Raw genomic sequence first — 144179 nt, 5'->3', positions numbered from 1 at the left:
TAGATATTATATATGGCATCTAACGACTAGCGACCCAACCCAACAACCCTACAGATGGAGGTTCTAAGAGCATACAGGGCTGGTAATTAATCTGTGTCAGGAAAATAGGTATTATACACGGCATCTAAAGATTAGCGACCTAACCCAACAACCCTACAGATGGAGGTTCTCAGAGTATACCAGGCTGGTAATTAATCTGTGTCATGAAAATAGATATTATACACGGCATCTAACGACTAGCGACCCAACCCAACAACCCTACAGATGGAGGTTCTAAGAGCATACAGGGCTGGTAATTGAGCTGTGTCAGGAAAATAGATATTACACACGGCACCCAAAGACTAGTTGGCCAACATTCCTACAGATGGAGATTCTCAGAGTATACCAGGCTGGTATTTAATCAGTATCGTTACTCCTGCAGTCATCGAGGGGCAGCTCTGCCTCTACCAAGATGGCAGCCTCCATCAACACTTTCACTAGACAGGAGGTTTGGGGAGCTCTTCGCCGTGACACAGACAGAAAGAAAAATGCTTTTATTTGGTAGAGTAGAGTGTGACGGGAGTGACTTTTGGGGGTGGGGGGACCGCTTGGTCAGCTCATGTCCCCCTCATTATGTTTAAACCACCCTGTGCCTGTTAAGAGGTACAGGGTGTACATGTGAATGTCCCAGTCTTGTGCATTTGTGTGTTTTCCTTTGTCTAGGCCACATGGCTGTTCATTGTTTGTTTGCCATGTGCTCCCCCCATTGTGCTGTGTCTTCCTGTCCAGCCAACTATTATGGGATGTACTGTTTGTGTATTGGTGTGGGGGTTGGTCAATATCCTTTGCCACATGGCTGCATCCCATTGTTCTGTGTCTTGGGTTGGTTGGGGTGGTTCCCTGTAGCCCTACCCACTGATAGGGCGGGCTGATGATGTATTTCCTGTTCCTGGTTGTGTTTCCCCACCCTCTGTATAAAACATGTTGTTTGTGTAAAATAAAGAGTTGTTGGCTTTTCTGTTTTAAGAGCTGGGTGCTGTCTTCTTCCTGAGGGATTTCAGGGTGTGGTCCGTGGATGGTGTTCGGACAGGGGAAGCTGCAGTATAACGGAATATACCCAAGTGCGGTCGGGTACCGGTTCCGTTACATAGAGGAAGACTAGAACTGCGTACAAGGACACGGACAGAAATGCAAATCTGAGTTCACTCACTTCCTGTCTGGTCAAACCGTACTCATTGTGACAGGAAGTGATGGGAAATCTCTTGAGCTGGGTCACAGATAGCAGTAAAAACCTGAAATTAGTTCTAATCCTTACCCATTCCAACTGAAACTAAAAAAAAAAAAAAAAAAAAAAACGGTTGCTGGACTTTCAAACTTCAAATAAAAAAACAGATTTTAGGGCTGTGACATGAAAAAGTTCTGCATTTCCTGAGGTGGGGTCCTCTAAATCAAGTCAGCACTTACACCTTCTAAAGAGATGGCAGTTTCCTTCAAATAATTTGTGTAGCATGTTAAGGTCTGATCTATTTTTTAACAATCAGTCCATCTGCATGGATGGTTTATGTAGGTCTTTAGGCGACATAGTAAAATTGTACAATCAGATTATAAAAATGTGTGGCCAGGAAATTCTTTTTTTACTCCAATTTTCTTAAAGTTTTTTATGTTAATTTTGTGATGTGAATGTGATCCAGAATGTATAAATTGGCTATAAATGGGGGAAGTGACATTACTTCAGTCTCTATAATGTAGGATGGGTCTGGTTCCTGTCTGAACTCTCTTCCAACACTCAATTTACGGTGTGTGTCTATACAGGACAGGAAATCAGGGAGTTCTAGAAATGGAGACTACTGAACATCATCTGCAGCTTTCACACCATTCCCACAAAGGTGCATTGGGGGTTATTTACTAAAACTGGAGAGGGAAAAATCTGGAGCAACTCTGCATAGAAACCAATCAGCTTCCAGATTTTATTGGCAGAGCTTAATTGAAGAAGCTGAAGTTAAGCCTGGTACACATGGGCCGAATATCTGCCGGTTCAACAGAAACCGTCTGACTCTCAGCCTGTGTGTACAGCTATGCTTTCCGACAGAAGCCACAGCTCAGAGAAGCAGAAGGCAGGAAGTAGATGATCATGGAATGATGGAAGACATGAGCAAACCAAGTGCTGGGAAGACAAAAAGGCAGAAAGTAGATGACTGTGGATGGATAAGAGAGGAAAAAGAACATGAGTAGACCATGCACTAAGGAAAAGGGAAGGCAGAACATGGATGATCATGGATGGGAGAAGACATGAGTTGACCATGTACTGGGAAGACAGAAAGCAGGAAGTAGATAACTGTGGATGGAGAAGAGAGGACAAAACATGAGTAGACCATGTACTGGGAAGACAGAAGGCAAGGAGTAGATGATTGTGGATAGAGAAGAGAGGACAAAGAACATGAGTAGATTATGTACTGGAAGACAGAGGGCAGGAAGGAGATGATTGTGGATGGAGAAGAGAGGACAAAGATCTCAAGTAGATCATGTACTGGGAAGAAAGAAGGCAGGAAGTAGATGATTGTGGATGGAGAAGAGAGGACAAAGAACATGAGTAGACCATGTGCTGGCAACATAGAGGGCAGGAAGTAGATGATTGTCAATGGAGAAGAGAAGATAAAGAACTTAGGTGGACCATGTATTGGGAAGAAAGAAGGCAGGAAGTAGATGATTGTGGATGGAGAAGAGAGGACAAAGAACTCAGGTGGACCATGCGTTGGGAAGACAGAAAGCAGGAAGTAGATGACTGTGGATGGAGAAGAGAGGACAAAGAACACGAGTAAACCATGTACTGGGATTACAGAAGGCAGGAAGTAGATGATTGTGGATGGAGAAGAGAGGACAAAGAACATGAGTAGACCATGTACTGGGATTACAGAAGGCAGGAAGTAGATGATTGTGGATGGAGAAGAGAGGACAAAGAACATGAGTAGACCATGTACTGGGATTACAGAAGGCAGGAAGTAGATGACTGTGGATGGAGAAGAGAGGACAAAGAACTCAGGTGCACCATGTACTGGGAAGACAGAAGGCAGGAAGTAGATGACTGTGGATGGAGAAGAGAGGACAAAGAACATGAGTAGACCATGTACTGGGATTACAGAAGGCAGGAAGTAGATGATTGTGGATAGAAAAGAGAGGACAAAGATCTCAAGTGGATCATGTACTGGGAAGAGAGAAGGCAGGAAGTAGATGACTGTGAATGGAGAAGAGAGGACAAAGAACTCAGGTGGATCATGTGTTGGGAAGACAGAAGGCAGGAAGTAGATGACTGTGAATGGAGAAGAGAGGACAAAGAATACGAGTAAACCATGTACTGGGAAGAGAGAAGGCAGGAAGTAGATGATTGTGGATGGAGAAGAGAGGACAAAGAACTCAGGTGGACCATGTGTTGGGAAGACAGAAGGCAGGAAGTAAATGACTGTGAATGGAGAAGAGAGGACAAAGAATACGAGTAAACCATGTACTGGGATTACAGAAGGCAGGAAGTAGATGATTGTGGATGGAGAAGAGAGGACAAAGAACTCAGGTGGACCATGTGTTGGGAAGACAGAAGGCAGGAAGTAGATGATTGTGGATGGAGAAGAGAGGACAAAGAACATGAGTAGACCATGTACTGGGATTACAGAAGGCAGGAAGTAGATGATTGTGGATAGAAAAGAGAGGACAAAGATCTCAAGTGGATCATGTACTGGGAAGAGAGAAGGCAGGAAGTAGATGACTGTGAATGGAGAAGAGAGGACAAAGAACTCAGGTGGATCATGTGTTGGGAAGACAGAAGGCAGGAAGTAGATGACTGTGAATGGAGAAGAGAGGACAAAGAATACGAGTAAACCATGTACTGGGATTACAGAAGGCAGGAAGTAGATGATTGTGGATGGAGAAGAGAGGACAAAGAACTCAGGTGGACCATGTGTTGGGAAGACAGAAGGCAGGAAGTAGATGACCGTGGATGGAGAAGAGAGGACAAAGAACATGAGTAGACTATGTAGACCAAGATAGAAGGCAGGAAGTAGATGACTGTGGATGGAGAAGAGAGGACAAAGAACTCAGGTGGACCAAGTGTTGGGAAGACAGAAGGCAGGAAGTAGATGACTGTGAATGGAGAAGAGAGGACAAAGAACTCAGGTGGACCATGTGTTGGGAAGACAGAAGGCAGGAGTACTGGGATTACAGAAGGCAGGAAGTAGATGATTGTGGATGGAGAAGAGAGGACAAAGAACTCAGGTGGACCATGTACTGGGAAGACAGAAGGCAGGAAGTAGATGACTGTGGATGAAGAAGAGAGGACAAAGAACTCAGGTGGACCATGTGTTGGGAAGACAGAAGGCAGGAAGTAGATGACTGTGAATGGAGAAGAGAGGACAAAGAACACGAGTAAACCATGTACTGGGATTACAGAAGGCAGGAAGTAGATGATTGTGGATGGAGAAGAGAGGACAAAGAACTCAGGTGGACCATGTGTTGGGAAGACAGAAGGCAGGAAGTAGATGACTGTGAATGGAGAAGAGAGGACAAAGAATACGAGTATTATTATTATTATTATTACTACGAGTTTATATAGCGCCAAAGGGTTTGCTCAGCGCTGTACAATAGGGGGGACAATACATGGCACAGTACAACAACAACAAACAACGTACGAGGGGTAAGAGGGCCCTACTCTTACGAGCTTACAATCTAGGAGGGAGGGGGTAAAGGTACAGTAGGAAGTGGCTGAGGGGGATGAAGTGGTGGGAGGAATGAGGGAGGATGGCCGTTAGGTGAGGGTGGGGTAGGCTTCCCTGAAGAGATGGGTTTTGAGGTAGCGCCTGAATGTGAATAGGGAAGGCGACAGTCTGATGGATTGGGGCAGTGAGTTCCAGAGGATGGGGGAGGACCTGGAGAAGTCCTGCAGTCGTGCATGGGAGGAGGAGACCAGGGAGCAGGATAGAAGGAGGTCCTGTGAGGAGCGAAGGGTACGGGTAGGGTGGTACTTGGTGATCAGGTTGGTGAGGTAGTCAGGGGCAGTGTTGTGAACGGCTTTGTAGGTCAGGGTTAGGAGTTTAAATTTGATGCGTTGGACAATCGGGAGCAAGTGGAGGGAGAGGCAGAGGGGGGTGGCAGAGGTGGAGCGGGTGGTGAGGTGGATGAGTCTGGCAGCTGAGTTCAGGATGGTCTGGAGCGGGGAGAGCCTGCACTTGGGTAGGCCAGTGAGGAAGGAGTTGCAGTAGTCAAGGCGTGAGATGATGAGGGAGTGTACTAGAAGTTTGGTGGTGTCTGGGGTGAGGAAGGAGCGTATCTTGGCAATGTTGCGAAGATGGAGCCTGCATGTGTTTGTGAGTGATTTGACATGCGGTTGGAGGGAGAGGTTCGCGTCAAGAATGACGCCAAGGACTTTGGCTTGCGGGGCGGGAGTGATAGTGGAGTTGTTGGTGATGAGTAAACCATGTACTGGGATTACAGAAGGCAGGAAGTAGATGATTGTGGATGGAGAAGAGAGGACAAAGAACTCAGGTGGACCATGTGTTGGGAAGACAGAAGGCAGGACGTAGATGACTGTGAATGGAGAAGAGAGGACAAAGAATACGAGTAAACCATGTACTGGGATTACAGAAGGCAGGAAGTAGATGATTGTGGATGGAGAAGAGAGGACAAAGAACTCAGGTGGATCATGTACTGGGAAGAGAGAAGGCAGGAAGTAGGTGATCATGGATGGAAGAAGAGAATGATATCTGGGGGTTGTATTGTTTTTTGAACATTCTTGAGTTCATTGGTAGAACACATCTTCCACATTATATAGGAATGTTTACCGCCCCCAGATAATAATGGGCACACCCTAATAGTTACATATACAGGGCTAGGGATATTTAGAGAAATATTTACTATCTTGTCATTTTCACACATTCTGACATCTTTTGTATCTGGATGGGCTGGTTGTATTTTCAAGGTTTCATTTTATCATGACTTACAAAAAGTGTGTCTTCCAGTGTATATCTGTATATAGACTATGCTTCTGCCAATTGACTAAAACCAACAGATGTTCTTGATTGCGGTTTTTATTTGTATTCCGTGGTATAAATGTCCCTTCTCTAGCCACTCCCATCTCTACGATTAAGCCCAATTAGGGCAAAATGCGTGAAAAGAATGGAGCAAGGGGTGGGGAACGTCAGATCACAGACCTGGAATAAAGTTTTTTCTCAAGGACTGACTGTATAAGTGTCGGCTATTAGTTACATTTTATTGTGCTGATCATTAGAATGTAAGCTCCTCTGGCGATGAGATCAGTTCTGTGTTTTCTGTGTATGTAAACGATATGTGAATAAATGTAGGAATGGAATAAAACTAGTGATCTGTCACAACTGATATAAAATCTGTCTGATGTAACACAAAGCACTGGGCCTGCTACTCATTGATTTCCTAGAAGCACCTCAGACCCAGACACAGGAGAGTATACAATGATATACTGCAGGCGATGTTGTGCACCTGAAATGTAGATTCTTCCTCCGTCTCACCAGAGTTCCATCCATCAGACTGAATTCCCACACGCTGGTCCCACATGCAGCAAAACATATATGTGGATTCTGTGATTCTGGATCTAGAGCAAGAACTTCAACTTTGTCCTGATTCTTCATTGACTGACTCAGCAACTGTTGCCAGACCAATTTGTGTCCACTGTGACCAAACCTCCAAATGGAGACTCCACCAGTTCCTCCGGTCAGCACCAGGTTCTTCCCCAGAACATAGACACAGCAGAGGACCTCTTCCTTCACAGGGATTTCTGACACCAGAGTGAAAGTCTTGTCTAGCAGTAAAAGTCCCTGCCGGTTCCAGGCCACGTAGAGTTGGACACCAGCTGCATACAACAGCCCAGAGATTGTCCATGACAGCTGTCTCTGGCTCTGGACTCGGCCATCTTCATGGTACAGACAGACATTTCCATCAACGTCCAGGGACACTAGACGGTGCTGCTCCACCACATATGTAACACATTTCAGTTTGGCAGGAAAGGTTAGATGATGTACAGACTGCAGACCATGTGTGAGCACCAAGGGTTTCGCATCCTCTTTCCTCATCTATAGACAGAGAACAAAAGGAGTTTGGATTGTATACTCACTTCTCATTGCACAGTTGTCACCTGTATAGAGCATTTCTATCACCACCCTCCCCACAGACAGTGTTTGTGTAACAGCCAATTGAGGATCTTCACTGTTCTGCACCATCCAACCATACACTGCACCAGCCAACCATACACTGCGCCTGCACCAGCCAACCATACACTGCGCCTGCACCAGCCAACCATACACTGCACCTGCACCAGCCAACCATACACTGCGCCTGCACCAGCCAACCATACACTGCACCAGACAACCATACACTGCGCCCGCACCAGCCAACCATACACTGCACCCGCACCAGCCAACCATACACTGCGCCTGCACCAGCCAACCATACACTGCGCCTGCACCAGCCAACCATACACTGCGCCTGCACCAGCCAACCATACACTGCACCTGCACCAGCCAACCATACACTGCGCCATCCAACCATACACTGCACCTGCGCCATCCAACCATACGCTGCGCCTGCACCAACCAACCATACACTGCGCCATCCAACCATACACTGCACCTGCACCAGCCGACCATACACTGTGCCTGCGCCATCCAACCATGCACTGCATCATCCAACCATACACTGCACCTGCACCAACCAACCATACACTGCGCCTGCACCAGCCAACCATACACTGCACCTGCACCAGCCAACCATACACTGCGCCATCCAACCATACACTGCACCTGCACCAGCCAACCATACACTGTGCCTGCGCCATCCAACCATGCACTGCATCATCCAACCATACACTGCACCAGCCAACCATACTCTGCGCCTGCACCAGCCAACCATACACTGTGCCATCCAACTATACACTGCACCTGCACCAGCCAACCATACACTGTGCCTGCACCATCCAACCATGCACTGCGCCATCCAACCATACACTGCGCCATCCAACCATCTACTGTGCCTGCAGCAGCAACTATATGCAGTTCCTGAGCCATCCAACCATACACTGCGCCTGCACCAGCCAACCATACACTGCACCTGCACCAGCCAACCATACACTGCACCATCCAACTATGCACTGCACCTGCACCAGCCAACCATACACTGTGCCTGCGCCATCCAACCATACACTGCGCCTGCATCAGCCAAACATACACTGTGCCTGCGCCATCCAACCATACACTGCGCCTGCATCAGCCAAACATACACTGTGCCTGCGCCATCCAACCATACACTGCGCCATCCAACCATACACTGCGCCATCCAACCATACACTGCGCCATCCAACTATACACTGCGCCTGCACCAGCCAACCATACACTGCGCCTGTGCCATCCAACCATACACTGCGCCTGCATCAGCCAAACATACACTGTGCCTGCGCCATCCAAACATACACTGTGCCTGCATTAGCCAACCATACACTGTGCCTGCGCCATCCAACCATACACTGCGCCTGCATCAGCCAACCATACACTGTGCCTGCGCCATCCAACCATACACTGCGCCTGCATCAGCCAAACATACACTGTGCCTGCGCCATCCAACCATACACTGCGCCTGCATCAGCCAAACATACACTGTGCCTGCGCCATCCAACCATACACTGCGCCATCCAACCATACACTGCGCCATCCAACCATACACTGCGCCATCCAACTATACACTGCGCCTGCACCAGCCAACCATACACTGCGCCTGTGCCATCCAACCATACACTGCGCCTGCATCAGCCAAACATACACTGTGCCTGCGCCATCCAACCATACACTGCACCATCCAACCATACACTGCGCCATCCAACCATCTACTGTGCCTGCAGCAGCAACTATATGCCATTCCTGAGCCATCCAACCATACACTGTGCTTGCACCATCCAACCACATGCTGCGCCTGCACCATCTCACCATACGCTGTGTACGTTGAGTGACCAGAGAGACTCCTAGGATTTTATATATCCAGTATAAATCTTCCAGTATATGTAGAGTGACCAGATAGACTCCCGGGATTTTATATATCCGGTATGAATCTACCAGTGTATGTAGAGTGACCGGAGAGACTCCCGGGATTATATATATTCAGTAGGAATCTACCAGCGTTTGTAGTGACCAAAGAGACTCCCGGGATTTTATATATCCAGTAGGAATCTACCAGTGTATGCAGAGTGACCAGAGAGACTCCCGGGATTTTATATATCCGGTATGAATCTACCAGTGTATGCAGAGTGACCAGAGAGACTCCCGGGATTTTATATATCCGGTATAAATCTACCAGTGTATGTAGAGTGACCGGAGAGACTCCCGGGATTTTATATATCTGGTATGAATCTACTGGTATATTTAGAGTGACCGGAGAGACTCCCGGGATTTTATATATACGGTATAAATCTTCCAGTGTATGCAGAGTGACCGGAGAGACTCCAAGGATTTTATATATCCGGTATGAATCTACCGGTATATGTAGAGTGACCAGAGAGACTCCCGGGATTTTATATATCCAGTAGGAATCTACCAGTGTATGCAGAGTGACCGGAGAGACTCCCGGGATTTTATATATCCGGTATAAATCTTCCAGTGTATGTAGAGTGACCGGAGAGACTCCAAGGATTTTATATATCCGGTATAAATCTTCCAGTGTATGTAGAGTGACCGGAGAGACTCCCGGGATTTTATATATCCTGTATGAATCTACCGGTATATGTAGAGTGACCAGAGAGACTCCCGGGATTTTATATATCCAGTAGGAATCTACCAGTGTATGCAGAGTGACCAGAGAGACTCCCGGGATTTTATATATCTAGTAGGAATCTACCAGTGTATGCAGAGTGACCAGAGAGACTCCCGGGATTTTATATATCCAGTATAAATCTTCCAGTGTATGTAGAGTGACCGGAGAGACTCCAAGGATTTTATATATCCAGTATAAATCTTCCAGTGTATGTAGAGTGACCGGAGAGACTCCCGGGATTTTATATATCCTGTATGAATCTACCGGTATATGTAGAGTGACCAGAGAGACTCCCGGGATTTTATATATCCAGTAGGAATCTACCAGTGTATGCAGAGTGACCAGAGAGACTCCCGGGATTTTATATATCTAGTAGGAATCTACCAGTGTATGCAGAGTGACCAGAGAGACTCCCGGGATTTTATATATCCAGTATAAATCTTCCAGTGTATGTAGAGTGACCGGAGAGACTCCAAGGATTTTATATATCCAGTATAAATCTTCCAGTGTATGTAGAGTGACCGGAGAGACTCCCGGGATTTTATATATCCTGTATGAATCTACCGGTATATGTAGAGTGACCAGAGAGACTCCCGGGATTTTATATATCCAGTAGGAATCTACCAGTGTATGCAGAGTGACCAGAGAGACTCCCGGGATTTTATATATCTAGTAGGAATCTACCAGTGTATGCAGAGTGACCAGAGAGACTCCCAGGATTTTTTATATCCAGTATGAATCTACCGGTATATGTAGAGTGACCGGAGAGACTCCAAGGATTTTATATATCCGGTATGAATCTACCGGTATATGTAGAGTGATCGGAGAGACTCCAAGGATTTTATATATCCTGTATGAATCTACCAGTGTATGTAGAGTGACCAGAGAGACTCCTGGGATTTTATATATCCGGTATGAATCTACCGGTATATGCAGAGTGACCAGAGAGACTCCCGGGATTTTATATATCTAGTAGGAATCTACCAGTGTATGCAGAGTGACCAGAGAGACTCCCGGGATTTTATATATCCGGTATAAATCTTCCAGCGTATGTAGAGTGACCAGAGAGACTCCCGGGATTTTATATATCTGGTATGAATCTACCAGTATATGTAGAGTGACCAGAGAGACTCCCGGGATTTTATATATCTGGTATGAATCTACTGGTATATTTAGAGTGACCGGAGAGACTCCCGGGATTTTATATATCTGGTATGAATCTACTGGTATATTTAGAGTGACCTGGGAAACTCCCGGGATTTTATATATACGGTATAAATCTTCCAGTGTATGTAGAGTGACCGGAGAGACTCCAAGGATTTTATATATCCGGTATGAATCTACCGCTATATGTAGAGTGACCAGAGAGACTCCCGGGATTTTATATATCCGGTATGAATCTACCAGTGTATGCAGAGTGACCAGAGAGACTCCCGGGATTTTATATATCCGGTATGAATCTACCGGTATATGTAGAGTGACCGGAGAGACTCCCGGGATTTTATATATCCTGTATGAATCTACCGGTATATGTAGAGTGACCGGAGAGACTCCCGGGATTTTATATATCCAGTATGAATCTACCAGTGTATGCAGAATGACCAGAGAGACTCCCGGGATTTTATATATCCAGTATGAATCTACCAGTATATGTAGAGTGACCGGAGAGCCTCCCGGGATTTTATATATCCAGTATGAATCTACTGGTATATGTAGAGTGACCGGAGAGCCTCCCGGGATTTTATATATCCGGTATGAATCTACCGGTATATGTAGAGTGACCGGAGAGACTCCCGGGATTTTACAGTTGTGACCAAAATTATTCAACCCCCACTGAAATTGAGTGTTTTGGCCAGTTTGACATTGCTTTTGATCATTCAGTCATCTTGCTTACATTTACATTAAAGAGGCACTTGTAGGTCAGACAAATATAACATAACAGTTATAATGAAATAACCACAAATGTCTTTTCTGTGCTCACAGCATTATCAGTTTTATTCAACCCCCAAGTGACATTCAATCTTAGTACTTAGTACAGCATCCTTTTACAGTTATAACAGCTTTTAAACGTGAAGCATAGCTTGACACAAGTGTCTTGCAGCGATCTACGGGTATCTTCGCCCATTCTTCATGGGCAAAGGCCTCCAGTTCAGTCACATTCTTAGGCTTGCGCACTGCAACTGCTTTCTTTAAGTCCCACCAGAGGTTCTCAATCGGATTTAAGTCTGGTGACTGCGATGGCCACTCCAAAATGTTCCAGCCTTTCCTCTGCAACCATGCTCTAGTGGACTTGGAGGTATGCTTGGGATCATTGTCCTGTTGAAAGGTCCAACGTCTCCCAAGCCTCAGGTGTGTGACGGACTGCATCACGTTTCCATCCAATATCTCCTGGTACTGAAGAGAATTCATGGTACCTTGCACACGCTGAAGCTTCCCTGTACCTGCAGAAGCAAAACAGCCCCAAAGCATGATTGACCCTCCACCATGCTTCACAGTAGGCAAGGTGTTCTTTTCATCATAGGCCTTGTTCTTCCTCCTCCAAACATAGCGTTGATCCATGGGCCCAAACAGTTCTAATTTTGTTTCATCAGTCCACAGAACACTATCCCACAACTTTTGTGGTTTGTCCACATGGCTTTTGGCATACTGCAGTCGACTCTTCTTATTCTTTGGAGACAGCAAGGGGGTACGCCTGGGAGTTCTGGCACGGAGGCCTTCATTACGCAGTGTGCGTCTTATTGTCTGGGCTGAAACTTCTGTACCCACATCTGACAAATCTTTTCTCAGTTCCTCAGCAGTCACACGGGGACTTCTCTCCACTCTACGCTTCAGGTAGCGCACAGCAGTCGAAGTCAGCATCTTCTTTCTGCCACGACCAGGTAGCGTTTCAACAGTGCCCTTTGCCTTGAATTTGCGAATGATGCTTCCTAAGGTGTCTCTTGGTATGTTTAACATCTTTGCAATCTTCTTATAGCCATTGCCCTTCCTGTGAAGAGAAATCACCTCTTCTCTTGTCTTCCTGGACCATTCTCTTGCCTTCACCATGTTTGTAACCACACCAGTAAATGTCTAGAAGGAGCTGAGTATCACAGTCATTTTAAAGCTGCCTAATTGGTGCTTATTATGCTTGATTGCTGCTCGGTGACATCCACAGGTGTTTTCAATACCTGATGGAAAGCACCTGTATGAACCTCTGTTCTTCAGAGTGGTAGTCTTTAAGGGGTTGAATAATTGTGGCAATGAAGAAACCACATAAGAACCATTTACTACTGTATTACATAAACAATTGATGTCATTTTAGTTGCATTTGGGTAGTTACAACGTCCTTGTAGGATTTGATTCTGAATACAATTCCAAATGTACACTATAGTCCCTAAACCCCTTTACAGCATTGGGGGTTGAATAATTTTGGTCACAACTGTATATATCAGTATGAATCTACCAGTATATGTAGAGTGACCGGAGAGACTCCAAGGATTTTTTATATCCAGTATGAATCTACCGGTATATGTAGAGTGACCGGAGAGACTCCCGGGATTTTATATATCCGGTATGAATCTACCAGTGTATGCAGAGTGACCAGAGAGACTCCTGGGATTTTATATATCCAGTATGAATCTACCAGTGTATGCAGAATGACCAGAGAGACTCCCGGGATTTTATATATCCGGTATGAATCTACCGGTATATGTAGAGTGACCAGAGAGACTCCTGGGATTTTATATATCCTGTATGAATCTACCGGTATATGTAGAGTGACCGGAGAGACTCCCGGGATTTTATATATCCGGTATGAATCTACCAGTGTATGCAGAATGACCAGAGAGACTCCCGGGATTTTATATATCCGGTATGAATCTACCGGTATATGTAGAGTGACCAGAGAGCCTCCCGGGATTTTATATATCCAGTATGAATCTACCGGTATATGTAGAGTGACCGGAGAGACTCCCGGGATTTTATATATCCGGTATAAATCTACCAGTGTATGCAGAGTGACCGGAGAGACTCCCGGGATTTTATATATCAGTATGAATCTACCAGTATATGTAGAGTGACCGGAGAGACTCCCGGGATTTTATATATCAGTATGAATCTACCAGTATATGTAGAGTGACCGGAGAGACTCCCAGGATTTTTTATATCCAGTATGAAACTACCGGTATATGTAGAGTGACCGGAGAGACTCCCGGGATTTTTTATATCCAGTATGAATCTACCGGTATATGTAGAGTGACCGGAGAGACTCCCGGGATTTTATATCCAGTATGAATCTACCAGTGTATGCAGAGTGACCGGAGAGACTCCTGGGATTTTATATATCAGTATGAATCTACCAGTATATGTAGAGTGACCGGAGAGACTCCCGGGATTTTATATATCAGTATGAATCTACCGGTATATGTAGAGTGACCGGAGAGACTCCCGGGATTTTATATATCAGTATGAATCTACCAGTATATGTAGAGTGACCGGAGAGCCTCCCAGGATTTTATATATCCAGTATGAATCTACCGGTATATGTAGAGTGACCGGAGAGACTCCCGGGATTTTATATATCCGGTATAAATCTACCAGTGTATGCAGAGTGACCGGAGAGACTCCTGGGATTTTATATATCCAGTATGAATCTACCAGTATATGTAGAGTGACCGGAGAGACTCCCAGGATTTTTTATATCCAGTATGAATCTACTGGTATATGTAGAGTGACCGGAGAGACTCCCACGATTTTTTCTATCCAGTATGAGTCTACCGGTATATGTAGAGTGACCGGAGAGACTCCCGGGATTTTATATCCAGTATGAATCTACCGGTATATGTAGAGTGACCGGAGAGACTCCCGGGATTTTATATATCTAGTATGAATCTACCAGTATATGTAGAGTGACCGGAGAGACTCCCAGGATTTTTTATATCCAGTATGAATCTACCAGTGTATGCAGACTGACCGGAGAGACTCCCAGGATTTTTTATATCCAGTATGAGTCTACCGGTATATGTAGAGTGACCGGAGAGACTCCCGGGATTTTATATATCTAGTATGAATCTACCGGTATATGTAGAGTGACCGGAGAGACTCCCGGGATTTTTTATATCCAGTAGGAATCTACCAGTGTATGTAGAGTGACCGGAGAGACTCCCAGGATTTTATATATCCACTATAAATATATCCAGGGTATGTAGAGTTGCTGGAGAGATTCCTTCCAAATCTCAACTACTGTATGAAGGCACCGACCAATGAGAGGGCAATCAGCCTTAGAGAGGAGTTCTGAACAAGGCTCCTTGGTCCTTCCAAGACACAAAATCATTCTTAAGAACCCATCAGGATTCTGGAGCTAAAAATATCATTGTTGCTGCCACTGGTGCATTCATATGGCATTGATCCCTATGTAGATACCATCACATGGGAGGTCAATCAGCCACAGCTCAGACAAACCCCCAGAAACCTCTGGAGGAACTCTAGTTGAGAATGGTTGCTTTATACAACACTGCTGAAGGATGGCTAAGTGTGAATACCTTGACCCTTACTGCAAGAGGAAAGGCTACTTACCCCATACATGACCCCTAGAGGACAGGTGACCGAACACCCCATACCTTACTCCTAGAGGACAGGAGACTGAACACCTCATACCTTACTCCTAGAGGACAGGTGACCGAACACCCCATACCTTACTCCTAGAGGACAGGTGACCGAACACCCCATACCTTACTCCTAGAGGACAGGTGACTGTACACCTCATACCTTACTCCTAGAGGACAGGTGACTGTACACCTCATACCTTACTCCTAGAGGACAGGTGACTGAACACCTCATACCTTACTCCTAGAGGACAGGTGACTGAACACCTCATACCTTACTCCTAGAGGACAGGAGACCGAACACCTCATACCTTACTCCTAGAGGACAGGAGACCGAACACCTCATACCTTACTCCTAGAGGACAGGTGACCGAACACCCCATACCTTACTCCTAGAGGACAGGTGACCGAACACCCCATACCTTACTCCTAGAGGACAGGACACTGAACACCCCATACCTTACTCCTAGAGGACAGGTGACTGTACACCTCATACCTTACTCCTAGAGGACAGGTGACTGAACACCCCATACCTTACTCCTAGAGGACAGGTGACTGTACACCTCATACCTTACTCCTAGAGGACAGGTGACCGAACACCTCATACCTTACTCCTAGAGGACAGGTGACTGTACACCTCATACCTTACTCCTAGAGGACAGGTGACTGTACACCTCATACCTTACTCCTAGAGGACAGGAGACCGAACACCCCATACCTTACTCCTAGAGGACAGGTGACTGAACACCTCATACCTTACTCCTAGAGGACAGGTGACCGAACACCCCATACCTTACTCCTAGAGGACAGGTGACTGTACACCTCATACCTTACTCCTAGAGGACAGGTGACTGTACACCTTATACCTTACTCCTAGAGGACAGGTGACCGTACACCCCATACCTTACTCCTAGAGGACAGGTGACTGTACACCTCATACCTTACTCCTAGAGGACAGGTGACTGAACACCTCATACCTTACTCCTAGAGGACAGGTGACTGTACACCTCATACCTTACTCCTAGAGGACAGGTGACCGAACACCTCATACCTTACTCCTAGAGGACAGGTGACTGAACACCTCATACCTTACTCCTAGAGGACAGGAGACCGAACACCTCATACCTTACTCCTAGAGGACAGGACACTGAACACCCCATACCTTACTCTTAGAGGACAGGTGACTGAACACCCCATACCTTACTCCTAGAGGACAGGTGACTGTACACCTCATACCTTACTCCTAGAGGACAGGTGACTGAACACCTCATACCTTACTCCTAGAGGACAGGAGACCGAACACCTCATACCTTACTCCTAGAGGACAGGTGACCGTACACCTCATACCTTACTCCTAGAGGACAGGTGACTGTACACCTCATACCTTACTCCTAGAGGACAGGTGACCGAACACCCCATACCTTACTCCTAGAGGACAGGACACTGAACACCCCATACCTTACTCCTAGAGGACAGGTGACTGTACACCTCATACCTTACTCCTAGAGGACAGGTGACTGTACACCTCATACCTTACTCCTAGAGGACAGGTGACTGTACACCTCATACCTTACTCCTAGAGGACAGGACACTGAACACCCCATACCTTACTCCTAGAGGACAGGTGACCGAACACCTCATACCTTACTCCTAGAGGACAGGTGACTGTACACCTCATACCTTACTCCTAGAGGACAGGTGACTGAACACCTCATACCTTACTCCTAGAGGACAGGAGACTGAACACCTCATACCTTACTCCTAGAGGACAGGTGACTGTACACCTCATACCTTACTCCTAGAGGACAGGTGACCGAACACCTCATACCTTACTCCTAGAGGACAGGTGACCGAACACCTCATACCTTACTCCTAGAGGACAGGTGACCGAACACCTCATACCTTACTCCTAGAGGACAGGTGACCGAACACCTCATACCTTACTCCTAGAGGACAGGTGACTGTACACCTCATACCTTACTCCTAGAGGACAGGTGACTGAACACCCCATACCTTACTCCTAGAGGACAGGTGACTGAACACCCCATACCTTACTCCTAGAGGACAGGTGACTGTACACCTCATACCTTACTCCTAGAGGACAGGTGACTGAACACCCCATACCTTACTCCTAGAGGACAGGTGACCGAACACCTCATACCTTACTCCTAGAGGACAGGACACTGAACACCCCATACCTTACTCCTAGAGGACAGGTGACTGTACACCTCATACCTTACTCCTAGAGGACAGGTGACCGTACACCTCATACCTTACTCCTAGAGGACAGGTGACTGTACACCTCATACCTTACTCCTAGAGGACAGGAGACCGAACACCTCATACCTTACTCCTAGAGGACAGGTGACCGTACACCTCATACCTTACTCCTAGAGGACAGGTGACTGTACACCTCATACCTTACTCCTAGAGGACAGGACACTGAACACCCCATACCTTACTCCTAGAGGACAGGTGACTGTACACCTCATACCTTACTCCTAGAGGACAGGTGACTGAACACCCCATACCTTACTCCTAGAGGACAGGTGACTGTACACCCCATACCTTACTCCTAGAGGACAGGTGACCGAACACCCCATACCTTACTCCTAGAGGACAGGTGACTGTACACCTCATACCTTACTCCTAGAGGACAGGTGACTGAACACCCCATACCTTACTCCTAGAGGACAGGTGACTGAACACCTCATACCTTACTCCTAGAGGACAGGTGACCGAACACCTCATACCTTACTCCTAGAGGACAGGTGACCGTACACCTCATACCTTACTCCTAGAGGACAGGTGACCGTACACCCCATACCTTACTCCTAGAGGACAGGTGACCGTACACCTCATACCTTACTCCTAGAGGACAGGTGACTGAACACCCCATACCTTACTCCTAGAGGACAGGTGACCGTACACCTCATACCTTACTCCTAGAGGACAGGTGACTGAACACCCCATACCTTACTCCTAGAGGACAGGTGACTGTACACCCCATACCTTACTCCTAGAGGACAGGTGACTGTACACCTCATACCTTACTCCTAGAGGACAGGTGACTGTACACCTCATACCTTACTCCTAGAGGACAGGTGACTGTACACCTCATACCTTACTCCTAGAGGACAGGTGACCGAACACCTCATACCTTACTCCTAGAGGACAGGTGACTGAACACCTCATACCTTACTCCTAGAGGACAGGTGACCGTACACCCCATACCTTACTCCTAGAGGACAGGTGACTGTACACCTCATACCTTACTCCTAGAGGACAGGTGACCGAACACCTCATACCTTACTCCTAGAGGACAGGTGACTGTACACCTCATACCTTACTCCTAGAGGACAGGTGACTGTACACCTCATACCTTACTCCTAGAGGACAGGTGACCGAACACCTCATACCTTACTCCTAGAGGACAGGTGACTGTACACCTCATACCTTACTCCTAGAGGACAGGTGACTGTACACCTCATACCTTACTCCTAGAGGACAGGTGACTGTACACCTCATACCTTACTCCTAGAGGACAGGTGACCGTACACCTCATACCTTACTCCTAGAGGACAGGTGACTGTACACCTCATACCTTACTCCTAGAGGACGGAGGTAAAATTGTTACCAAAGTGTGAAATGCTGAACAGCGGAAATATTAAACTCTAACTTGTTATCATCATGCCAGAATTACAGAGGATTCAAATGCTTTACAGGATCAGATATTGGGGGTTACCCTGATAACAACTCTTCTGTAATCCTCCCGCAGAACTCTCCACAAACGATGGGCTTTACTCCGGAATCTCTGATCTGCAAAAGAGAAATTTGATATATCAAAGTATATTTGTATAGCATAGAGTACTATTTATCCCTAAGTGAGATGAAATTTCACAGTGAAGAGATTCATTTATGATTTAGCACACAGATAGCTGTGGTGGATTATAGGACCACCCCCCCCCCTCCCCCCCCAAGGATTCACAATGGCCGCTCCAACAACAGAATGTGATCTGGTATAGAGAACCTGGGTCTGTGATGGAGAACCAAGATGATGATCACATAAGTGTCTGTGTGATAGTCCATGTCAAGAGTCTGACCCCCTCTTCTCTCTACACTTCCCCCTTTTATGTCCCCAAGGAGTCATTTGGAATATTTACCCACATCTGATTAGAAGACATTTCTATTGCTTACCCTAATATTTATTTAGGTGGTGATCATTCCTGGCCACCAGATGGCACTCCAGGACCAGGAATTCTTATTTTGGGTCTCTGGAAATACATTTGGATTTACTCCTGAGGGTCATTGAACCTTCTCTGGAACAGAATATTCTTCTCCAGGAGTTAATTCTGGATATAATCCCCTCATAGTATGGATGAGGTCCCTGGTGTAAATATTATTACTTGTGGTCTTATATCTCTAATGTTCTCTCATATTAATCATGGAATATTTACAAAGGATTCGTAACTGATCAACATATCAATTTTGAGGTAATAATTACTGATCCTCAAAGGACATCTGGATACGTATTATATCATCATTTTCCCTCTCATCCCTGAATCGGTCATATCATGAAGTCATAATAGCTTCCCAGTTCTGGGTGTTACAGGAATACATATTTATATGGAATGAGTCTCATCACCATTCAGTCCTTTATATGGAATGAGTCTCATCACCATTCAGTCCTTTATATGGAATGATTCTCATCACCATTCAGTCCTTTATATGGAATGATTCTCATCACCATTCAGTCCTTTATATGGAATGAGTCTCATCACCATTCAGTCCTTTGTATGGAATGAGTCTCATCACCATTCAGTCCTTTATATGGAATGAGTCCCATCACCATTCAGTCCTTTATATGGAATGATTCTCATCACCATTCAGTCCTTTATATGGAATGAGTCTCATCACCATTCAGTCCTTTATATGGAATGAGTCTCATCACCATTCAGTCCTTTGTATGGAATGAGTCTCATCACCATTCAGTCCTTTACATGGAATGAGTCTCATCACCATTCAGTCCTTTATATGGAATGAGTCTCATCACCATTCAGTCCTTTATATGGAATGAGTCTCATCACCATTCAGTCCTTTATATGGAATGATTCTCATCACCATTCAGTCCTTTATATGGAATGAGTCTCATCACCATTCAGTCCTTTATATGGAATGAGTCTCATCACCATTCAGTCCTTTGTATGGAATGAGTCTCATCACCATTCAGTCCTTTATATGGAATGAGTCTCATCACCATTCAGTCCTTTATATGGAATGAGTCTCATCACCATTCAGTCCTTTATATGGAATGAGTCTCATCACCATTCAGTCCTTTATATGGAATGATTCTCATCACCATTCAGTCCTTTACATGGAATGATTCTCATCACCATTCAGTCCTTTACATGGAATGAGTCTCATCACCATTCAGTCCTTTACATGGAATGAGTCTCATCACCATTCAGTCCTTTACATGGAATGATTCTCATCACCATTCAGTCCTTTACATGGAATGATTCTCATCACCATTCAGTCCTTTATATGGAATGATTCTCATCACCATTCAGTCCTTTACATGGAATGAGTCTCATCACCATTCAGTCCTTTATATAGAATGATTCTCATCACCATTCAGTCCTTTATATGGAATGATTCTCATCACCATTCAGTCCTTTATATGGAATGAGTCTCATCACCATTCAGTCCTTTGTATGGAATGAGTCTCATCACCATTCAGTCCTTTACATGGAATGATTCTCATCACCATTCAGTCCTTTACATGGAATGATTCTCATCACCATTCAGTCCTTTACATGGAATGATTCTCATCACCATTCAGTCCTTTATATGGAATGATTCTCATCACCATTCAGTCCTTTATATGGAATGATTCTCATCACCATTCAGTCCTTTATATGGAATGATTCTCATCACCATTCAGTCCTTTACATGGAATGATTCTCATCACCATTCAGTCCTTTATATGGAATGATTCTCATCACCATTCAGTCCTTTATATGGAATGAGTCTCATCACCATTCAGTCCTTTACATGGAATGAGTCTCATCACCATTCAGTCCTTTATATGGAATGAGTCCCATCACCATTCAGTCCTTTATATGGAATGAGTCTCATCACCATTCAGTCCTTTACATGGAATGAGTCTCATCACCATTCAGTCCTTTATATGGAATGAGTCTCATCACCATTCAGTCCTTTATATGGAATGAGTCCCATCACCATTCAGTCCTTTATATGGAATGAGTCCCATCACCATTCAGTCCTTTATATGGAATGAGTCTCATCACCATTCAGTCCTTTATATGGAATGATTCTCATCACCATTCAGTCCTTTATATGGAATGATTCTCATCACCATTCAGTCCTTTATATGGAATGATTCTCATCACCATTCAGTCCTTTATATGGAATGATTCTCATCACCATTCAGTCCTTTATATGGAATGATTCTCATCACCATTCAGTCCTTTATATGGAATGAGTCCCATCACCATTCAGTCCTTTATATGGAATGAGTCTCATCACCATTCAGTCCTTTACATGGAATGATTCTCATCACCATTCAGTCCTTTATATGGAATGATTCTCATCACCATTCAGTCCTTTATATGGAATGATTCTCATCACCATTCAGTCCTTTATATGGAATGATTCTCATCACCATTCAGTCCTTTACATGGAATGATTCTCATCACCATTCAGTCCTTTATATGGAATGATTCTCATCACCATTCAGTCCTTTATATGGAATGAGTCTCATCACCATTCAGTCCTTTACATGGAATGATTCTCATCACCATTCAGTCCTTTATATGGAATGATTCTCATCACCATTCAGTCCTTTATATGGAATGAGTCTCATCACCATTCAGTCCTTTATATGGAATGAGTCCCATCACCATTCAGTCCTTTATATGGAATGAGTCTCATCACCATTCAGTCCTTTATATGGAATGAGTCTCATCACCATTCAGTCCTTTATATGGAATGAGTCCCATCACCATTCAGTCCTTTACATGGAATGATTCTCATCACCATTCAGTCCTTTATATGGAATGATTCTCATCACCATTCAGTCCTTTATATGGAATGATTCTCATCACCATTCAGTCCTTTATATGGAATGATTCTCATCACCATTCAGTCCTTTATATGGAATGATTCTCATCACCATTCAGTCCTTTACATGGAATGAGTCTCATCACCATTCAGTCCTTTATATGGAATGAGTCCCATCACCATTCAGTCCTTTATATGGAATGAGTCTCATCACCATTCAGTCCTTTACATGGAATGAGTCTCATCACCATTCAGTCCTTTATATGGAATGAGTCTCATCACCATTCAGTCCTTTATATGGAATGAGTCCCATCACCATTCAGTCCTTTATATGGAATGAGTCCCATCACCATTCAGTCCTTTATATGGAATGAGTCTCATCACCATTCAGTCCTTTATATGGAATGATTCTCATCACCATTCAGTCCTTTATATGGAATGATTCTCATCACCATTCAGTCCTTTATATGGAATGATTCTCATCACCATTCAGTCCTTTATATGGAATGATTCTCATCACCATTCAGTCCTTTATATGGAATGATTCTCATCACCATTCAGTGCACTAGATGAGTCAGTAAGGAAGTGTTTGAACACAATTTTTCACGATTCCAGTGGGGTCCCGGAGGTCTCTGCTGTTTTTTTCTGAAATCGTTCAATCAGATTGATGGCATACAATCTGTTCACCCTAATTGGACTTCTCTGAATATTTCCATTTGCAAAGAAGTTACAGAGAAGTGTAATAATTAGTGGGACACAAACTCAGTTTGTTCTACAGACTAAGACAATGGAAGAGCAGCTGAAATTATTAAGAGCATAAAAACGTTTTGTTTCTTGATGGGCTCGAGGAGATGCATAGAATTTGGGGTTCCCGAGTTATCAAACTTGTTGGTGTGTCTGCTAATGCCGGCCAAAAGATTTGTAATTATCTCTCCCTGAACAATGTTAGGGTTGGGGGTTATACTCCAATATGTTAGGGTTAGGGGGTTATACTCCAATATGTTAGGGTTAGGGGGTTATACTCCAATATGTTAGGGTTAGGGGGTTATACTCCAATATGTTAGGGGTGGGGGTTATACTCCAATATGTTAGGGTTAGGGGGTTATACTCCAATATGTTAGGGGGTTATACCCCAATATGTTAGGGGTGGGGGTTATACTCCAATATGTTAGGGTTGGGGGTTATACTCCAATATGTTAGGGTTAGGGGGTTATACTCCAATATGTTAGGGTTAGGGGTTATACTCCAATATGTTAGGGGGTTATACTCCAATATGTTAGGGTTAGGGGGTTATACTCCAATATGTTAGGGGTGGGGGTTATACTCCAATATGTTAGGGGGTTATACTCCAATATGTTAGGGTTAGGGGGTTATACTCCAATATGTTAGGGTTAGGGGGTTATACTCCAATATGTTAGGGGGTTATACTCCAATATGTTAGGGTTAGGGGGTTATACTCCAATATGTTAGGGGTGGGGGTTATACTCCAATATGTTAGGGTTAGGGGGTTATACTCCAATATGTTAGGGGGTTATACTCCAATATGTTAGGGTTGGGGGGTTATACTCCAATATGTTAGGGTTAGGGGGTTATACTCCAATATGTTAGGGTTAGGGGGTTATACCCCAATATGTTAGGGTTAGGGGGTTATACTCCAATATGTTAGGGTTAGGGGGTTATACCCCAATATGTTAGGGTTAGGGGGTTATACTCCAATATGTTAGGGTTAGGGGGTTATACCCCAATATGTTAGGGTTAGGGGGTTATACCCCAATATGTTAGGGTTAGGGGTTATACTCCAATATGTTAGGGTTAGGGGGTTATACCCCAATATGTTAGGGTTAGGGGGTTATACCCCAATATGTTAGGGTTAGGGGGTTATACTCCAATATGTTAGGGTTAGGGGTTATACTCCAATATGTTAGGGTTAGGGGGTTATACTCCAATATGTTAGGGGGTTATACTCCAATATGTTAGGGTTAGGGGGTTATACTCCGATATGTTAGGGTTAGGGGTTATACTCCAATATGTTAGGGTTAGGGGTTATACTCCAATATGTTAGGGTTAGGGGGTTATACTCCAATATGTTAGGGTTAGGGGGTTATACCCCAATATGTTAGGGTTAGGGGGTTATACCCCAATATGTTAGGGTTAGGGGGTTATACTCCAATATGTTAGGGTTAGGGGGTTATACTCCAATATGTTAGGGTTAGGGGGTTATACTCCAATATGTTAGGGGTGGGGGTTATACTCCAATATGTTAGGGTTAGGGGTTATACTCCAATATGTTAGGGTTAGGGGGTTATACTCCAATATGTTAGGGGGTTATACTCCAATATGTTAGGGTTAGGGGTTATACTCCAATATGTTAGGGTTAGGGGGTTATACTCCAATATGTTAGGGGGTTATACCCCAATATGTTAGGGGGTTATACTCCAATATGTTAGGGTTAGGGGGTTATACTCCAATATGTTAGGGTTGGGGGTTATACTCCAATATGTTAGGGTTAGGGGGTTATACCCCAATATGTTAGGGTTAGGGGGTTATACTCCAATATGTTAGGGTTAGGGGGTTATACTCCAATATGTTAGGGTTAGGGGGTTATACTCCAATATGTTAGGGGTGGGGGTTATACTCCAATATGTTAGGGTTAGGGGTTATACTCCAATATGTTAGGGTTAGGGGGTTATACTCCAATATGTTAGGGGGTTATACTCCAATATGTTAGGGTTAGGGGTTATACTCCAATATGTTAGGGTTAGGGGTTATACTCCAATATGTTAGGGTTAGGGGGTTATACTCCAATATGTTAGGGTTAGGGGGTTATACTCCAATATGTTAGGGGGTTATACCCCAATATGTTAGGGGGTTATACTCCAATATGTTAGGGGGTTATACTCCAATATGTTAGGGTTAGGGGGTTATACTCCAATATGTTAGGGTTAGGGGGTTATACTCCAATATGTTAGGGGTGGGGGTTATACTCCAATATGTTAGGGTTAGGGGGTTATACTCCAATATGTTAGGGTTAGGGGGTTATACCCCAATATGTTAGGGGTGGGGGTTATACTCCAATATGTTAGGGTTAGGGGGTTATACTCCAATATGTTAGGGTTAGGGGGTTATACTCCAATATGTTAGGGTTAGGGGGTTATATTCCAATATGTTAGGGTTAGGGGTTATACTCCAATATGTTAGGGTTAGGGGGTTATACTCCAATATGTTAGGGTTGGGGGGTTATACTCCAATATGTTAGGGTTAGGGGTTATACTCCAATATGTTAGGGTTAGGGGGTTATACTCCAATATGTTAGGGGGTTATACTCCAATATGTTAGGGTTAGGGGGTTATACCCCAATATGTTAGGGTTTGGGGTTATACTCCAATATGTTAGGGTTAGGGGGTTATACTCCAATATGTTAGGGTTAGGGGGTTATACTCCAATATGTTAGGGTTAGGGGGTTATACCCCAATATGTTAGGGGGTTATACTCCAATATGTTAGGGTTAGGGGGTTATACTCCGATATGTTAGGGTTAGGGGTTATACTCCAATATGTTAGGGTTAGGGGGTTATACTCCAATATGTTAGGGTTAGGGGTTATACTCCAATATGTTAGGGTTAGGGGGTTATACCCCAATATGTTAGGGGGTTATACTCCAATATGTTAGGGTTAGGGGGTTATACTCCGATATGTTAGGGTTAGGGGTTATACTCCAATATGTTAGGGTTAGGGGGTTATACTCCAATATGTTAGGGTTAGGGGTTATACTCCAATATGTTAGGGTTAGGGGGTTATACCTCAATATGTTAGGGTTAGGGGGTTATACCCCAATATGTTAGGGTTAGGGGGTTATACTCCAATATGTTAGGGTTAGGGGGTTATACTCCAATATGTTAGGGGGTTATACCCCAATATGTTAGAGTTAGGGGGTTATACCCCAATATGTTAGGGTTAGGGGGTTATACTCCAATATGTTAGGGTTAGGGGGTTATACTCCAATATGTTAGAGTTAGGGGGTTATACTCCAATATGTTAGGGGGTTATACTCCAATATGTTAGGGTTAGGGGGTTATACTCCAATATGTTAGGGTTAGGGGGTTATACCCCAATATGTTAGGGTTAGGGGGTTATACCCCAATATGTTAGGGTTAGGGGGTTATACTCCAATATGTTAGGGGTGGGGGTTATACTCCAATATGTTAGGGTTAGGGGGTTATACTCCAATATGTTAGGGTTAGGGGGTTATATTCCAATATGTTAGGGTTAGGGGTTATACTCCAATATGTTAGGGGTGGGGGTTATACTCCAATATGTTAGGGTTAGGGGTTATACTCCAATATGTTAGGGTTAGGGGGTTATACTCCAATATGTTAGGGTTAGGGGGTTATACTCCAATATGTTAGGGGTGGGGGTTATACTCCAATATGTTAGGGTTAGGGGGTTATACCCCAATATGTTAGGGTTAGGGGTTATACCCCAATATGTTAGGGTTAGGGGGTTATACTCCAATATGTTAGGGGGTTATACTCCAATATGTTAGGGTTAGGGGTTATACTCCAATATGTTAGGGTTAGGGGGTTATACTCCAATATGTTAGGGTTAGGGGTTATACTCCAATATGTTAGGGTTAGGGGGTTATACTCCAATATGTTAGGGTTAGGGGGTTATACTCCAATATGTTAGGGGTGGGGGTTATACTCCAATATGTTAGGGTTAGGGGGTTATACCCCAATATGTTAGGGTTAGGGGTTATACCCCAATATGTTAGGGTTAGGGGGTTATACTCCAATATGTTAGGGGGTTATACCCCAATATGTTAGAGTTAGGGGGTTATACTCCAATATGTTAGGGTTAGGGGGTTATACTCCAATATGTTAGGGGGTTATACCCCAATATGTTAGGGGGTTATACTCCAATATGTTAGGGGGTTATACTCCAATATGTTAGGGGTTATACTCCAATATGTTAGGGGGTTATACTCCAATATGTTAGGGTTAGGGGGTTATACTCCAATATGTTAGGGGGTTATACCCCAATATGTTAGGGGGTTATACTCCAATATGTTAGGGGGTTATACTCCAATATGTTAGGGTTAGGGGTTATACCCCAATATGTTAGGGTTAGGGGGTTATACTCCAATATGTTAGGGTTAGGGGGTTATACCCCAATATGTTAGGGTTAGTGGGTTATACTCCAATATGTTAGGGGTGGGGGTTATACTCCAATATGTTAGGGTTAGGGGTTATACTCCAATATGTTAGGGTTAGGGGGTTGTACTCCAATATGTTAGGGTTAGGGGGTTATACTCCAATATGTTAGGGTTAGGGGGTTATACTCCAATATGTTAGGGTTAGGGGGTTATACTCCAATATGTTAGGGTTAGGGGTTATACTCCAATATGTTAGGGTTAGGGGGTTATACCCCAATATGTTAGGGGGTTATACTCCAATATGTTAGGGTTAGGGGGTTATACTCCGATATGTTAGGGTTAGGGGTTATACTCCAATATGTTAGGGTTAGGGGGTTATACTCCAATATGTTAGGGTTAGGGGGTTATACCTCAATATGTTAGGGTTAGGGGGTTATACCCCAATATGTTAGGGTTAGGGGGTTATACTCCAATATGTTAGGGTTAGGGGGTTATACTCCAATATGTTAGGGGGTTATACCCCAATATGTTAGAGTTAGGGGGTTATACTCCAATATGTTAGGGTTAGGGGGTTATACTCCAATATGTTAGAGTTAGGGGGTTATACTCCAATATGTTAGGGTTAGGGGGTTATACTCCAATATGTTAGGGTTAGGGGGTTATACTCCAATATGTTAGGGTTAGGGGGTTATACCCCAATATGTTAGGGGGTTATACTCCAATATGTTAGGGGGTTATACTCCAATATGTTAGGGTTAGGGGGTTATACCCCAATATGTTAGGGTTAGGGGGTTATACTCCAATATGTTAGGGGTGGGGGTTATACTCCAATATGTTAGGGTTAGGGGGTTATACTCCAATATGTTAGGGTTAGGGGGTTATATTCCAATATGTTAGGGTTAGGGGTTATACTCCAATATGTTAGGGGTGGGGGTTATACTCCAATATGTTAGGGGGTTATACTCCAATATGTTAGGGTTAGGGGGTTATACTCCAATATGTTAGGGTTAGGGGGTTATATTCCAATATGTTAGGGTTAGGGGTTATACTCCAATATGTTAGGGTTAGGGGGTTATACTCCAATATGTTAGGGTTAGGGGGTTATACTCCAATATGTTAGGGGTGGGGGTTATACCCCAATATGTTAGGGTTAGGGGGTTATACTCCAATATGTTAGGGGGTTATACTCCAATATGTTAGGGGGTTATACCCCAATATGTTAGAGTTAGGGGGTTATACCCCAATATGTTAGGGTTAGGGGGTTATACTCCAATATGTTAGGGGGTTATACCCCAATATGTTAGGGGGTTATACTCCAATATGTTAGGGTTAGGGGGTTATACTCCAATATGTTAGGGGTTATACTCCAATATGTTAGGGGGTTATACTCCAATATGTTAGGGTTAGGGGGTTATACTCCAATATGTTAGGGGGTTATACCCCAATATGTTAGGGGGTTATACTCCAATATGTTAGGGGGTTATACTCCAATATGTTAGGGTTAGGGGTTATACCCCAATATGTTAGGGTTAGGGGGTTATACTCCAATATGTTAGGGTTAGGGGGTTATACCCCAATATGTTAGGGTTAGGGGGTTATACTCCAATATGTTAGGGGTGGGGGTTATACTCCAATATGTTAGGGTTAGGGGTTATACTCCAATATGTTAGGGTTAGGGGGTTATACTCCAATATGTTAGGGTTAGGGGGTTATACTCCAATATGTTAGGGTTAGGGGGTTATACTCCAATATGTTAGGGTTAGGGGGTTATACTCCAATATGTTAGGGTTAGGGGTTATACTCCAATATGTTAGGGTTAGGGGTTATACTCCAATATGTTAGGGTTAGGGGGTTATACTCCAATATGTTAGGGTTAGGGGGTTATACTCCAATATGTTAGGGGGTTATACTCCAATGTGTTAGGGTTAGGGGGTTATACTCCAATATGTTAGGGTTAGGGGTTATACTCCAATATGTTAGGGTTAGGGGGTTATACTCCAATATGTTAGGGTTAGGGGGTTATACTCCAATATGTTAGGGGTGGGGGTTATACTCCAATATGTTAGGGTTAGGGGGTTATACTCCAATATGTTAGGGGGTTATACTCCAATATGTTAGGGTTAGGGGTTATACTCCAATATGTTAGGGTTAGGGGGTTATACTCCAATATGTTAGGGTTAGGGGGTTATACTCCAATATGTTAGGGGGTTATACCCCAATATGTTAGGGGGTTATACTCCAATATGTTAGGGTTAGGGGGTTATACTCCAATATGTTAGGGTTGGGGGTTATACTCCAATATGTTAGGGTTAGGGGGTTATACCCCAATATGTTAGGGTTAGGGGGTTATACTCCAATATGTTAGGGTTAGGGGGTTATACTCCAATATGTTAGGGTTAGGGGGTTATACTCCAATATGTTAGGGGTGGGGGTTATACTCCAATATGTTAGGGGGTTATACCCCAATATGTTAGGGGGTTATACTCCAATATGTTAGGGGGTTATACTCCAATATGTTAGGGTTAGGGGGTTATACTCCAATATGTTAGGGTTAGGGGGTTATACTCCAATATGTTAGGGGTGGGGGTTATACTCCAATATGTTAGGGTTAGGGGGTTATACTCCAATATGTTAGGGTTAGGGGGTTATACCCCAATATGTTAGGGGTGGGGGTTATACTCCAATATGTTAGGGTTAGGGGGTTATACTCCAATATGTTAGGGTTAGGGGGTTATACTCCAATATGTTAGGGTTAGGGGGTTATATTCCAATATGTTAGGGTTAGGGGTTATACTCCAATATGTTAGGGTTAGGGGGTTATACTCCAATATGTTAGGGTTGGGGGGTTATACTCCAATATGTTAGGGTTAGGGGTTATACTCCAATATGTTAGGGTTAGGGGGTTATACTCCAATATGTTAGGGGGTTATACTCCAATATGTTAGGGTTAGGGGGTTATACCCCAATATGTTAGGGTTTGGGGTTATACTCCAATATGTTAGGGTTAGGGGGTTATACTCCAATATGTTAGGGTTAGGGGGTTAAACTCCAATATGTTAGGGTTAGGGGGTTATACTCCAATATGTTAGGGTTAGGGGGTTATACTCCAATATGTTAGGGTTAGGGGTTATACTCCAATATGTTAGGGTTAGGGGGTTATACCCCAATATGTTAGGGGGTTATACTCCAATATGTTAGGGTTAGGGGGTTATACTCCGATATGTTAGGGTTAGGGGTTATACTCCAATATGTTAGGGTTAGGGGGTTATACTCCAATATGTTAGGGTTAGGGGTTATACTCCAATATGTTAGGGTTAGGGGGTTATACCTCAATATGTTAGGGTTAGGGGGTTATACCCCAATATGTTAGGGTTAGGGGGTTATACTCCAATATGTTAGGGTTAGGGGGTTATACTCCAATATGTTAGGGGGTTATACCCCAATATGTTAGAGTTAGGGGGTTATACCCCAATATGTTAGGGTTAGGGGGTTATACTCCAATATGTTAGGGTTAGGGGGTTATACTCCAATATGTTAGAGTTAGGGGGTTATACTCCAATATGTTAGGGGGTTATACTCCAATATGTTAGGGTTAGGGGGTTATACTCCAATATGTTAGGGTTAGGGGGTTATACCCCAATATGTTAGGGTTAGGGGGTTATACCCCAATATGTTAGGGTTAGGGGGTTATACTCCAATATGTTAGGGGTGGGGGTTATACTCCAATATGTTAGGGTTAGGGGGTTATACTCCAATATGTTAGGGTTAGGGGGTTATATTCCAATATGTTAGGGTTAGGGGTTATACTCCAATATGTTAGGGGTGGGGGTTATACTCCAATATGTTAGGGTTAGGGGTTATACTCCAATATGTTAGGGTTAGGGGGTTATACTCCAATATGTTAGGGTTAGGGGGTTATACTCCAATATGTTAGGGGTGGGGGTTATACTCCAATATGTTAGGGTTAGGGGGTTATACCCCAATATGTTAGGGTTAGGGGTTATACCCCAATATGTTAGGGTTAGGGGGTTATACTCCAATATGTTAGGGGGTTATACTCCAATATGTTAGGGTTAGGGGTTATACTCCAATATGTTAGGGTTAGGGGGTTATACTCCAATATGTTAGGGTTAGGGGTTATACTCCAATATGTTAGGGTTAGGGGGTTATACTCCAATATGTTAGGGGGTTATACCCCAATATGTTAGAGTTAGGGGGTTATACCCCAATATGTTAGGGTTAGGGGGTTATACTCCAATATGTTAGGGGGTTATACCCCAATATGTTAGGGGGTTATACTCCAATATGTTAGGGGGTTATACTCCAATATGTTAGGGGTTATACTCCAATATGTTAGGGGGTTATACTCCAATATGTTAGGGTTAGGGGGTTATACTCCAATATGTTAGGGGGTTATACCCCAATATGTTAGGGGGTTATACTCCAATATGTTAGGGGGTTATACTCCAATATGTTAGGGTTAGGGGTTATACCCCAATATGTTAGGGTTAGGGGGTTATACTCCAATATGTTAGGGTTAGGGGGTTATACCCCAATATGTTAGGGTTAGTGGGTTATACTCCAATATGTTAGGGGTGGGGGTTATACTCCAATATGTTAGGGTTAGGGGGTTGTACTCCAATATGTTAGGGTTAGGGGGTTATACTCCAATATGTTAGGGTTAGGGGGTTATACTCCAATATGTTAGGGTTAGGGGGTTATACTCCAATATGTTAGGGTTAGGGGTTATACTCCAATATGTTAGGGTTAGGGGGTTATACCCCAATATGTTAGGGGGTTATACTCCAATATGTTAGGGTTAGGGGGTTATACTCCGATATGTTAGGGTTAGGGGGTTATACCCCAATATGTTAGGGTTAGGGGGTTATACTCCAATATGTTAGGGTTAGGGGGTTATACTCCAATATGTTAGGGGGTTATACCCCAATATGTTAGAGTTAGGGGGTTATACTCCAATATGTTAGGGTTAGGGGGTTATACTCCAATATGTTAGAGTTAGGGGGTTATACTCCAATATGTTAGGGGGTTATACTCCAATATGTTAGGGTTAGGGGGTTATACTCCAATATGTTAGGGTTAGGGGGTTATACCCCAATATGTTAGGGGGTTATACTCCAATATGTTAGGGGGTTATACTCCAATATGTTAGGGTTAGGGGGTTATACCCCAATATGTTAGGGTTAGGGGGTTATACTCCAATATGTTAGGGGTGGGGGTTATACTCCAATATGTTAGGGTTAGGGGGTTATACTCCAATATGTTAGGGTTAGGGGGTTATATTCCAATATGTTAGGGTTAGGGGTTATACTCCAATATGTTAGGGGTGGGGGTTATACTCCAATATGTTAGGGGGTTATACTCCAATATGTTAGGGTTAGGGGGTTATACTCCAATATGTTAGGGTTAGGGGGTTATATTCCAATATGTTAGGGTTAGGGGTTATACTCCAATATGTTAGGGTTAGGGGGTTATACTCCAATATGTTAGGGTTAGGGGGTTATACTCCAATATGTTAGGGGTGGGGGTTATACCCCAATATGTTAGGGTTAGGGGGTTATACTCCAATATGTTAGGGGGTTATACTCCAATATGTTAGGGGGTTATACCCCAATATGTTAGAGTTAGGGGGTTATACCCCAATATGTTAGGGTTAGGGGGTTATACTCCAATATGTTAGGGGGTTATACCCCAATATGTTAGGGGGTTATACTCCAATATGTTAGGGTTAGGGGGTTATACTCCAATATGTTAGGGGTTATACTCCAATATGTTAGGGGGTTATACTCCAATATGTTAGGGTTAGGGGGTTATACTCCAATATGTTAGGGGGTTATACCCCAATATGTTAGGGGGTTATACTCCAATATGTTAGGGGGTTATACTCCAATATGTTAGGGTTAGGGGTTATACCCCAATATGTTAGGGTTAGGGGGTTATACTCCAATATGTTAGGGTTAGGGGGTTATACCCCAATATGTTAGGGTTAGGGGGTTATACTCCAATATGTTAGGGGTGGGGGTTATACTCCAATATGTTAGGGTTAGGGGTTATACTCCAATATGTTAGGGTTAGGGGGTTATACTCCAATATGTTAGGGTTAGGGGGTTATACTCCAATATGTTAGGGTTAGGGGGTTATACCCCAATATGTTAGGGGTGGGGGTTATACTCCAATATGTTAGGGTTAGGGGGTTATACTCCAATATGTTAGGGTTAGGGGTTATACTCCAATATGTTAGGGTTAGGGGGTTATACTCCAATATGTTAGGGTTAGGGGGTTATACTCCAATATGTTAGGGGGTTATACTCCAATGTGTTAGGGTTAGGGGGTTATACTCCAATATGTTAGGGTTAGGGGGTTATACTCCAATATGTTAGGGTTAGGGGGTTATACTCCAATATGTTAGGGTTAGGGGGTTATACCCCAATATGTTAGGGTTAGGGGTTATACTCCAATATGTTAGGGTTAGGGGGTTATACCCCAATATGTTAGGGGGTTATACTCCAATATGTTAGGGTTAGGGGGTTATACCCCAATATGTTAGGGGGTTATACTCCAATATGTTAGGGTTAGGGGGTTATACTCCAATATGTTAGGGGGTTATACCCCAATATGTTAGGGTTAGGGGGTTATACCCCAATAATGTTAGGGTTAGGGGGTTATACCCCAATATGTTAGGGTTAGGGGGTTATACCCCAATAATGTTAGGGTTAGGGGGTTATACCCCAATATGTTAGGGTTAGGGGGTTATACCCCAATATGTTAGGGTTAGGGGGTTATACTCCAATATGTTAGGGGTGGGGGTTATACCCCAATATGTTAGGGGGTTATACTCCAATATGTTAGGGTTAGGGGGTTATACCCCAATATGTTAGGGTTAGGGGGTTATACCCCAATATGTTAGGGTTAGGGGGTTATACCCCAATATGTTAGGGTTAGGGGTTATACTCCAATATGTTAGGGTTAGGGGGTTATACTCCAATATGTTAGGGGGTTATACTCCAATATGTTAGGGTTAGGGGGTTGTACCCCAATATGTTAGGGGGTTATACTCCAATATGTTAGGGTTAGGGGGTTATACCCCAGTAAGGGTTAGGGGGTTATACCCCAATATATTAGGGGGTTGTACCCCAATATGTTAGGGTTAGGGGGTTGTACCCCAGTAAGGGTTGCTTGTTTGTCTGGAGTGCAGATAAGCTTCTCATTCATGCCATTTCCTTTGTCAGCCATTTCCTCCCCCCCACCACTTCCATGTTCCCAATATGTGGCAATATACGGTATATAGATGGCGGGAAGCCCAATATACAGTATATAGATGGCGGGAAGCCCAATATACAGTATATAGATGGTGGGAAGCCCAATATACGGTATATAGATGGTGGGAAGCCCAATATACAGTATATAGATGGTGGGAAGCCCAATATACGGTATATAGATGGCAGGAAGCACAATATACAGTATATAGATGGCGGGAAGCCCAATATACAGTATATAGATGGCGGGAAGCCCAATATACAGTATATAGATGGTGGGAAGCCCAATATACAGTATATAGACGGTGGGAAGCCCAATATACAGTATATAGACGGTGGGAAGCCCAATATACAGTATATAGACGGTGGGAAGCCCAATATACAGTATATAGATGGTGGGAAGCCCAATATACAGTATATAGATGGTGGGAAGCCCAATATACAGTATATAGATGGCGGGAAGCCCAATATACAGTATATAGATGGCGGGAAGCCCAATATACAGTATATAGATGGCGGGAAGCCCAATATACAGTATATAGATGGCGGGAAGCCCAATATACGGTATATAGATGGCGGGAAGCCCAATATACGGTATATAGATGGCAGGAAGCACAATATACAGTATATAGATGGCGGGAAGCCCAATATACAGTATATAGATGGTGGGAAGCCCAATATACAGTATATAGACGGTGGGAAGCCCAATATACAGTATATAGACGGTGGGAAGCCCAATATACAGTATATAGACGGTGGGAAGCCCAATATACAGTATATAGATGGTGGGAAGCCCAATACACAGTATATAGATATTGGGAAGCCCAATATACGGTATATAGACGGTGGGAAGCCCAATATACAGTATATAGACGGTGGGAAGCCCAATATACAGTATATAGACGGTGGGAAGCCCAATATACAGTATATAGATGGTGGGAAGCCCAATATACAGTATATAGATGGTGGGAAGCCCAATATACGGTATATAGATGGTGGGAAGCCCAATATACAGTATATAGATGGTGGGAAGCCCAATATACAGTATATAGATGGTGGGAAGCCCAATATACAGTATATAGACGGTGGGAAGCCCAATATACAGTATATAGACGGTGGGAAGCCCAATATACAGTATATAGATGGTGGGAAGCCCAATATACAGTATATAGACGGTGGGAAGCCCAATATACAGTATATAGACGGTGGGAAGCCCAATATACAGTATATAGATGGGGGGAAGCCCAATATACAGTATATAGACGGTGGGAAGCCCAATATACAGTATATAGATGGGGGGAAGCCCAATATACAGTATATAGATGGTGGGAAGCCCAATACACAGTATATAGATGGTGGGAAGCCCAATATACAGTATATAGATGGTGGGAAGCCCAATACACAGTATATAGACGGTGGGAAGCCCAATATACAGTATATAGATGGTGGGAAGCCCAATATACGGTATATAGATGGTGGGAAGCCCAATATACGGTATATAGATGGCGGGAAGCCCAATATACAGTATATAGATGGCGGGAAGCCCAATATACAGTATATAGATGGTGGGAAGCCCAATATACAGTATATAGACGGTGGGAAGCCCAATATACAGTATATAGATGGTGGGAAGCCCAATATACAGTATATAGATGGTGGGAAGCCCAATATACGGTATATAGATGGTGGGAAGCCCAATATACAGTATATAGATGGTGGGAAGCCCAATATACAGTATATAGATGGTGGGAAGCCCAATATACAGTATATAGATGGTGGGAAGCCCAATATACAGTATATAGACGGTGGGAAGCCCAATATACAGTATATAGATGGTGGGAAGCCCAATATACAGTATATAGATGGTGGGAAGCCCAATATACAGTATATAGATGGTGGGAAGCCCAATATACAGTATATAGACGGTGGGAAGCCCAATACACAGTATATAGATGGCGGGAAGCCCAATATACAGTATATAGATGGCGGGAAGCCCATTCTGTGCGGCTCATGAAAAGCCGAGAAAGTTTTGGGTTTCCCACAATTATCCATCATTTCCCAATTCCCATATCCTTCTATGGCCGCCATTTGGGCATTTCATACCAAACATTCCCAATCCCCGGGGGTGAGCGCTGGTGACTGCAATACACATGGACTCTCTATATCAGCTTTGTCTGATAGGGGTGAGGATGACCTGTTCTCAGGTGGGGATGAGGATGAGGATGACCTGTTCTCAGGTGGGGATGAGTAACTGTTCTCAGTTGGGGATGAGCATTACCTGTTCTCAGGTAGGGATGAGGATGACCTGTTCTCAGTTGGGGATGAGGATTACCTGTTCTCAGGTGGGGATGAGGATCTGTTTTCAGTTGGGGATGAGGATTACCTGTTCTCAGGTGGGGATGAGGATCACCTTTTCTCAGTTTGGGATGAGGATGACCTGTTCTCAGTTGGGGATCAGGATCTGCTCTCAGTTGGGGATGATGAGGATTCCTAGTTCCTGGGTCGGGATCCATCCTGTGATCACTACAAGAGAGAAGAGGAATCACACATCATATTATATACCTTCCTGTAATCTCTCCATGATAGGCCTATTGGGATTATGGGAAGTAGGGGTCCTGTTACCAATGAGAAGGGGGTCTGGTGACCCGGGAGGGAGGATGAAGGGTTTAGTATCCTGGTGGAGTAGGGGTCCTGTGACCCGGGAGGGAGGATGAAGGGTTTAGTAACCTGGTGGAGTAGGGGTCCTGTTACCAATGAGAAGGGGGTCTGGTGACCCGGGAGGGAGGATGAAGGGTTTAGTAACCTGGTGGAGTAGGGGTCCTGTGACCCGGGAGGGAGGATGAAGGGTTTAGTAACCTGGTGGAGTAGGGGTCCTGTGACCAAAGAGAAGGGGGTCTGGTGACCCGGGAGGGAGGATGAAGGGTTTAGTAACCTGGTGGAGTAGGGGTCCTGTGACCCAAGAGAAGGGGGTCTGGTGACCTGGGAGGGAGGATGAAGGGTTTAGTAACCTGGTGGAGTAGGGGTCCTGTGACCAAAGAGAAGGGGGTCTGGTGACCCGGGAGGGAGGATGAAGGGTTTAGTAACCTGGTGGAGTAGGGGTCCTGTGACCCAAGAGAAGGGGGTCTGGTGACCCGGGAGGGAGGATGAAGGGTTTAGTAACCTGGTGGAGTAGGGGTCCTGTGACCAAAGAGAAGGGGGTCTGGTGACCCGGGAGGGAAGATGAAGGGTTTAGTAACCTGGTGGAGTAGGGGTCCTGTGACCAAAGAGAAGGGGGTCTGGTGACCCGGGAGGGAAGATGAAGGGTTTAGTAACCTGGTGGAGTAGGGGTCCTGTGACCCAAGAGAAGGGGGTCCTGTGACCCAGGAGGGAGGATGAAGGGTTTAGTAACCTGGTGGAGTAGGGGTCCTGTGACCAAAGAGAAGGGGGTCTGGTGACCCAGGAGGGAGGATGAAGGGTTTAGTATCCTGGTGGAGTAGGGGTCCTGTGACCCGGGAGGGAGGATGAAGGGTTTAGTAACCTGGTGGAGTAGGGGTCCTGTGACCAAAGAGAAGGGGGTCTGGTGACTCAGGAGGGAGGATGAAGGGTTTAGTAACCTGGTGGAGTAGGGGTCCTGTGACCCAAGAGAAGGGGGTCTGGTGACCCGGGAGGGAGGATGAAGGGTTTAGTAACCTGGTGGAGTAGGGGTCCTGTGACCAAAGAGAAGGGGGTCTGGTGACCCGGGAGGGAAGATGAAGGGTTTAGTAACCTGGTGGAGTAGGGGTTCTGTGACCAAAGAGAAGGGGGTCTGGTGACCCGGGAGGGAAGATGAAGGGTTTAGTAACCTGGTGGAGTAGGGGTCCTGTGACCCAAGAGAAGGGGGTCCTGTGACCCAGGAGGGAGGATGAAGGGTTTAGTAACCTGGTGGAGTAGGGGTCCTGTGACCAAAGAGAAGGGGGTCTGGTGACCCAGGAGGGAGGATGAAGGGTTTAGTAACCTGGTGGAGTAGGGGTCCTGTGACCCAAGAGAAGGGGGTCTGGTGACCCGGGAGGGAGGATGAAGGGTTTAGTAACCTGGTGGAGTAGGGGTCCTGTGACCAAAGAGAAGGGGGTCTGGTGACCCGGGAGGGAAGATGAAGGGTTTAGTAACCTGGTGGAGTAGGGGTCCTGTGACCCAAGAGAAGGGGGTCCTGTGACCCTGGAGGGAGGATGAAGGGTTTAGTAACCTGGTGGAGTAGGGGTCCTGTGACCAAAGAGAAGGGGGTCTGGTGACCCAGGAGGGAGGATGAAGGGTTTAGTATCCTGGTGGAGTAGGGGTCCTGTGACCCGGGAGGGAGGATGAAGGGTTTAGTAACCTGGTGGAGTAGGGGTCCTGTGACCAAAGAGAAGGGGGTCTGGTGACCCAGGAGGGAGGATGAAGGGTTTAGTAACCTGGTGGAGTAGGGGTCCTGTGACCCAAGAGAAGGGGGTCTGGTGACCCGGGAGGGAGGATGAAGGGTTTAGTAACCTGGTGGAGTAGGGGTCCTGTGACCAAAGAGAAGGGGGTCTGGTGACCCGGGAGGGAAGATGAAGGGTTTAGTAACCTGGTGGAGTAGGGGTCCTGTGACCCAAGAGAAGGGGGTCCTGTGACCCGGGAGGGAGGATGAAGGGTTTAGTAACCTGGTGGAGTAGGGGTCCTGTGACCAAAGAGAAGGGGGTCTGGTGACCCAGGAGGGAGGATGAAGGGTTTAGTAACCTGGTGGAGTAGGGGTCCTGTGACCCAAGAGAAGGGGGTCTGGTGACCCGGGAGGGAGGATGAAGGGTTTAGTAACCTGGTGGAGTAGGGGTCCTGTGACCAAAGAGAAGGGGGTCTGGTGACCCGGGAGGGAAGATGAAGGGTTTAGTAACCTGGTGGAGTAGGAGTCCTGTGACCCAAGAGAAGGGGGTCTGGTGACCCGGAAGGGAGGATGAAGGGTTTAGTAACTTGGTGGAGTAGGGGTCCTGTGACCCAAGAGAAGGGGGTCTGGTGACCCGGGAGGGAGGATGAAGGGTTTAGTAACCTGGTGGAGTAGGGGTCCTGTGACCCACGAGAAGAGGTCTGGTGACCCAGGAGGGAGGATGAAGGGATTAGTAACCTGGTGGAGTAGGGGTCCTGTGACCCACGAGAAGGGGTCTGGTGACCCAGGAGGGAGGATGAAGGGTTTAGTAACCTGGTGGAGTAGGGGTCCTGTGACCAAAGAGAAGGGGGTCTGGTGACCCGGGAGGGAAGATGAAGGGTTTAGTAACCTGGTGGAGTAGGGGTCCTGTGACCCACAAGAAGGGGGTCTGGTGACCCGGGAGGGAGGATGAAGGGTTTAGTAACCTGGTGGAGTAGGGGTCCTGTGACCCAAGAGAAGGGGGTCTGGTGACCCGGGAGGGAGGATGAAGGGTTTAGTAACTTGGTGGAGTAGGGGTCCTGTGACCCACAAGAAGGGGGTCTGGTGACCCGGGAGGGAGGATGAAGGGTTTAGTAACCTGGTGGAGTAGGGGTCCTGTGACCCAAGAGAAGGGGGTCTGGTGACCTGGGAGGGAGGATGAAGGGTTTAGTAACCTGGTGGAGTAGGGGTCCAGGGGGGGAGCATGGGGGTTGTTGACCCCAGAAGGAGGGGGATGGTGACTCCGGGGGTGGGGGGCAACGGAGACCCCAGGGGAGGGGGATGGTGACCCAGGGGGATGGGGTACAGTGACTCTGGGGGGGAAATGGTGACCCCGGGAGGGTGACCTCAGGGAAGGGGGATAAGGGATGGTGACCCCGGGGGAGAGGGATGGTGACCCTGGGGGGGGGAGGGAGGGATGATGACCCCAGGGGAGGAGATGGGGGATGGTGACCCCAGGGGAGGAGATGGGGGATGGTGACCCCAGGGGAGGGGGGGATTGTGACCTCGGGGGAGGATATGAGGAATGGTGACCCAGGGTGAGGTGGACAATGACTTGGGGGGGGATGGGGACCCTGGGGGAGGGGGATGGTGACTTTGAGGAGGGGGGATGGGGGGACAGTGACCCCAAGGGGGATGGTGACCCCAGGGGGGGATGGTGACTCTGGGGGGGATGGTGACCCTGGGCAGAAATGGTGACCTCAGGTGAGGAGGATAAGGGATGGTGACCCCAGGGGGGGATGGTGACTCTGGGGGGGATGGTGACCCCAGGGGAGGAGATGGGGGATGGTGACCCCAGGTGAGGAGGATAAGGGATGGTGACCCCAGGGGGGGATGGTGACCCCAGGGGAGGAGATGGGGGATGGTGACCCCAGGTGAGGAGGATAAGGGATGGTGACCCCAGGGGAGGGGGGGGGGATTGTGACCTCGGGGGAGGATATGAGGAATGGTGACCCAGGGTGAGGTGGACAATGACTTGGGGGGGGGATGGGGACCCTGGGGGAGGGGGATAGTGACTTTGAGGAGGGGGGATGGGGGGACAGTGACCCCAAGGGGGATGGTGACCCCAGGGGGGGATGGTGACTCTGGGGGGGATGGTGACCCTGGGCGGAAATGGTGACCCTAGGGGAGGGGGATTAGGGATGGTGACCCCAGGGGAGGAGATGGGGGTTAGTGACCCCAGGGGAGGGGAATGGTGACCCCAGTGGAGGGGGGGAGGATTGTGACACAGGGGGAGGGGAATGGTGACCCCGGGGGAGGGGTGGATGGTGACCCCGGGGGGAGGGCGATGGTGGATGTGACTCCAAGGGAGGGGGGATGGTGACCCCGGGGGAGGGGGATGGTGACTCCAGGGGGGTGGATGGAGGATGGTAACCCTGGGGGAGGGCGATGGTGGATGTGACCCCAGGGGAGGGATGATTGTGACCCCGAGGGAGGGCGATGTTGGATGTGACCCCAGGGGAGGGGGGATGGGGACCCCGTGGGAGGGGGATGGTGACCACAGGGGCTGGATGGTGATCCCGAGGGGTGGATGGTAACCCCAGGGGGGTGGAAGGTGACCCTGGGGGAGAGGGATGGTGACCATGGGGGGTATATGGTGATGCCGAGGGGTGGATGGGGATGGTGACCCCGGGGTAGGGCGATGGTGGATGTGACTCCAGGGGAGGGGGGATGGTGACCCCGGGGGAGGGGGATGGTGACCATGGGGGGTATATGGTGATGCCGGGGGGTGGATGAGGGATGGTGACCCCGGGGGGTGGATGGGGATGGTGACCCCGGGGTAGGGCGATGGTGGATGTGACTCCAGGGGAGGGGGGATGGTGACCCCGGGGGAGGGGGGATGGTGATTCCAGGGGGGTAGATGGGGGATGGTGACCCCGGGGGAGGGCGATGGTGGATGTGACCCCAGGGGAGGGGGGATTGTGACCCAGGGGGGTGGAGGGGGGATGGTGACCCCGAGGGAGGACGATGGGGGATGTGACCCCAGGGGAGGGGGGATGGTGACCACAGGGGGGTGGATGGGGGATTGTGACCCTGGGGGAGGGGGATGGTGACCCTGGGGGAGGGGGATGGTGACCCTGGGGAGGTGGATGGGGGATGGTGACCCCAGGTGGGTGAATGGGGAATGGTGACTCCAGGGAGGGGGGGTGGAGGGAGGATGGTGTCCCTGGGGGAGGGTGATGGTGACCCTGGGGAGGGGGATAGTGATGCCGGGGGGATGGTAACTCCGGGGAGGGGGGTGCAGGGGAATGGTGTCCCTGGGGGAGGTGGATGGTGATGCCGGGTGGATGATGGGGGATGGTGACCCCCGGGGGGGATGGTGACCCCGGTGAGGTGGATGCTGATGCCGGGTGGATGATGGGGGATGGTGACCCCCGGGGGGGATGGTGACCCCGGTGAGGTGGATGGTGATGCCGGGTGGATGATGGGGGATGGTGACCCCCGGGGGGGATGGTGACCCCGGTGAGGTGGATGGTGATGCCGGGTGGATGATGGGGGATTGTGACCCCGGGAGGTGGATGTTAAGGCCGGGGGGATGATGGGGGATGGTGACCCCGGGGGAGGGGGATGGTGACCCTGGGGAGGGGGATAGTGATGCCGGGGGGATGGTAACTCCGGGGAGGGGGGTGCAGGGGAATGGTGTCCCTGGGGGAGGTGGATGGTGATGCCGGGTGGATGATGGGGGATGGTGACCCCCGGGGGGGATGGTGACCCCGGTGAGGTGGATGCTGATGCCGGGTGGATGATGGGGGATGGTGGCCCCCGGGGGGGATGGTGACCCCGGTGAGGTGGATGGTGATGCCGGGTGGATGATGGGGGATGGTGACCCCCGGGGGGGATGGTGACCCCGGTGAGGTGAAGGTTTCGGTTACCGAGCTCCTAAGGCTGGGAGTTCGCCTTTTAGTTCGGGTTTCCATGGAGATGAAGGACGCTGTAGAGAGGCGGAGCCATGTAAATAAAGAGGAGGGGTCTATGGATGTAATGAAGAGGTTCGTTCCGCCTTTTAGCGATCAAGAAGGGAGTGGGAGGGATTCAAGGGCGGGGTTGTAAGGGAAAAGAGGGCGGGGCATAGGCGGTATTATGTAAATAAAATGGTTATGAATGGGCGGAGCTTGGAAATCCGGAAGTGGGTGGAGAAGAGGGACCGGAAGCTGAGCGGAACATCGATAGAAGGACCGGCGAGACCGGGGGGTGAGTGACGGGTCACGTACTGATGACTTCCGGTTTACCTACCTCCTCACCCCTAAAGGATATCTCGGGGGGAGGGGGTGGCAATGAGGAGCCCGACTGTACCCTGATCCGTATGTGGGGTGATCCGGGACACAGATGAAGGAGTTCGGTTCTGGGGGGCGGGGATAACGGGGGACATGTAGCCGCCCACCCGCCGGAATCCATACAGAGGTGACCCGGTGGGGGGGGGGGTCACCCGGGTCACCCGGAGACTGCATACCCGACCACTGTGTCTACATTCCTCAACGGCTGGACTGACAACTCACGGGGCCCCCGGGCAATAGGGGATCATGGGGCCCCCGGGCAATAGGGGATCATGGGGCCCCCGGGCAATAGGGGATCATGGGGCCCCTGTGTCCTTGCCCACACTCAAAAAAGCCTATGATAAAGGTACCAGGGACATCTCATGGGGCCCCCTACTGACCCCGGGCCCTCGGGCACTGCCTGAGTTTCCAAATGGTCAGTCCGCCCCTAATCCTCACTGTTACCCCCCCACTGCGTCTACACTCCTCATTACCCCACCACTGCGTCTACACTCCTCAACATTACCCCACCACTGCGTCTACACTCCTCAACATTACCCCACCACTGCGTCTACACTCCTCAACATTACCCCACCACTGCGTCTACACTCCTCATTACACCACCACTGCGTCTACACTCCTCATTACCCCACCACTGCGTCTACACTCCTCATTACCCCCCCACTGCGTCTACACTCCTCAACATTACCCCACCACTGCGTCTACACTCCTCCAACATTACCCCACCACTGCGTCTACACTCCTCCAACATTACCCCACCACTGCGTCTACACTCCTCAACATTACCCCACCACTGCGTCTACACTCCTCCAACATTACCCCACCACTGCGTCTACACTCCTCCAACATTACCCCACCACTGCGTCTACACTCCTCCAACATTACCCCACCACTGCGTCTACACTCCTCCAACATTACCCCACCACTGCGTCTACACTCCTCCAACATTACCCCACCACTGCGTCTACACTCCTCAATGTTACCCCACCACTGCGTCTACACTCCTCAACATTACCCCACCACTGCGTCTACACTCCTCAACATTACCCCACCACTGCGTCTACACTCCTCATTACCCCCCCACTGCGTCTACACTCCTCAACATTACCCCACCACTGCGTCTACACTCCTCACCATTACCCCACCACTGCGTCTACACTCCTCACCATTACCCCACCACTGCGTCTACACTCCTCACCATTACCCCACCACTGCGTCTACACTCCTCAACATTACCCCACCACTGCGTCTATGCTCCTCAACGTTACCCCACCACTGCGTCTACACTCCTCAACGTCACCCCACCACTGCGTCTACACTCCTCAACATTACCCCACCACTGCGTCTACACTCCTCACCATTACCCCACCACTGCGTCTACACTCCTCATTACCCCACCACTGCGTCTACACTCCTCATTACACCACCACTGCGTCTACACTCCTCATTACCCCACCACTGCGTCTACACTCCTCAACATTACCCCACCACTGCGTCTACACTCCTCAACATTACCCCACCACTGCGTCTACACTCCTCAACATTACCCCACCACTGCGTCTACACTCCTCAACATTACCCCACCACTGCGTCTACACTCCTCAACATTACCCCACCACTGCGTCTACACTCCTCATTACACCACCACTGCGTCTACACTCCTCATTACCCCACCACTGCGTCTACACTCCTCATTACCCCCCCACTGCGTCTACACTCCTCAACATTACCCCACCACTGCGTCTACACTCCTCCAACATTACCCCACCACTGCGTCTACACTCCTCCAACATTACCCCACCACTGCGTCTACACTCCTCAACATTACCCCACCACTGCGTCTACACTCCTCCAACATTACCCCACCACTGCGTCTACACTCCTCCAACATTACCCCACCACTGCGTCTACACTCCTCCAACATTACCCCACCACTGCGTCTACACTCCTCCAACATTACCCCACCACTGCGTCTACACTCCTCCAACATTACCCCACCACTGCGTCTACACTCCTCAATGTTACCCCACCACTGCGTCTACACTCCTCAACATTACCCCACCACTGCGTCTACACTCCTCAACATTACCCCACCACTGCGTCTACACTCCTCATTACCCCCCCACTGCGTCTACACTCCTCAACATTACCCCACCACTGCGTCTACACTCCTCACCATTACCCCACCACTGCGTCTACACTCCTCACCATTACCCCACCACTGCGTCTACACTCCTCACCATTACCCCACCACTGCGTCTACACTCCTCAACATTACCCCACCACTGCGTCTATGCTCCTCAACGTTACCCCACCACTGCGTCTACACTCCTCAACATTACCCCACCACTGCGTCTACACTCCTCACCATTACCCCACCACTGCGTCTACACTCCTCATTACCCCACCACTGCGTCTACACTCCTCATTACACCACCACTGCGTCTACACTCCTCATTACCCCACCACTGCGTCTACACTCCTCAACATTACCCCACCACTGCGTCTACACTCCTCAACATTACCCCACCACTGCGTCTACACTCCTCAACATTACCCCACCACTGCGTCTACACTCCTCCAACATTACCCCACCACTGCGTCTACACTCCTCAATGTTACCCCACCACTGCGTCTACACTCCTCAACATTACCCCACCACTGCGTCTACACTCCTCAACATTACCCCACCACTGCGTCTACACTCCTCACCATTACCCCACCACTGCGTCTACACTCCTCATTACCCCCCCACTGCGTCTACACTCCTCACCATTACCCCACCACTGCGTCTACACTCCTCAACATTACCCCACCACTGCGTCTATGCTCCTCAACGTTACCCCACCACTGCGTCTACACTCCTCAACATTACCCCACCACTGCGTCTACACTCCTCACCATTACCCCACCACTGCGTCTACACTCCTCATTACCCCCCCACTGCGTCTACACTCCTCATTACCCCACCACTGCGTCTACACTCCTCAACATTACCCCACCACTGCGTCTACACTCCTCAACATTACCCCACCACTGCGTCTACACTCCTCATTACACCACCACTGCGTCTACACTCCTCATTACCCCACCACTGCGTCTACACTCCTCATTACCCCCCCACTGCGTCTACACTCCTCAACATTACCCCACCACTGCGTCTACACTCCTCCAACATTACCCCACCACTGCGTCTACACTCCTCCAACATTACCCCACCACTGCGTCTACACTCCTCCAACATTACCCCACCACTGCGTCTACACTCCTCAATGTTACCCCACCACTGCGTCTACACTCCTCAACATTACCCCACCACTGCGTCTACACTCCTCAACATTACCCCACCACTGCGTCTACACTCCTCAACATTACCCCACCACTGCGTCTACACTCCTCCAACATTACCCCACCACTGCGTCTACACTCCTCAATGTTACCCCACCACTGCGTCTACACTCCTCAACATTACCCCACCACTGCGTCTACACTCCTCAACATTACCCCACCACTGCGTCTACACTCCTCACCATTACCCCACCACTGCGTCTACACTCCTCATTACCCCCCCACTGCGTCTACACTCCTCACCATTACCCCACCACTGCGTCTACACTCCTCAACATTACCCCACCACTGCGTCTATGCTCCTCAACGTTACCCCACCACTGCGTCTACACTCCTCAACATTACCCCACCACTGCGTCTACACTCCTCACCATTACCCCACCACTGCGTCTACACTCCTCATTACCCCCCCACTGCGTCTACACTCCTCACCATTACCCCACCACTGCGTCTACACTCCTCAACATTACCCCACCACTGCGTCTACACTCCTCAACATTACCCCACCACTGCGTCTACACTCCTCATTACCCCACCACTGCGTCTACACTCCTCATTACCCCCCCCACTGCGTCTACACTCCTCATTACCCCCCCACTGCGTCTACACTCCTCAACATTACCCCACCACTGCGTCTACACTCCTCCAACATTCCCCCACCACTGCGTCTACACTCCTCATTACCCCACCACTGCGTCTACACTCCTCATTACCCCACCACTGCGTCTACACTCCTCAACATTACCCCACCACTGCGTCTACACTCCTCATTACCCCACCACTGCGTCTACACTCCTCAACGTTACCCCACCACTGCGTCTACACTCCTCATTACCCCCCCACTGCGTCTACACTCCTCAACGTTACCCCACCACTGCGTCTACACTCCTCAACGTTACCCCACCACTGCGTCTACACTCCTCATTACCCCACCACTGCGTCTACACTCCTCAACATTACCCCACCACTGCGTCTACACTCCTCAACATTACCCCACCACTGCGTCTACACTCCTCAACATTACCCCACCACTGCGTCTACACTCCTCAACATTCTTCCCCCACTGCGTCTACACTCCTCATTACCCCCCCACTGCGTCTACACTCCTCAACATTACCCCACCACTGCGTCTACACTCCTCAACATTACCCCACCACTGCGTCTACACTCCTCATTACCCCCCCACTGCGTCTACACTCCTCAACATTACCCCACCACTGCGTCTACACTCCTCAACATTACCCCACCACTGCGTCTATGCTCCTCAACGTTACCCCACCACTGCGTCTACACTCCTCAACATTACCCCACCACTGCGTCTACACTCCTCAACATTACCCCACCACTGCGTCTACACTCCTCAACATTACCCCACCACTGCGTCTACACTCCTCATTACCCCACCACTGCGTCTACACTCCTCATTACCCCACCACTGCGTCTACACTCCTCATTACCCCACCACTGCGTCTACACTCCTCAACATTACCCCACCACTGCGTCTACACTCCTCCAACATTCCCCCACCACTGCGTCTACACTCCTCCACCATTACCCCACCACTGCGTCTACACTCCTCACCATTACCCCACCACTGCGTCTACACTCCTCAACATTACCCCACCACTGCGTCTACACTCCTCAACATTACCCCACCACTGCGTCTACACTCCTCATTACCCCACCACTGCGTCTACACTCCTCATTACCCCACCACTGCGTCTACACTCCTCATTACCCCCCCCACTGCGTCTACACTCCTCATTACACCACCACTGCGTCTACACTCCTCAACGTTACCCCACCACTGCGTCTACACTCCTCAACGTTACCCCACCACTGCGTCTACACTCCTCAACGTTACCCCACCACTGCGTCTACACTCCTCAACGTTACCCCACCACTGCGTCTACACTCCTCATTACCCCACCACTGCGTCTACACTCCTCAACATTACCCCACCACTGCATCTACACTCCTCAACATTACCCCACCACTGCGTCTACACTCCTCATTACCCCACCACTGCGTCTACACTCCTCATTACCCCACCACTGCGTCTACACTCAACATTCCCCCACCACTGCGTCTACACTCCTCAACATTCCCCCACCACTGCGTCTACACTCCTCAACATTACCCCACCACTGCGTCTACACTCCTCAACATTACCCCACCACTGCGTCTACACTCCTCAACGTTACCCCACCACTGCGTCTACACTCCTCAACGTTACCCCACCACTGCGTCTACACTCCTCATTACCCCACCACTGCGTCTACACTCCTCATTACCCCACCACTGCGTCTACACTCCTCATTACCCCACCACTGCGTCTACACTCCTCATTACCCCACCACTGCGTCTACACTCCTCATTACCCCACCACTGCATCTACACTCCTCAACATTCCCCCACCACTGCGTCTACACTCCTCAACATTCCCCCACCACTGCGTCTACACTCCTCAACATTACCCCACCACTGCGTCTACACTCCTCAACATTACCCCACCACTGCGTCTACACTCCTCAACATTACCCCACCACTGCGTCTACACTCCTCAACGTTACCCCACCACTGCGTCTACACTCCTCAACGTTACCCCACCACTGCGTCTACACTCCTCATTACCCCCCCACTGCGTCTACACTCCTCGTTACCCCACCACTGCGTCTACACTCCTCAACATTACCCCACCACTGCGTCTACACTCCTCAACGTTACCCCACCACTGCGTCTACACTCCTCCACATTACCCCACCACTGCGTCTACACTCCTCCACATTACCCCACCACTGCGTCTACACTCCTCAACATTACCCCACCACTGCGTCTACACTCCTCAACATTACCCCACCACTGCGTCTACACTCCTCAACATTACCCCACCACTGCGTCTACACTCCTCAACGTTACCCCACCACTGCGTCTACACTCCTCAACGTTACCCCACCACTGCGTCTACACTCCTCAACGTTACCCCACCACTGCGTCTACACTCCTCAACGTTACCCCACCACTGCGTCTACACTCCTCAACGTTACCCCACCACTGCGTCTACACTCCTCAACGTTACCCCACCACTGCGTCTACACTCCTCATTACCCCACCACTGCGTCTACACTCCTCAACGTTACCCCACCACTGCGTCTACACTCCTCATTACCCCCCCACTGCGTCTACACTCCTCATTACCCCCCCACTGCGTCTACACTCCTCATTACCCCACCACTGCGTCTACACTCCTCATTACCCCACCACTGCGTCTACACTCCTCATTACCCCACCACTGCGTCTACACTCCTCATTACCCCACCACTGCGTCTACACTCCTCAACGTTACCCCACCACTGCGTCTACACTCCTCATTACCCCCCCACTGCGTCTACACTCCTCAACGTTACCCCACCACTGCGTCTACACTCCTCAACGTTACCCCACCACTGCGTCTACACTCCTCATTACACCACCACTGCGTCTACACTCCTCAATGTTACACCACCACTGCGTCTACACTCCTCATTACACCACCACTGCGTCTACACTCCTCAATGTTACCCCACCACTGCGTCTACACTCCTCATTACACCACCACTGCGTCTACACTCCTCAACGTTACCCCACCACTGCGTCTACACTCCTCACCATTACCCCACCACTGCGTCTACACTCCTCAACATTACCCCACCACTGCGTCTACACTCCTCATTACACCACCACTGCGTCTACACTCCTCAACATTACCCCACCACTGCGTCTACACTCCTCAATGTTACCCCACCACTGCGTCTACACTCCTCAACATTACCCCACCACTGCGTCTACACTCCTCATTACCCCACCACTGCGTCTACACTCCTCATTACACCACCACTGCGTCTACACTCCTCAACGTTACCCCACCACTGCGTCTACACTCCTCACCGTTACCCCACCACTGCGTCTACACTCCTCAACATTACCCCACCACTGCGTCTACACTCCTCAACATTACCCCACCACTGCGTCTACACTCCTCAACGTTACCCCACCACTGCGTCTACACTCCTCAACGTTACCCCACCACTGCGTCTACACTCCTCAACGTTACCCCACCACTGCGTCTACACTCCTCAACGTTACCCCACCACTGCGTCTACACTCCTCATTACCCCACCACTGCGTCTACACTCCTCAACGTTACCCCACCACTGCGTCTACACTCCTCATTACCCCACCACTGCGTCTACACTCCTCATTACCCCACCACTGCGTCTACACTCCTCATTACCCCACCACTGCGTCTACACTCCTCAACGTTACCCCACCACTGCGTCTACACTCCTCAACATTACCCCACCACTGCGTCTACTCTCCTCAACGTTACCCCACCACTGCGTCTACACTCCTCATTACACCACCACTGCGTCTACACTCCTCAATGTTACCCCACCACTGCGTCTACACTCCTCATTACACCACCACTGCGTCTACACTCCTCAATGTTACCCCACCACTGCGTCTACACTCCTCATTACCCCACCACTGCGTCTACACTCCTCAACATTACCCCACCACTGCGTCTACACTCCTCAACGTTACCCCACCACTGCGTCTACACTCCTCATTACCCCACCACTGCGTCTACACTCCTCATTACCCCACCACTGCGTCTACACTCCTCATTACCCCACCACTGCGTCTACACTCCTCAACATTACCCCCACCACTGCGTCTACACTCCTCAACGTTACCCCACCACTGCGTCTACACTCCTCAACGTTACCCCACCACTGCGTCTACACTCCTCAACGTTACCCCACCACTGCGTCTACACTCCTCATTCCCCCACCACTGCGTCTACACTCCTCATTACCCCCCCACTGCGTCTACACTCCTCAACATTACCCCACCACTGCGTCTACACTCCTCAACATTACCCCACCACTGCGTCTACACTCCTCATTCCCCCACCACTGCGTCTACACTCCTCATTACCCCCCCACTGCGTCTACACTCCTCCAACATTACCCCACCACTGCGTCTACACTCCTCCACCATTACCCACCACTGCGTCTACACTCCTCACCATTACCCACCACTGCGTCTACACTCCTCAACATTACCCCACCACTGCGTCTACACTCCTCACCATTACCCACCACTGCGTCTACACTCCTCATTACCCCACCACTGCGTCTACACTCCTCATTACCCCCCCACTGCGTCTACACTCCTCAACATTACCCCCCCACTGCGTCTACACTCCTCCAACATTACCCCACCACTGCGTCTACACTCCTCCACCATTACCCACCACTGCGTCTACACTCCTCAACGTTACCCCACCACTGCGTCTACACTCCTCAACGTTACCCCACCACTGCGTCTACACTCCTCAACGTTACCCCACCACTGCGTCTACACTCCTCAACGTTACCCCACCACTGCGTCTACACTCCTCAACGTTACCCCACCACTGCGTCTACACTCCTCAACGTTACCCCACCACTGCGTCTACACTCCTCAACGTTACCCCACCACTGCGTCTACACTCCTCAACGTTACCCCACCACTGCGTCTACACTCCTCAACGTTACCCCACCACTGCGTCTACACTCCTCAACGTTACCCCACCACTGCGTCTACACTCCTCATTACCCCACCACTGCGTCTACACTCCTCATTACCCCACCACTGCGTCTACACTCCTCATTACCCCACCACTGCGTCTACACTCCTCATTACCCCACCACTGCGTCTACACTCCTCAACATTCCCCCACCACTGCGTCTACACTCCTCAACATTCCCCCACCACTGCGTCTACACTCCTCAACATTCCCCCACCACTGCGTCTACACTCCTCAACATTCCCCCACCACTGCGTCTACACTCCTCAACATTACCCCACCACTGCGTCTACACTCCTCAACATTACCCACCACTGCGTCTACACTCCTCAACATTACCCACCACTGCGTCTACACTCCTCAACATTCCCCCACCACTGCGTCTACACTCCTCAACATTCCCCCACCACTGCGTCTACACTCCTCAACATTACCCCACCACTGCGTCTACACTCCTCAACATTACCCCACCACTGCGTCTACACTCCTCATTACCCCACCACTGCGTCTACACTCCTCATTACCCCACCACTGCTTCTACACTCCTCATTACCCCACCACTGCGTCTACACTCCTCAACATTACCCACCACTGCGTCTACACTCCTCATTACCCCACCACTGCGTCTACACTCCTCAACATTCCCCCACCACTGCGTCTACACTCCTCCAACATTACCCCACCACTGCGTCTACACTCCTCCAACATTACCCCACCACTGCGTCTACACTCCTCATTACCCCACCACTGCGTCTACACTCCTCATTACCCCACCACTGCGTCTACACTCCTCAACGTTACCCCACCACTGCGTCTACACTCCTCAACGTTACCCCACCACTGCGTCTACACTCCTCAACGTTACCCCACCACTGCGTCTACACTCCTCAACGTTACCCCACCACTGCGTCTACACTCCTCAACGTTACCCCACCACTGCGTCTACACTCCTCAACGTTACCCCACCACTGCGTCTACACTCCTCATTACCCCACCACTGCGTCTACACTCCTCATTACCCCACCACTGCGTCTACACTCCTCCTCATTACCCCACCACTGCGTCTACACTCCTCATTACCCCACCACTGCGTCTACACTCCTCATTACCCCACCACTGCGTCTACACTCCTCAACGTTACCCCACCACTGCGTCTACACTCCTCACCGTTACCCCACCACTGCGTCTACACTCCTCACCGTTACCCCACCACTGCGTCTACACTCCTCAACGTTACCCCACCACTGCGTCTACACTCCTCAACGTTACCCCACCACTGCGTCTACACTCCTCAACGTTACCCCACCACTGCGTCTACACTCCTCCAACATTACCCCACCACTGCGTCTACACTCCTCAACGTTACCCCATTATTATTGGTGTGTTGTGGGAATTGTTCCGGTATTGTCCCCATAGTAGGAAGGACCCCTTGTGGGCGTTTTGTATAACTGCCCCTCAGTCTCAGACACCAACATCTCTGACCGTCCTCTTCATGAAAATCTTTTAGTTGAAGATGTTGGGTTTCCTCACGTGGTCTGTCCATCTGAATCCCTGACAACTCTCGGTGAGATTCTGATCAGTGCTTCCATGAGACCACTTCATGACTGTCTTTGGTCTTCCATTCCTTGGTGGACTCCTTAGTGTTCCTGATCATCATAGCGTGGAAAGATCTATTTCTGGTTCATCCTTCCGATGTCCTCACCTTCCCATCATACACACTGTGATACGAAGCAGAATTTATAGCTGACTGAACTGCAAGCTGCCCAGAACCTAAAGCAGCAAATGATCCCCAAACCATAACATTGCCACCACCATGCTTCCCAGTTGGTATGATGTTCTCCTGGAATGGCTGTCTTTGGTCTTCCATTCCTTGGTGGACTCCTTAGTGTTCCTGATCATCATAGCGTGGAAAGATCTATTTCCGGTTCATCCTTTCCATGTCCTCACCTTCCCATCATACACACTGTGATACGAAGCAGAATTTATAGCTGAACTACAAGCTGCCCAGAACCTAAAGCAGCAAATGAACCCCCTAACCATAACATTGCCACCACCATGCTTCCCAGTTGGTATGATGTTCTCCTGGAATGGCTGTCTTTGGTTCTGCCAACATCTTCACCATTACTAGGACCACAGAAGCTCTATTCTGTTGATAAGTTCTCAGGAGGCGAATCTGGTCCATATACTTTTCCCAAACCGTCTTCTAAGATACAACAGCCACCCGAGAGATGTTTGGCTCCACCTTCAACAGGAATCCTTCTCCTCCGCAGCTTTTGTGTATTCGAATGTCCAGGACATTATACAATCTTTATTATATATATATTTTTATGTATATGGGGGTCATTGGTTACCACCAGCCACCCCTGAAACTCGGGTGAAATTGGGTACCTAGCAGGGGTGGAATGACCATTAGAGCACTTAGGCACTGCCCAAGGGCCCAGGGTCAGTAGGGGGCCACATGAAATGCCCCTGGTACTTTTTAAAGGCTTTTTTGGGTGTGCTTTGAGTGTGGTCAAGGACAGGGGCCCCATGCTCCCCTATTGCCCGGGGGCCCCATGAGTTGTCAGTCCTCCTCTGGTACCTAGTATCTTGGTGGGTTTCTCCTTCCTGGCTGAGGGCTTCCTTCCTATTTTAGTGCCGGATCTTGCCTTCCTACGTCCTCTGCGGGGGTCCTAATCCTTTGTAGATCTACCCCTGTGGGGGCCACTATTTGGTGATTGTCCCCAGTTGTTGCAGTTGGGCTTCTCAGTCCTGACAGTTGAGGTTCAGACATTTGCTGACCCAACTGGATATAAAGAATGTTGGCACAGAGTCTAAAGAAAGCCAAGACACAACCACGGCTTTGCTGATATGAGATGGTTCAGCTTAAAAACGGGTGACTTCTCAGACCTCCCAAGAGGACCAGTCATTGTTGTCTGATAAGCTGGAGCATCTGTAACTATAATAATCTATTGTTCGGAGTTCCAGGAGAAGCTGTAACCCCAAGAATCCAATTGTTAGGAGATTCAGGAGCATTCCGAAAGTATTCAGACCCCCTTCGCTAGTTTCAATGTTGTAATGTTGTAGCCTGATACTACAGTTGTTTAAATCCATTTATTTTTCTCATGAATCTACACTCCGTACCCCACAATGACAATATCTGTGAATTTCTTAAAAAGAAAAACCATTGGCACAAGTATTCAGACCCTTTACTCCGTATTCAAAATTTTGCTGAAGCTCCTTTGGCACAATTCCAGCCTCGAGTCTATTTGGGGATGACGCCACAGACTTTGCTCCTCTGGATTGGGGGGGCTGAAGTCAGGGCTCTGGCTGGGCCACTCTAGGACATTCACCAAGTTGTCCCTCAGCCATTCTTGTGTTGTCTTGGCTGTGTGCTTGGTCATGTTGGAAGGTGAGCCTTCGGCCCATTCTGAGGTCCTGAGCACCAAGGAACAGGTTTTCATTGAGGATATCTTTTGTATTTTGCTTCATTCAACTTTCTCTCAACCCTCACCAGTCTCCCAGTCCCACCCCCACAGCTTGATGCTGCCACCACCATGCTTCACTGTTGGGATTGTATCAGGCAGATGATGGGCAGTGCCTGGTTTCCTCCAGATATAATGTTTAAAATTGAGGCCAACCTTGGTTTCATCAGACCAGAGAATCTTCTCCCTTCTCCCTCACAGTCTTGAGAGTCTTTCAGGTGCTTTTTTTTGCAAACTCCAAGTGGGCTTTCATGTGTTTTGCCCTGAGGAGAGGCTTCTGTCTAGCCACTCTACCATAAAGCCCAGATGGGTGGAGGGCTGCAGTGATGGTTGTCCTTCTGGAACTTTGTCCCATCTCCACACAGGATCTCTGTAGCTCAGTCAGAGTGACCATCGGGTTCTTGGACACCTCTCTTACTGAGGCCCTTCTTCCCCCGATTGCTCAGTTTGGCCGGGGGACCAGCTCCTGGAAGAGTCCTGGTTGTGCCAAACTTCTTCCACTTGAGTATTATGGAGGCCACTGTGCTCTTGGGAACCTTCAGTGCAGCAGGTTTTTATTTATTTATTTATTTTGTAGTTTTATTTATTTAGTTAGACTCCCTCCAGAGTTGGTTGTGGCCAGCTCAGTGGATTGCTGTAGGAAAGTCCTGGATCCTTTCTTGGATACACAGAATATAACTGGATATAACATTTATAGGGAACGTTGATCCAGGAAATATCCGATTGCCTCTCGGGGGATCAGGAAGGAATTTTTTTTCCTTGCAGAAGCAAATTGGATCGTGCTTTGCTGGGTTTTTGCCTTCTGGTGGATCAGCTGTGGGTGTCGGATTATAACTTTTTTTTTTTTTTTTCATGGTTGAACTGGATGGACTTTTGTCTTTTTTTTCAGCCAGACTAACTATGTAACAATGTGGTCTTCCCCAGCTTTGTGCTTTGCCTGTAGAGCTCAGAGACAGCATTATTGCAGTTTCTTTGACCTCATTACTTTTGCTCTGATACAGTATGCATTGTCAGCTGTGGGGCCTTTTATAGAGAAGTGTGTGCCTTTCCAAATCCTGTCCAATAAAGGGAATTGACCACAGGTGGCTTCCAATCAAGGTGTAGAAACATCTCAGCAAGAATCAAGAGAAACGGGAGGCACCTGAGCTAAACTTCAATTGTTGTTGCAAAAGGCTTGTATAGTTATTAATGAGAAAAAAACTGTATTATTAGGCTACATAGTTAGTCTGGCTGAAAAGAGACAAAAGTCCATCCAGTTCAACCATTAAAAAAAAAAAGTTTTAATCCTACACCCACAGCTGATCCAGAGGAAGGCAAAAACCCAGCAAAGCACGATCCAATCTGCTCCTGCAGGGGAAACAATTCCTTCCTGATCCCCCGAGAGGCAATCGGATATTCCGTGGATCAACGTTCCCTATAAACGTTATATCCAGTTATATTCTGTGTATCCAAGAAAGAATCCAGGACTTTCCTACAGCAATCCACTGAGCTGGCCACACCCAACTCTGGAGGGAGTCTAAATAAATAAATAAAAACCTGCTGCACTGAAGGTTCCCAAGAGCACAGTGGCCTCCATAATACTCAAGTGGAAGAAGTGTGGCACAATCAGGACTCTTTCAAGAGCTGGTCGCCCGGCCAAACTGAGCAATCGGGGGAAGAAGGGCCTCAGTAAGAGAGGTGTCCAAGAACCCGATGGTCACTCTGACTGAGCTCCAGAGATCCTGTGTGGAGATGGGACAAAGTTCCAGAAGGACAACCATCACTGCAGCCCTCCACCCATCTGGGCTTTATGGTAGAGTGGCTAGACAGAAGCCTCTCCTCAGTGCAAAACACATGAAAGCCCACTTGGATTTTGCAAAAACAAAAAGCACCTGAAAGACTCTCAAGACTGTGAGGGAGAAGATTCTTTGGTCTGCTGAAACCAAGGTTGGCCTCAATTTTAAACATTATGTCTGGAGGAAACCAGGCACTGCCCATCATCTGCCTAATACAATCCCAACAGTGAAGCATGGTGGTGGCAGCATCACGCTGTGGGGGTGGGACTGGGAGACTGGTCAGGGTTGAGAGAAAGCTGAATGAAGCAAAATACAAAGATATCCTCAATGAAAACCCGTTCCTTGGTGCTTAGGACCTCAGAGTGGGCCAAAGGCTCATGTGAGTGCCACCTACGAGTGCCTTCACAAAAAATGGCGAGACTTATTGGTGACGTGAATCAGTAGCTCCGCTCTTAGTACATGAGCACCATGTGGACTCGGGGCTGTATTTTAATTTTGTTTAGAAGAAATGGAACCACTTCGAGGATTGGGTTAGCCGTGTTGAGTAGGGAGCTGTTTGTGGTGTGTCCTAAAAACCCTTCTGTGATGGTGATTGAAGAGCTGAGATAATTGTTCCCGTCTCATTACAAGGCTCCTACTGGCTTTATTCTGTGGTCTGTTTTAGGGAAAGTAACATTCTGACTGTTCGCTTTTGCTTTATTTCAGGTACGCCAGGATGCCGAACTGCATCATCATGGGATGTCCACACAAGACTGGGAGCAACCAGAAATTCCCAGGAATTGTCCTTCACTCTTTTCCCAGCTCCATAGAGCGCATCAAGAAGTGGATTCTGCAGACGGGGCAGGTTTTCCAGGATCCCGATACTTTAGCCAATAAAATCTATGAAGGGAAGAAGACGGACACCTTCCGCATGTGCTCGGCCCACTTTACGAAGGACAGTTACATTTTTACTGCTCAGAAAAGATTTTTGAAGCATAATGCTTTGCCGGCGATTTTTCCGCAAGCCACAGAAGGGAAACCTTTGATCGATGAACAGAAAATAGTTGGGAAACGGAAAAAGAAATCGGAGCGGGTGGAAGCGAAGAACATCAGTTTCTTCATTTGTAATCGATGTCTGATGTCAGAGAACATCTATGAAGGGAAAGTATTGGTGGACGCCGGAACTCAGACAGACCCCAACCTTCTGAATCAGTCCCAGAAATCCCAGCAGGCACCCGTCCTTCCTATGACGCAGGCTGTACTAATGTTATCCGTTCCTTTACAGTCCTACTGCACGCCGCAGATAACGCCCATCATCAAGCAGCCGACGCATGCATTGGGAAGCCTTTCAGCTGTTGGCTACAACACTCAGGACCTTCTGAAGAACATCAACTTTCACAATAGTCTTCCTGCCACAAGCAGTCAAAGTTTTCCACATCCTCTGATGGAAACAGGCGGCCTGCCGTTATCTGTGTCCTCCACCTATAATAAAGACTACAACCCCGTAGAAGAACTCCATCCTGAATCTGAAGTTAGCATGACCCAAGAAAGCAACACACTAGAAAGGATTGTTAGAGGCAGGAAGCTGTTAGTGTTTGAAGACTGTTTAGACTCTCTCGTGTACATGGTGAGGTGTCGCCATGCTTCTGGCTGCTCCAGATTGGTGAAAAGGTTTAACAAGGAGTATAGAGACTCAGCCGTCATCATCCGAGGGCAATGTGAGGATGGACATTTCTTTAAAATTTGGGAAAGTCAACCGAGGGTGAGAAGGTTCTTTGCTGGAAACGTCCTCATGGCAGCCTCCTTGTTTTGCAGCGGCCTCAAGTATCAAGAAGCCCATGACTTCTTTAACAATTTGGGTTTGAGACACATTTCAGAAAAAAAATACCTTTACTACCAAAAATCCTACTGCTATCCTGCAATCCATGTAGCTTGGGAGGAAGAACATAAAAAAGTCAACCAAGAATTTCAAGGCAGTCCGGTATCCTTGGCTGGTGACAGGCATTATAGCCGCTCAGGACGTAACGCTGAGCATTGCATCTACACTCTTTCTGACACCATCACAGATACAATTGTAGACTTTGAAATTATTGGAAGTACTCCATGTCAATCCTTGGTGGATTCGGAGAAACGCAGCTTTGAAATGTGCTTGTCCCGAGCTTTCGCAGAAGGACTGGACGTGGCTTGTTTTTCCTCTGACCGGTGTAAGAGTGTTGTGGAATCCATGAAGGAAAATTATCCCCACGTTGTTCATCAGTTCAATGTGTGGCAGTACGCCAAGAGCATATTGAAGAAGCTAAAGGCTGCAAGCCGGTCCCGCTTCTGTGCAGACATCAGGCCCTGGATCAGAACAATCTTTGACCATTTTTTGTGGTCAGTCCAGACATCAGTAAACAACAAGGATCTACTGAGAGAAAAATGGCTCTCGGTGATCCATCATATCGGTAACCAGCACTCCTGGGAAGAGGGACGTCTCTATAAACAATGTGAACATGAAGATCTCTCCCACAAAACTTTGAGAGAAACCCTATGGCTGAAACCTGGAAGCCCATCATTTCAGAAGGTACAAGAAATAGTGACTGACCCCCAGCTCATGGAAGATCTGAGACATCTGACCTGGAACTGCCAGTCTAGGATATCCACCATGTTTCACAGTAATGTTCTTAAATTCAGGACCAAAGGGCCTCATTCTGGACTTGATGAATTAGAAGCCAGATTGAGACTCGCAGCCCTCAACCACAACCAGAATGTTGGACGCAGGAACACAGATAGGAGAGTTCTCAGCAGAAAGATCACATGGGATGATACAGCCAGGAGAAAATGCATGGCGACCAAAAGGAAAAATAGACAACTTGTCTATACAGTATATGAACCCATGAGCTCTGACTATCTGTGGACAGTTATGGAGGGTGTTCTGGGAATTTGTGAGGGCACAACAACTACCTCCTATATATCTAAAGACCCTTCTATACCACCTAGTGTTTCGGTGACTGAAAGACCAACCAAGGCCATTGACAAAACCATTTCTAGATTAGGTTTCAAAAAAAGAAAGTATGAGAATTAATGTGAACCTATCATGTCCTCATAAATCTTGTAACTTATTCTATAGTATGAGAAAAAAACATTAATGGGTAAATGCAGGTACCTTTTTTGTTCTACCTGTGGAGCTCGCAAAGTTCAGGAGCACAATGAGACTTGGACTCAATTTCATAGCTCTGCCTTGGTTATCCCAACCAAATCTAGTAAGATGGATATAGAGGCTACTGGGGCATTTGTTTTTGAAGTCTTAGAACAACAGACTGATAGACATCAGTGGGATGTCCACTTTGGGATGGGGAAGATTTCATGGTGCACAGTAAACAAGAAGGTGGATATGAAGGACACTTGGAGGAGGCCTGTGATGCCTGATCCTTATAGTGAAGTTATGGGAATATGACAGGTTCCCTTTAAGGTTGTAAACAAGCTAGTGCTCTGTACATAGTATTGAGTAGTGTATGTAAACCAGAGACACCAGAATATGTATCTACACATTTCTTACAAGAAGGGTTAGAACCTTTTTTGGGGTTTTTATTATGTGTATCCCATGTTGAGAATTCCCTATTTCTGTCATGACACAGATGTCCCAAACAGGAACTGAGAGGAAATCTCCTCATTAGAGATATAAACAGTTCAAATCCTTGTCTTCTGCTTGCAGACTTCAAAGCCAAACAACTGTGAAGCTCCACTTTAATTTAGGTTCTCTTTTGTTTGCATTTCTGTTGATTTCTAGTAAGTTCATAATTCTGGTGAAATATGGTTTTATTATAATAAATTGTGGTTTTATTTTAGAAACCAAGCCTTTTTATGTCCTCTGAGGGTCAGGTGAGCAGCTCAGGGGCCAGCGTTAGATGGAAAGTAGTGGAAATGTTGGAAGAAGCAATTTCCGGGGAGTTGCCTGTTTGCATCAAATCCTGAGGTACCCATTCCCGAGATACAAAATCCTGAGGTCTCCATTCCCAGGATACAAAATCCTGAGGTCTCCATTCCCAGGATACAAAATCCTGAGGTCTCTATTCCTGATATAAAATCCTGAGGTCTCCATTCCCATGATACGAAAGCCCAGGGTCTCCATTCCCATGATACGAAAGCCCAGGGTCTCCATTCCCATGATACGAAAGCCCAGGGTCTCCATTCCCATGATACGAAATCCCGAGGTCTCCATTCCCAGGATGCGAAATCCCGAGGTCTCCATTCCCAGGATGCGAAATCCCGGGGTCTCCATTCCCAGGATGCGAAATCCCGGGGTCTCCATTCCCAGGATGCGAAATCCCGGGGTCTCCATTCCCGAGATGCGAAATCCCGGGGTCTCCATTCCCGAGATGCGAAATCCCGGGGTCTCCATTCCCGAGATGCGAAATCCCGGGGTCTCCATTCCCGAGATGCGAAAGCCCGGGGTCTCCATTCCCGAGATGCGAAAGCCCGGGGTCTCCACTCCCCGGGATACGAAATCCCGGGGTCTCCATTCCCGAGATACGAAATCCCAAGGTCTCCATTCCCGGGATACGAAAGCCCGGGGTCTCCACTCCCCGGGATACGAAAGCCCGGGGTCTCCACTCCCGGGACAGAAAATCCCGGGGTCTCCACTCCCAGGATACAACTATTAGAACAGTGTGGGGAATTGTTAGAACCTGTTGTGTACAGGCAGAAGGTGAATGGTGATCCTCGCCGCATGGTGTAACCCTTCTCCATTCTTCACAAATGGACATATAAAGGTGTTGAAAGCTTTTTGTTGAAAACATGGGCTTGGTTCTATAGATGTGTTCTATCGGCTGCCTTTTTTTTATGACTCCAATCTCATAGAATATTGGTCTGCTGTAAGTCATAGGAGAAGGTCGATGGCCTGGTACATGTTTCGGTTGGGTTCTGCACTACTTTTTATTTTTACATAAAGTATCTTTTGTCCAGGTATGTCCTGACCTTCCATTCCCATGGGATGCACCAATCAGCTTCTATCTTAAGCTTCTGTTAAGCTTTAAAAATGAAAGTTAGAAGCTGATTGGTTCCTGAGCATAGCTGCTCCAATAAATTCCCCTTGTGTTTGTTTAGAGTTTATGGTGTCCAATACAGAGTACCATCTTGAGGTGCTTGTTACCACACAGAGATGGGTAAGACAGGCCGGGTACACTGATGTCCCCATTGGGAGGTGGTGGGATTGGGTCTGGCACTCATAAAGGAGGACATAATCTTGCTCCCCATTGGTCTTGTGGAGATATCGATCCAATACAAAGTGCCCTCTTGAGGTGTATGTTACCATATGGAGATGGGTGCGAAGAGCCAGGTATGTACTGCTGTCCCCATTGGGAGGAGGTGAGATTGGGTCTGGCACTCATGAAGGAGGACATGATCTTTGTCAGTCTTGGGAGGATATTGATCCAATACAAAGTGCCATCTTGAGGTGTATGTTACCATATGGAGATGGGTGCGAAGGGCCAGGTATTTACTGCTGTCCCCATTGGGAGGAGGTGAGGTTGGGTCTGGCACTCATGAAGGAGGACATGATCTTTGTCAGTCTTGGAAAGATATTGATCCAATACAAAGTGCCATCTTGAGACGCTTGTTTCCACATGGAGAAAGGTCAGAAGGGCTGAGTAAATACTGCTGTCCCCATCAGGAGGAGGTAGGATTGGGTCTGACATTCATAAAGGAGGACATGATCTTCATCAGTCTTGGGGAGATATTGATCCAATACAAAGTGCCATCTTCAGATGCTTGTTTCCACAAGGAGATGGGTCAGAAGGGCCACTTATGTACTGCTGTCCCCACCAGGAGGAGGTGGGATTGGGTCTGACACTCATGATGGAGGACATGATCTTTGTCCATCGGTCTTGGGGAAGTGTTGATCAAATACACAGTGTCGTCTCGAGGTGTTTGTTTCCACATGGAGAAAGGTCAGAAGAGCTTAGAACATACTGCTGTCCGCATCAGGAGAAGGTGGGATTGGGTCTGACATTTATGATGGAGGACATGATCTTCATCAATCATTTAGGGGGGATATTGATCCAATACAAAGTGCCACCTTGAGATGCTTGTTTCCATATGGAAATGGGTCAGAAGGGCTGAGTACATATTGCTGTCCCCATCAGGAGGAGGTGGGATTGGGTCTGACATTCATGATGGAGGACGTGATCTTTGTCCCCATCGGTCTTGTGGAGATATTGATCCAATACAAAGTGCCATCTTGAGGTGTATGTTACCATATGGAGATGGGTGCGAAGGGTCAGGTATGTACTGCTGTCCCCATTGGGAGGAGGTGAGATTGGGTCTGGCACTCATGAAGGAGGACATGATCTTTGTCAGTCTTGGGAAGATATTGATCCAATACAAAGTGCCATCTCGAAATGCTTGTTGCCACATGGAAATGTGACAGAAGGGCCGGTTATGTACTGCTGTCCCCACCAGGAGGAGGTGGGATTGGGTCTGACACTCATGATGGAGGACATGATCTTTGTCCATTGGTCTTGGGGAGGTGTTGATCAAATACACAGTGCCATCTTGAGGTGCTTGTTAACACATGGAGATGGGTCAGAAGGGCCGGGTACATATTGCTGTCCCCACCAGGAGGAGGTGGGATTGGGTCTGACACTCATGATGGAGGACATGATCTTTGTCCATTGGTCTTGGGGAGGTGTTGATCAAATACACAGTGACATCTTGAGGTGCTTGTTAACACATGGAGATGGGTCAGAAGGGCCGGTTATACACTGCTGTCCCCACCAGGAGGAGGTGGGATTGGGTCTGACACTCATGAAGGACATGATCTTTGTCTGTCAGTCTTGGGGAGATGTTGTGCTGTTGTCAGCCAGTTTTGTCTCCTCTAGTCTGTAAATTTTGGTGACACAATCTTCATACCGAGTTTAGTTGTACTTGTAGCACAGAACTCTCATTTCATAATAGAGATGAAAATCCTTCATTATTGTATTACGATGCAGTCTGATGAAAGAGGATTCCCCCGCACTTCAAATTTAATATACAGTTGTGTTGAAAATACTAGCAGTCAGACATCACTAACCGGATCAATCCCTGTGTTTGGTGGAAATGATATTTCTACATGGCAGATAATTTCCTAGCAGGTGTAGTAGAGTCATAGAAATCCAACAGACCCGACAGTCATGACATGCATGCTGCTGATTCTGTGTCATTGAATCACTCATTGAAAGGGGCGTGTTCACAATAATAGCCGTGTGGAGTTCTATTAGTGACGTCATTCATTCTTTGATAAACACGTGGCAATTATTGCCCTTATTTAAGGAAGGAAGGCAGCAAATGTTGGACATGCTGGTTACAGTGCATTTCTCTCTGAAATTCTGAGGAAAATGGGTCGTTCCAGACATTGTTCAGAAGAACCGCGTACCTTGATTAAAAAGTTGATTGGAGGGGAAAACATATAAAGAAGTGCAGAAAATGATCGGCTGCTCAGCTAAATGGATCGCAAATGCTTTAAAATGGCAACCAAAACCTGAAAGACGTGGAAGAAAGCGAAAAACTACCATTGGAATGGATAGAAGAATAGCCAAAATGGGGCGGACTCAGCCAACAATCAGCTCCAGGAAGATGAAAGAAGGTGTGACGTTCCCTGTGAGGACTGTTACAATTAGAAGACGCCGATGTGAAGCCAAGCTATCTGCAAGAAGTCCCCGCAAAGTCCCACTGTTGGGAAAAAGACGTGTGCTGAAGAGGTTACAATCTGCCAAAGAGCACATTGACTGGCCTAAAGAGAAATGGGGCAATATTTTGTGGACTGATGGAAGGAAGATTGTTCTTTTTGGGTCTAGTGGGCGGAGACAGTTTGTCAGATGACCCCTAAACACTGAATTCAAGCCACAGTACACTGTGAAGACCGTGAAGCATGGTGGTGCAAGCATCATGATATGGGGATGTTTCTCATACTACGGTGTTGGGCCTATTTATCGCATACCAGGGATCATGGATCAGTTTGAATCCATCAGAATACTTGAAGAGGTCATGCTGCCTTATGCTGAAGAGGAAATGCCCTTGAAATGGGTGTTCCAACAAGACAACGACCCCAAACACACCAGTAAACGTGCAACATCTTGGTTCCAGACCAACAAGATGGACGTTATGGAGTGGCCAGCCCAATCCCCGGATCTTCATCCAATAGAAAACTTGTGGGGTGACATCAAAAATGCCGTTTCTGAGGCCAAACCAAGAAATAGAGAAGAACTGTGGAATGTGGTCCAATCATCCTGGGCTGGAATACCTGATCACAGGAGCCAGAAGTTGGGGGACTCCATGCAACACAGATGTACAGCAGTTCTCAGAAACAGTGCGACTACAACCAAATATTCATGAAGTCATTCAAAGGAAAGCAAAATCTTCAAACATTTCTCAGTTTATATAGTGAATGTTGGAGTTTGGAAAGAAGAATACAAACCCTGCAAATTTTTTGAACCGTCTAATATTCACTTTTCTTCCATTTTTTTAGAGGAACAACACAAATTTGATGTATTTTTCTTCATGTTGTGATTTGGAATAGAATGTGTCGTGTTCCCAATGCATTTGTGTGGATGGAAAGAAAAGGATTAGAAGGATTTGCAGCTTTAGTCACTTTTATCATCACACGGCTATTATTGTGAACACAACTGTATATATATAAAGTGCTGAGTACATTGACGGTAATAAATAAATGTAATAAATAAATGTGACACATACTAAAGGGGTGGTAGCAGCGTGCTTTCCTGGATTTACCTGTGTATTGGGCCCCGGGACGGTGACTTTTACAACTCCAGAAAAGCACAGCTGCATAACTACTAGCTGCAAATGCAGAAAAACCACAAGAGCTCACCACCTCCTGTAATTCGCCCGACCTACATTTCTTTTCATCGACTTCCTGCAAAACAGCAGCCACAAAAACTGAAAGACGAGTACGGGGGTGAGGAAGAAGGGACCGAGGCTTGCCGGAGGTTATGGCCACCAAACCACTGGACACATATTACTTTCATGTACTTTGGATGTGCGTGGCGGCGGGTGCTGGACTGACAGGTAAGTAGGCGACTGACCGCATTGGGTAGTTGTGAGGTGAAGGACTTACATGAACTGCTGTACCGAAGGATTTCAGATATGCCGTTCCTTGTGAGAGGAAGAATCCAGAGGTAGATGTGGTAGAATTGGTTCTCCAAGCCGACTGTCACTTCTTTGTATCTCTTCCTCCTTTTCTCATTGGAACAACTAATACAAGAAAGCCGTAGCTCTGACTATAGGAAGGAGAGCGCGGCGGAGGATGGACAATAGGAAGATGGCGCTGACTTCTTTTCAGTAGCTTCATGTTTTATTGGGCCAGAGGCAGACAAAACGAAGGTGAACCCAACACCCCGGTCAGGGGTTCAAACCTCGAAGAGTCCTCCGAGAGAAGATTGCCATTTCTAACCCATTGGTTTTCATTGATGTTTAGTGACTGGCATGGCACCAAAGCCAATGTGCTGCCAACGTTCACCCAGTAATTAGACCTGTAAGTCTCACTTCTCTAGTAGGAAAGATATTTGAGGGTTCTATAAAGGACTACATAGACAAGTGACTGCCAGAAAACGGCATCCATTCACGAGGCACCCACATTGTCAGACAAACCGACTTTCTTGTTCTGAGGAAGTATAAAACTTCAAAGAACCAAAATCGAGACACCATTACCAGACGGCAACGAACATTTCTCTGTGGTAGAGCGTCAAAGCAGCGAGCAGCCATTATCGACAAAGCAATACTTCAATGGCGGGAATTTAATGGGGGTTCAATATACCGTGGAATTATATAGAAATATATTCATATATATTAAAGAAATAAAATCTCCAAACACGGAAAGGTTTGTTCACAGCGAGAGAATCCAGGACTTTCCATCAGCAATCCACTGAGCTGGTCACAACCAACTCCTGAGGGATTCTATTCCACATTCTCACAGCTCTTACTGTGAAGAAACCTTCCCGTGTTTGGAGATTACATTTCTTTTCCTCCAGATGTAAAGAGCGCCCCCTTGTCCTCTGTGATGACCTCAGGGTGAATAACCCCTCTTATGTATTATACATGGAGATCATATCCCCCCTTATGTATTATAGATGGAGATCATATCCCCCTTATGTATTATACATGGAGATCATATCCCCCCTTATGTATTATACATGGAGATCATATCCCCCTTATGTATTATACATGGAGATCATATCCCCCCTTATGTATTATACATGGAGATCATATCCCCCTTATGTATTATACATGGAGATCATATCCCCCTTATGTATTATATATGGAGATCATATCCCCCCTTATGTATTATACATGGAGATCATATCCCCCTTATGTATTATATATGGAGATCATATCCCCCCCTTATGTATTATACATGGAGATCATATCCCCCTTATGTATTATACATGGAGATCATATCCCCCCTTATGTATAATACATGGAGATCATATCCCCCCCTTATGTATTATACATGGAGATCATATCCCCCCTTATGTATTATACATGGAGATCATATCCCCCTTATGTATTATACATGGAGATCATATCCCCCTTATGTATTATACATGGAGATCATATCCCCCCTTATGTATTATACATGGAGATCATATCCCCCCTTATGTATTATACATGGTGATCATATCCCCCCCTTATGTATTATACATGGAGATCATATCCCCCCCTTATGTATTATACATGGTGATCATATCCCCCTTATGTATTATACATGGAGATCATATCCCCCCTTATGTATTCTACATGGAGATCATATCCCCCCTTATGTATTATACATGGAGATCATATCCCCCCTTATGTATTATACATGGAGATCATATCCCCCCTTATGTATTATACATGGAGATCATATCCCCCCTTATGTATTATACATGGAGATCATATCCCCCCTTATGTATTATACATGGAGATCATATCCCCCCTTATGTATAATACATGGAGATCATATCCCCCCCTTATGTATTATACATGGAGATCATATCCCCCCTTATGTATTATACATGGAGATCATATCCCCCTTATGTATTATACATGGAGATCATATCCCCCTTATGTATTATACATGGAGATCATATCCCCCCTTATGTATTATACATGGAGATCATATCCCCCTTATGTATTATACATGGAGATCATATCCCCCCTTATGTATTATACATGGTGATCATATCCCCCCCTTATGTATTATACATGGAGATCATATCCCCCCCCTTATGTATTATACATGGTGATCATATCCCCCTTATGTATTATACATGGAGATCATATCCCCCCTTATGTATTATACATGGAGATCATATCCCCCCTTATGTATTATACATGGAGATCATATCCCCCCTTATGTATTATACATGGAGATCATATCCCCCCCTTATGTATTATACATGGAGATCATATCCCCCCTTATGTATTATACATGGAGATCATATCCCCCCTTATGTATTATACATGGAGATCATATCCCCCCTTATGTATTATACATGGAGATCATATCCCCCCCTTATGTATTATACATGGAGATCATATCCCCCCTTATGTATTATACATGGAGATCATATCCCCCCTTATGTATTATACATGGAGATCATATCCCCCCCCCCTTATGTATTATACATGGAGATCATATCCCCCCTTATGTATTATACATGGAGATCATATCCCCCTTATGTATTATACATGGAGATCATATCCCCCCCTTATGTATTATACATGGAGATCTTATCCCCCCTTATGTATTATACATGGTGATCACATCCCCCTTATGTATTATACATGGAGATCACATCCCCCCTTATGTATTATACATGGAGATCTTATCCCCCCTTATGTATTATACATGGAGATCATATCCCCCCCCTTATGTATTATACATGGAGATCATATCCCCCCTTATGTATTATACATGGAGATCATATCCCCCCTTATGTATTATACATGGAGATCATATCCCCCCTTATGTATTATACATGGAGATCATATCCCCCCTTATGTATTATACATGGAGATCTTATCCCCCCTTATGTATTATACATGGAGATCTTATCCCCCCTTATGTATTATACATGGTGATCACATCCCCCTTATGTATTATACATGGAGATCATATCCCCCCTTATGTATTATACATGGAGATCTTATCCCCCCTTATGTATTATACATGGAGATCATATCCCCCCCCTTATGTATTATACATGGAGATCATATCCCCCCTTATGTATTATACATGGAGATCATATCCCCCCTTATGTATTGTACATGGTGAGCACATCCCCCTTATGTATTATACATGGAGATCATATCCCCCCTTATGTATTATACGTGGAGATCATATCCCCCCTTATGTATTATACGTGGTGATCATATCCCCCCTTATGTATTATACATGGAGATCATATCCCCCCTTATGTATTATACATGGAGATCATATCCCCCCTTATGTATTATACATGGAGATCATATCCCCCCTTATGTATTATACATGGAGATCATATCCCCCCTTATGTATTATACATGGAGATCATATCCCCCCCTTATGTATTATACATGGAGATCATATCCCCCCCTTATGTATTATACATGGAGATCATATCCCCCTTATGTATTATACGTGGAGATCATATCCCCCCCTTATGTATTATACGTGGAGATCATATCCCCCCTTATGTATTATACGTGGAGATCATATCCCCCCTTATGTATTATACGTGGAGATCATATCCCCCCTTATGTATTATACGTGGAGATCATATCCCCCCTTATGTATTATACGTGGAGATCATATCCCCCTTATGTATTATACGTGGAGATCATATCCCCCCTTATGTATTATACGTGGAGATCATACCCCCCCTTATGTATTATACGTGGAGATCATACCCCCCCTTATGTATTATACGTGGAGATCATACCCCCCCTTATGTATTATACGTGGTGATCATATCCCCCCTTATGTATTATACATGGAGATCATATCCCCCCTTATGTATTATACATGGAGATCATATCCCCCCTTATGTATTATACATGGAGATCATATCCCCCCTTATGTATTATACATGGAGATCATATCCCCCCTTATGTATTATACATGGAGATCATATCCCCCCCTTATGTATTATACATGGAGATCATATCCCCCCCTTATGTATTATACATGGAGATCATATCCCCCTTATGTATTATACATGGAGATCATATCCCCCCCTTATGTATTATACATGGAGATCATATCCCCCCTTATGTATTATACATGGAGATCATATCCCCCCTTATGTATTATACATGGAGATCATATCCCCCCCTTATGTATTATACATGGAGATCATATCCCCCCTTATGTATTATACATGGAGATCATATCCCCCCTTATGTATTATACATGGAGATCATATCCCCCTTATGTATTATACATGGAGATCATATCCCCCCTTATGTATTATACATGGAGATCATATCCCCCCTTATGTATTATACATGGAGATCATATCCCCCCTTATGTATTATACATGGAGATCATATCCCCCCCCCCTTAATCTCCTCTTCTCAGTAGAGAATACATTCAGTTCCTCTAATCTCTCCTCATAGCTGATCTCCTCCATGCCTCGTATCAGTTTGGTTCCCCTTCTCTGTACTTCCTCCAGTTCCCCAATGTTCTTTTTGTGAATTGGAGCCCAAAACTGAACTGCATATTCCAGATGAGGTATTACTAATGATTTGTACCGGGGGGAGGGGGGGGTGATATCTCCCTCTCTGGAGTCTATACCTCTCCTAATACAAGAGAGGATTTTGCTCGCTTTAGAATCCGCAGCCTGGCATTGCATGTGATCTACCAGAACCCCCAGATCTCCACTATTGATCCCCCCAGATCCTTCTCCACCACTGACTTCTACCCCTCCAGATCCTTCTCCATCATTGACCCTTCCACATCTTTCTCCACTATTGACCCCCCAGATCCTTCTACACCATTGACCCCCCCAGATCTTTCTCCACTATTGACCCCCCAGATCCTTCTACACCATTGACCCCCCCAGATCCTTCACCATTGACCCCCCAGATCCTTCTCCACCAGTGACTTCCACCCCTTCAGATCCTTCTCCACCATTGACCCCCCCCCCACATCTTTCTCCACTATTGATCCCCCAGATCCTTCTCCACCATTGACCCCCCAGATCTTTCTCCACCATTGACCCCCCAATTGTACTCCACAGTATGTATGATACATGGACAGAGGGGTGGCGGTGGACATGGTATACTTGGACAGAGGAGTGGCAATATACGTGGTATACTTGGACAGAGATGTGGTGGTGGACGTGGTATACTTGGACAGAGGAGTGGCAATATACGTGGTATACTTGGACAGAGATGTGGTGGTGGACGTGGTATACTTGGACAGAGGGGTGGCGGTGGATGTGGTATACTTGGACAGGGGTGGCTGTGGACGTGATATACTTGGACAGAGGGGTGGCGGGGGCGTGGTATACTTGGGCAGAGGGGTGATGGTGAATGTGGTATTTTTGGAAAGAGGGGTGGCGGTGGACATGGTATACTTGGGCAGAGGGGTGGTGGTGGACGTGGTATACTTGGACAGAGGGGTGACTGTGGACGTGGTATACTGGGACACGGGTGGCTGTGGACGTAGTATACTCGGACAGAGGGGTGGCGGTGGATGTGGTATACTCGGGCAGAGGGGTGGCTGTGGATGTGGTATACTGGGACAGAGGGGTGGCTGTGGATGTGGTATACTGGGACAGAGGGGTGACTGTGGACGTGGTATACTGGGACAGAGGGGTGACTGTGGACATGGTATACTGGGACAGAGGGGTGGACGTGGTATACTCAGACAGAGGGGTGGCGGTGGACTTGGTATACTTGGACAGAGGGGTGGCGGTGGACGTGGTATACTTGGACAGAGGCGTAGCTGTGGACGTGATGTACTTGGACAGAGGGGTGTTGGTGGATGTGGTATACTTGGACAGAGGGGTGGCGGTGGACGTGGTATACTTGGACAGAGGGGTGGCGGTGGACGTGGTATACTTGGACAGAGTGGTGGCGGTGGACGTGGTATACTTGGACAGAGGGGTGGTGGTGGACGTGGTATACTTGGACAGAGGGGTGACGGTGGACGTGGTATACTTGGACAGAGGGGGGGCGGTGGACGTGGTATACTTGGACAGAGGGGTTGGCGGTGGATGTGGTATACTTGGACAGGGGTGGCTGTGGACGTGGTATACTTGGACAGAGGGGTGGTGGTGGACGTGGTATACTTGGACAGAGGGGTGACGGTGGACGTGGTATACTTGGACAGAGGGGGGGCGGTGGACGTGGTATACTTGGACAGAGGGGGGGCGGTGGACGTGGTATACTTGGACAGAGGGGTGGCGGTGGATGTGGTATACTTGGACAGGGGTGGCTGTGGACGTGATATACTTGGACAGAGGGGTGGCGGGGGGCGTGGTATACTTGGATAGAGGGGTGGTGGTGGACATGGTATACTTGGGCAGAGGGGTGATGGTGAATGTGGTATTCTTGGAAAGAGGGGTGGCGGTGGACATGGTATACTTGGGCAGAGGGGTGGCAGTGGACGTGGTATACTCGGACAGAGGGGTGACTGTGGACGTGGTATACTGGGACACGGGTGGCTGTGGACGTAGTATACTCGGACAGAGGGGTGGCGGTGGATGTGGTATACTCGGGCAGAGGGGTGGCTGTGGATGTGGTATACTGGGACAGAGGGGTGACTGTGGACGTGGTATACTGGGACAGAGGGGTGACTGTGGACGTGGTATACTGGGACAGAGGGGTGGACGTGGTATACTCAGACAGAGGGGTGGCGGTGGACGTGGTATACTTGGACAGAGGGGTGGCGGTGGACGTGGTATACTTGGACAGAGGGGTGGCGGTGGACGTGGTATACTTGAACAGAGGGGTGGACGTGGTATACTTGGACAGAGGGGTGGACGTGGTATACTTGGACAGAGGGGTGGCGGTGGACGTGGTATATTTGGACAGAGGGGTGGCGGTGGACGTGGTATACTTGGACAGAGGGGGGGCGGTGGACGTGGTATACTTGGACAGAGGGGTGGCTGTGGACGTGATGTACTTGGACAGAGGGGTGTTGGTGGATGTGGTATACTTGGACAGAGGGGTGGCGGTGGACGTGGTATACTTGGACAGAGGGGTGGCGGTGGACGTGGTATACTTGGACAGAGTGGTGGCGGTGGACGTGGTATACTTGGACAGAGGGGTGGCGGTGGACGTGGTATACTTGGACAGAGTGGTGACGGTGGACGTGGTATACTTGGACAGAGGGGGGGCGGTGGACGTGGTATACTTGGACAGAGGGGTTGGCGGTGGACGTGGTATACTTGCACAGAGGGGTGGCGGTGGACGTGGTATACTTGGACAGAGGGGTTGCGGTGGACGTGGTATACTTGGACAGAGGGGTTGGCGGTGGACGTGGTATACTTGGACAGAGGGGTGGCGGTGGACGTGGTATACTTGAACAGAGGGGTGGCGGTGGACGTGGTATACTTTGACAGGGGGGGAGGTGGATGTGGTATACTTGGACAGAGGGGTGGCGGTGGACGTGGTATACTTGGACAGAGGGGTGGCGGTGGACGTGGTATACTTGGACAGAGGGGTGACTGTGGACGTGGTATACTGGGACACGGGTGGCTGTGGACGTGGTATACTCGGACAGAGGGGTGGCGGTGGATGTGGTATACTCGGGCAGAGGGGTGGCTGTGGATGTGGTATACTGGGACAGAGGGGTGACTGTGGACGTGGTATACTGGGACAGAGGGGTGACTGTGGACATGGTATACTGGGACAGAGGGGTGGACGTGGTATACTTGGACAGAGGGGTGGCGGTGGACGTGGTATACTTGGACAGAGGGGTGGCGGTGGACGTGGTATACTTGGACAGAGGGGTGGCGGTGGACGTGGTATACTTGAACAGAGGGGTGGACGTGGTATACTTGGACAGAGGGGTGGACGTGGTATACTTGGACAGAGGGGTGGCGGTGGACGTGGTATATTTGGACAGAGGGGTGGCGGTGGACGTGGTATACTTGGACAGAGGGGGGGCGGTGGACGTGGTATACTTGGACAGAGGGGTGGCTGTGGACGTGATGTACTTGGACAGAGGGGTGTTGGTGGATGTGGTATACTTGGACAGAGGGGTGGCGGTGGACGTGGTATACTTGGACAGAGGGGTGGCGGTGGACGTGGTATACTTGGACAGAGTGGTGGCGGTGGACGTGGTATACTTGGACAGAGGGGTGGCGGTGGACGTGGTATACTTGGACAGAGTGGTGACGGTGGACGTGGTATACTTGGACAGAGGGGGGGCGGTGGACGTGGTATACTTGGACAGAGGGGTTGGCGGTGGACGTGGTATACTTGCACAGAGGGGTGGCGGTGGACGTGGTATACTTGGACAGAGGGGTTGCGGTGGACGTGGTATACTTGGACAGAGGGGTTGGCGGTGGACGTGGTATACTTGGACAGAGGGGTGGCGGTGGACGTGGTATACTTGAACAGAGGGGTGGCGGTGGACGTGGTATACTTTGACAGGGGGGGAGGTGGATGTGGTATACTTGGACAGAGGGGTGGCGGTGGACGTGGTATACTTGGACAGAGGGGTGGCGGTGGACGTGGTATACTTGGACAGAGGGGTGACTGTGGACGTGGTATACTGGGACACGGGTGGCTGTGGACGTAGTATACTCGGACAGAGGGGTGGCGGTGGATGTGGTATACTCGGGCAGAGGGGTGGCTGTGGATGTGGTATACTGGGACAGAGGGGTGACTGTGGACGTGGTATACTGGGACAGAGGGGTGACTGTGGACATGGTATACTGGGACAGAGGGGTGGACGTGGTATACTCAGACAGAGGGGTGGCGGTGGACGTGGTATACTTGGACAGAGGGGTGGCGGTGGACGTGGTATACTTGGACAGAGGGGTGGCGGTGGACGTGGTATACTTGAACAGAGGGGTGGACGTGGTATACTTGGACAGAGGGGTGGACGTGGTATACTTGGACAGAGGGGTGGCGGTGGACGTGGTATATTTGGACAGAGGGGTGGCGGTGGACGTGGTATACTTGGACAGAGGGGGGGCGGTGGACGTGGTATACTTGGACAGAGGGGTGGCTGTGGACGTGATGTACTTGGACAGAGGGGTGGCGGTGGACGTGGTATACTTGGACAGAGGGGGGGCGGTGGACGTGGTATACTTGGACAGAGGGGTTGGCGGTGGACGTGGTATACTTGCACAGAGGGGTGGCGGTGGACGTGGTATACTTGGACAGAGGGGTTGCGGTGGACGTGGTATACTTGGACAGAGGGGTTGGCGGTGGACGTGGTATACTTGGACAGAGGGGTGGCGGTGGACGTGGTATACTTGAACAGAGGGGTGGCGGTGGACGTGGTATACTTTGACAGGGGGGGAGGTGGATGTGGTATACTTGGACAGAGGGGTGGCGGTGGACGTGGTATACTTGGACAGAGGGGTGGCGGTGGACGTGGTATACTTGGACAGAGGGGTGGACGTGGTACACTTGGACAGAGGGGTGGCTGTGGACGTGGTACACTTGGACAGAGGGGTGGCTGTGGACGTGGTACACTTGGACAGAGGGGTGGCGGTGGACGTGGTACACTTGGACAGAGGGGTGGCGGTGGACGTGGTACACTTGGACAGAGGGGTGGCGGTGGACGTGATACACTTGGACAGAGGGGTGGCGGTGGACGTGGTATACTTGGACAGAGGGGTGGCGGTGGACGTGGTATACTTGGACAGAGGGGTGGCGGTGGACGTGGTATACTTGGACAGAGGGGTGGCGGTGGACGTGGTATACTTGGACAGAGGGGTGGCGGTGGACGTGGTATACTTGGACAGAGGGGTGGCGGTGGACGTGGTATACTTGGACAGAGGGGTGGTGGTGGACGTGGTACACTTGGACACAGTTCCCCACACACGGCAAATGTGTAAGGTAAAGTCTATGGGCTGGAAAAATCTGAATGTAAATGGATAGAAAACTGGCTAAAAGATCGTATTCAGAGAGTAGTGATTAATGATTCATACTCTGACTGGTCTGGGGGTGTCAGTGGGGTACCACAAAGTTCAGCGTTATTAGTGGTGTACCCCAAGGTTCAGTGTTGTTAGTGGGGTACCCCAAGGTTCAGTGTTGTTAGTGGGGTACCCCAAGGTTCAGTGTTATTAGTGGGGTACCCCAAGGTTCAGTGTTATTAGTGGGGTTCCCCAAGGTTCAGTGTTATTAGTGGGGTACCCCAAGGTTCATTGTTATCAGTGGGGTACCCCAAGGTTAAGTATTAGTGGTGTACCCCAACGTTCATTGTTAGTGGTGTACCCCAAGGTTCAGTGTTTTAGTGGGGTACTCCAAGGTTCAGTGTGATTAGTGGGGTACCCCAAGGTTCAGTGTTATTAGTGGGGTACTCCAAGGTTCAGTGTTAGTGGGGTACCCCAAGGTTCAGTGTTATTAGTGGGGTACCCCAAGGTTCATTGTTAGCGGTGTACCCCAAGGTTCAGTCCTTTTAGTGGGGTACTACAAGGTTCAGTGGTATTAGTGGGGTACCCCAAGGTTCAGTGGTATTAGTGGTGTACCCCAAGGTTCAGTGGTATTAGTGGGGTACCCCAAGGCTCAGTGTTATTAGTGGTGTACCCCAAGGTTTAGTGTTATTAGTGGGGTACCCCAGGGTTCAGTGTTATTAATGGGGTACCCCAAGGCTCAGTGTTATTAGTGGTGTACCCCAGGGTTCAGTGTTATTAGTGTTGTACCCCAAGGTTTAGTGTTATTAGCGGGGTACCCCAGGGTTCAGTGTTATTAATGGGGTACCCCAAGGTTCAGTGTTATTAGTGGTGTACCCCAAGGTTTAGTGTTATTAGCGGGGTAACCCAGGGTTCAGTGTTATTAATGGGGTACCCCAAGGTTCAGTGTTATTAGTGGGGTACCCCAAGGTTCAGTGTTATTAGTGGTGTACCCCAAGGTTTAGTGTTATTAGCGGGGTACCCCAGGGATCAGTGTTATTAGTGGGGTACCCCTGGGGTTCAGTGTTATTAGTGGGATACTCCAAGGTTCAGTGGTATTAGTGGGGTACCCCAAAGTTCAGTGTTATTAGTGGCATACCCCAAGGCTCAGTGTTATTAGTGGGGTACCCCAAGGCTCAGTGTTATTAGTGGGGTACCCCTGGGGTTCAGTGTTATTAGTGGGGTACCCCAGGGTTCAGTGTTATTAGTGGGGTACCCCAAAGTTCAGTGTTATTAGTGGCATACCCCAAGGTTCAGTGTTATTAGTTGGGTACCCCAAGGTTTAGTGCTATTAGTGGTGTACCCCAAGGTTCAGTGTTATTAGTGGTGTACCCCAAGGTTCAGTGTTATTAGTGGTGTACCCCAAGGTTTAGTGCTATTAGTGGGGTACCCCAAGGATCAGTGTTATTACTGGTGTACCCCAAGGTTCAGTGTTATTAGTGGGGTACCCCAAGGTTCAGTGTTGGTAGTGGGGCCCCCAAGGTTTAGTGCTATTAGTGGGGTACCCCAAGGTTCAGTGTTATTAGTGGGGCCCCCAAGGTTTAGTGCTATTAGTGGTGTACCCCAAGGTTCAGTGTTATTAGTGGTGTACCCCAAGGTTCAGTGTTATTAGTGGGGTACCCCAGGGTTCAGGGTTATTAGTTGGGTACTCCAGGGTTCAGTGTTATTAGTGGGGTACCCTAAGGATCAGTGTTAGTGGGGTACCCCAGGGTTCAGTGTTATTAGTGGGGTACCCTAAGGATCAGTGTTAGTGGGGTACCCCAGGGTTCAGTGTTATTAGTGGTGTACTCCCTAGGTTCAGTGTTATTAGTGGGGTACCCTAAGGATCAGTGTTAGTGGGGTACCCCAGGGTTCAGTGTTATTAGTGGGGAACCCCAAGGTTTAGTGTTATTAGTGGGGTACTTGAAGGTTCAGTGTTATTAGTGGGTACCCCAAGGTTCATGGTTAGTGGTGTGCCACAAGGTTCAGTGATGTACCCCAAGGTTCAGTGTTATTAGGGGGGTACCCCAAGGTTCATTGTTATTAGTGGTGTATTCCAAGGCTCAGTGTTATTAGTGGGGTTCCTCAATGTTCAGTGTTAGTGGGGTACCCCAGGGTTCAGTGTTATTAGTGGGTTACCCCAAGGTTCAGTGGTATTAGTTGTGTACCCCAAGGTTGTGTGATTAGTGGTGTACCCCAAGGTTCAGTGTTAGTGGAGTACCCCAAGGTTCATTGTTAGTGGTGCACCCCAGGGTTCAGTGTTAGTGGAGTACCCCAAGGTTCAGTGTTATTAGTGGTGTACCCCAAGGTTCAGTGGTATTAGTGGTGTACCCCAAGGTTCATTGTTAGTGGTGTACCCCAAGGTTCAGTGTTATTAGTGGTGTACCCCAAGGTTCAGTGTTATTAGTGGTGTACCCCAAGGTTCAGTGGTATTAGTGGTGTACCCCAAGGTTCATTGTTAGTGGTGTACCCCAGGGTTCAGTGGTATTAGTGGTGTACCCCAAGGTTTATTGTTAGTGGTGTACCCCAAGGTTCAGTGGTATTAGTGGTGTACCCCAAGGTTCATTGTTAGTGGTGTACCCTAAGGTTCAGTGGTATTAGTGGGCACCTCAAGGTTCAGTGGTATTAGTGGTGTACCCCAAGGTTCATTGTTAGTGGTGTACCCCAAGGTTCAGTGGTATTAGTGGTGTACCCCAAGGTTCATTGTTAGTGGTGTTCCCCAAGGTTCAGTGTTATTAGCGGTGTACCCCAAGGTTCAGTGGTATTAGCGGTGTTCCCCAAGGTTCAGTGTTATTAGCGGTGTACCCCAAGGTTCAGTGGTATTAGTGGTGTACCCCAAGGTTCAGTGGTATTAGTGGGTACCCCAAGGTTCAGTGGTATTAGTGGTGTACCCCAAGGTTCATTGTTAGTGGTGTACCCCAAGGTTCAGTGGTATTAGTGGGTACCCCAAGGTTCAGTGGTATTAGTGGTGTACCCCAAGGTTCAGTGGTATTAGTGGTGTACCCCAAGGTTCATTGTTAGTGGTGTACCCCAAGGTTCAGTGGTATTAGTGGGTACCCCAAGGTTCAGTGGTATTAGTGGTGTACCCCAAGGTTCAGTGGTATTAGTGGGGTTCCCCAAGGTTCATTGTTAGTGGTGTACCCCAAGGTTCAGTGATGTACCCCAAGTTTAAGTATTGGGAACCTTACTTTTGACCTCTCTATCAGTGGCATTGAGTTGGTGATAAAAGCCCCATTTCTGCGTTTGCAGATGAAGCAATACGTGGAAAGGCCCCCCCCAGGATGTCTCTGACTTGCCGCTGATCGGGGCGCTCAGTCTGGGGAGTTGGGGTGTAACATCGATCAGTATGAAGATATGTCATTATGAAGATTCATACCAACTAGTGGAATCAAAATTGGTGAATGGATGGATGTCATTGTAACTTGACTAAAAATCAAACCTCAGACAAACTTTATAAAACAGTCTTTGCTTATGGAACTGAGAAGGGTTAGAGCCCCTGCCAGGGTTTATCTGCGGTCTCTGCCCCCGTAGGGGAGATCTCTCTAGCAGGGGCGGACTGACAATTCATGGGGCCCCCGGGCAATGGGGGATCATGGGGCCCCTGTGCCCTTGCCCAAACTAAAAAAAAGCCTATGAAAGAGGTACCGGGGCATCTCGTGGGGCCCCCTACTGACCCCAGGCCCTCGGGCCTTGCCTGAGTTTCCTTCCAAATGGTCAGTCAGCCCCTGCTCTCTAGTCTCCCTATTCCGTAGGCACACGGGTAACTCATCTGCCGTCATCCAATCCCCCTGGAATGTGTCAAGGCAGATGCTGATTGACCAGGAACACGATGGGAGCTGGGAAGGTTCCTGATATCACCCTGTTATATGTCTGGGACGGGCTGGTGACATAGCTAAGGTGTGAATTGTCAGATCAGCACCTTACAGGTCCCAAGAGTCCTTCTATGTGGGAGGTGGGAGGTGTTTCCTGGGTGCCACAAGGTCCTGTCTATATGTAGGGATAGGTGTTCCAGCTCCATTTAGATGGTCTCCTCCACACCTTTGGTGGACCAGTTGTCCCAAAATGTGACCTCGCTGTCCTTGGAGGAACGTCCCTTTTCTTCAAAGCAGTATTCAACCCAAAAGCAAACCTATTGCAGCAATTCATAGAATTGCTGACTGCATTAGTTTTCTCTTTTTAGTCTCTCTTTTCTTTTTCACCTGGTGATCTGGCCAATAAGTATGTTGTTTTTCAAAAGAATGAGCTGTCCTGCAGATGTAGCTGTTAGAGGGGTTAGGACAAAACCATTTACCACTGACAGGGGTGCTTACAATCAGGGGCGGACTGACCATTTGGAAACTAGGGCACTGCCCGAGGGCCGGGGGTCAGTAAGGGGCCCCATGAGATGCCCCCGGTATCTTTTTCATAGTCTTTTTTGAGTTTGGGCAAGGACACAGGGGCCCCATGATCCCCTATTGCCCGGGGGCCCCATGAGTTGTCAGTCCGCCCCTGCTTACAATGTTCAGCTTTTGTTTAACCCCAAACACCAAGCGCACACAAATATGCGGTCTCTCGGCATCTGGGCCTTGACACCGTGCGGCCGCATATTTACGTGTCATTAGAAAATACATATGTGCTGAGAGCGTCCGCCCTGCGTGCTCCCAGTGTGCTCCAAGCACATATCTCCGTGACTCACGGAAAGGTCCCGATCTCCCCTTGCAATCGGGACCTTTTCCGATCATGTGACCACCGTGAAAGTGAATCACAATGGTCACATGACCCTAAAACCCAGCCCGCCTTCCAGCTTCTGAAACTCTTAAAGGGCCGGGAGGCGCCGGTGCAAAGGGGTTAAGTAAACCCTTTATCCCAAAAAGAACAAAGCTGTCATCGTAACGGATTATACAGTGCGAGCTGGAGTCTCCAGTTTGTTAGTATATCTAAATCTGCTAGTCCTTCTAACACTCCCTTCCCCTCAGACTGACCATACTGCTGTCCAGTGGTGCCCCCTGTGCTCCTTCCTCCAGAATGGGGGCACTCTAATACAGGAGGCATGTTACTGGCCAGATCACCAGGGAAAAAGCCTAAAAAAAGAAAACGAATGCAGCCACCACATCTAATGATTGATAAGCTGCCATATATGACATTTCTGGTTTTGGGTTTCATACCATTTCAAGGTTCAGACCAGGGGCAGACTGACCATTTGGAAACTTGGGACTGCCTGAGGACCCGGGGTCAGTAGGGGGCCCCATGAGATGCCCCTGGTACCTTTTTCATAAGCTTTTTTGAGTTGGGGCAAGGACACAGGGGCCCCATGATCCCCTATTGCCCGGGGGCCCCATGAGTTGTCAGTCCGCCCCTGGTTCAGACACATTTCCAACCATCCAGGAATGAGAGAAAACGGCAAGGAAAGTGCAGATGCAGAAACCAGCCAGACTGAGCATCATGGACCCACCTCTAGCAGCTTGCACCTGGGTTCCACGGTCATAAGGGCAATAAGATTTCACCAAGGCCTCAAATACAGATCCACCTCACCACCGATTCCCCGAGATGGTTGAGTCTGGTACCAAAACTATCTGCTGGGATCCAGGAACGAGTGGTCACATCTTCAGAGCATGCCTAGCTAGCCCAACACACCAAGGAAGGGAAGACAGATCAATGGGATCAGCAGAAACAAGTGACCAGAGGAATAAAGCTGGAGGAGCAAGGATGTAGGACACCTCGGAGCAGTAGACGAGAACTCACAAAGTCTGAGAAGGAAGTCTTACCCAAGAGATTGACCTTTGCTGGGCCTTATTGATATGTCCATGTGGTGGGTTTTATCACAGTTACAGAATCTTCCATCCACAATTATCACATATCTGGATATGAGGCAGAACAACATCTTATCCAGAACCAAATCACATCCTTCCAACCTGACCCCACCAGAAGGGGAGCCTCTGGAATGGCTTAGTATGGATCTGAGCCTAACCCGCCAATCATCCTACTCAATGATGCCAGAACGTAGGAGAGGAAAAAGGGAGCCCCAAAACAAAGTTAATCAACGGCAACTAATTTACTAAAGGAGCTGAGAGTCTGTTCTCAATGACACCAGAAAGTAGGAGAGTAAGGAGGAAGCCCCAAGATGATTTCCTAAAGGAGCTGAGAGTCTGTTCTCAATGACACCAGAATGTAGGAGAGTAAAGAGGAAGCCCCAAAACAAAGTTAATCGACGGCAACTAATTTACTAAAGGAGCTGAGAGTCTGTTCTCAATGACACCAGAATATAGGAGAGTAAGGAGGAAGCCCCAAGATGATTTCCTAAAGGAGCTGAGAGTCTGTTCTCAATGACACCAGAAAGTAGGAGAGTAAGGAGGAAGCCCCAAGATGATTTCCTAAAGGAGCTGAGAGTCTGTTCTCAATGACACCAGAACGTAGGAGAGTAAGGAGGCAGCCCCAAGACGAAGGTGACCTACACCAACTAATTTCCTAAAGGAGCTGAGATTCTCTACTCAATGACACCAGAATGTAGGAGAGTAAGGAGGAAGCCCCAAGATGATTTCCTAAAGGAGCCGAGAGTCTGTTCTCAATGACACCAGAATGTAGGAGAGTAAGGAGGAAGCCCCAAGATAATTTCCTAAAGGAGCCGAGAGTCTGTTCTCAATGACACCAGAATATAGGAGAGTAAGGAGGAAGCCCCAAGACGAAGGTGACCTACACCAACTCATTTCCTAAAGGAGCTGAGAGTCTCTACTCAATGACACCAGAATGTAGGAGAGTAAGGAGGTAGCCCCAAAATGAAGGTGACCTACGCTGACGAATTTCCTGATGGAGCCGAGTGTCTCTACTCAATGACACCAGAACATAGGAGAGTAAAGAGGGAGCCCCAAAACAAAGTTAATCAACGGCAAATAATTTACTAAAGGAGCTGAGAGTCTGTTCTCAATGACACCAGAAAGTAGGAGAGTAAGGAGGAAGCCCCAAGATGATTTCCTAAAGGAGCTGAGAGTCTGTTCTCAATGACACCAGAACGTAGGAGAGTAAAGAGGAAGCCCCAAGATGAAGGTGACCTCCGCCGACTAATTTCCTAAAGGAGCTGAGAGTCTGTTCTCAATGACACCGGAACGTAGGAGAGTAAGGAGGAAGCCCCAAGATGAAGGTGATCCACGCCGACTCATTTCCTAAAGGAGCTAAGAATCTATAGTCAATGACACAAGAATGTAGGAGAGCATAGAAGGGGCCCCATGATGAAGGTGATCAACGATGACTAATTTCCTAAAGGATCTGAGAGTCTCTACTCAATGACACCAGAACAGAGGATAGCAAAGAGGAAGCCCCAAGATGAAAGTGATCTACACCAACTAATTTCCTAAAGGAGCTGAGAATCTATAGTCAATGACACCAGAATGTAGGAGAGCATAGAAGGGGCGCCAAGATGAAGGTGATTGATGGCGACTAATTTCCTAAAGGAGCTGACAGTCTGTACTCAATGACACCAGAACATAGGAAATTAAAGAGGAAGCCCCAAGATGAAAGTGATCTACACCAACTCATTTCCTAAAGGAGCCAAGAGTCTCTACTCAATGACACCAGAACGTAGGAGAGTAAGGAGGAAGCCCCAAGACAAAAGTGATCTACACCAACTCATTTCCTAAAGGAGCCAAGAGTCTCTACTCAATGACACCAGAATGTAGGAGAGCATAGAGGAAGCCTCATGAAGAAGGGGATCGACGGTGACTAATTTCCTAAAGGAGCTAAGAGTCTCTACTCAATGACACCAGAACGTAGGAGAGTAAAGAGGAAGCCCCAAGCCGAAGGTGATCTACACCGACTAATTTCCTAATGGAGCTGAGATTGTTCTCAATGAGCACCAGAACGTAGGAAAGTAAGGAAGAAGTCCCAAGATGAAGGTGATCCACGCTGACTAATTTCCTAAAGGAGCTGAGAGTCTCTACTCAATGACACCAGAATGTAGGAGAGTATAGAGGGATCTCCATGATGAAGGTGATCAATGGCGGCTAATTTCCTACAGGAATTGAGAGTCTCTACACAATGACACCAGAACATAGGAGAGTATAGAGGGATCCCCAAGAAGAAGATGATCAGTGGTGACTAATTTACTGAAAGGGCTGAGAGTCCTTATTCAATAAATTGTGTGAACATTCAAATCATCTCAAAAGTCCATTCCTCTTCACCTTCCATATTCCATCATCTACAGGTGGAATCTGTCACTGGAAATTTGTCGATAACTGAATATTCACACAATTTATAACCAAGATTTTCCTTTATTGACCCATCTCTCTCCAACTGCTGGAGAAGGTTCACCAGTCATCTTTGTAGGCTGTACCTGGACCATGGACGGTGGCTCTAGATAGACTATGGATGGAAGCTCTGGATGGACTATGGACGGCGGCTCTGGATGGACAGTGGATGGCGGTTCTGGATGGACTATGGATGGCGGTTCTGGATGGACTATGGATGGCGGTTCTGGATGGACTATGGACGGCGGCTCTGGATGGACTATGGATGGCGGCTCTGGATGGACTATGGATGGACTATGGATGGCGGTTCTGGATGGACTATGGATGGCGGTTCTGGATGGACTATGGATGGCGGTTCTGGATGGACTATGGACGGCGGCTCTGGATGGACAGTGGACGGAGGCTCTGGATGGACAGTGGACGGCGGCTCTGGATGGACTGTGGACGGCGGCTCTGGATGGACTGTGGACGGCGGCTCTGGATGGACTGTGGACGGCGGCTCTGGATGGACAGTGGACGGCGGCTCTGGATGGACAGTGGACTGCGGCTCTGGATGCACAGTGGACGGCGGCTCTGGATGGACTGTGGACGGGGGCTCTGGATGGACAGTGGACGGGGGCTCTGGATGGACAGTGGACGGGGGCTCTGGATGGACAGTGGACGGGGGCTCTGGATGGACAGTGGACGGGGGCTCTGGATGGACAGTGGACGGGGGCTCTGGATGGACAGTGGACGGGGGCTCTGGATGGACAGTGGACGGGGGCTCTGGATGGACAGTGGACGGTGGCTCTGGATGGACAGTGGACGGCGGCTCTGGATGGACAGTGGACGGCGGCTCTGGATGGACTGTGGACGGCGGCTCTGGATGGACTAGGGACGGCGGCTCTGGATGGACTAGGGACGGCGGCTCTGGATGGACGGTGGACGGCGGCCCTGGATGGACAGTGGACGGCGGCCCTGGATGCACAGTGGACGGCGGCCCTGGATGGACAGTGGACGGGGGCTCTGGATGGACAGTGGACGGGGGCTCTGGATGGACAGTGGACGGGGGCTCTGGATGGACAGTGGACGGGGGCTCTGGATGGACAGTGGACGGGGGCTCTGGATGGACAGTGGACGGCGGCTCTGGATGGACAGTGGACGGCGGCTCTGGATGGACAGTGGACGGCGGCTCTGGATGGACTAGGGACGGCGGCTCTGGATGGACTGTGGACGGCGGCTCTGGATGGGCAGTGGACGGCGGCTCTGGATGGGCAGTGGACGGCGGCTCTGGATGGGCAGTGGACGGCGGCTCTGGATGGACTAGGGACGGCGGCTCTGGATGGACTAGGGACGGCGGCTCTGGATGGACTAGGGACGGCGGCTCTGGATGGACAGTGGACGGCGGCTCTGGATGGACAGTGGACGGAGGCTCAGGATGGACTAGGGATGGCGGCTCTGGATGGACTGTGGACGGCGGCTCTGGATGGACTGTGGACGGCGGCTCTGGATGGACAGTGGACGGCGGCTCTGGATGGACAGTGGACGGCGGCACTGGATGGACAGTGGACGGAGGCTCAGGATGGACTAGGGATGGCAGCTCTGGATGGTCAATGGACTGGGAATGATTTTCACCCTCTTATTGTGGAATTTTCCTTTTGTACATAAATGTCTTCATTCTTTGTGCAGCCTTCATGGACTTCCATGTCTCACGTAAATGTTCTTTCTATCCTCAGATTTCTCATCTCTCCGATTTGATGGCAGTAACAAGCGGTGTGAAGGGGTCGTTCAGCACAGACATGGAGACAGTTGGCTGCCTTTGTGTATATCGTATTTCAGGCGTGATTTACCGTCTCTGATCTGTAGAGAGATGAGGTGTGGGCCTCCTAAGTCACATCATCCCATAGATCATCACCCGCTCTACAACTCATCCATCGTTCTGAATGTCAGCTGCCCCACACTGGGCGATTGGAGGAACTGCAATGTCACGCCTGTTCCAGGTTCTGAGTGTGATGGAGCTGCTTTCATATACTGTGCAGGTAAGTCATACCTGGGGGACTCCAACCCCAGCCCTCTGTATATACAGTGCAGGTAAGTGATACCTGGGTGACTCCAACCCCAGCCCTCTTTATATACTGTGCAGGTAAGTGATACCTGGGGGACTTCAACCCAACCCTCTGTATATACTGTGCAGGTAAGTGATACCTGGGGGACTCCAACCCCAAACCTTGGTATATACTGTACAGGTAAGTGATACCTGGGGGACGCCAACCCCAGCCCTCTGTATATACTGTGCAGGTAAGTGATACCTGGGGGACTCCAACCCCAAACCTTGGTATATACTGTACAGGTAAGTGATACCTGGGGGACGCCAACCCCAGCCCTCTGTATATACTGTACAGGTAAGTGATACCTGGGGGACGCCAACCCCAGCCCTCTGTATATACTGTACAGGTAAGTGATACCTGGGGGACCCTAACCCTGACCGTCTATATGTACTATGCATGTAAGTGTCACTGGGAACCCTAACCCTGACCCATTATATATACTATGTGGGTAAGTGTTACTGAGGACCCCAACCCTGACCTTCTATATATACTATGTGGGTAAGTGTCACTGAGGACCCTAACCCTGACCCATTATATAGACTATGCAGGTAAGTGTCACTGAGGACCCTAACCCTGACCTTCTATATATACTATGTGGGTAAGTGTCACTGGGGACCCTAACCCTGACCTTCTATATATACTATGCAGGTAAGTGTCACTGGGGACCCTAACCCTCCACTATTACCAAACAGCCATAAGTAGAAAATGGCGGCGCTCCCAAGACTCTACCATCTTACAAATCTCACAGAACGGTGCTGGCCATTGGAGTTCATCTCCTGGACCAAGACAAACATTGTCCACCACTATTACCAAACATCCATAAAGAGAAAATATCAGTGCTCCCAAGTCTCCAGCGGCTCATAGCTTCTGACAGAATGATGTTGGACATTGGTGCTCATCTCCACCGAGTCATGGGCCAAGACAAGCATTGTCCACCACTATTACCAAGCATCCATAAAGAGAAAATATCAGTGCTCCCAAGTCTTCACCGGCTCATAACCTCTGACAGAATGATGTTGAACATTGGTGCTCATCTCCACCGAGTCATGGGCCAGGGCAAACTCATTGTCCACCACTATTACCAAACATCCATAAAGAGAAAATATCAGTGCTCCCAAGTCTCCACCGGCTCATAACCTCTGACAGAATGATGCTAGCCTATGATTGGAGCTCATTCCACTCCAAGTGCAAAGTCATCATGACAACATGAATTCAAAGTCCTCAAAAAGTTTATTGATCTAGATGGTCAGAACAAAACCCCGCCTGAACCAATCCCTGGATCAGTCTGGATCAGTTGTGAAGTACAGCTATGTATTTTTCATGATGACTATTACAAATCAGTATGGGAGATGATGGACCTTCACAGCCTCACCATCTTTAACTACTGATCTCAATGGTGGGCCAATCATAGATAATCCTTGATTAAAAAGCTACCTGGTCACCCAATTACAGACAATTCTTCAAGTGGGTAGGGGGTTGGCCAATCATAAATAATTCTTAATTACATGGTTACACAGCGGACCAATCACAACTAATGATTAGACAGTGGGTCAATATTTTATGAAACAGCTGGTTGGTGGGCCAATCCAAGGTTAGGGGATATATGGCAGAATATTCTTCAGGCCTGGAACATTAGAGTCGCTGCGGGTCATAGAGGTAATATCTTATCCAACATCTGATGGTGGGCCAATCCAAGGTTAGGGGAGACACGGTGGAATATTCTTCACACCTGGAACATTAGAGTCACTGTGGGTCATAGAGGTAATATCTAATCCAACATCTGACGGTGGGCCAATCCAAGGTTAGGGGAGACACGGTGGAATATTCTTCAGACCAGGAACATTAGAGTTGCTGTGGGTCATAGAGGTAATATCTTATTAAACATCTGACGGTGGGCCAATCCAAGGTTAGGGGAGACACTGTGGAATATTCTTCAGGCCTGGAACATTAGAGTCACTGCGGGTCATAGAGGTAATATCTTATTAAACATCTGACGGTGGGCCAATCCAAGGTTAGGAGAGACACAGTGGAATATTTTTCACACCTGGAACATTAGAGTCGCTGCGGGTCATAGAGGTAATATCTAATCAAACATCTGAAGGTGGGCCAATCCAAGGTTAGGGGAGACACGGTGGAATATTCTTCAGGCCTGGAACATTAGAGTCGCTGCGGGTCATAGAGGTAATATCTAATCAAACATCTGAAGGTGGGCCAATCTGTCAGGGCAGGAGCTGAGGAACGGACAGGCAGGCCTAACAATGTAACGCACTGGCTGACGACAACCACCAACCACAGACCAAAGTCCCTCAGGGCGCGGAGTCTAAGTCCCAGGCTGCCCTTCACCAGGGCCCCTGATGGTGGGGATGGACTTGACGCAGCCAGGAACCAGGTCGCGGCCCCCGAGACACCTCAGCTGCGGTAATGGCCGCCGCCAATGGCGTGTAGCTGGTGGAAGAGACAAAAGAGTAGTCAGACAAGCCGGGGTCAACAACAACAGGACAGAACAGTACAGGACAGCAGACGAGAATCACAGGTCACGAGCCGGGTTCAGCAACAGAGGGTCAGATCAAAGGAGAATACAAAGAATAGTCAAGACAAGCCGAATCAGATACCAGGAGAGTCACGAGAGTCAGAACAGAGTAACAACAACACAAAGACACAAGACACAAGTGCAAAGAGCATGTGCGGGCCACAGGCTTATATGTCATCAGCCACACCCCTCTGGAGGATGGACCACAGAAACCTGAAGGCATAAAAGGGCTCCCATCATGCACAGCAGAATCCAAGATGGACACCAGCACATGAAGTAACATAACCACAGGAAAAAGGTAGGACCTTGACAGTACCTCCCCCTCAAGGGCCCCTCCCCCTCCGCGGCTCAACAAAAGGTTTCTGAGGAAAGCGGGTATGAAAAGCGCGGAGGAGGGCAGGAGCATGGACATCCGCGGAAGGAACCCAGGAACGCTCCTCGGGACCATAACCGCGCCAATGAACCAGGAACTGTAATTGACCGCGCACCAATCGAGAGTCCAGGATCCGGCTCACCTCATACTCCTCATGACCGTCAACCCGGACAGGACGGGGCCGAGGAAGAGAGGTAGTGAAGCGATTGCAGATCAGAGGTTTCAACAGGGAAACATGAAAGATATTGGAGATCCGCATCCCAGACGGAAGGGCAAGTGCATAGGCCACCGGATTCACTTTGCGGAGAATGCGGAAAGGACCGACAAAACGGGGAGCCAGTTTGGGTGTGGGCACCCGAAGATTGAGGTTGCGAGTAGACAACCACACCCGATCGCCGACCTGGTATGAAGGAGCGGGCAACCGTCTGCGATCAGCCTGGAACTTCTGGCGCTGAGCTGAGTCCCTCAAGGCCCTCTGGATCTGCCCCCAAGAAGAACGCAGGGCAGCAAGATGGTTCTCCACAGCCGGAATGTCCTGTGGTGAGAACCTCTCAGGTAATACCGCGGGTTGAAACCCATAGTTGGCCATGAAGGGAGACATCCCGGTGGAGGAGTTGACCGCCGAGTTCCTGGCAAACTCTGCCCACGGCAGGAGATCGGCCCAATCATCCTGATGGTCTGAAATATAACACCGAAGGAATTGTTCTAAGGCCTGATTGGAACGCTCCGCAGCCCCATTGGACTGCGGGTGGTAGGCTGATGAAAAGGAGAGACTAATACCCAACTGGGAGCAGAAGGCACGCCAGAATCTGGACACGAACTGACTCCCGCGGTCTGAGACAATCACCTTAGGTAACCCATGCAGGCGAAAAATCTCCCTGGAAAAGACCGTGGCCAGTTCCTGCGCTGTGGGTAATTTCCTGAGTGGAATGCAATGGCACATCTTGGAAAACCGATCGACGATCATGAGGATGACCGTATGACCCCGAGACACCGGGAGGTCTACAATAAAGTCCATCCCTAGATGTGACCAAGGACGCTCCCCATTGGGAATGGGTTGCAGAAGACCCAAAGGGAGATGCCGTGGAGACTTATTCTGGGCACAGATCGAACATGCCACTACATAAGAGGCAATGTCGGCACGGAGGGTTGGCCACCAGAATAAGCGAGAGACGACCCAACACAGCTGGTTCTTCCCTGGATGCCCAGCAGTTTTGGCGTTATGGTAGGTACGCAGCAGGCGGGTGCGCAATCCCTCGGGTACGAAACATCTACCCTCCGGCCTCCCGGGAGGAGCATCAGTTTGAGCCGCCAAAATCTGCTCCCCAAGGGGAGAGGTCAGACTGGTGCGAATGGCAGCCAGGATCTGATCTGGAGGTATAAGTGAGACTGGCTCAGAGTCCTCCCTGGACAACTCAGAGTATTGCCGTGATAACGCATCAGCCCTGACATTCTTGGAACCAGGCAAATATGAAACCACATAGTTGAAGCGTGACAAGAACAGAGCCCATCTGGCCTGGCGGGGTGTCAATCTCTTGGCCTCCGAAAGATAAGTCAGGTTCTTGTGATCGGTAAGAATGAGGACCGGAACCGCGGAACCCTCGAGCAGGTGCCTCCATTCCTTGAGAGCCAGAATGATGACCAACAACTCCCGATCTCCAATCTGGTAGTTGCACTCAGCCGAGGAAAGCTTCCTGGAGTAGAACCCGCAGGGAAGTAGGGGTCCATCGGGCGACCGACGCTGAGACAGGAGAGCCCCTACTCCCGTCTCGGAAGCATCAACTTCGAGGACGAAGGGCAACCCAGGATTGGGATGCGAAAGAATCGGAGCCGAAGCAAAGGCAGCTTTCAGAGCCTCGAAAGCTCTGATGGCCTCGGATGGCCACTCGTGAGGGTTACTCCCCTTCTTGGTTAGGTCAGAGAGAGGCTTTGCCAATGTGGAGAAGTTCCTGATGAACTTCCGATAGTAGTTGGCAAAACCCAGAAAGCGCTGAATGGGCCGAAGACCATTGGGACGAGGCCACTGCAGAACTGCCGCAACCTTCTGAGGGTCCATGGAAAATCCCTCCGCGGAAATTATGTAGCCCAAAAAGGCAACCTGGGATCGATGGAACTCGCACTTCTCGAGTTTACAAAAGAGTCCGTTCTCACGCAATCGTTGCAGCACCTGCTTAACATCCTGGACATGGGACTCCATGGAGGTAGAGTAAACCAAGATGTCATCCAGGTAAACCACTACGCATTGCTGCAACAAATCACGAAGGACATCGTTTATGAATTCCTGAAAGACCGCGGGCGCGTTACACAATCCGAAGGGCATCACCAGGTATTCGTAGTGCCCAGTTCTAGTGTTAAACGCGGTCTTCCACTCATCCCCCTGTCTGATCCGTACGAGGTTGTACGCCGCCCTAAGGTCGAGTTTGGTAAAGACCGTTGCTCCCTTAAGGCGGTCGAATAACTCAGAAATCAAAGGAATTGGATATGCATTTTTAATGGTAATCCGATTGAGACCCCTATAATCGATGCAGGGCCTCAATTCCCCACCTTTCTTCTTTACGAAAAAAAACCCCGCTCCTGCTGGGGAAGTAGACTTACGAATGTGCCCCCGGGAAAGCGCATCCACCACGTACTCCTCCATGGCCTTATTCTCCGCAACCGAGAGAGGGTACACCCTGCCACGTGGAGGAGTGGCCCCGGGTTGCAGGGATATGGCGCAGTCGTAAGGACGATGCGGTGGTAAGGTACCAGCGCGTACCTTATCGAACACGTCCCGGTATTCCCCATAGTCGGTGGGCAACGCAGAGTCCGAGGAGGCACACAATACCTTAACCGGCCCCCGGATGCACCCGGCCCCACACTGTGGAGACCATGAGAGAATCTCGGCTGTTTGCCAATTGAAGGTTGGATTGTGCCTCTGGAGCCAGGGATACCCCAAAACCACCGAATAGTGTGGGGAAGAAATCACCTGAAAACAGGCCAACTCCCTGTGAACAGCCCCAATGGCTACCTCTATTGGCAGGGTCTCGTGGGTAACCTGCGGCGGCTGCAGGGGCCTGCCATCTATTGCTTCGAGAACCAATGGGGCAGCACGAGCCTGCAGGGGAATGGAGTGCTGCGCAGCAAACGAGCTGTCCAAGAACAACCCACCGGCCCCAGAGTCTACCAACGCCTGGGCCGTCACCGAGCCCCCTGTCCAAGAAAGGACCACGGTGATCAGTGGCTTATCCTTGCGGGACGCCGGGGACGAGGAAACTCCACCCAAGATCTGTCCCCGACATGATCTCAGGTGCGAGCGTTTCCCGGACGGACCGGACAAGACTGCCGAAAGTGCCCACCGAGGCCACAGTACAGGCAGCGACCCTCCCGACGCCGAGCGGCCCGCTCCCCCTCGGAAAGGCGAGCAAACCCCAGCTGCATGGGTTCCCCACCAGACAAGCCATCCCCAGGAGGCGTGGGAGGAGAGGGAGGAACGGGTGGGACAGAAAACGCAGGTGCCAGTCGATTGGAAGGCCTCCGCAGGCGTTCCTTGAGTGAAGGCCTCTCCCTGAGCCTGGTGTCAATCAGGATCAGGAAAGAGATGAGCTCCTCCAACACCACCGGCAGTTCCTTAGCTGCAATCTCGTCCTTCAATGAGTCAGAAAGACCATGGGAAAACGCAGCCACCAGAGCCTCATTGTTCCAACCGACCTCTGCCGCCAGGGTACGAAACTCTATAGCGTACTCGGCCACGGTCCGTGAACCCTGATGCATGGTCATGAGCAGCTTGGCCGCCGAGGCGGAACGAGCCGGTACGTCGAATACCCTACGGAAGGCATCGACAAAACCAGAAAAATCTTGAATCACCGGGTCGTTCCTCTCCCATAAGGGATTTGCCCAGGCCAAGGCCTTGTCTGAGAGTAGTGAGATGAGGAACCCCACCTTTGACCTCTCAGACGGAAAGGCGTGGGGTATTAATTCAAAATAAATACCCACCTGGTTGAGGAACCCACGACACTGACTCGGCTCACCCCCAAAGCGCTGTGGAAGAGGGGCTGAACCGGTCATACCTCTGGACACCGCGGGTGCCGCATCAGCCGCGGCGGTAGGCACAGCAAGCGGAACGGCATCGGAAGCGACCACCGGAGCGACAACCGGCCTAATAACACCAGGAGTAAGGTGCGCGGTGCGTGCAAGCAGAGTTTGCAACGCCTGAGCGAACTGAGCCAACAGGTGATCCTGTTGATCGAGTCTGGCGACTAGCATTGGGAGCAAAGGCGTGCCTGCACCGTCAGGGTTCATGGCACTTGTGTAATGTCAGGGCAGGAGCTGAGGAACGGACAGGCAGGCCTAACAATGTAACGCACTGGCTGACGACAACCACCAACCACAGACCAAAGTCCCTCAGGGCGCGGAGTCTAAGTCCCAGGCTGCCCTTCACCAGGGCCCCTGATGGTGGGGATGGACTTGACGCAGCCAGGAACCAGGTCGCGGCCCCCGAGACACCTCAGCTGCGGTAATGGCCGCCGCCAATGGCGTGTAGCTGGTGGAAGAGACAAAAGAGTAGTCAGACAAGCCGGGGTCAACAACAACAGGACAGAACAGTACAGGACAGCAGACGAGAATCACAGGTCACGAGCCGGGTTCAGCAACAGAGGGTCAGATCAAAGGAGAATACAAAGAATAGTCAAGACAAGCCGAATCAGATACCAGGAGAGTCACGAGAGTCAGAACAGAGTAACAACAACACAAAGACACAAGACACAAGTGCAAAGAGCATGTGCGGGCCACAGGCTTATATGTCATCAGCCACACCCCTCTGGAGGATGGACCACAGAAACCTGAAGGCATAAAAGGGCTCCCATCATGCACAGCAGAATCCAAGATGGACACCAGCACATGAAGTAACATAACCACAGGAAAAAGGTAGGACCTTGACACAATCCAAGGTTAGGGGAGACACGGTGGAATATTCTTCAGGCCTGGAACATTAGAGTCGCTGCGGGTCATAGAGGTAATATCTAATCAAACATCTGAAGGTGGGCCAATCCAAGGTTAGGGGAGACACGGTGGAATATTCTTCAGGCCTGGAACATTAGAGTCGCTGCGGGTCATAGAGGTAATATCTAATCAAACATCTGAAGGTGGGCCAATCCAAGGTTAGGGGAGACACGGTGGAATATTCTTCAGGCCTGGAACATTAGGGTCGCTGCGGGTCATAGAGGTAATATCTAATCAAACATCTGAAGGTGGGCCAATCCAAGGTTAGGGGAGACACGGTGGAATATTCTTCAGACCTGGAACATTAGAGTCACTGCGGGTCATAGAGGTAATATCTTCTTAAACATCTGACGGTGGGCCAATCCAAGGTTAGGGGAGACACGGTGGAATATCCTTCAGGCCTGGAACATTAGAGTCACTGCGGGTCATAGAGGTAATATCTAATCAAACATCTGACGGTGGGCCAATCCAAGGTTAGGGGAGACACGGTGGAGTATTCTTCAGACCAGGAACATTAGAGTCACTGCGGGTCATAGAGGTAATATCTTCTTAAACATCTGACGGTGGGCCAATCCAAGGTTAGGGGAGACACGGTGGAATATCCTTCAGGCCTGGAACATTAGAGTCACTGCGGGTCATAGAGGTAATATCTAATCAAACATCTGACGGTGGGCCAATCCAAGGTTAGGGGAGACACGGTGGAATATTCTTCAGGCCTGGAACATTAGAGTCACTGCGGGTCATAGAGGTAATATCTAATCAAACATCTGACGGTGGGCCAATCCAAGGTTAGGGGAGACACGGTGGAATATTCTTCAGGCCTGGAACATTAGAGTCACTGCGGGTCATAGAGGTAATATCTTATTAAACATCTGAAGGTGGGCCAATCCAAGGTTAGGGGAGACACGGTGGAATATTCTTCACACCTGGAACATTAGAGTCACTGTGGGTCATAGAGGTAATATCTAATCAAACATCTGAAGGTGGGCCAATCCAAGGTTAGGGGAGACACGGTGGAATATTCTTCAGGCCTGGAACATTAGAGTCACTGCGGGTCATAGAGGTAATATCTAATCAAACACCTGACGGTGGGCCAATCCAAGGTTAGGGGAGACACGGTGGAATATTCTTCAGCCCTGGAACATTAGAGTCACTGCGGGTCATAGAGGTAATATCTAATCAAACATCTGAAGGTTGGCCAATCCAAGGTTAGGGGAGACACGGTGGAGTATTCTTCAGGCCTGGAACATTAGAGTCACTGCGGGTCATAGAGGTAATATCTAATCAAACATCTGACGGTGGGCCAATCCAAGGTTAGGGGAGACACGGTGGAATATTCTTCAGGCCTGGAACATTAGGGTCGCTGCGGGTCATAGAGGTAATATCTAATCAAACACCTGACGGTGGGCCAATCCAAGGTTAGGGGAGACACGGTGGAGTATTCTTCAGGCCTGGAACATTAGAGTCACTGCGGGTCATAGAGGTAATATCTAATCAAACATCTGAAGGTGGGCCAATCCAAGGTTAGGGGAGACACGGTGGAATATTCTTCAGGCCTGGAACATTAGAATCACTGAGGTTTGTAGAACTAATATTCCACGAAGCATTGACTACAAATGAATGTGTGATACCCCCTGAGATCCGTATAGTAGATCCTGGTGATGGTCATCATTTATCTGGGTCATGATGTATCCAGTAGTAACAGGCTGTATGTGACTCTCTACTAGCCCTACAGTATATAGTATATACTGTATTTAAAGCTGTGTTTTGTCTATTCTCCTCAGAGTTTCACTGGGTGCGGCTCTCTGGAGGTGGCAGTCGCTGTGCCGGTCGGGTGGAGGTTCTCAAGGATGATGTCTGGGGAGCCGTATGTGATGATCATTGGGATGCCCGCGATGCAGAAGTCACATGTCAGCAGTTGGGTTGTGGTTCAGCGCTGGCAGCCTACGGAGCGTCTTATTTTGGAATTGGCCCACCAGAGATCCATTTGGATGAAGTGAATTGTTTGGGTTCTGAGCCCTTTCTATGGGAATGTCCATCAAATAGGAGCCATGACTGCACAGAGAGGGAGCATGCGGGTGTCCTGTGTACAGGTGAGCGTTACAATCTGGGGGTGGTAGGTGGTAAAAGGGGGGCAACCAACTGAATTAATGGGATGAAGGCCTCACAGGGATGACAGAAAACAGATATCTAACTAATGTGTATAAATATATCCAAGGTCTATATAGATGTATTGGGCTTAGAAGTAATACGTTGTATTTTACCCCCATAATGGGTCCTTCACACCAGACCTTGCTGTATTTTCCAGTCTGGGTTGGAATATATCCACTGTGATTTGTAGACCCAGTTCACCGTAATGGTGTTCGGATTCAAGTATCTCATTATGCAAAATACATACTTTGTAAGACGCAGAAACTGCTGACTAAGCAGGATCCTCAGGCAGTATCAACTCATCAAGAAAACTCTGATATAGAATCCAATGTCATTGATTCCATCCTGGTACATTACGGAAGATGCTGTTCCTTGTTTTCTTCTTGGAGGTGGAAAGACAATAAATAGGCTGCATTGGCCGCCCAATTGTCTTCTGAGATGCTGAGAAAATATCCCGTGTGCACTTACCGGCTGCTTCACATTCAAGGCAGGTCAAGTGAAGCCTTCTAAACACAAAGTGGTGGCTGCAGTGGTGGATTATTCAGGGCAGAATGGATGGCTATCTGGGGCCCCAGACTCTAGGAGGGACCATAAGAGATGTTAAAAAAATTCTGCACTTCAGTTTATAGCTTATAGGAAGTTGGTTTTAGATTTACAAGTGGAGCCCTATTTGGGGGGGGGGGGGGGGGAGGGGGTATGAGAAATGGCCGTTCCCACACAGGATATTGCACTAAACCTGGAGGTAAATAGGAGAACCAGATACTTGTGATTGATAATTAAGTTGACAATGCCTCCTCCCAGGACAGGGCCTCCACCCAGGACAGGGCCCACCACCCAAGACTGTGCCTCCTCCCAGGACAGGGCCTCCACCCAGGACAGGGCCCACCACCCAAGACTGTGCCTCCTCCCAGGACAGGGCCTCCACCCAGGACAGGGCCTCCTCCCAGGACAGGGCCCCCACCCAGAAGAGGACCCCCACCCAGGACTGTGCCTCCTCCCAAGACATGGCTCCCACCCAGGACAGTGCCCCCACCCGGGACAGGGCCCCCATCCAGGACTGTGCCTCCTCCCAGAACAAGGCCTCCACCCAGGACAGTGCCTCTTCCCAGAACAGGCCCTCCTCCCAAAACAGGGCTCCCACCCAGGACAGTGCCTCCACCCAGAACAGGGCCTCCACCCAGGACAGGGCCTCCACCCAGGACAGGGCCTCCTCCCAGGACAGGGCCTCCTCCCAGGACAGGGCCTCCTCCCAGGACAGGGCCCCCACCCAAGACAGGGCCCCCACCCAAGACAGGGCCCCCACCCAGGACAGGGCCCCCACCCAGGACAGTGCACCCACCCAGGACAGGGCCCCCATCCAGGACTGTGCCTCCTCCCAGAACAAGGCCTCCACCCAGGACAGTGCCTCTTCCCAGAACAGGGCCTCCTCCCAGGACAGGGCTCCCACCCAGGACAGTGCCTCCACCCAGAACAGGGCCTCCACCCAGGACAGGGCCTCCTCCCAGAACAGGGCCTCCTCCCAAGACATGGCTCCCACCTGGACAGTGCCTCCAACCAGGACAGGGCCCCCACCCAGGACAGTGCCTCCAACCAGGACAGGGCCCCCACCAGTTACAGAGGGAATTCCCTTCCTGGGAAGTGAAATAGTAATCAAGTCATTGGGAGCATCAGAACAACTGCATCCAGCATATAACAATAACTACAAGTACACAGATGTACACCGGTATAGCAGTAATAGAAGCCTTACATATGAGGAGAATAATACCAGTCCATACATCCAATGTACAAGCAGGGATTATCAGCAAAGGGCCCGGTAGGGGTCCTGCGGGAATTGTCCATATATACCCAGGTTTATATAGCTTTTATTACAAATCCCTCGAGATGCATGTTGATGCAAAGTCTGGGGCCCCTGAGGATGATGCAACATTTGTCTTTGTGTTGGAGATCTGAAGACAAGATCTGCAATGATTGGGAGATCCTCCAACTGTTGTCCAACCAGCCTGGAATGTAGCTTCTCGAATGCAGAGACTGTAGTGTGACAATGGCCCCCAGAGTCAGCCTATCTACTCTGCTCTACGTAAATATACGTAACACTGGGATAGTAGCAGCTAATAGTAGAGGGCAGCAGATCCCTACACAAGGATTTTGACTTTTTTAACAGGAGGTCAAAATGAAATCCTTTATACCTTTGCCTACCAATGATAGGTACTACGTGTCATGGTGATCGAGTTATTGAAACAAGCTATTGCAGCCATGAGTTTGGTAGGTGGATTCTCCAGGCCGGTAAGTAAAAGGGACTATGACAAATAAAAGCAGTGCAAATATATATATAAAACACACTAGCAAAGTGAAAATATGACACAACATGTAACACTGTAAACATACACAAATATTGAAATCATTTGACAGAAGTCCACCAACTGAAAAATGAAAATTATGATGAAGTGCAGAGAAATTATTGATCCGCCGAGATCACCACATGAACAACGTAACGATAATTGATTGAGCAAAGTGCGCTCAGATATCAACACGCGCTCCGGAGGAAAACCTCCCCCAGTACAGTGGCGCTCACCAGATATCAGGGCCCACCTAAACCTGGTAGGCAATGGTGCTTGTGGTGAGTGTCGGCATAGTACAGATCATCAATCAACAAGCCCTTCATCAATTAGAGACTGGTGTGATGGCGGGACATCGGGGCGCTCTGTGTCTGGAGAAAAATAAACTTAATCTCCAAACATGGAAAGGTTTCTTCACAGTAAGAGCGGTGAGAATGTGGAATAGACTCCTTCAAGAGTTGGCTTTGGCCAGCTCAGTGGATTGCTGTAGGAAAGTCCTGTATTCTTTCTTGGATAGTTGATCTAGAGCAGTGGTTCTCAACCTTCTTAATGCCGTGACCCTTTAATACAGTCCCTCATGTTGTGGTGACCCCCAACCATAAAATTATTTACCCAATAATTATAATTCATGAGTGTCGTTTTACCTCCAATACTGCTGCTTTCAGCACAGTAGCTGCTTTTAACAGAGTAGCTGCTTTCAACACAGCAGCTGCTTTCTACACAGTAGCTGCTCTTTACACATCGGAAATATGTGTTTTCTGATGGTCTTAGGGGACCCCTGTGAAAGGGTCTTTTGACCCCCAAAGGGGTCGCGACCCACAGGTTGAGAACCACTGATCTAGAGGAAGGCAAAAAACCCTGCAGGGGAAAAAATTCCTTCCTGATCCCCCGAGAGGCAATCGGATATTCCCTGGATCAACTTTCCCTATAAATGTTATATCCAGTTATATTCTGTGTATCCAAGAAAGAATCCAGGACTTTCCTCCAGCAATCCACTGAGCTGGCTACAACCAACGGTAAAAGGGGCTACCTACAGTGCTCAGCATAAATGAGCACACCCCAACAGATCTGTCAGAAAACTTGATTGCAGAAAAGATTTGTTCATTTGCACACACAAAATATTTTTTCCTAACAAATTAATCCCAGACCATGTTGCAAAAATCAACACACCCCAATGAAAGTCCTAGGAGCAAAGCTAAACTTTAGACCACCTCCAGAAGAACCCTGGTTGAGGAAGGCTGACCTATGGTGATTACCACCCCTGCTGGACAAGGTGGTTCCCTCCCAGTCCTGGAACAGATACTTTCAGGATGGTGAGTGGAAGAACACTGATGATTGTCTCTTCCCTGAAGTCCTCTGCAATGAATGAACCACTTAGGTGAGCAGAGTACTAGAAAACATTAATGTGCGGTGATGCGGTTGACTCCCGGCCCTGGCTTGGGCTTTATGCTGTGTTTTTTCTCATGCAGGACATCGTGAAGTTCGCCTGTCTGGAGGTCCCCATAACTGTTCGGGTCGTCTGGAAGTTTATATGGATGGAGTTTGGGCGACGGTGTGTGAGGGTCACTGGTATAATGACGAGTCCGCCAAAGTATGCGAAGATCTTGGCTGCGGATCGTTTGTGAAACACACCAAATATGACCATACACTGAGTACGAGTGTGACCTTTCTGTGTGCCAATTCTGATTCATTATGGAAATGCAAGGTCTTAACCAAGAACCCCCACACCTGCCGCCAAGCCAAGGCTGTGGGCATCGTCTGCAATGGTAAACGTCATCCGAAAAAAATCAGAATGTTCCTTTATTCAGGATTTGATTCTCACTGATTATATTTCTTTTATTACCCAATGAATTCATGCTGTTGTTGTATATGTTGGAGGTTATTTACTAAAACTGGAGAGTGCAAAATCTGGTTTCTATGCAGAGCTGCACCGGATTTTCTCCCCCATTGTGTTTTGGGAATTCTGGAGGTCTCAGGAAAATCACCTGTCCCACATGACCCACCTCGCTGGATTGCCTAAATCTAACGAGGAATTGTGGGTTGGGAGACTTCATTGGGTCAGTAGGCTTCATTGGGTCAGGAGACTTCATCGGTTTAGGAGACTTCTTTGGTTCAGGAGCCTTCATCGGGTCAGGAGCCTTCATCGGGTCAGGAGACTTTATCAGTTCAGGAGACTTTATCGGATCAGTAGTCTTCATAGGTTCAGGAGACTTTATCGGCTCAGGAGACTTTATCGGTTCAGGAGACTTTATTGGATCAGTAGTCTTCATAGGTTCAGGAGACTTTATCGGCTTAGGAGACTTTATCGGTTCAGGAGACTTTAACAGATCAGGAGACTTTATTGGATCAGGAGACTTTATCGGATCAGTAGTCTTCATAGGTTCAGGAGACTTTGTCAGCTCAGGAGACTTTATCGGATCAGGAGACTTTATTGGAACAGTAGTCTTCATAGGTTCAGGAGACTTTATCGGTTTAAGAGACTTTATCGGATCAGGAGACTTTATTGGAACAGTAGTCTTCATAGGTTCAGGAGACTTTATCAGATCCGGAGACTTTATTGGATCAGTAGTCTTCATAGGTTCAGGAGACTTTATCAGTTCAGGAGAATTAATTGGGTCAGGAGACTTCATTGGTTCAGGAGACTTTATCGGTTCAGTTGACTTCATCGGTTCAGGAGACTTTATCAGTTCAGGGCATTTCATCGGGTCAGTAGTCTTCATTGTAGTCTTCATCAGGTCAGTAGTCTTCATCGGTTCAGGAGACTTTATCAGTTCAGGAGAATTAATTGGGTCAGTAGTCTTCATTGTAGTCCTCATCAGTTCAGTAGTCTTCATCGGTTCAGGAGACTTTATTGGGTCAGGTGACTTTATCGGCTCAAGAGAATTAATTGGGTCAGGAGACTTTATCAGTTCAGTAGACTTTATTGGTTCAGTAGACTCATTGGATCAGGAGACTTTATCTGTTCAGTTAACTTCATCAGGTCAGTAGTCTTCATCAGGTCAGTAGTCTTCATCAGTTCAGGAGACTTTATTAGGTCAGGAGACTTTATCGGCTCAGGAAACTTCATCAGGTCAGTAGTCTTCATCAGTTCAGGAGACTTTATTAGGTCAGGTGACTTTATCGGCTCAGGAGAATTAATTGGGTCAGGAGACTTTATCAGTTCAGTAGACTTTTTTGGTTCAGTAGACTCATTGGATCAGGAGACTTTATCGGTTCAGTTAACTTCATCAGGTCAGTAGTCTTCATCAGTTCAGGAGACTTTATTAGGTCAGGTGACTTTATCGGCTCAGGAAACTTCATCTGGTCAGTAGACTTCATTGGTTCAGGAAACGTCATCCGGTTAGTAGACTTCATCCAGTCAGGAGACTTTATCAAGGATGGACAGATAATGTGGTGGGACAAATCTTCCTGTCTGTGACCGAACCATGGGCATATATCGTGACCTTCCTGACCTCTCTAGCTGCCATGGGAAAGATAAACTATTTAGGTTTTTAGAATGAAATCTCTACCCCACCCCCCACTCTGCTGTGGAAGGGAAGTTATTGATTCTGTCTTCTGATCCGTCTTCCTCTGTGTACATTTCTCTCTTTGTGTTTCCATTGAATGAATGTCTTTTCTAGTGTCAGGTGACTTCTATGATGAGAGGACCACAGTGACCTCATCCAGCTCATATTTTGACCTGACCGTGCCCCTCACAGGTAACGTCTCCATATGTATTATTTATTGATTATATTAGTCATATTATATTTCTATATTGGTATCTGTGACAGACCGTCCGACACCCCCGACTGGGTATCTCCACCAAACTACAACTTCCTCCACTTGGGAACCAGAATCTAGCAAATGTACCCCAAGCATCAGACAAAAACAATGTTGAAGTAAAACAAGGACCGGTTTTATTAACAAACAGCACAGCATTTATACACAAACCCCTCCCCCTAGACAGGCCACATTACAAGTCCCAGGAGAAAATGACATTACATAAACAATCAAACACAAGAAAACAATGTATTCCTTCCCGGCACCGAGGAGTCTGGGCTCTGGAGGTGATCTTATCACCTAAACCTAATTACAGCAAACAATAGTAGATGCCAGGAGACCTGGAACAGAAAATAAAGTTTCTTAACCCCACATTAGCTGGAACTAACCCCCCTGCCCCCCCCCCCCCCCCCGGCACCTAACACATTTTTTTTTTTAAGTCCGCGGAAGTGCGAAAAACGAAAAACCCGTAAGTGAACAAAAAACGTGCTAGTGCAAAACCAACACAAAAAAGTGCACTTAGGGGTGTGCTTTGTCCACCCCCCGAAGGGGTAGGATCTCTACCCTGATCCCCCTGGGGCACGAAGCTCCTGACAGGGACTAAGGTTCCCATGTGGTCCACCTAGCCAAAAGGCCTTGCGGTCCCCTTTCCTTGTGGCTAGCCTAAGCCAGCCACCAAGTACTTGGTCAGGGGGCTCTCCCGAAGAGAGACCCCCTAGGGTCAGGGGAGGAAGGAACCAAAAAGCCACACATCATCCCCCTAGACTTCAGGGTAGGCCCGAGGACCCACACCCTACCATCCGTGAGAAAAAAACACACACATAAGTGACAATGAAACAATCGTGGGAGAAAAATAAATTAAATAAATAAGTAAAAATAAAAAAATGGCCGTGCAATTGTGCCCTGGCGGGGCCCTGAGGCCCGTAGCATAAATATTGCCCTGGACTTAGCCAAAAGGCCTAGCCCTAAAAGGCGCAGTGCAGGATCAGTGACCATGTGCACGTTTCACACGTGGGATCCCACCCCCATGTGTTACTAAGAGCACCCCTGAGGCGACCACTCAGGGGGCAATGTTCCGCGGACTCTCTGCCTCCCCGGCCCCTTGGCCAGACAAGGTAGATCTGTTCAAACCAGTAGGAACTGGGCCCCTCTGGCGTTCCTGGGGGAATTACTCCCGGGCCCCAACTGCCTGTGGGCACCTCGGTTTCTCTTCCAGCCTGTATTAACCATCAGGACCCCCATCCTTCCAGCAGGAGTACTATACAACCAAACATCCCCGCAAACAGGAATGATGGTGGAGCCCCCTACTGGACACTGATAAAAACAGATTTTTATTTTTTTTTATTCAAGTCTGCAAACGTGCAACTATAGACGTAAAAACCCGTAAGTGTTCACAAAAAATGTGCAAGTGCAAAACACCACACGAAAAAGTGCACTTAGGGGTGTGCTGTGTCCCACCCCTAAAGGGGCTTGGACCGCTTACCCTGATCCCCCGGGGCACGAAGCTCCTGACGGGGACAAGGTTCCCAATTGGTCCTCCTGGCCAAAAGGCCTGGTGGACCACCGTTCCTTGTGTCCAGCCGAAGCCGGACACACAGTACTTGGTCAGGGGGCTCTCCCGAAGAAAAGCCCCCTAGGGATCAGGGGAGGAAGGAACCAAAAGGCCACACATCCTCCCCCTAGACTTCAGGGTAGGCCCGAGGACCCACACCCTCCATCCGTGAAAAACACACGCATAAGTAACAGAAAAAGTGACAAACGTGGGAGGTGAAATAAATTAAATAAATAGAAAATAAAAAAGTGCCAAATTGTGCCCTGGCTAGGCCCTGAGGCCTGTAGCAAAAATTGCCCTGGTCCTAGCCAAAAGGCCTGGTCCTTAGGGCGCTGTGCAAAAAGAATGTAAAAACAGTGACCATGTGCCATCTTCACACCGTGGGGTCCCACACCCAGGTGTTACTAGTGGCACCCCTGAGAGCGTCTACTCAGGGGGCACCGAGTTTGCGGACTTTCTGCCTCCTCAGCCCCTGGCCAGACCAAGGTAGATCCGTCCAAATCAGGAGGTACTGGGTCTTTCCAGCTTTCCCAGAGGAATTACTCCCGAGGCCCCAGAACGAATCATGGCGCTCCCTGGTTTCTGTCCCTCCGGTACAAGCCTTCCGGACCCCCATCATACCAGTGAGGGTACTATACAACAGCCATCCCCGCAAAGCTAGAATGGCCGGGAGCACCCCCACTGGGCACTGATAAGAACAGATTTTTTTTTTTTTTTTTTTTTCCGCAAACGTGCAACTATAACGAAAAAACCCGTAAGTGTTCACAAAAAAAGTGCAAGTGCAAAACACCACACGAAAAAGTGCACTTAGGGGTGTGCTGTGTCCTACCCCTAAAGGGGCTTGGACCGCTTACCCTGATCCCCCGGGGCACGAAGCTCCTGAAGGGGACAAGGCTCCCAATTGGTCCTCCTGGCCAAAAGGCCTGGTGGACCACCGTTCCCTATGCCCAGCCGAAGCCGGACATCTAGTACTAGGCAAGGGGACTCTCCCGAAGAAGAGTCCCCTAGGGATCAGGGGAGGAAGGAACCGTATGGCCACACATCCTCCCCCTAGACTTCAGGGTAGGCCCGAGGACCCACACCCTCCATCCGTGAAAAACACACACATAAGAGCAAAAAAGTGACAAACGTGGGAAGTGCATAATAAATAAAGAGAAAGAAAAAATAAAAAAGTGCTACCGTGCCGAATTGTGCACAGACCAGGCCCTGAGGCCTGTAGCAAAAATTGCCCTGGACTTAGCCAAAAGGCCTGGTCCTTAGGGCGCTGTGCAAAAAGATGTGTAAAAACAGTGGCCAAGTGTCATTTTCACACCGTGGGGTCCCACACCCAAGTGTTACTAGTGACACCCCTGAGCGCGTCTCCCCAGGGGGCACTGAGTTTGCGGACTTTTTGCATCCCCAGCCCCTGGCCAGACCAAGGTAGCTTGCTCAAATCAGGAGGTACTGGGTCTTTCCAGCTTTCCCGGAGGAATTACTCCCAAGGCCCCAGAACGAATCATGGCGCTCCCCGGTTTCTGTCCCTCCGGTACTAGCCTTCCGGACCCCCATCATACCAGTGAGGGTACTATCCAACCAACCCCACAAAGACAGAGTGGTCGGGAGCACCCCCACTGGACACTGATAAGAACAGATTCTACACTTGATCTCAGCCAAAAGGCCGAGAAGCGATAGATCCACTACACACATTATGCCAAGATGTCCCTCCGGCCCTAACTACATGGAAAGGGTAGCTGGTATAATTCACGGCCAGACAGGTACCCAGGGAAGTGATATAACCCTCCTGGTTCCTTCTAAACCCAAGAGGGGCGCCTCCTTAGTCCTGGGTCCATAGTCGGTGGGAAGGAGGGTTGCCCCCAGGCTCCTTTAGGAGCCCAAGTCATGGTGGTTTCCATGACAGTATAATTTGCATATTCGGCATCTCAAAGCAGCGTCCGCTCATTCCACACACCGAGAGAAATATTCCAGCCATGATAGTGGCTGCTTATTATCTTCAATGGGGGGCAATGCTCCTCCATCCATTCACCACACACATCACCTTCTGGACTGCAGAATGCTTCCCCCATGTCAGGGTGGGTGTGGATTCTGGGTAGTTTAGGTAAAAAAGACAGTGAAACTGAATATAAGGAGACTTCTCTACAGAAAAGTCCAATTTACTGCCACATATTCTGCCCCAGTTTGTCTTGTGATGGCGGCTTCTGGAATGGAAAGGGATCTATGAGGCTTTTATGTCCTGCAAGCTATGATACGGCTCACAGGCATAGTGCTAGGTGCGGAGATCCTTTTAGATTTCTGGCTTTATGACACTCATCCCAACTCTTTGTGTCTTAGGGTCCCCCCCTGTCCGCAGTGACTCCACCCATCTGTATTTCATTATCGTATGCGCTCTCCTACTCAGCCTACTCCTCATGTCTGTCCTCGTCTTCACAATCATCATCTGGAGACTCCGAATAAAGCACAGTAAGGAATACTATATGGTGGAATTGTATACTGTTTAGAATAATGGCTGTGATTACAAAGAGGATAGCTGAAGACCAAGATTAGAATATCTGAGGATCTGGCTAGGACCAGGGTTAGGTTTTATTAAGGATTAGGTTTATGTGAGGGTTAGGCAGAGAACTTGGGTTATAGTCTGGTTTAGGTTAAAATCTAGGATTACCGTTTGTGGCCAGCATAAGGTTAGCATTTATATTAAGGAGCAGGGTCAGGGTTAGGCTAAGGACCAGGTTTGGGGTTATGCTTAGGACCAGGTTTAGGATTAGCCTGAGGAGCAGGTTTGGGGTTATGCTTAGGACCAGGTTTAGGGTTAGCCTGAAGACCAGTTTTAGGGTTTGCCTGAGGACAAGGTTTAGGGTTAGCCTGAAGACCAGGTTTAGGATTGGTCTGTGGACCATGTTTAGGGTTAGGCTGAGGGTCAGGTTTAAGGTTAGCCTAAGGACCCTGTTTAGGGTTAGCTTGAGGTTTAGGTTTAGGCTAAAAACCAAGTTTAGGGTTAGGCTAAGGACCAGGTTTAGGGTTTGCCCGAGGACCAGGTTTAGGGTTTACATGAGGACCAAGTTTAGGTTTAGGGTTAGGGTGAGGATCAGGTGTAGGGTTAGGCTGAGGACAGATGTAGGGTTAGGCTAAGGACCAGTGTTAGAGTTAGCCCGAAGACCAGATGTAGGGTTATGTTGAGGACCATTATTCGTGTTAGGCTGAGGATCAGGGTCAGGGCTAGGCTGCACATGAGGTTTAGGGTTTGAGTGAGGACCAGATTTAGGGTTAGGCTGAGGACTAGATGTAGGGTTATGCTGGAGACCAGGCTTAGGGTTAGGCTAGGGTTAGGGTTATCAAGGTCATGGCTAGGCTGGGGGCTTGTGTTAGATTGAAGGGCAAGGTTAGTGGTTATTGCATGACTTGATTCTAGTTTGTGTTTTTTTCTCCCAGAATCCTCAGAGCGGAATCCATCACTGATCAGACACAATGATTACAGGGACTTCAGAGCCTCTACGCTGAGACTGACCGAGCCCCCAGGTCAAGAGACATGGCCTCTATGGGGGAGGGCAAGGCGGTAAACAGGATGGCCTCTATGGGGGAGGGCAAGGCGGTAAACAGGATGGCCTCTACGGGGGAGGGCAAGGCGGTAAACAGGATGGCCTCTACGGGGGAGGGCAAGGCGGTAAACAGGATGGCCTCTATGGGGGAGGTTAAGGCGGTAAACAGGATGGCCTCTGCGGGGGAGGGCAAGGCGGTAGACAGGATGGCCTCTATGGAAGGGGAAGGCGGAAGACAGGATTGCCTTTATGGAGGGGGGGCAAGGCGGGAGACAGGATGAATTTAATGGGGGTTAAGGCAGGAGACAGGATTGCCTCTATGAGGGGATAAGGCAGGAGAAAGGCAGTTCTCTATGAGGGGCTCAGGCAGGAGACAGGATTCCCCCTATGGGCAGGATAAGGCAGGGGAAACATGGTTCTCAATGAGGGGCTCAGGCAGGAGAGAGAATAGCCTCTATGAGGGGGTCAGGCAGAAATCAGGATGGCCTCTATGGGGGGCTCCGGCAGGAGACAGGATTCCCTCTATGGGCGGAATAAGGCAGGAAAAACATGGTTCTCTATGAGGGGGTCAGGCAGAAATCACGATGGCCTCTATGGGGGGCTCAGGCAGGAGATGGGATGGCTTTAATGGAGGGTTGAGGCAGGATTGCCTCTATGGGGGATAAGGTGGGAGACAGGATGGCCTCTATAGAGGGCCCAGGCAGAAATTAGGATGGCCTCTATGTGAGGATAATGCAGAAGTCAGAAAGGTCTTTATGCTGGGCTTTAGGAGAGATTGGATGGCCTCTATTGGGGGGTTCAGGGAGGAAATAGGATGGCCTCTATGGGGTTGTTCAGGGAGTAGATAGGATGATCTCTATTGGGGGGTTCAAGGAGGAGATAGGATGGCCTCTATTGGGGGGTACAGGAAGGAGATAGGATGGCCTCTATTGGGGGCTTCATGGAGGAGATAGGATGGCCTCTATTGGGGGGTTCAGGGAGGAGATATGGCCTCTATTGGGGGGTTCAGGGAGGAGACAGGATGGCCTCTATTGGGGGCTTCAGAGAGGAGATAGGATGGCCTCTATTGGGGGCTTCAAGGAGAAGATAGGATGGTCTCTATTGGGGGGTACAGGAAGGAGATAGGATGGCCTCTATTGGGGGGTTCAGGGAGGAGATAGGATGGCCTCTATTGGGGGTTTAGGGAGGAGATAGGATGGCCTCTATTGGGGGGTTCAGGGAGGAGATAGGATGGCCACTATGGGGGGCTCAAGAAGGAGACAGAATGGCCTCCATGGAGGGGTGCATAAAGAGAGACAAAATGATTTTTTTATGTTAATTTTACAAAATTAAATATTTCTGATCTACATTCCACTGTCACAGCTTTCTTCTAAATAATTAGTACCTCTATTTTTTAGATGATCCTCTACAGATCCCAATACTTTATATTGGTCATGTCCCGCCAAGCCCACGTACACGCAACATGGAGCCAGGTAGGTAGCAGTGTGCAGTCTTGTATTATATCCAGTGAGTAGAGGACAGGTGTAGCAATACGCTGGGCCACATGTCTGTTAAAGATGGCGAAACAAACACACATAACTAAAGACAATATTCCATCTCTAGCTTTATGACCTGCCAGAGGACAGGGATGGTGTGCCAGCTCCGGGTCTGCACACCGAGAATGGAAGTCCTGGCAGAGGACAGGGAAGGTGTGCCAGCTCTGGGTCTGTACACCTAGAATGGATGTCCTGGCAGAGGACAGGGAAGGTGTGCCAGCTTTGGGTCTTTACACCGAGAATGGAAGTCCTGGCAGAGGACAGGGAAGGTGTGCCAGCTCCGGGTCTGTACACCTAGAATGGATGTCCTGGCAGAGGACAGGGAAGGTGTGCCAGCTTTGGGTCTGTACACCTAGAATGGATGTCCTGGCAGAGGACAGGGAAGGTGTGCCAGCTCCGGGTCTGTACACCAAGAATGGAAGTTCTGGCAGAGGACAGGGAAGGTGTGCCAGCTCCGGGTCTGTACACCTAGAATGGATGTCCTGGCAGAGGACATGGAAGGTGTGCCAGCTCCGGGTCTGTACATCTAGAATGGAAGTCCTGGCAGAGGACAGGGAAGGTGTGCCAGCTCCGGGTCTGTACACCAAGAATGGAGGTCCTGGCAGAGGACAGGGAAGGTGTGCCAGCTCCAGGTCTGTACACCTAGAATGGACGTCCTGGCAGGGGACAGGGAAGGTGTGCCAGCTCCAGGTCTGTACACCTAGAATGGATGTCCTGGCAGAGGACAGGGAAGGTGTGCCAGCTCCGGGTCTGCACACCGAGAATGGAAGTCCTGGCAGAGGACAGGGAAGGTGTGCCAGCTCTGGGTCTGTACACCTAGAATGGATGTCCTGGCAGAGGACAGGGAAGGTGTGCCAGCTTTGGGTCTTTACACCGAGAATGGAAGTCCTGGCAGAGGACAGGGAAGGTGTGCCAGCTCCGGGTCTGTACACCTAGAATGGATGTCCTGGCAGAGGACAGGGAAGGTGTGCCAGCTTTGGGTCTGTACACCTAGAATGGATGTCCTGGCAGAGGACAGGGAAGGTGTGCCAGCTCCGGGTCTGTACACCAAGAATGGAAGTTCTGGCAGAGGACAGGGAAGGTGTGCCAGCTCCGGGTCTGTACACCTAGAATGGATGTCCTGGCAGAGGACATGGAAGGTGTGCCAGCTCCGGGTCTGTACATCTAGAATGGAAGTCCTGGCAGAGGACAGGGAAGGTGTGCCAGCTCCGGGTCTGTACACCTAGAATGGATGTCCTGGCAGAGGACAGGGAAGGTGTGCCAGCTCCGGGTCTGTACACCGAGAATGGAAGTCCTGGCAGAGGACAGGGAAGGTGTGCTAGCTCTGGGTCTGTACACCTAGAATGGATGTCCTAGCAGAGGACAGGGAAGGTGTGCCAGCTCTGGGTCTGTACACCGAGAATGGAAGTCCCGGCAGAGGACAGGGAAGGTGTGCCAGCTCTGGGTCTGTACATGTAGAATGGATGTCCTGGCAGAGGACAGGGAAGGTGTGCCAGCTTTGGGTCTTTACACCGAGAATGGATGTCCTGGCAGAGGACAGGGAAGGTGTGCCAGCTCTGGGTCTTTACACCTAGAATGGATGATCTCTCAGAGGACAGGGAAGGTGTATCAGCTCTGGGTCTGTACACCTAGAATGGATGTCCTGGCAGAGGACAGGGAAGGTGTATCAGCTCTGGGTCTGTACACCTAGAATGGATGTCCTGGCAGAGGACAGGGAAGGTGTATCAGCTCTGGGTCTTTACACCTAGAATGGATGATCTCTCAGAGGACAGGGAAGGTGTGCCAGCTCCGGGTCTATACACTGAGAATGGATGTCCTGGCAGAGGACAGGGAAGGTGTGCCAGCTCCGGGTCTGTACACCTAGAATGGATGTCCTGGCAGAGGACAGGGATGGTGTGCCAGCTCCGGGTCTGTACACTGAGAATGGACGTCCTGGCAGGGGACGGGCAAGGTGTGCCAGCTCCGGGTCTGTACACTGAGAATGTACGTCCTGGCAGGGGACAGGGAAGGTGTGCCAGCTCTGGGTCTGTACATCAGAAGTCCTGGCAGGGGACGGGCAAGGTGTGCCAGCTCCGGGTCTGTACACTGAGAATGGACGTCCTGGCAGAGGACAGGGATGGTGTGCCAGCTCTGGGACAATTTTGTAGGACAGTAGTAACATAAACAAGCCGAATGGTCTCATCTGAAGGTGAATTCAGGTATCAGACACCTGGCGCCATCGTTGTCTCAGACCCCTCCACCTAATCACTCTGATTGGGAGGATATACAGACAGTGTATGTCAGATCAGAGCTCAACCATCCAATGGCCGTCCACTTGTGTTACTCCAAGTTGTAGAGGGGAAGATACCAATCTGCACCAAGCATTACCATTGTCCTTCATTGGGGATTCCTGATCTCTTGTATTCCAGTTCCAGCCACCATCCCATGTGTGCCCCCAACAGCAGCCATGGACGATGAAGAAGATTACGGGTTCAGCAGCACCCCACCCAAGCTGCTCGCCACGTTTCAGGGTGAGTTTATATTCCTTTTACACTTTTCTATCGGGTTTGATAATGAGAAGACAGATTGTGCCCGAGCCACCAACCAGGAAATTATTAGACTCATACTCTTTAGATGTCCCCTCCCCCACAGTCACACACTATTATTATACATTTATATAGCTCTGACATATACCACAGCGCTTTACAGAGAACACTGAGCCAGTCACATCAGTCTCTGTACCAGAGGAGCTCACACTTTAATGTCCCCTCCCCCACAGTCACATCAGTCTCTGCACCAGAGAGGTTGGTTGTGCTGTAGCTCTCCCTCTCCAGACACTAGGGGGCCAGGCCTGCTCACCTGAACCTGGGAGGGTGGAGGTGTCAAACACATTTGATGTGTTATCTGAGGTGGAGGATGAGGGATCTTCAGGGGATGAGTCTCTGGTTTCCATGGAGGAGGAAACACAGAGGACTATGAAGCGTGTAGGGTCTCCAAGTAGGGAGGGGGGTAAGCAGGCTAAGAAACGGGTACCTCGATCATCCTGATGGCGGTTCCCACTCCTTTGAAGGTGGCGACCATTAATGTCTCCAGCATAAAATCAGTAAGCGCTCGTAACATGGCCTTATCTTTGCTCAGCAGGTTGGATGCTGACATTTTCTTTTTGCAAGAGACCAGGTTGTCCAGTTTGGGGGATGTCCATATGGCGAAGAAGGAGTGGAGGCGCGGCCCCTCCTTCTGGTCTCTTGCGGCCGAGCCTTACACTGGAGTTGCGGTACTTTTTTCCGGCATGGTAACCTGTCGGCGGATTATTGAGGTAGAAATGGGGAGATGCATGGTCTTAGACGTCTCCATGGGGGGGCAGGACCTGTGCCTGATTAACATCTATGGGCCCCAGACAAAATGGGACAGGAAATGTCTCTTCATGAAGATCAAGCCTTTCCTTTTTACAGCCCAGCAAGTTGTCTTCGGTGGTGACTTTAACACCGTCACTAGGACTAAGGACAGGAGAGGGACCGGAGTCAGGCTGGACTGTGACGGCTAGAGAGGCAGGTCTGGTTGATGTGCACATTCATTGCTGCCCAGACGACACGGGATTCACTTTTCAGCGAGGTTCTAGTCAGAGTAGATTAGATGGGTTTTTTTTAAAGGGGAACTCCGCCTTCTCGGCACCAGTGTGTCAGGCGGTGGAGTTTTCCGATCACTGTATTGCCTGTGGCTCTGAGTGGCCCCGATAAACCACCTAAGGGGAGGGGTACCTGGAAGCTGAATTCGGCACTCCTGGACGATGAGAAGGTGAGTCAATCCTTTGAGGATTGTTTTCAGGCACAGGTATCAATCATGGACGTTTGCAGCAGTAAGTCCGAGTGGTGGGAGCTTACAAAACGAAGGATCGTTGGGTTCAAGGCCATATGAAGGAATAAACAGCTTGATAAGTATGTCACCTACCAGCGTCTGCGGAGGAAGCTCGATCGGCTTGTCTCCAATAATGGAGATCCAGAAGCGATCTCTGAGGTTACACTCCTCCTCAGGCAGTGTCAATATGACAGGCATGCCTCTTTGGTTCTGGAAAGGGATTATGGGAAATATCACTCGCCCGACCCTTACCAGAACTGCAAACAAGGTAGAGCAGTGAAGTCAGTTGTAGGCCTGGTTGACAGTACGGGTTCCCTGACAAAGTCCAAGTCGGGGATCCTGGAAACCTCCAGGTCATATTATGCTGACCTCCTGGGTAGGAGGGACCTCGATCGGGCGAGCATGTTGGGTTTTCTGGACTCTACTCCAGGACTGGGAAATGGCAGTTCTCCTGTGAGTCCTGGGTAGGAGGGACCTCGATCGGGCGAGCATGTTGGGTTTCCTGGACTCTACTCCAGGACTGGGAAATGGCAGTTCTCCTGTGAGTCCTGGGTAGGAGGGACCTCGATCAGGCGAGCATGTTGGGTTTTCTGGACTCTACTCCAGGACTGGGAAATGGCAGTTCTCCTGTGAGTCCTGGGTAGGAGGGACCTTGATTGGGCGAGCATGTTGGGTTTCCTGGACTCTACTCCAGGACTGGGAAATGGCAGTTCTCCTGTGAGGTGACAGAGGACATCACGGCAGATGAGGTGGTGAAAGCTATTGATCAGCTTGCCATGAAGAAGTCGCCTGGGCCAGACGGATTGACAGCCGAGTTTTATAAGCACTTTAAGGTCACTCTGGCCCCATATTTGGTGGAGGTTTTTAATGGCTGTCTGAGAGAGGGTCCGCCCTCCCCCTCCATGTCTGAGAGAGGGTCCGCCCTCCATGTCTGAGAGAGGGTCCGCCCTCCCCCTCCATGTCTGAGAGAGGGTTTGCTCTCTCCCTCCATGCGACAATCTGCAGTGATTCTTCTGTCAAAGGGTAAGGATTCTTTGAGAATTGAGAATTGGCGGCCCATTAGCCTTCTCAATGTTGATAGGAAGATACTGGCAAAGATCATTTTCTGGCGTTTATCGTCTGTTGCGGGCAATTTACTTTCTCGCCATCAGCACTGTTCGGTTCAGGGAAGAAGCACTTTTTCAGCAGTGTTAGCTGTCCGGGAGGCCCATGAGCGGTGCAGGGCTGCAGGCTGGGGAAAGTTCCTGCTGGCATTGGATCAGGCCATAGCTTTTGATTGAGTCAATCATGAGTACCTATGGCTGCTTCTTGGCAAGTATGGCCTGGAGGGGGGCTTCATCGATTGGCTAAAGACCTTATACAGAGGGGTTGAAAGCTTCATGCTTGTGAATGGTTGGATTGGACAGCCCTTTGAGGTTGGCTCAGGTGTACGTCAGGGGTGTCCTTTGAGTCCTCTGCTATATGCGTTTGTAATCGATCCCTTCATTCGGAGGTTAGAGAGAGGACCGTTGTGTGGAGTTCCTTTGGGCATTCCTGGGGAGCCCCCTCTGAGGGTCGTGGCCTATGCTGATGACGTGTCTCTTTTCATCTCCGGGACGCAGGAGGCAGAGGAGGTGGCCTTGGTGATGGAACAGTATGCTGAGGCAGGAGGAGGAGGAGGTGGTCTCGGTGATGGAACAGTATGCTGAGGCAGGAGGAGGAGGAGGTGGTCTCGGTGATGGAACGGTATGCTGAGGCAGGAGGCGGAGGAGGTGGTCTTGGTGATGGAACAGTATGCTGTGGCAGGAGGCGGAGGAGGTGGTCTCGGTGATGGAACGGTATGCTGAGGCAGGAGGCGGAGGAGGTGGTCTTGGTGATGGAACAGTATGCTGTGGCAGGAGGCGGAGGAGGTGGTCTCAGTGATGGAACAGTATGCTGAGGCAGGAGGCGGAGGAGGTGGTCTTGGTGATGGAACAGTATGCTGAGGCAGGAGGCGGAAGAGGTGATCTCGGTGATGGAACAGTATGCTGAGGCAGGAGGTGGAGGAGGTGGTCTCGGTGATGGAACAGTATGCTGAGGCAGGAGGAGGAGGAGGTGGTCTCGGTGATGGAACAGTACGCTGAGGCAGGAGGTGGAGGAGGTGGTCTCGGTGATGGAACAGTATGCTGAGGCATCTGGCTCAAAGATCAATCAGGATAAGAGTGAGGTTTTCTGGATGGGAGAGGAAGGCGAAGGCTTTACCCTTCCGGACGCCTTCCCAGAGCTCCAGCAGGAAATTAAAGTTTTAGGCATCAGATTTGGTCCCGGTGATTACGGCCTTGCAATTTGGGTAAGCAGGCTACAAGATGCCGATGCCAAGGTGGCCAGCTGGAAGGATTCGAAACTCTCTTACAGGCAAAGGATTGACCTGATTAAAACTTACCTGATCCCGGTATTTCTGTATGTCAGCTTTGTCTGTGTTTTGCCAGTGTCTGTCTATCTGAGGATCTACAGTTTCTTTCTGTGGAGCTGGGAGAATGGTGGGCCAGTGAAAAGCCTGAGGTCCTACATGGTAAGCTCCCGACTTATGTTGCCCCGTGTCTGAAAATGCTTTGGCAATGGCGAGTGACGGTGGAGGAAATTAAGTCTCTTCCTAGGAAGGCCCTGGAGGGGAAGGTTGTTGAATCCACCTTTAGCGAGCCATTGGCCTTGAGGGATTGCCCAGGGAGGGTCTGCGTTTGATGAATCTGGAGAGAATCCCTTTAAAGTTTTAGGATTTGGCCTGGCTCTCATTCCATGGCAGACTCTATGTGAAGGGCAACCTGAAGCATCACTCTGCGGAGAACCGTGGTTGTCCAAGAGTGGAGTGCGGTGGGGTGGAGGAGACGATGGACCATTTCTTGCTTCAGTCTAAAAGCGGGTGGGTGGAGCTCTGGGGATCCCTTTCCTTTCCCGCTTGAGTTATGCGGAGTGGTCTTAAGGTGCCTTTCAGACTCACTGGGACTTTGATTTTGAGACCCTTTTTCTAGTTAGCTTAGTAGTCCGTTACTACATGTGGAATGCACGGTGTCAGGTTTCCTCCTGCCAAGGTGGTGGTGAACAACATTCTGGGTGAGGTTGGGAAGATTCGGGGTCTTAAAAAGGACAGGTGGCGACCGGGAGCCTGGACAAAGGCGTGGAGGAATGTCAGGTCGCTGTAGCTGCTGTCTGTCAGTCTCTGGGGGCGTGGCTTCTCTTTCTGTCTTTTCATGCCCCCTAGATTTTTGTAACATCAGATTTTTGGAAAAATGCTGCATGCATGGGATCAATGTATGGGATCAATGTATGGGATCAATGCGTGGGATCAATGCGTGGGATCAATGCGTGGGATCAATGCGTGGGATCAATGCGTGGGATCAATGGATGGGATCAATGGATGGGATCAATGTGTGGGATCAATGTGTGGGATCAATGTGTGGGATCAATGTGTGGGATCAATGTGTGGGATCAATGCATGGGATCAATGTTTCATCATTTCTTAGCCTGAGGGGGTGTTTAGGTGACAGTCGGGTTGTGTTTAGGTGAAGGTCGGGTTGTGTTTAGGTGACGGTCGGGTTGTGTTTAGGTGACAGTCGGGTTGTGTTTCGGTGACAGTCGGGTTGTGTTTAGGTGACAGTCGGGTTGTGTTTAGGTGAAGGTCGGGTTGTGTTTCGGTGATGGTCGGGTTGTGTTTGGTGACAGTCGGGTTGTGTTTAGGTGAAGGTCGGGTTGTGTTTAGGTGACGGTCGGGTTGTGTTTAGGTGACAGTCGGGTTGTGTTTCGGTGACAGTCGGGTTGTGTTTAGGTGACAGTCGGGTTGTGTTTAGGTGAAGGTCGGGTTGTGTTTCGGTGATGGTCGGGTTGTGTTTGGTGACAGTCGGGTTGTGTTTAGGTGAAGGTCGGGTTGTGTTTAGGTGACGGTCGGGTTGTGTTTAGGTGAAGGTCGGGTTGTGTTTAGGTGACTGTCGGGTTGTGTTTAGGTGAAGGTCAGTCTGTGTTTAGGTGAAGGTCGGGTTGTGTTTAGGTGAAGGTCAGTCTGTGTTTAGGTGAAGGTCGGGTTGTGTTTGGTGACAGTCGGGTTGTGTTTAGGTGACAGTCGGGTTGTGTTTAGGTGAAGGTCGGGTTGTGTTTAGGTGAAGGTCGGGTTGTGTTTAGGTGAAGGTCGGGTTGTGTTTGGTGACAGTCGGGTTGTGTTTAGGTGAAGGTCGGTCTGTGTTTAGGTGAAGGTCGGGTTGTGTTTCGGTGAAGGTCGGGTTGTGTTTAGGTGACGGTCGGGTTGTGTTTAGGTGACGGTCGGGTTGTGTTTCGGTGAAGGTCGGGTTGTGTTTAGGTGAAGGTCGGGTTGTGTTTAGGTGACGGTCGGGTTGTGTTTAGGTGAAGGTCGGTTTGTGTTTAGGTGAAGGTCGGTTTGTGTTTAGGTGACGGTCGGGTTGTGTTTCGGTGAAGGTCGGGTTGTGTTTTGGTGACGGTCGGGTTGTGTTTAGGTGACGGTCGGGTTGTGTTTCGGTGAAGGTCGGGTTGTGTTTCGGTGACGGTCGGGTTGTGTTTAGGTGACGGTCGGGTTGTGTTTAGGTGACGGTCGGTTTGTGTTTAGGTGAAGGTCGGGTTGTGTTTAGGTGACGGTCGGGTTGTGTTTAGGTGAAGGTCGGTCTGTGTTTAGGTGACGGTCGGTTTGTGTTTAGGTGACGGACGGGTTGTGTTTTGGTGACGGACGGGTTGTGTTTCGGTGACGGTCGGGTTGTGTTTAGGTGATGGACGGGTTGTGTTTAGGTGATGGACGGGTTGTGTTTTGGTGAAGGTCGGGTTGTGTTTAGGTTACGGTCGGGTTGTGTTTAGGTGAAGGTCGGGTTGTGTTTAGGTGACGGTCGGGTTGTGTTTAGGTAAAAGTCGGTCTGTGTTTAGGTGACGGTCGGTTTGTGTTTAGGTGATGGACGGGTTGTGTTTCGGTGATGGTCGGGTTGTGTTTAGGTGATGGACGGGTTGTGTTTTGGTGAAGGTCGGGTTGTGTTTCGGTGAAGGTCGGGTTGTGTTTAGGTGACGGTCGGGTTGTGTTTCGGTGAAGGTCGGGTTGTGTTTCGGTGAAGGTCGGGTTGTGTTTCGGTGAAGGTCGGGTTGTGTTTAGGTGAAGGTCGGGTTGTGTTTAGGTGACGGTCGGGTTGTGTTTCGGTGAACGTCGGGTTGTGTTTAGGTGATGGTCGGTTTGTGTTTAGGTGAAGGTCGGGTTGTGTTTAGGTGACGGTCGGGTTGTGTTTTGGTGACGGTCGGGTTGTGTTTTGGTGAAGGTCGGGTTGTGTTTAGGTGACGGTCGGGTTGTGTTTCGGTGACGGTCGGGTTGTGTTTCGGTGAAGGTCGGGTTGTGTTTCGGTGAAGGTCGGGTTGTGTTTAGGTGAAGGTCGGGTTGTGTTTAGGTGAAGGTCGGTCTGTGTTTAGGTGAAGGTCGGTCTGTGTTTAGGTGAAGGTCGGTCTGTGTTTAGGTGACGGTCGGTTTGTGTTTAGGTGATGGACGGGTTGTGTTTCGGTGATGGACGGGTTGTGTTTCGGTGATGGTCGGGTTGTGTTTAGGTGATGGACGGGTTGTGTTTTGGTGAAGGTCGGGTTGTGTTTTGGTGAAGGTCGGGTTGTGTTTAGGTGAAGGTCGGTCTGTGTTTAGGTGAAGGTCGGTCTGTGTTTAGGTGACGGTCGGTTTGTGTTTAGGTGATGGACGGGTTGTGTTTTGGTGACGGACGGGTTGTGTTTCGGTGACGGTCGGGTTGTGTTTAGGTGATGGACGGGTTGTGTTTAGGTGATGGACGGGTTGTGTTTTGGTGAAGGTCGGGTTGTGTTTTGGTGAAGGTCGGGTTGTGTTTTGGTGAAGGTCGGGTTGTGTTTCGGTGAAGGTCGGGTTGTGTTTAGGTGATGGTCGGTTTGTGTTTAGGTGACGGTCGGTTTGTGTTTAGGTGAAGGTCGGGTTGTGTTTAGGTGACGGTCGGGTTGTGTTTTGGTGAAGGTCGGTTTGTGTTTAGGTGACGGTCGGGTTGTGTTTAGGTGAAGGTCGGGTTGTGTTTAGGTGACGGTCGGGTTGTGTTTTGGTGAAGGTCGGTTTGTGTTTAGGTGACGGTCGGGTTGTGTTTTGGTGAAGGTCGGGTTGTGTTTAGGTGAAGGTCGGGTTGTGTTTAGGTGACGGTCGGGTTGTGTTTCGGTGACGGTCGGGTTGTGTTTCGGTGAAGGTCGGGTTGTGTTTAGGTGAAGGTCGGGTTGTGTTTAGGTGAAGGTCGGGTTGTGTTTAGGTGAAGGTCGGTCTGTATTTAGGTGAAGGTCGTCTGTGTTTAGGTGACGGTCGGTCTGTGTTTAGGTGACGGTCGGTTTGTGTTTAGGTGATGGACGGGTTGTGTTTCGGTGATGGTCGGGTTGTGTTTAGGTGAAGGTCGGTCTGTGTTTAGGTGAAGGTCGGTCTGTGTTTAGGTGACGGTCGGTCTGTGTTTAGGTGACGGTCGGTTTGTGTTTCGGTGATGGACGGGTTGTGTTTCGGTGATGGTCGGGTTGTGTTTAGGTGATGGACGGGTTGTGTTTTGGTGAAGGTCGGGTTGTGTTTTGGTGAAGGTCGGGTTGTGTTTCGGTGACGGTCGGGTTGTGTTTCGGTGACGGTCGGGTTGTGTTTTGGTGATGGACGGGTTGTGTTTAGGTGATGGACGGGTTGTGTTTTGGTGAAGGTCGGGTTGTGTTTCGGTGAAGGTCGGGTTTGCTGAGATGCATTATAAAGATGATAATGATAGTAAAATATAATTGGTTCTGTTTTTTCCCGGCATAAAAAGCTGTTTCCTGTTTTCTATGCTGAAGTAAGCTATTTTTGTTTAATTATTTATTATTATTTATTTTTTTTATTCTGTATATATGTAAATGTGTTTTTTTTATTATGTTGTATGTAAGATTTTTCGTAAAGAAAAATGTACAGTCTAATGTCCCCTCCCCCACAGTCACACACTATTGATATACATTATATAGCTCTGACATATGCAGTCAGGTTGACTCTGAAGTTGGACTTTTTCAGACTCTGTGCGGGAAGACGCATTCTCAGCTCCTCCTCCTCCTGCGATGACTGAACACAACGACTTTGAGAAGTGTAAGTGAATGATGTCATAATATGGAATGATGAGAGTTTTAGGTGATGTGTAATATAAGGGAGGGGACTTCATCCCACCATCTCCTCCATGAGGGAACCACATCACAATACATCCCACTGGATCTCGGATTTCACTTTTCACATGAGCCTGTCGAGGGACCATGGTGTGTAAACTACCAATTCAGTTCCTGGCCAGGACACCATGTGCATGGAGTTTGCGTGTGCCCCCTCCATATACACCATACTATACCCTCTGTATACACCATCCCCTTCATATACACCATCCCATCCCCCCATATACACCATCCCATCCCCCCATATACACCATCCCATCCCCCCATATACACCTTCTCATCCCCTCCATATACACCATCCCATCCCCTCCATATACACCATCCCACCCCCTCCATATACACCATCCCACCCCCTCCATATACACCATCCCACCCCCTCCATATACACCATCCCACCCCCTCCATATACACCATCCCATCCCCTCCATATACACCATCCCATCCCCTCCATATACACCATCCCATCCCCTCCATATACACCATCCCATCCCCTCCATATACACCATCCCATCCCCTCCATATACACCATCCCATCCCTCCATATACACCATCCCATCCCCTCCATATACACCATCCCATCCCCTCCATATACACCATCCCATCCCCTCCATATACACCATCCCATCCCCTCCATATACACCATCCCAATCCTCCATATACACCATCCTACACCCTCCATATACACCATCCCATCCCCCCCCATATACACCATCCCAACCCTCCATATACACCATCCCACCCCCTCCATATACACCATCCTACACCCTCCATATACACCATCCCATCCCCTCCATATACACCATCCCAACCCTCCATATACACCATCCCACCCTCTCCGTATACACCATCCCAACCCCTCCGTATACACCATCCCATCCCCTCCATATACACCATCCCATCCCCTCCATATACACCATCCCATCCCCTCCATATACACCATCCCATCCCCTCCGTATACACCATCCCATCCCCTCCGTATACACCATCCCATCCCCTCCGTATACACCATCCCATCCCCTCCGTATACACCATCCCATCCCCTCCGTATACACCATCCCATCCTCTCCGTATACACCATCTTAACCCCTCCGTATACACCATCCTACACCCTCCATATACACCATCCCATCCCCTCCATATACACCATCCCATCCCCTCCATATACACCATCCCAACCCTCCATATACACCATCCCACCCTCTCCGTATACACCATCCCAACCCCTCCGTATACACCATCTCATCCCCTCCATATACACCATCCCAACCCCCCCCCCGTATACACCATCTTAACCCCTCCGTATACACCATCTCATCCCCTCCATATACACCATCCCATCCCCTCCATATACACCATCCCAACCCTCCATATACACCATCCCACCCTCTCCGTATACACCATCCCAACCCCTCCGTATACACCATCTCATCCCCTCCATATACACCATCCCAACCCCCCCCCCGTATACACCATCCCCCCCGTATACACCATCCTATCCCCTCCATATACACCATCCCATCCCCTCCGTATACTCAATCCTATACCCTCCATATACACCATCCCATCCCCTCCGTATACTCAATCCTATACCCTCCATATACACCATCCCATCCCCTCCGTATACTCAATCCTATACCCTCCATATACACCATCCCATCCCTCCATATACACCATCCCATCCCCTCCGTATACTCAATCCTATACCCACAGTTGATCCAGAGGAAAGAAAAAACCCATATATCACGATCCAGTCTTTTCCAGTGGGGAAAAAACTCCTTCCTGCACCCCTAGGAGGCACTTGGACATTCCCTGAATGAACTCCCCCTGGTATTATTTCCTATAAATGTTATATCCAGTTATATTCTGTGTATCCAAGAAAGAATCCAGGACTTTCCTACAGCAATCCACTGAGCTGCCACAACCAACCCTGGAGGGAGTCTATTCCACATTTTCACAGCTCTTACTGTGAAGAATCCTTTCCATGTTTGGAGATGACATTTCTTTTCCTCCAGATGTAAAGAGCGCCCCCTTGTCCTCTGTGATGACATGAAAGTTAAGACCTCTACAACAGCCTTTTTCAGTCAGGGTGCCCGGGTGCTCTGGGGTGCCATCTGGGTTGTTATGGGATGTTGTGGCAGAATACCTAAAAATTGCCTCAAATTGCCCAAAATATAGTCAACAAGCTGGCTTTGTCTGTTACACAAATCCTCGGGTTTTATTGTGCAGCATTACAACTAGAGATGAGCGAATTTTTCAAAAATTCGATTCGCCTGATTCGCCGAATTTTCCGAAAAAATTCGATTTGATTCGAATTTATTCGCTGCGAATTTTACTTATAAAAGGGTGTTTCTAGGCTTCAGAGAGCCTTTATATTAGTGCAGAACACTGTACCTTTAATTTAAATGCCCTTGGAGTCTGCTGGGGAAGAGAAATAATACTGTCAGTCAGTATGACATGCAGATGAGTGCCGTCCATCTTAGAATCACCGCACACTTCACTCATTTGGCCAGTCACGGGGCACGACGAAGAAGAAGGAGAAGAAGAAGAAGAAGAAGAATGAAAAGAATGAAAAGAAGAAGAAGAATGAAAAGAATGAAAAGAAGAAGAAGAAGAAGAATGAAAAGAATGAGAAGAAGAAGAAGAAGAAGAATGAAAAGAATGAGAAGAAGAATGAAAAGAATGAAAAGAAGAAGAAGAATGAAAAGAATGAAAAGAAGAATGAAAAGAATGAAAATAAGAATGAAAATAAGAAGAAGAATGAAAAGAAGAATGAAAATAAGAAGAAGAATGAAAAGAAGAATGAAAAGACTGAAAAGAAGAATGAAAAGAAGAATGAAAATAAGAAGAATGAAAAGAAGAATGAAAAGAATGAAAAGAAGAAGAAGAATGAAAAGAAGAATGAAAAGAATGAAAAGAAGAATGAAAATAAGAAGAAGAATGAAAAGAAGAATGAAAAGAAGAATGAAAATAAAAAGAAGAATGAAAAGAATGAAAAGAAGAATGAAAAGAATGAAAAGAAGAATGAAAATAAGAAGAAGAATGAAAGAAGAATGAAAAGAAGAATGAAAAGAATGACAAGAAGAATGAAAAGAAGAATGAAAATAAGAAGAATGAAAATAAGAAGAATGAAAAGAAGAATGAAAAGAATGAAAAGAAGAATGAAAATAAGAAGAAGAATGAAAAGAAGAATGAAAATAAGAAGAAGAATGAAAAGAAGAATGAGAAGAATGAAAATAAGAAGAAGAATGAAAAGAAGAATGAAAAGAATGACAAGAAGAATGAAAAGAAGAATGAAAATAAGAAGAATGGAAAGAAGAATGAAAAGAATGAAAAGAAAAATGAAAATAAGAAGAAGAATGAAAAGAATGAAAAGAAGAATGAAAATAAGAAGAAGAACAATGAAAAGAATGAAAAGAAGAATGAAAATAAGAAGAAGAATGAAAAGAAGAATGAAAAGAAGAATGAAAATAAGAAGAAGAATGAAAAGAAGAATGAAAAGAATGAAAAGAAGAATGAAAAGAATGAAAAGAAGAATGAAAATAAGAAGAAGAATGAAAGAAGAATGAAAAGAAGAATGAAAAGAAGAAGAATTAAAAAAAGAATGAAAAGAATGAAAATAAGAAGAAGAATGAAAAGAAGAATGAAAAGAAGAATGAAAAGAAGAATGAAAATAAGAAGAAGAATGAAAAGAAGAATGAAAAGAATGAAAAGAAGAATGAAAATAAGAAGAAGAATGAAAAGAAGAATGAAAAGAAGAATGAAAAGAAGAATGAAAATAAGAAGAAGAATGAAAAGAAGAATGAAAAGAATGAAAAGAAGAATGAAAATAAGAAGAAGAATGAAAAGAAGAATGAAAAGAATGACAAGAAGAATGAAAAGAAGAATGAAAATAAGAAGAATGGAAAGAAGAATGAAAAGAATGAAAAGAAAAATGAAAATAAGAAGAAGAATGAAAAGAATGAAAAGAAGAATGAAAATAAGAAGAAGAATGAAAAGAATGAAAAGAAGAATGAAAATAAGAAGAAGAATGAAAAGAAGAATGAAAAGAATGAAAAGAAGAATGAAAAGAATGAAAAGAAGAATGAAAATAAGAAGAAGAATGAAAGAAGAATGAAAAGAAGAATGAAAATAAGAAGAATGAAAAGAAGAATGAAAAGAATGAAAAGAAGAATGAAAATAAGAAGAAGAATGAAAAGAAGAATGAAAAGAATGAAAAGAAGAATGAAAAGAAGAATGAAAAGAAGAAGAATGAAAAGAAGAATGAAAAGAATGAAAATAAGAAGAAGAATGAAAAGAAGAATGAAAAGAATGACAAGAAGAATGAAAATAAGAAGAATGGAAAGAAGAATGAAAAGAATGAAAAGAAAAATGAAAATAAGAAGAAGAATGAAAAGAAGAATGAAAAGAAGAATGAAAATAAGAAGAAGAATGAAAAGAAGAATGAAAAGAATGAAAAGAAGAATGAAAAGAATGAAAAGAAGAATGAAAATAAGAAGAAGAATGAAAAGAAGAATGAAAAGAATGACAAGAAGAATGAAAAGAAGAATGAAAATAAGAAGAAGAATGAAAAGAAGAATGAAAAGAAGAATGAAAATAAGAAGAAGAATGAAAAGAAGAATGAAAAGAATGAAAAGAAGAATGAAAAGAATGAAAAGAAGAATGAAAATAAGAAGAAGAATGAAAAGAAGAATGAAAAGAATGACAAGAAGAATGAAAAGAAGAATGAAAATAAGAAGAATGAAAAGAAGAATGAAAAGAATGAAAAGAAAAATGAAAATAAGAAGAAGAATGAAAAGAATGAAAAGAAGAATGAAAATAAGAAGAAGAATGAAAAGAAGAATGAAAAGAATGAAAAGAAGAATGAAAATAAGAAGAAGAATGAAAAGAAGAATGAAAAGAATGACAAGAAGAATGAAAAGAAGAATGAAAATAAGAATGAAAATAATGAAAATAAGAATGAAAATAATAATAAGAAGAATGAAAATAAGAATGAAAATAAGAAGAAGAAGAATGAAAATAAGAATAATTCCAGTCCAGCAAAAAGTGTATGTGCAGAGTTCCTCTATTTCTGACAGTTCTCTGACAGTTCTTTCACATTTACAGCGATTGAAACATTGTATCTATTTGTTTCCTAATAAAAACATCTGTATCCTAAATGGAAACAAATAGATACAATGTTTCAACCGCTGGAAATGTGAAAGAACTGTCAGACAGCTGTCAGAAATAGCGGAGCTCTCTGCAGGGACATTTTTGCCGGCTGTAGAAGGGATGAAAACGGCCGATCAGGAAAAATTCGATTCGACCATCCGAAGTTGGCAAAAATTCAGATTCGTTGCGAATCGAATTTTTCCTGAAATTCAAAACGAATTCCACTTCGCCTGATTCGATTCGCTCATCTCTAATTACAACAACAAGCACCTTGCGGCCAGCTGCTGACATTCTACCAACCAATAACGTCATGGCTAATAAGGAAGACATCAGGCCCTGAGGTCTGCCCCTCCCCAGTCCCTCTCTGTCAGCCATGGGCCATGGGAGCTGATGACTATGGATGTGAAGCATGTGAGGTCCAATCTATAGGGGTGTAGGGGGTGATGACCATGTATGTGAAGTGTATGGTCCAGACTATAGGGGTGTAGAAGGTGATGACTATGGATGTGAAGTGTATGGTCCAGTCTCTAGGGATGTAGGGGGTGATGACTATGGATGTGAGGTGTGTGGTCCAGTCTCTAGGGATGTAGGAGGTGATGACTATGGATGTGAGGTGTGTGGTCCAGTCTCTAGGGGTGATGACTATGGATGTGAAGTGTGTGGTCCAGTCTCTAGGGGTGATGACTATGGATGTGAAGTGTATGGTCCAGTCTCTAGGGGTGATGACTATGGATGTGAAGTGTGTGGTCCAGTCTCTAGGGGTGATGACTATGGATGTGAAGTGTATGGTCCAGTCTCTAGGGATGTAGGGGGTGATGACTATGGATGTGAGGTGTGTGGTCCAGTCTCTAGGGATGTACGAAGGAGGTGATGACTATGGATGTGAGGTGTGTGGTCCAGTCTCTAGGGATGTAGGAGGTGATGACTATGGATGTGAGGTGTGTGGTCCAGTCTCTAGGGATGTAGGAGGTGATGACTATGGATGTGAAGTGTGTGGTCCAGACTATAGGGGTGTAGAAGGTGATGACTATGAATGTGAAGTGTATGGTCCAGTCTCTAGGGGTGATGACTATGGATGTGAAGTGTGTGGTCCAGTCTCTAGGGGTGATGACTATGAATGTGAAGTGTGTGGTCCAGTCTCTAGGGGTGATGACTATGAATGTGAAGTGTGTGGTCCAGTCTCTAGGGGTAATGACTATGAATGTGAAGTGTGTTGTCCAGTCTCTAGGGATGTAGGGGGTGATGACTATGGATGTGAAGTGTGTGGTCCAGTCTCTAGGGGTGATGACTATGTATGTGAAGTGTGTGGTCCAGTCTCTAGGGATGTAGAAGGTGATGACTATGGATGTGAGGTGTGTGGTCCAGTCTCTAGGGATGTAGGAGGTGATGACTATGAATGTGAAGTGTGTTGTCCAGTCTCTAGGGATGTAGAAGGTGATGACTATGGATGTGAAGTGTATGGTCCAGTCTCTAGGGGTGATGACTATGGATGTAAAGTGTGTGGTCCAGTCTCTAGGGGTGATGACTATGGATGTGAAGTGTGTGGTCCAGTCTCTAGGGGTGATGACTATGGATGTGAAGTGTGTGGTCCAGTCTCTAGGGGTGATGACTATGAATGTGAAGTGTGTGGTCCAGTCTCTAGGGATGTAGAAGGTGATGACTATGGATGTGAAGTGTATGGTCCAGTCTCTAGGGGTGATGACTATGGATGTAAAGTGTGTGGTCCAGTCTCTAGGGGTGATGACTATGGATGTGAAGTGTGTGGTCCAGTCTCTAGGGGTGTTGACTATGGATGTGAAGTGTGTGGTCCAGTCTCTAGGGATGTAGGAGGTGATGACTATGGATGTGAGGTGTATGGTCCAGTCTCTAGGGATGTAGAAGGTGATGACTATGGATGTGAAGTGTATGGTCCAGTCTCTAGGGATGTAGGAGGTGATGACTATGAATGTGAAGTGTGTGGTCCAGTCTCTAGGGATGTAGGAGGTGATGACTATGAATGTGAAGTGTGTGGTCCAGTCTCTAGGGATGTAGGAGGTGATGACTATGGATGTGAAGTGTGTGGTCCAGTCTCTAGGGATGTAGGAGGTGATGACTATGGATGTGAAGTGTATGGTCTTGTCTCTAGGGGTGTTGACTATGGATGTGAAGTGTGTGGTCCAGTCTCTAGGGGTGATGACTATGGATGTGAAGTGTGTGGTCCAGTCTCTAGGGGTGATGACTATGGATGTGAAGTGTGTGGTCCAGTCTCTAGGGGTGATGACTATGAATGTGAGGTGTGTGGTCCGGTCTCTAGGGATGTAGGAGGTGATGACTATGGATGTGAAGTGTGTGGTCCAGTCTCTAGGGGTGATGAATATGGATGTGAAGTGTGTGGTCCAGTCTCTAGGGGTGATGACTATGGATGTGAAGTGTGTGGTCCAGTCTCTAGGGGTGATGACTATGGATGTGAAGTGTATGGTCCAGTCTCTAGGGATGTAGGGGGTGATGACTATGGATGTGAGGTGTGTGGTCCAGTCTCTAGGGATGTACGAAGGAGGTGATGACTATGGATGTGAGGTGTGTGGTCCAGTCTCTAGGGATGTAGGAGGTGATGACTATGGATGTGAGGTGTGTGGTCCAGTCTCTAGGGATGTAGGAGGTGATGACTATGGATGTGAAGTGTGTGGTCCAGACTATAGGGGTGTAGAAGGTGATGACTATGAATGTGAAGTGTATGGTCCAGTCTCTAGGGGTGATGACTATGGATGTGAAGTGTGTGGTCCAGTCTCTAGGGGTGATGACTATGAATGTGAAGTGTGTGGTCCAGTCTCTAGGGGTGATGACTATGAATGTGAAGTGTGTGGTCCAGTCTCTAGGGGTAATGACTATGAATGTGAAGTGTGTTGTCCAGTCTCTAGGGATGTAGGGGGTGATGACTATGGATGTGAAGTGTGTGGTCCAGTCTCTAGGGGTGATGACTATGTATGTGAAGTGTGTGGTCCAGTCTCTAGGGATGTAGAAGGTGATGACTATGGATGTGAGGTGTGTGGTCCAGTCTCTAGGGATGTAGGAGGTGATGACTATGAATGTGAAGTGTGTTGTCCAGTCTCTAGGGATGTAGAAGGTGATGACTATGGATGTGAAGTGTATGGTCCAGTCTCTAGGGGTGATGACTATGGATGTAAAGTGTGTGGTCCAGTCTCTAGGGGTGATGACTATGGATGTGAAGTGTGTGGTCCAGTCTCTAGGGGTGATGACTATGGATGTGAAGTGTGTGGTCCAGTCTCTAGGGGTGATGACTATGAATGTGAAGTGTGTGGTCCAGTCTCTAGGGATGTAGAAGGTGATGACTATGGATGTGAAGTGTATGGTCCAGTCTCTAGGGGTGATGACTATGGATGTAAAGTGTGTGGTCCAGTCTCTAGGGGTGATGACTATGGATGTGAAGTGTGTGGTCCAGTCTCTAGGGGTGTTGACTATGGATGTGAAGTGTGTGGTCCAGTCTCTAGGGATGTAGGAGGTGATGACTATGGATGTGAAGTGTGTGGTCCAGTCTCTAGGGATGTAGAAGGTGATGACTATGGATGTGAAGTGTATGGTCCAGTCTCTAGGGGTGATGACTATGAATGTGAAGTGTGTGGTCCAGTCTCTAGGGATGTAGGAGGTGATGACTATGAATGTGAAGTGTGTGGTCCAGTCTCTAGGGATGTAGGAGGTGATGACTATGGATGTGAAGTGTGTGGTCCAGTCTCTAGGGATGTAGGAGGTGATGACTATGGATGTGAGGTGTGTGGTCCAGTCTCTAGGGATGTAGGAGGTGATGACTATGGATGTGAAGTGTATGGTCTTGTCTCTAGGGGTGTTGACTATGGATGTGAAGTGTGTGGTCCAGTCTCTAGGGGTGATGACTATGGATGTGAAGTGTGTGGTCCAGTCTCTAGGGGTGATGACTATGGATGTGAAGTGTGTGGTCCAGTCTCTAGGGGTGATGACTATGAATGTGAGGTGTGTGGTCCGGTCTCTAGGGATGTAGGAGGTGATGACTATGGATGTGAAGTGTGTGGTCCAGTCTCTAGGGATGATGACTATGAATGTGAAGTGTGTGGTCCAGTCTCTAGGGGTGATGACTATGGATGTGAAGTGTATGGTCCAGTCTCTAGGGGTGATGACTATGAATGTGAAGTGTGTGGTCCAGTCTCTAGGGATGTAGGAGGTGATGACTATGGATGTGAAGTGTGTGGTCCAGTCTCTAGGGATGTAGGAGGTGATGACTATGGATGTGAAGTGTATGGTCCAGTCTCTAGGGGTGATGACTATGGATGTGAAGTGTGTGGTCCAGTCTCTAGGGGTGATGACTATAAATGTGAAGTGTATGGTCCAGTCTCTAGGGGTGATGACTATGGATGTGAAGTGTGTGGTCCAGTCTCTAGGGATGTAGAAGGTGATGACTATGGATGTGACGTGTATGGTTCAGTCTCTAGGGGTGATGACTATGGATGTGAAGTGTGTGGTCCAGTCTCTAGGGGTGATGACTATGGATGTGAAGTGTGTGGTCCAGTCTCTAGGGGTGATGACTATGGATGTGAGGTGTGTGGTCCAGTCTCTAGGGGTGATGACTATGGATGTGAAGTGTGTGGTCCAGTCTCTAGGGGTGATGACTATGGATGTGAGGTGTGTGGTCCAGTCTCTAGGGATGTAGGAGGTGATGACTATGGATGTGAGGTGTGTGGTCCAGTCTCTAGGGATGTAGGAGGTGATGACTATGGATGTGAAGTGTGTGGTCCAGTCTATAGGGATGTAGGAGGTGATGACTATGGATGTGAGGTGTGTGGTCCAGTCTATAGGGATGTAGGAGGTGATGACTATGGATGTGACGTGTATGGTTCAGTCTCTAGGGGTGATGACTATGGATGTGAAGTGTGTGGTCCAGTCTCTAGGGGTGATGACTATGGATGTGAAGTGTGTGGTCCAGTCTCTAGGGGTGATGACTATGGATGTGAAGTGTGTGGTCCAGTCTCTAGGGGTGATGACTATGAATATGAAGTGTGTGGTCCAGTCTCTAGGGGTGATGACTATGGATGTGAAGTGTGTGGTCCAGTCTCTAGGGATGTAGGAGGTGATGACTATGAATGTGAGGTGTGTGGTCCAGTCTCTAGGGATGTAGGAGGTGATGACTATGGATGTGAAGTGTGTGTTCTGGTCCATTGGTGTGTAGAGGAGAAGTATATAGGTGAAATGTGAGGTCCAGTATATAGGGGTCTAGGAGGAGATAAGTATATAGGTGAATTGTGAGGTCCAGTATATAGGGGCCTAGGAGGAGATACGTATATAGGTGAAATGTGAGGTCCAGTATATAGGGGTCTAGGAGGAGATAAGTATATAGGTGAAATGTGAGGTCCAGTATATAGGGGTCCAGGAGGAGATAAGTATATAGGTGAAATGTGAGGTCCAGTATATAGGGGCCTAGGAGGAGATAAGTATATAGGTGAATTGTGAGGTCCAGTATATAGGGGTCTAGGAGGAGATAAGTATATAGGTGAATTGTGAGGTCCAGTATATAGGGGTCTAGGAGGAGATAAGTATATAGGTGAAATGTGAGGTCCAGTATATAGGGGCCTAGGAGGAGATAAGTATATAGGTGAATTGTGAGGTCCAGTATATAGGGGCCTAGGAGGAGATAAGTATATAGGTGAAATGTGAGGTCCAGTATATAGGGGCCTAGGAGGAGATAAGTATATAGGTGAATTGTGAGGTCCAGTATATAGGGGCCTAGGAGGAGATAAGTATATAGGTGAAATGTGAGGTCCAGTATATAGGGGTCTAGGAGGAGATAAGTATATAGGTGAAATGTGAGGTCCAGTGTATAGGGGTCTAGGAGGAGATAAGTATATAGGTGAAATGTGAGGTCCAGTATATAGGGGCCTAGGAGGAGATAAGTATATAGGTGAATTGTGAGGTCCAGTGTATAGGGGCCTAGGAGGAGATAAGTATATAGGTGAAATGTGAGGTCCAGTATATAGGGGCCTAGGAGGAGATAAGTATATAGGTGAAATGTAAGGTCCAGTATATAGGGGCCTAGGAGGAGATAAGTATATAGGTGAAATGTGAGGTCCAGTATATAGGGGCCTAGGAGGAGATAAGTATATAGGTGACTTGTGAGGTCCAGTATATAGGGGCCTAGGAGGAGATAAGTATATAGGTGAATTGTGAGGTCCAGTATATAGGGGTCCAGGAGGAGATAAGTATATAGGTGAAATGTGAGGTCCAGTATATAGGGGCCTAGGAGGAGATAAGTATATAGGTGAATTGTGAGGTCCAGTATATAGGGGTCTAGGAGGAGATAAGTATATAGGTGAATTGTGAGGTCCAGTATATAGGGGTCTAGGAGGAGATAAGTATATAGGTGAAATGTGAGGTCCAGTATATAGGGGCCTAGGAGGAGATAAGTATATAGGTGAATTGTGAGGTCCAGTATATAGGGGCCTAGGAGGAGATAAGTATATAGGTGAAATGTGAGGTCCAGTATATAGGGGTCTAGGAGGAGATAAGTATATAGGTGAAATGTGAGGTCCAGTATATAGGGGTCTAGGAGGAGATAAGTATATAGGTGAAATGTGAGGTCCAGTATATAGGGGTCTAGGAGGAGATAAGTATATAGGTGAAATGTGAGGTCCAGTATATAGGGGCCTAGGAGGAGATAAGTATATAGGTGAAATGTGAGGTCCAGTATATAGGGGCCTAGGAGGAGATACGTATATAGGTGAAATGTGAGGTCCAGTATATAGGGGTCTAGGAGGAGATAAGTATATAGGTGACTTGTGAGGTCCAGTATATAGGGGCCTAGGAGGAGATAAGTATATAGGTGAATTGTGAGGTCCAGTATATAGGGGTCCAGGAGGAGATAAGTATATAGGTGAAATGTGAGGTCCAGTATATAGGGGCCTAGGAGGAGATAAGTATATAGGTGAATTGTGAGGTCCAGTGTATAGGGGTCTAGGAGGAGATAAGTATATAGGTGAAATGTGAGGTCCAGTGTATAGGGGTCTAGGAGGAGATAAGTATATAGGTGAAATGTGAGGTACAGTATATAGGGGTCTAGGAGGAGATAAGTATATAGGTGAAATGTGAGGTCCAGTATATAGGGGCCTAGGAGGAGATAAGTATATAGGTGAAATGTGAGGTCCAGTATATAGGGGCCTAGGAGGAGATAAGTATATAGGTGAAATGTGAGGTCCAGTATATAGGGGTCTAGGAGGAGATAAGTATATAGGTGAAATGTGAGGTCCAGTATATAGGGGTCTAGGAGGAGATAAGTATATAGGTGAAATGTGAGGTCCAGTATATAGGGGCCTAGGAGGAGATAAGTATATAGGTGAATTGTGAGGTCCAGTATATAGGGGTCTAGGAGGAGATAAGTATATAGGTGAATTGTGAGGTCCAGTATATAGGGGTCCAGGAGGAGATAAGTATATAGGTGAAATGTGAGGTCCAGTATATAGGGGCCTAGGAGGAGATAAGTATATAGGTGAAATGTGAGGTCCAGTATATAGGGGTCTAGGAGGAGATAAGTATATAGGTGAAATGTGAGGTCCAGTATATAGGGGTCTAGGAGGAGATAAGTATATAGGTGAAATGTGAGGTCCAGTATATAGGGGCCTAGGAGGAGATAAGTATATAGGTGACTTGTGAGGTCCAGTATATAGGGGCCTAGGAGGAGATAAGTATATAGGTGACTTGTGAGGTCCAGTATATAGGGGTCTAGGAGGAGATAAGTATATAGGTGAATTGTGAGGTCCAGTATATAGGGGTCTAGGAGGAGATAAGTATATAGGTGAATTGCGAGGTCCAGTATATAGGGGTCTAGGAGGAGATAAGTATATAGGTGAAATGTGAGGTCCAGTATATAGGGGCCTAGGAGGAGATAAGTATATAGGTGAATTGTGAGGTCCAGTATATAGGGGTCTAGGAGGAGATAAGTATATAGGTGACTTGTGAGGTCCAGTATATAGGGGTCCAGGAGGAGATAAGTATATAGGTGACTTGTGAGGTCCAGTATATAGGGGCCTAGGAGGAGATAAGTATATAGGTGAAATGTGAGGTCCAGTATATAGGGGTCTAGGAGGAGATAAGTATATAGGTGAATTGTGAGGTCCAGTATATAGGGGTCCAGGAGGAGATAAGTATATAGGTGAAATGTGAGGTCCAGTATATAGGGGTCTAGGAGGAGATAAGTATATAGGTGAAATGTGAGGTCCAGTGTATAGGGGTCTAGGAGGAGATAAGTATATAGGTGACTTGTGAGGTCCAGTATATAGGGGTCTAGGAGGAGATAAGTATATAGGTGAATTGTGAGGTCCAGTATATAGGGGTCTAGGAGGAGATAAGTATATAGGTGAATTGCGAGGTCCAGTATATAGGGGTCTAGGAGGAGATAAGTATATAGGTGAAATGCGAGGTCCAGTATATAGGGGCCTAGGAGGAGATAAGTATATAGGTGAATTGTGAGGTCCAGTATATAGGGGTCTAGGAGGAGATAAGTATATAGGTGACTTGTGAGGTCCAGTATATAGGGGTCCAGGAGGAGATAAGTATATAGGTGACTTGTGAGGTCCAGTGTATAGGGGTCCAGGAGGAGATAAGTATATAGGTGAATTGTGAGGTCCAGTATATAGGAAGTGATGAAGAGATGAACTTTGAGGCTTTGGAGTTTCTGATGGATAATGAGCTCCTTGTTTGTCTTTTAGCATCGGTTGGATCTCGGGGCTCTTCTAGTACTTCCTCTGGGGAGCAGAACTGGTATGAGAATTACAGATACCCGGCTGAAGGTAAGTGGATGAAGGATCATGTGAAGCTATAACCCAGCAGACGTGTTCTGTGCCGTGTCATGTCACCTCCACAGAGCTCCACAGAACCAAAACATAAATCTTTCCTGAACAATTCCACAAAGGAGGAAGCCTCTTCTGACACACAGAGGTGGACAATTCTCGATCGAATTCTGAAAATGCTGAATGCCGTTGTGTTTCTGCCTTCAGGATTCGAACCATGATACCTGATCCCTATACCTAATCCAGGCCATTGACCTCAAGTATTTCAGGCAAAGGATCACCAAGTCAGCCGAGACATTGGCATTTTCATAGAGACATCAGCAGTGGTATCCTATGCCTTTCTAAGTGAAGGATTCCTTTACTCCTAGCCCTAAGTATTCCCTCCAAAAAATAGAAATTGTCCTCCTTTCTCAGTTTTGCATTCCCAAATCCTTCCCCATCTCTGTATTCCCAATCCTGGCCCAGTCCTGTGTAACTTCATCCTTCACCAGTTTACCATTCCAAAATCCTTCAGCAGCTCAGTTTCTTCAAAGCCTTTTCAGTCTCTGTACACCTAAGTCCATTCATAACTCCGTGTTCCTGAGCCCTTTCCCCAGCTCGGTGTTCCCGGGCCCTTTCCCTGGCTCGGTGTTCCTGGGCCCTTTCTCCAGCTCGGTATTCCCGAGCCCTTTCCCAGCTCGGTATTCCTGAGCCCTTTCCCAGCTCAGTATCCCCGATCCCTTTCCCAGCTCTGTATTCTCTGTATTCCTGAGCCCTTTCCCCGGCTCGGTGTTCCCGGGCCCTTTCCCGGCTCTGTATTCCCAAGCCCTTTCCCGGCTCGTTATTCCCGAGCCCTTTCACGGTTCGGTATTCTCGGTATTCTTGAGCCCTTTCCAAACTCAGTATTCTCTGTATTCCCGAGCCCTTTCCAAACTCAGTATTCTCAGTATTCCCGAGCCCTTTCCCGGCTCGGTATTCCCGAGCCCTTACCCGGCTCATTATTCTCGGTATTCCCGAGCCCTTTCCCGGGTAGGTATTCACGAATCGGTATTCCAGAGCCCTTCCCTGGCTTGGTATTCCTGAGCCCTTACCCGGCTCGGTATTCTCGGTATTCCTGAGCCCTTCCCTGGCTTGGTATTCCCGAGCCCTTACCTGGCTCGGTATTCTCGGTATTCCTGAGCCCTTACCCGGCTCGGTATTCTCTGTATTCCTGTGCCCTTACCCGGCTCGGTATTCCTGAGCCCTTACCCGGCTCGGTATTCTCGGTATTCCTGTGCCCTTACCCGGCTCGGTATTCTCGGTATTCCAGAGCCCTTTCCCAGCTCGTTATTCCTGTGCCCTTACCCGGCTCGGTATTCTCTGTATTCCTGTGCCCTTACCCGGCTCGGTATTCCTGAGCCCTTACCCGGCTCGGTATTCTCGGTATTCCTGTGCCCTTACCCGGCTCGGTACTCTCGGTATTCCTGTGCCCTTACCCGGCTCGGTATTCTCGGTATTCCTGAGCCCTTACCCGGCTCGGTATTCTCTGTATTCCTGTGCCCTTACCCGGCTCGGTATTCCTGAGCCCTTACCCGGCTCGGTATTCTCGGTATTCCTGAGCCCTTTCCCAGGTAGGTATTTCCAGGTCCTTCCACTGCCGTCAGGTGTTGTTTGTATAGGGAGCCGCCCTGTTCTTCCAGCCTGGATACACCACCTTCCATCATTCAGTATTCCTTTGAATCTGCCATGTCATAGCCCGTGTTGTCAGGATCTGTGATTTGTAGATCTCTCTGAATCCACTAACCTGTCTTCATATCATTGTCCTTCTTCATTCAGGTGCTCAGGACTTGGTGCCTCCTCCGCAGAGTTATGACGGATCTTCTGAATATGATGACGTCAACTCCCTTGCTTCCGGTAAAACAGGATGAGAATGAGCAAATAAGTGTTTTTTTATTATGAGCAGCGGACTTGGGATTCCACCCTATAGAGCCAGAACTGGGAATGGCCCTGTGGCCCTTTATACGGATGATATCCCCCACCAGGGCTTTTATTCAGCGGGAATGCAGGGGAACGCAGTTCTGGCACCTCCAGCACTGAATGTGTGTAAAAGCAAGGGGTGCTGGAAGATCTATTGATGGTGGCTGCTGGAGAGAGATCAGTTGTTGGAGGGGAGTCAATTGTTACTGGAAGGGATCTACTGTTGAAGGAGTGGTCTATTGGTGCTCGCTCCTGGAGAGTCCATTGATGCTGGGAGGTCTGTTGGTGGTGGGGAGTCAGTTGTTGCTGGAACGGATCTACTGGTGAAGGAGTGGTCTATTAGTGCTCACTCCTGGAGAGTCCATTGATGCTGGGAGATCAGTTGTTGGTGGGGAGTCAATTGTTACTGGAAGGGATCTACTGGTGAAGGAGTGGTCTATTAGTGCTGGCTCCTGGAGAGTCCATTGATGCTGGGAGATCTGCTGTTGGTGGGGAGTCAGTTGTTGCTGGAAGGGATCTACTGGTGAAGGAGTGGTCTATTAGTGCTGGCTCCTGGAGAGTCCATTGATACTGGGAGATCTGTTGGTGGTGGGGAGTCAGTTGTTGCTGGAAGGGATCTACTGTTGAAGAAGTGGTCTATTAGTGCTGGCTCCTGGAGAGTCCATTGATGCTGGGAGATCTGTTGGTGGGGATCCAGTTGTTGCTGGAAAGGATCTACTGTTGAAGGAGTGGTCTATTAGTGCTCGCTCCTGGAGAGTCCATTGATGCTGGGAGATCTGCTGTTGGTGGGGATCCAGTTGTTGCTGGAAAGGATCTACTGTTGAAGGAGTGGACTATTAGTGCTGGCTCTTGGAGAGTCCATTGATGCTGGGAGATCTGTTGTTGGTGAGGAGTCAATTGTTGCTGGAAGGGATCTACTGTTGAAGGAGTGGACTATTAGTGCTGGCTCCTGGAGAGTCCATTGATGCTGGGAGATCTGTTGGTGGGGATCCAGTTGTTGCTGGAAAGGATCTACTGTTGAAGGAGTGGTCTATTAGTGCTCGCTCCTGGAGAGTCCATAGATGCTGGGAGATCTGTTGTTGGTGAGGAGTCAATTGTTGCTGGAAGGGATCTACTGTTGAAGGAGTGGTCTATTAGTGCTGGCTCCTGGAGAGTCCATTGATGCTGGGAGATCTGTTGGTGGGGATCCAGTTGTTGCTGGAAAGGATCTACTGTTGAAGGAGTGGTCTATTAGTGCTCGCTCCTGGAGAGTCCATTGATGCTGGGAGATCTGCTGTTGGTGGGGATCCAGTTGTTGCTGGAAAGGATCTACTGTTGAAGGAGTGGACTATTAGTGCTGGCTCTTGGAGAGTCCATTGATGCTGGGAGATCTGTTGTTGGTGAGGAGTCAATTGTTGCTGGAAGGGATCTACTGTTGAAGGAGTGGACTATTAGTGCTGGCTCCTGGAGAGTCCATTGATGCTGGGAGATCTGTTGGTGGGGATCCAGTTGTTGCTGGAAAGGATCTACTGTTGAAGGAGTGGTCTATTAGTGCTGGCTCCTGGGGAGTCCATTGATGCTGGGAGATCTGTTGGTGGGGATCCAGTTGTTGCTGGAAAGGATCTACTGTTGAAGGAGTGGTCTATTAGTGCTGGCTCCTGGGGAGTCCATTGATGCTGGGAGATCTGTTGGTGGGGATCCAGTTGTTGCTGGAAAGGATCTACTGTTGAAGGAGTGGTCTATTAGTGCTGGCTCCTGGGGAGTCCATTGATGCTGGGAGATCTGTTGGTGGGGATCCAGTTGTTGCTGGAAAGGATCTACTGTTGAAGGAGTGGTCTATTAGTGCTCGCTCCTGGAGAGTCCATTGATGCTGGGAGATCTGCTGTTGGTGGGGATCCAGTTGTTGCTGGAAAGGATCTACTGTTGAAGGAGTGGTCTATTAGTGCTGGCTCTTGGAGAGTCCATTGATGCTGGGAGATCCGTTGTTGGTGGGGAGCCAGTTGTTGCTGGAAGGGATCTACTGTTGAAGGAGCGGTCTATTAGTGCTGGCTCTTGGAGAGTCCATTGATGCTGGGAGATCTGTTGTTGCTGCTGAGGGGGGTCTATTGTTTCTGGGGTGGTATTCTATTGCTCAGGGGGAGGGGGATCTATTTTACTGCATTTCTTGTTCATTAACAAATTCCATACAAATGACTTAACACCACAAAATGATACTTGGCTCTGTATTCTCTATAAGGAGCGGTACTGGGAGGTGGGTAGGAGGATGAAACCAAAGGACTGTGTTCGGAGATGGATAGGGGGGGCGGAGACAAGAAATGACACAGAGGGTGGAGTTCCTGCACCTAGTCTCTGAGAATAAAAGCCCTGTCCCACACAATTAGCTGTGACCAGGGTTACCTCTCTGCAGAGCCAACCTAGACCATGCCTTATGCAATGAAAATCCGACCCAATGGGCCTACATAGTTCTGTTGCTCAGACGGAGGTCTATGGTATAGAAGGTATGCAGTCATTACTGAGGAATCTTGATGCCTTTCGTACAAAGTGCTTATTTGTTAGGAAATCCAGAGTTAGTGCTCATCTTTAGAAGAGAAGTGGGTCAAGGTTCCTCTGGTAAAGTCTTTTTACCTGTGCATACTACATATATGATGGACCTCCGTCGGAGTAAGAGAGCCATGTGGACTTGTGTTGTATCTTCTCTGCATACAGTACAGAGCATCCAGAAAGTACTCCCGGCGCTTAACTTTGGCCGCATTTTGTTATGTTACAGCCTTATTCCAGAATGGATTCAATTCATTTTTTCCCTCCACATTCTACAAACAATACCCCATAATGACAACAGGAAAGAAGTTCGTTTTGAAATCTTTGCAATTTATTAACTTATTGCCGACCACAGATAGCCGAATGACGGCTTCACTGCGGCCGGCCAGTTCTGGGTGGACGTCATATGACTCCTGCGCGCCCCAGGGGGCGCGCACCCGGCGATCTCCGTGGTCACGTGATGTGGTAAAAGGCCGATCATACCGGCCTTTTACCACGTGATCAGCGGTGTCCAATGACACGCTGATCACAGGGAAATGCAAGTGCCGGTTCTCGGCTGCACTTTCCTCTCGCTGTCAGATCGTGAGGAAAGTACTGCCGAGAACCGGCGGTTGTCAGAGCGAGGATCGGCACCGATCATCAGGGCACTGATGATCAGTGCCCTGATGATCGGTGCCCAGCAGCGCCACCCGCAAGTTCCGCCCACCTGTGCCCAGCAGTGCGCCCACTAGCTCCGCCCACCTGTGCCCAGCAGATCACCCACCTGTGCCCAGCAGTGCCACCCACCTGTGCCCAGCAGTGCACCCACCTGTGCCACTCTGCAGTGTCACACACCTGTGCCCAGAAGTGCCACCTACCTGTGCCCAGCAGTGCCACCCACCTGTGCCCACCCACCAGTGCTGCCCACCAGTGCCGCCCACCAGTGCAGCCCAGCAGTGCTGCCAGTCAGTGCCGCCAGTCAGTGCCCAGCGGTTGTGCCAGTCAGTGCCGCCAGTCAGTGCCCAGCAGTGATGCCAGTCAGTGCCATCTATCAGTACCCATCATCAGTGTCACCTATCAGTGCCGCCTATCAGTGCTGCATATTAGTGCCGCCTATCCGTGACACCTCATTAGTGCTGCCTATCAGTGCCGCCTATCAGTGCTGCATATTAGTGCCGCCTATCCGTGACACCTCATTAGTACTGCCTATCAGTGCCCTTTAGTGCTGCCTATCAGTGCCCATCAGTGCCCATCAGTGCTGCCTCATCAACGCACATCAGTGAAGGAGAAAAAATACCTGTTTGAAAAATTTTATAATAGAAACAAAGAAACTTTTTTTTTTTTTTCAAATTTTTTTGCACTTTTTTAATTTATAGCGCAAAAAGTAAAGCGCCCAGCGGGGAGCAAATACCACCAAAAGAAAGCTCTATTTGTGAGAAAAAAATGATCAAAATTTCATATGGGTACAATGTTGCATGACTGCGCAATTGTCAATCAAAGTGCGGCAGCGCTGAAAGCTGAAAATTGGCCTGGTAAGGAAGGGGGTAGAAGTGCCTGGTAGGCGAGGGGTTAAAAAAAACAAAAAACCTCATGTACCAAAGTATTCCCAGCCTTTGCCATGACACTCAAAATTGAGCTCTGGTGCATCCTGTTCCTACTGATCATCCTTGAGATGTTTCCACAACTTGATTGGAGTCCACCTGTGGGAAATTCAGTTGATTGGAGTCCACGTGTGTGAAATTCAGTTGATTGGAGTCCACGTGTGTGAAATTCAGTTGATTGGAGTCCACGTGTGGGAAATTTAGTTGATTGGAGTCCACGTGTGGGAAATTCAGTTGATTGCAGTCCACCTGTAGGATATTTAGTTGATTGGAGTCCACGTGTGGAAAATTCAGTTGTTTGAAGTCCACCTGTAGGACATTCAGTTGATTGGACATGATTAGGAAAGGTATAAACCTGTCTATAGAAGGTCCCACAGGTAACAGTGTATGTCAGAGCTCAAACCAAGCCACGAAGTCCAAGAAATTGTTCGTAGACCTCCGAGACGGGATGGTACCAAGGCACAGATCTGAGGAAGGGTACAGAAACATTTCTGCAGCATTGAAGGTCCCAATGAGCACAGTGGCCTCCATCATCCGTAAATGGAAGAAGTTTGGAAGCACCAGGAATCTTCCTAGAGCGGGCCACCCGGCCAAAATGAGCAACTGAAGGAGAAAGGCCTTAGCCAGGGAGGTACCAAGTACCCGATGGTCATTCTGAAAGAGCTCCAGCGTTTCTCTGTGGAGAGAGGAGAACCTTCCAGAAGGACAACCATCTCTGCAGCTCCACCAATCAGGCCTGTATGGTAGAGTGGCCAGACGGAAGCCACTCCTCAGTAAAAGGCAAATGGAGTTTGCCAGAAGGCACCTGAGGGACTCTCAGACCATGAGAAACAAAACCCTCTGGTCTGATGAAACAAAGATTGAACTCTTTGGCCTGAATGCCAAACGTCATGTCTGGAGGAAACCAGGCACCGCTCACCACCTGGCCAATACCATCCCTACAGTGAAGCATGGTGGTGGCAGCATCATGCTGTGGGGATGTTTTTCAATGGCAGGAACTGGGAGACTAGTCAGGATGAAAGGAAAAATGAATGCAGCAATGTACAGAGACATCCTTGATGAATACCTGCTGCAGAGAGCTCTGGACCTTAGACTGGGGAGACGGTTCATCAACAACAGGACAACGACCCTCAGCACACGGCCCACATCACAGAGGAGTGGCTGCGGGCCAACGATGGGAATGTCCTGGAGTAGCCCAGCCAGAGGCCAGACTTGAACCCGATTGAACATCTCTGGAGAGATCTGAAAATGGCTGAGCACCGACACCCCCCATCCAACCTGATGGAGTTTGAGAGGTCCTGCAAAGAAGAATGGGAAAAATTGCCCAAAAAATAGGTGTCCAGGCTTGTAGCATCATCCTCCAAACGGCTTGAAGCTGTAATTGGTGCTAAAGGGGCTTCAACAAAGTATTGAGCAAAGGCTGGGAATACGTATGTACATGGGGGGCTGGGAATACATATGTACATGGGGGGGCTGGGAATACTTATGTACATGGGGGGGGCTGGGAATACTTATGTACATGGGGGGGGCTGGGAATACTTACAGTTGCAAGAAAAAGTATGTGAACCCCTTGGGATTACGTGGAGTTTTGCATGAATTGGGCATAAAATGTGCTCTGAACGTCATCTAAGTCACAACAATAGAAGAACACAGTCTGCTGAACATAATACTACACAAACATTAGATGTTGCCATGGTTTAAGTGCACATAACATGTAAACATTCACAGTGCAGGGAGGAAAAGGTATGTGAAACCCTAGCTTAATGACTTCTCCCAGAGCTAATTGGAGCCAGGAGTGAGCCAACCTTGACTCCAATCAGTGTGATGATATTGGATGTGTTGCTGACAGCTGTCCTGCCCTTAAAAAACACACACCTGTTTTGGGTTTACTGGTTTCAAGAAGCACTGTCTGATGTGAACCATGCCTCGCAGAAAAGAGATCTCAGAAGACCTACGATCAAGAATTGTTGACTTGCATGAAGCTGGAAAGGGTTACAAAAGTATCTCCTTGAGCCTTGATGTTCATGTGTCCACGGTAAGACAGACTGTCTACAAATGGAGAAAGTTTAGCACTGTTGCTACTCTCCCTAGGCGTGGTTGTCCTGCAAAAATGACTGCAAGAGCACAGCACAGAATGCTGCATGAGGTAAAGAAGAATCCCAGAGTGTCAGCTAAAGACCTACAGAAATCTCTTGCACATGCTAACATTTTTGTTGACACATCTACAATAAGGAAAACATTAAACAAGAATGGAGTACATGGGAAGACACCACGGAGGAAGCCATTGCTGGCCAAAAAGAAGATTGCAGCACGTTTGAAGTTTGCAAAAGAGCACCTGGATGTTCCACAGCACTACTGGCAAAATATACTGTGGACAGATGAAACCAAGATTGAGTTGTTTGTGAAGAACACACAACACTATGTGTGGAGAAAAAAAGGCCCAGCACACCAACATCAAAACCTCATCCCCACTGTAAAACATGGCGGAGGGAGCATCATGGTTTGGGGCTGCTTTGCTGCCTCAGGGCTGGACGGATTGTTGTCATTGATGGGAAAATGAATTCCAGAGTTTATCAAGACATTTTGCAGGAAAACCATCTGTCCGCCAACTGAAGGTCCGCAGAGGATGGGTGATGCAACAGGACAATGACCCAAAGCATACAAGTAATTCAACAAAACAATGGCTGCAACAGCACAGAATACGCCTTCTGGAGTGGCCCAGTCAGAGTCCTGACCTCAACCCCATTGAAATGCTGTGGCATGACCTTAAGAGAGCGATTCACACCAGACATCCCAAGAATATTGCTACACTGAAACAGTTTTGTGAAGAGGAGTGGTCCAAAATGACTCCAGATGGTTGTGCAGGTCTGATCTGCAACTACAGGAAACGTTTGGTTGAGGTTATTGCTGCCAAAGGAGGGTCAGCCAGTTATTAAGTCCAAAGGTTCACATACTTTTTCCTCCCTGCACTGTGAATGTTTACATGTTATGTGCAATTAAACCATGGCAACATCTAATGTTTGTGTAGTATTATGTTCAGCAGACTGTGTTCTTCTATTGTTGTGACTTAGATGACGTTCAGAGCACATTTTATGCCCAATTCATGCAAAACGCCATGTAATCCCAAGGGGTTCACATACTTTTTCTTGCAACTGTATGTACATGGGGGGGCTGGGAAGACTTATGTACATGGGGGGGGCTGGGAATACTTATGTACATGGGGGGGCTGGGAATACTTATGTACATGGGGGGGTTGGGAATACTTATGTACATGGTGGGCTGGAAGACTTATGTACATGGGGGGCTGGGAAGACTTATGTACATGGGGGGCTGGGAATACTTATGTACATGGGGGGGGGCTGGGAATACTTATGTACATGGGGGGGGCTGGGAATACTTATGTACATGGGGG

At 48.3% G+C, this 144179-nt stretch overlaps 2 protein-coding genes and 1 pseudogene across 2 annotated transcripts; 2 read left to right on the top strand and 1 right to left on the bottom strand.

Moving 5' to 3' along the window:
• The first annotated feature begins 43383 nt into the window (after positions 1-43383).
• LOC149432857 (uncharacterized) lies at positions 43384-61533 on the top strand. Its single transcript, XM_089664864.1, has 2 exons — positions 43384-43439; positions 58429-61533. The coding sequence occupies exon 2, from the start codon at positions 58439-58441 to the stop codon at positions 60764-60766; it is 2328 nt and encodes a 775-aa protein (XP_089520990.1). The 5' UTR covers positions 43384-43439; positions 58429-58438; the 3' UTR covers positions 60767-61533.
• A 5085-nt stretch (positions 61534-66618) lies between these two features.
• Positions 66619-136607, top strand: LOC149432855 (T-cell differentiation antigen CD6-like; the record flags this gene model as incomplete). Its single annotated transcript, XM_089664865.1, has 12 exons — positions 66619-66741; positions 86686-86988; positions 96722-97030; positions 100894-101190; positions 103045-103122; positions 107064-107192; positions 108159-108245; positions 109663-109737; positions 112209-112310; positions 120638-120709; positions 134655-134735; positions 136530-136607. Coding segments are annotated over exons 1-12 (1687 nt in total), but the record flags the coding sequence as incomplete, so codon positions are not given.
• LOC149432856 (U2 spliceosomal RNA) lies at positions 106247-106404 on the bottom strand (annotated as a pseudogene).
• Positions 136608-144179: the final 7572 nt, after the last annotated feature.

Source organism: Staurois parvus, unplaced genomic scaffold (genome assembly GCF_062004578.1).
Source record: "Staurois parvus isolate SC_StPar_1 unplaced genomic scaffold, SC_StPar_1.0 ptg002079l, whole genome shotgun sequence".
Taxonomy (NCBI): Eukaryota; Metazoa; Chordata; class Amphibia; order Anura; family Ranidae; genus Staurois; species Staurois parvus.
The sequence above is the reverse complement of the archived record's forward strand: the minus strand, read 5'-3'. Positions and strand labels throughout refer to the sequence as shown.

Coding starts and splice junctions, on each gene's coding strand:
- LOC149432857 (XM_089664864.1), top strand. CDS start 58,439: ATGCCGAACTGCATCATCATGGGATGTCCACACAAGACTGGGAGCAAC.